This window comes from Rosa rugosa, chromosome 5, assembly GCF_958449725.1.
Source record: "Rosa rugosa chromosome 5, drRosRugo1.1, whole genome shotgun sequence".
NCBI lineage: Eukaryota > Viridiplantae > Streptophyta > Magnoliopsida > Rosales > Rosaceae > Rosa > Rosa rugosa.
The window spans coordinates 49672522-49815857 of record NC_084824.1 but is presented as its reverse complement, the minus strand read 5'-3'; the positions used below and the strand labels follow the sequence as shown (position 1 = coordinate 49815857).

The 143336-nt window shown below is 40.1% G+C and overlaps 10 protein-coding genes, 3 long non-coding RNA genes and 3 pseudogenes across 26 annotated transcripts in view; 12 read left to right on the top strand and 4 right to left on the bottom strand.

Moving 5' to 3' along the window:
- The first annotated feature begins 432 nt into the window (after positions 1 to 432).
- LOC133708293 (uncharacterized) lies at positions 433 to 2517 on the top strand. The gene is made up of 2 exons (XM_062133763.1): positions 433 to 715; positions 802 to 2517. Exon 2 carries the CDS (start codon positions 877 to 879, stop codon positions 2479 to 2481), a length of 1605 nt encoding a protein of 534 aa, XP_061989747.1. The 5' UTR covers positions 433 to 715; positions 802 to 876; the 3' UTR covers positions 2482 to 2517.
- A 2440-nt stretch (positions 2518 to 4957) lies between these two features.
- On the top strand, positions 4958 to 15259 carry LOC133712909 (meiotic recombination protein DMC1 homolog). The gene is made up of 15 exons (XM_062139021.1): positions 4958 to 5399; positions 6132 to 6205; positions 12222 to 12462; positions 12578 to 12649; positions 12756 to 12794; positions 12910 to 12967; positions 13058 to 13103; positions 13208 to 13253; positions 13682 to 13743; positions 13874 to 13940; positions 14031 to 14123; positions 14218 to 14286; positions 14408 to 14486; positions 14628 to 14794; positions 14926 to 15259. Exons 3-15 carry the CDS (start codon positions 12292 to 12294, stop codon positions 14968 to 14970), a joined length of 1014 nt encoding a protein of 337 aa, XP_061995005.1. The 5' UTR covers positions 4958 to 5399; positions 6132 to 6205; positions 12222 to 12291; the 3' UTR covers positions 14971 to 15259.
- Positions 15260 to 20026: 4767 nt separating this feature from the next.
- LOC133710273 (uncharacterized) lies at positions 20027 to 24811 on the bottom strand. 14 transcript variants are annotated; one of them, XR_009846584.1, is made up of 9 exons: positions 24120 to 24811; positions 23614 to 23704; positions 23110 to 23190; positions 22958 to 23029; positions 22461 to 22536; positions 22196 to 22293; positions 21427 to 21512; positions 21118 to 21183; positions 20034 to 20454 (listed from the first exon to the last, which is right to left on the bottom strand). XR_009846584.1 is itself a non-coding variant. In XM_062136305.1 (6 exons), the coding sequence occupies exons 1-5, from the start codon at positions 24123 to 24125 to the stop codon at positions 21344 to 21346; spliced, it is 390 nt and encodes a 129-aa protein (XP_061992289.1). In that variant the 5' UTR covers positions 24126 to 24811; the 3' UTR covers positions 20027 to 20454; positions 21118 to 21343. The 14 variants fall into 14 exon arrangements, 6 of the variants coding, with proteins under 6 accessions (XP_061992289.1, XP_061992287.1, XP_061992285.1 ...); XR_009846583.1 differs by having other exon boundaries at positions 20033 to 20454; positions 22077 to 22536; XR_009846582.1 differs by adding an exon at positions 22077 to 22127 and having other exon boundaries at positions 20083 to 20454; positions 22461 to 23190.
- Positions 24812 to 30357: 5546 nt separating this feature from the next.
- LOC133711822 (uncharacterized) lies at positions 30358 to 35153 on the top strand (annotated as a pseudogene).
- A 424-nt stretch (positions 35154 to 35577) lies between these two features.
- Positions 35578 to 39587, top strand: LOC133713006 (probable E3 ubiquitin-protein ligase XBOS34). Its single transcript, XM_062139131.1, has 6 exons — positions 35578 to 35808; positions 36644 to 36708; positions 36863 to 36947; positions 37036 to 37294; positions 37677 to 37750; positions 38868 to 39587. Exons 1-6 carry the CDS (start codon positions 35701 to 35703, stop codon positions 39525 to 39527), a joined length of 1251 nt encoding a protein of 416 aa, XP_061995115.1. The 5' UTR covers positions 35578 to 35700; the 3' UTR covers positions 39528 to 39587.
- Positions 39588 to 41984: 2397 nt separating this feature from the next.
- On the top strand, positions 41985 to 43012 carry LOC133711821 (F-box/kelch-repeat protein At1g57790-like). Its single transcript, XM_062137909.1, has one exon. It carries the CDS (start codon positions 42197 to 42199, stop codon positions 43010 to 43012), a length of 816 nt encoding a protein of 271 aa, XP_061993893.1. The 5' UTR covers positions 41985 to 42196.
- Positions 43013 to 55040: 12028 nt separating this feature from the next.
- LOC133709903 (meiotic recombination protein DMC1 homolog) lies at positions 55041 to 58593 on the top strand. The gene is made up of 15 exons (XM_062135851.1): positions 55041 to 55181; positions 55287 to 55369; positions 55669 to 55760; positions 55841 to 55912; positions 56020 to 56058; positions 56174 to 56231; positions 56320 to 56365; positions 56464 to 56509; positions 56938 to 56999; positions 57130 to 57196; positions 57295 to 57387; positions 57482 to 57550; positions 57672 to 57750; positions 57892 to 58058; positions 58184 to 58593. The coding sequence occupies exons 1-15, from the start codon at positions 55177 to 55179 to the stop codon at positions 58226 to 58228; spliced, it is 1023 nt and encodes a 340-aa protein (XP_061991835.1). The 5' UTR covers positions 55041 to 55176; the 3' UTR covers positions 58229 to 58593.
- Positions 58594 to 66161: 7568 nt separating this feature from the next.
- Positions 66162 to 66912, top strand: LOC133708758 (uncharacterized). The gene is made up of 3 exons (XR_009846025.1): positions 66162 to 66212; positions 66411 to 66492; positions 66799 to 66912. It is a non-coding gene; the product is annotated as an uncharacterized LOC133708758 (long non-coding RNA).
- A 475-nt stretch (positions 66913 to 67387) lies between these two features.
- Positions 67388 to 69093, top strand: LOC133711819 (very-long-chain aldehyde decarbonylase CER1-like). The gene is made up of 6 exons (XM_062137908.1): positions 67388 to 67587; positions 67704 to 67776; positions 67997 to 68197; positions 68295 to 68390; positions 68628 to 68801; positions 68917 to 69093. Exons 1-6 carry the CDS (start codon positions 67388 to 67390, stop codon positions 69091 to 69093), a joined length of 921 nt encoding a protein of 306 aa, XP_061993892.1.
- An 11406-nt stretch (positions 69094 to 80499) lies between these two features.
- LOC133712146 (uncharacterized) lies at positions 80500 to 93920 on the top strand. The gene is made up of 4 exons (XR_009847193.1): positions 80500 to 80591; positions 80761 to 80858; positions 93233 to 93293; positions 93550 to 93920. It is a non-coding gene; the product is annotated as an uncharacterized LOC133712146 (long non-coding RNA).
- Positions 81040 to 89750, bottom strand: LOC133708975 (uncharacterized). Its single transcript, XM_062134568.1, has 4 exons — positions 89556 to 89750; positions 89322 to 89465; positions 88781 to 89250; positions 81040 to 81099 (listed from the first exon to the last, which is right to left on the bottom strand). The coding sequence occupies exons 1-4, from the start codon at positions 89668 to 89670 to the stop codon at positions 81040 to 81042; spliced, it is 789 nt and encodes a 262-aa protein (XP_061990552.1). The 5' UTR covers positions 89671 to 89750.
- Positions 93921 to 104268: 10348 nt separating the features above from the next.
- LOC133711818 (beta-galactosidase 1-like) lies at positions 104269 to 106666 on the bottom strand (annotated as a pseudogene).
- An 8651-nt stretch (positions 106667 to 115317) lies between these two features.
- Positions 115318 to 116537, top strand: LOC133709577 (protein LIGHT-DEPENDENT SHORT HYPOCOTYLS 4). The gene has a single exon (XM_062135364.1). The coding sequence runs from the start codon at positions 115754 to 115756 to the stop codon at positions 116354 to 116356; it is 603 nt and encodes a 200-aa protein (XP_061991348.1). The 5' UTR covers positions 115318 to 115753; the 3' UTR covers positions 116357 to 116537.
- Positions 116538 to 124033: 7496 nt separating this feature from the next.
- LOC133708416 (probable methyltransferase PMT3) lies at positions 124034 to 128866 on the top strand (annotated as a pseudogene).
- An 11543-nt stretch (positions 128867 to 140409) lies between these two features.
- Positions 140410 to 142580, top strand: LOC133711817 (transcription termination factor MTEF18, mitochondrial-like). Its single transcript, XM_062137906.1, has 3 exons — positions 140410 to 140436; positions 140585 to 141796; positions 142309 to 142580. The coding sequence occupies exons 1-2, from the start codon at positions 140410 to 140412 to the stop codon at positions 141710 to 141712; spliced, it is 1155 nt and encodes a 384-aa protein (XP_061993890.1). The 3' UTR covers positions 141713 to 141796; positions 142309 to 142580.
- Positions 142581 to 143168: 588 nt separating this feature from the next.
- The window catches only part of LOC133710801 (uncharacterized), a 2231-nt gene continuing 2063 nt past the window's right edge, over positions 143169 to 143336 (bottom strand). The window contains exon 2 of the long non-coding RNA XR_009846866.1: positions 143169 to 143336. This exon is cut by the window's right edge and continues 1008 nt beyond it. This is a non-coding gene — a long non-coding RNA (uncharacterized LOC133710801).

Here is a 143336-nt window from a genome sequence, read left to right as displayed (position 1 = left end):
TTCATGTTTCGGATTTTGAATGTGTTATTCAAAATTTGGGGCGTGACAGGTAACGTCTCTCTCCCCGTCGGAACTCTTACGACTCCGTCGTCGAGCTTCGATGCGATCAATACGTACAGCAAGTTGTTGAAGCATCCTTTTGATTTCAGCCATGTCGTTGTTGATGTCACGACCCTCCATTCGAAAACCTCCGCTTCTTCGCCCGACCTGAGACATGGAATCCACCAAGCTCTTGTCAAAGCTCTGATACCAATTGATGGGGAAAAAGTATCAAACACAGGCCTCCAACAGTCACTCAACAGACACTAGAAATAAGGAGTAGCAAACTCATAAAATAGGGCAAATCCATGCCACAAATAAACTGATTTTATTCATCAACTATAAGCCATCTAACAACAATTACATTACCCATATTTATAGGGTTTACAATACTTGGAGAATAAGTAGACTTGAGAAAAGATTACATAGTCATCTAACAACAATTACATTACCCATATTTTGGTGTTCTGGTGAGGCCGTGAGGGTATTTCTTTGTTCATATAATAATATTTCCCTCGTGTACTATTAACGTTGACTAGAGAAAAGATTTTTTTACTTTTGGTTCAGATTCTGGTTTACCTCTTACAGCAAAACGAGGACTTGAGAATTCCCAATTAAACCTAAACTTGGAGTCAAACAGCAAGGATCTGTTAGATTCTTTTCCTAATCGCAAAAGGTTAGTATTTTCCTAATACTATTGGCAAAAGAAACGTTTTTCCCTAATGCTGATAAGAATGGGGGTCTTTATTTTTATGATAAAAGAGGCGGACACAGAGCTAACTAGAGACAGACCGACCGAGAGCCACTGCTGCAGCATTGAGTATTTACTTTAGCTAGATGGAGGTGATCATTGATACTCTGGTAATTTGCGGTTGCTTAGTGTTTGGTGGTAGTGTGATCAAAAGACTACTCTGTAGCAGACCCAGACCCAGACCCTGGGAGACATTACCTGACGATGTCATGGAGATGGTTGTGCCGCACCTGAGTGTACGTGATCGTATACGATTAAGCAGTGTTTGCAAGTCTTGGAACACCGTTCCTATGCGCAGAGATATCCCTAGTGCTCCACATCAACTCCCCTGGTTAATACTTCCTCAATGTTGCCATAAGAGCTTGAGCTTTTACGACCTCTATGACGGCAAAGTTGGCAAGTTGGACCTGCCTAAACCAGTTCAAGGAGGGTGGTTTCAAGGATCTTCTAAAGGTTGGATGATCATGGTCATGGAAAAAGATCTAGATTCTACAATGTTTCTAGTAAATCCCATTTCAGGAGCCCAACATCAACTTCCATCTTTGAGCACGGTTCCATCTTTCCAAAATTTTGTAGAAACGACCGGATGGAAATGCTATGGTGCCTCCCGTTTCAGCTATTGCCTTGTGTTGTCCACCTCGGATATCACTTCAGAGCAATGTATGATAGCAGCTTTATTTGGAGAAGGTGAAACATTGTGTTTGTGCAGACCTGGAGACACGACTTGGAGTATTTGCGAGGTATTAGATGTGAATGACGTCATTATGGATTTATTGTTTTCTTCTGGCAAGCTATACGCCTTGGTTCTTAGTCATGATAAGGATGGCTTTATGTCAGCTCCTCACACTTTAAGTTGTGGAGGTCATGCCGTGGAATTATATCTGGTCTATGATATAATGCCAAGATTCAGTCACCAGAATGAGGTATATGGGGACTATATAGTCTATTTAAAAGCATCACTAGACCCACTTTTGATAGAGTCAGCAACCAATGGTGAAATATATTTGATCCATCAAATGCAAGATAAATTTATGAAATTGTATGACGACGAGAACCCCGAGGATGGTGGCGGTGGAGGTCAAGGTGAAGGCGGAGGAAATGAGGAGGATGATTATGTTGAAGGCAGGGATGATGACAATGAGGAACATGACATCTTGGAAGATAATGAGGATGGAGGAGATGATATCCATGACATGGATGACGACAATGACTCTGCCAATGAGGAACATGACAACTTGGAAGATAATGAGGATGGAGGAGATGATATCCATGACATCGATGACGACAATGAGGAACATGACAACTTGGAAGATAATGAGGATGGAGGAGATGTTATCACTAGAGTTGAGGAAGAAGATCGTGACCTTAATGTATATTTGAGGACAAGTGCTTTTTATGTTTACAAGCTTCACCCAAAGGAGAAGAAGATTGTTAGTGCACGGTGCCTGGAGGATCAACTATTGTTTGTGTCGGGCGCGGGTCAATTCTCCCTTCCTGCAAGAGAGATCAACAAGTTGGAAGGAAATTGTATTTATTTTGCAACAAATAATCACTCGACTTTACATCAGCGAGAATATATAAATCGAGAGCTTGGCATATTCAACTTGGATGATAGAAGAGTTAAGCGATCTTTCCCAAGCGTTAGGGTGTCGGTACGCTCTCGACTTAGTTGGTTTACTCCGATTTTATAGTGATGTCTCTTTGCTCTACTTAAATTGTTCATTTTGTTTGTTTTCTTGCAACTCTTGTTCAGCAATAAGTAATAACTATTTTGTACCGAAAATTATTACTTAACTCTATTTACATTTTCCATTAGTAGTTCTGGTTCCTGGTTTATTTATGTTTGCTTCTGGATGATTCTGTTGCCTTATGCCTACCACCAGACTTTATCTTGTTTTTGGAAGGAACAATTCTTAGGTTTACCCCTAGGGTGAATGAGCATATTCACCTCCATTGTCGATTAATGCATAATAACTTTATAATTTTTTAATCCAACCATTCATGTTGTATAACGTAATACAAATATTAGCTTCGTAAAAAATCAATCAAATTGAAGACCTTTAAGTTATTCATTTTTATGAAATATATGAACGATTCATCATAATAGTAGTAAATGTTGTTAGAACCATCCATTTGTTTGATTCGATTAGATAATTAAACAGTTTCCGATTCGATTGATTTTTTACAGAGATGATCTTTAAAAGCTAATTTAAGATATGGACCATTGGATCATAAATTTATTAAATAAAAGTATGTTAATTGACAATGGGAGTGAATATGCTCATTCACCTAGGGCCGCGTTTGTTTGCCTAGAGATGATACCTGGACAAGATTAATTATCTCCTATGTAATGAGGAGTTGTGTTTGGACGTGTGGATATTGAGTAACCAGAAAATTTTAATCATGTCAGATCTTCATATCAAATCTTGTTGAGAAGGTAAGATAAATCTTAGGGAAAATGGTCTGTACGGTACCCGAACTTTGCCTCCTTATAACTTTTGATACCTGAACTTAAAAAAATATCAATTCGGTACCTGAGGTTCTTTGCCCTACCGAGGATTGGTACATATGGACGTTAGCTCCGTTACAGAGCTTGCCAACTGGCAAATTTACAGGGGTAATTTCGTCCATTCATATATGAATTAAGTTTTTTTTCTCTAATCATTTTTTTTCTCTTCTCTCTCTCTCTCTCTCTCTCTCTCTCTCTCTCTCTCTCTGTTCGTTCTCTGTTTTTCTCATCTTCTTATTCACTTCTTTTGAGGACATCGCAGCTACTTTGGAGGTGGTTGTAGAATGAAGCCATGCAATTGCATAAGCTCCGAATCAAGTCCTCCATTTCTTTCTGACTCACACTCACTCCAAAGCCTCGATTCTTCTTCTTCATTTTTGTTGAGAGCTTGGTTTTTGTTAGCAGCTCAAATTCTGGAATGGCAAGTCGGCCGTCTCAGTCGTCTCCACCGTCCTCTACTTCCAACTCCGACCACTCAACCCACCTTGACCTGACCCACCAAAAATGCGGGGCTCTCTTGCCTCGATCTTGGCCCTCCTCGCCCTCCTAATTTGCCCCTCTCCTCCACTGGGCTCACCTCCCCGCCGCCTCCAACACTTTTCTCTCTCTCCAGAGTTTTTCTGCCGACCCACCACCAAGTCCAACTCGACCGCTGCCCATGTCCTCTACCTGCCTTCAAGAGGACATGGGATGCAGTTCCATATTTTTGCAATGAATGTTTCTGTCCCAATTTTAATTCAATGCAAGCAATTCAACTATTTTTTCGAGCCGGGTTTACTGAAGGTTTGGGTGCACAAGAAGAATGGAAGAGTGGGTTTGTGGGGTTGAAGATTTAAGGAGGATGTTTGTGGGGTTTGCGGGTTTAGCAAAGCAAAATGAGTTTGATGGGACATGCTGGGAAGCGAAGAGCCTTTGGCAGAGTCAGAGTCGCAGCTGAGGGCTCAACTTCAGTTGACGCTTTGGCTGATGACTATTACTCTGTCTTGGGTTTGGTAAATGCTTCAAAACTCATCTGGGTTTTGTTTGTTTAGTTCTGAAGACGTATTGTTTGTTTGGTTCGATGGGTTTTTGTTTGAATATGCAAAATGTTGTAGTCAGTGATGCATGTGTATTTGTGAATTTAGAGACTTCACATCTGGTTGGCAAAATGTATATCTTATAATGGTTTTCTTGATTTGTTTCTTTTTTACTGTGTACTAGCTTCTTGCGGAATGCATGGATTTGTATATATGATGTCTGATAGGGACTACAGACATCAAAATGGCCATAAATATGATTGAGTGTGGTGGTTTCGCTGGGAGGTAGATACCGGCGGGAATGGGACAGAAGTTGCTCGAACAGAAACATTGAAGGGATTTTTTTTTTTGGGTGGGTGCCCAGATAAAATTTCTGGGTGCCCAGATCAGATTTGGATCCCATAAAAATGATTAGACAAAAAACAAATTCATATATGAATGGACGAAAGTACCCCTGTAAATTTGCCAGCTAGCAAGCTTCGTAACGGAGCTAACGTCCATATGTACCAATCCTCGGTCGGGCAAAGAACCTCAGGTACCGAAGTGATATTTTTTTAAGTTCAGATACCAAAAGTTATAAGGAGGCAAAGTTCAGGTACTGTACGGACCATTTTCCCTAAATCTTATCCATCTGGATATGATAAAAAAGCATAACACACCTGCGCCTTCGTCTTCGACCTCATCGAGAAAACAAATTGAGCTTGTCCGCTGAAGAAGAAAAACTAGGAGCTCGATAATTCAAGAGGGGATCAAACTTGGCCTCCTTGATGAAATCGCCTCTTCTCATATTCGGATTGGGCAGCGAGGATGAGATTCTGTAAGAGGGAATCGATTTCTCGTCCAAGGACCTGGACGACGTTGTTTTCCGATCAATAACGGTCTCGCAGTCCTAACCCAAGATATTACAGTGTGGCGTTGTGTGGGTGTGTGCACATGTTTGGATCTGTAACATATGTTAACCAAAATAACCTGAACCTATGTATTATTCTTCTGCTTAAGTTTGGTCTCCGAGACAATACCGGATCATCAAGACTATATAAAGGCTGATCGAAGAGAAAGATCCTCTCAGAAGGAAGTGAAAAAGGTTATATTTCATCACGTCTTTAATTTATAATAAAGGTTCATCTTTAAGCAGTTTCAGTCACTAATTTGATTTCAGTTTCGTGCTCTAGAAATTGTTGAATGCTCTTGCTGAGCTAGAGGAGTTAAAACCAGCAGTTAAACAAAAGATCAATGAGATAAACAGAGGAAATGCATATCAAAACAGCGGGCATGATCACCAAACTGGGGAAAGTATACCTCATAGATCTGATAAAAAGAAAGTTGAAAGTGTGGGGACTTGTAGCTCCAGTACTGGTGGAGAGAATTTATCCCCACACCCGACACCAGAGTTTCCCTTTGGTCTCCGTGGTAACAAGAGATTAAAGAAAGGTGATATTAAAGCTTAGAAATGGGGATATATGGACTCAATGATATATGTTCATTGAACTAGGTTTAGCGAACTTTACATGGTTATTACAACTTAAACCCCTTAATTAAAGTGTCTGTTTTCATTTGTATTAATAGAGAAGTTTTATGCAAGTTGAACATGAAAAATCTGTTTTTGTTTCTAAAAGTAGATAAAATCCTATGTTGGAACCTCCACCTGAGTTTTCTGTAGTACATAGTATTACCCCCGCCATGCTTTTTCAAGTGCATTTGTAATTTACTGATGCCCTTCTCAAGCCTCCTATCTGTAGTCTCTAGCAGGAAGAACATAGCTTTCTGTTCCTTTTCATTGATATTTTTATTTAAACACAGTATGTATCTTTCGCAGAGACACGAATAAAATTTTTACTTGAAGAGGCACATGATTGGAAGCTTACCACTCCATGCAAGCCAATACCACAGGTAAAACTCATCTACACAAATCTTATCCTTCTCTATCAACTGTCTAGAGAAATTGCTAAACCTGCATGATAGTTAAATGTCACTTTTCATTCTAGTTTATTTTGTACTGTTATTTAATAAGCACTCTTTTTCTGATCTATAACTGTCATCAACACCAAGAAAGGGCTGAGAGTAGAAAATATTGCAATTGAAACTCTGGAAGTCTTATCTTGCAGACTAAGACACAAATTGCTAAATTGATTAGGTCCATTTACATATGCATTACATTTCAATTCTGCAAGCCAATAAGGTTTTAAGTTGTGATAATCAATTAGATAATCAAGAGAATAAACATTTCATATCCCTATCCTATATATATCTTCAACATATTACAGTCTACATGTCAATAATGAAGTATCAACTTTGCGACTCAATTTACAAAGTCTTTGCCTCTCTTTGGACATAGGATCATTGGAAGTACAGTAAAGCTTCCTGTAATATGGTTTACTCCTTTTTCATGTACAGAAAATTTATTGCAAAGGATTGATAGAGAAACCATATTAGGAAATTTGATTAGTTTTCTCATCAGCTTACTAAAAAGAGTTAAAACATCCTTGAAGAAAGGCTTTCTCTTCTTGCTGACAGATATGGTGTAGAAAAATGATTTTGATTGATTTTCTCATTACAAGTATACAAGTTATATAGCAGCACAAATGCTACTGTTACAGAGAGATTTAAATTGCAATTACAACAGATGTAGAAACTGAAAGCATTTACAACAAATACAGTGAATTAGAAACTGATGCTACAGTGAATCAGAAACTGATGCTAAGTTATGGCTTGATTTCAGCCAATGATGTATTCTCTCTAACATCCCCCCTCAAACTGGACGGGCCTTGACGGACAAGTTTGTGAGTAAGAAGAGCATGACGGTGCTTATGAAGTGGTTTGGTAAGAAGGTCGGCTGGCTGATCCACGGATGGTATAAAGCAAACGCGATGACTACCAAGAGCCACCTTCGCACGTACGTAGTGATAATCAAGTTCAATATGCTTAGTGCGGGCATGGAAAACCGGATTAGAAGCCATGTAGGTTGCACTAAGGTTATCACAATGTAAGAGAATAGGAAATTGGATTCGAGCACCTAGTTCATAAAGGAGGAAGGCTAACCAAGTGGTCTCCGCACTGGCATGAGAAAGAGACCGATATTCAGACTCAGCGCTGGAGCGAGCAATGGTGGGTTGCTTTTTGGAACACCAAGAGATCAAGTTAGTGCCAAGATAGCAAAGGTAGCCAGAGGTAGAGCGGCGGGAATCCGGACAACCAGCCCAATCAGCATCTGAATATGCAGCAAGATGAGTAGGTTGATGTTGGCGAGAGAAAAACAAGCCATGATGTAGAGTGCCTTTAATGTAGCGAAGAATGCGTTTGGCAGCAACCAGATGTGGTGTGCGGGGCTGACTCATGAACTGAGAGATAGAGTTTACTGCAAACGCAATGTCAGGGCGAGTGATGGTCAAATATTGGAGGGAGCCAACAATTTCCCGGAATGTTGTGGGATTGGCAAGAGAGTCTCCTTCAGTGGCAGTAAGGATGGCCTTGGCTGACATGGGTGTGCTAACCGGTTGGCTAAGCAGCATATCATGCTTCTTAAGGAGATCATGCGCATACTTGAGCTGGCTGATGTGAAGGCCATTATTGTGGGAGGAGACCTGTAAACCGAGAAAATAATGCAGAGGACCAAGGTCCTTAAGATCAAAGCCACGACCCAATGCATCAATAAATCCTTGGATAAGGCGATTGTCACTGCCCGTAACCACAATATCATCAACATACAGCAAAAAATAAATCACGTGCACCCCATGGCGGAAAATGAAAAGAGAAGAGTCAGCCAGACTTTGAACAAACCCAATCGACAATAGAAAAGAGGTCATGCGGTGAAACCAAGCACGTGGAGCTTGCTTGAGACCATAAAGTGCTTTGTTGAGTTTGCAAACGTGAGATGGTCGAGATGGATCAATAAACCCTGGCGGTTGAGTCATATATACATCCTCCTGGAGAAAGCCATGAAGAAAGGCATTCTTGACATCCAATTGACGAAGGGGCCATCCTCTAGACACAGCAAGACATAATACAGTACGAATAGTAGCAGGTTTAATCACAGGACTAAAGGTTTCTTCATAATCAATACCGTGTTGTTGATGAAATCCTTTAGCGACAAGACGAGCTTTGTGACGGTCTACTGTGCCATCTGGATTGTGCTTTACTCGAAACACCCATTTGCAGCCAACTGTATTCTGGGATGGGGAGGAAGGAACTAGAGTCCAAGTGTTGTTTTTCAACAGAGCATTAATTTCCTCGGCCATGGCAGTACGCCACACCTCCTGTTTGGATGCCTCAGTAAAACATGTAGGTTCTGTAGAAGCAATAGCAGTAAGGAGAGCACGAGGAAGAGGATACTTTACTGTGCCATCAGTGCGCACTCGTTGCTTAACAATGCCATCCCGAAGACGGGTTGTCATGGAATGGATAGGAGGAGGCAAGGGAGGAGCAGGAGCTGGAATTTCTTGAGTAGGATGTGGAGAGACTTCAGCTGGCGCCGGAGGATCGGCCACCGTCAAATGCGCTGGCGGAGTCGCGACAGACTGGGCAGGTGGTGCAGGTTCAGCGACAGACTGGGCAGGCGGTTCGGGTTCAGTGACAGACTGGGCAGGCGGGTTGGGTGCAGCTGGCCTGTTTCGGCGGCGGTAAGTGAGGACTGGAGTAGCACTACCGGCGGACCCTAACGAAGGAAGCTGGATATTGGCAGTGTGCGGTGGTTCGGAGGCAACAGAAGCCAATGATGGATTTGGACCAGAGAGTGGTTGGGTACTTGGGCCGTCACTGGAGATGGAATTTGTGGAAGTAGCAAGGGGGCCTGGGATGGGCAAAAGTGTGAATTCCAAAGGGCTAGAGTTTTGTACCTGCAAATGTTTGTAAGGAAAGGAAGTTTCATTAAATATAACATGCCTAGAGATATAAACACGACCAGTGGTGGGATCGAGACAACGGTAATCCTTATGGTGAGGACTGTAACCCAAAAACACACACTCTATACTACGACTCGAGAGTTTGTCAGAGACATAAGGACCAAGATGAGGAAAACAGGAACAGCCAAAAACTCGAAGAGACGAATAAGAAGGCGGACTACCATAAAGACGGGTGTGGGGAGCATCCCAATTGAGGGTGGGAGTAGGAAGAAGATTAATGAGATATACTGATGTGAGGACGGCTTCGACCCAAAGAGTGTGGGGAGCACTAGAAGTGAGAAGAAGAGTGCGGGCCATGGTGGCAATGTGACGGTGTTTACGCTCGGCAAGGCCATTTTGTTGTGGGGTATGAGGACAAGATAGTCTTTGTTGAATTCCCAAGGATTTACAATATGCCGAGAAGGCATTATTGACATATTCAGTCCCATTGTCACTTTGAAAAAAATTTGATTGTAGTGTGAAAAAGATTTTGAATCATGGCAACTAAAGTTTGAAAATGAGTAAGAACTTCATTTTTGCGACGCATGGGATAAAGCCAAGTATAACGGGAAAATTCATCAGTAAAGAGAACATAGTATTTGAAGCCACTAGTGGAGGGAGTGGAAGATGCCCAGACATCACTATGAATAATATAAAATGGAGAAGTAACAGAATCTTTATTGGAATGAAAAGATAACTTATGAGATTTGCTAAGTGCACAATCTCGACAGAAGGTACGGAAGGACAACTGTGAGTCAATAGAAGAACGTAAATGAGACAAAACATCAGAGGACGGGTGACCAAGACGATTGTGCCAGATGGAAGAATGAAAAGAGGCAAGAGCTTGAGGAGTGGTGGAGATGCTGGACAAACGGAGTGGATAGAGGCCATCTTTACAGGGGCCCTGAAACAAGAGATGACCAGAGCGTAAGCAATAAATTTGATAATAATCAGGAGCAAATAGAAAAATGACTTGATTGTCCTTAGTGAAACGAGCGACAGATAAGAGATTTTTACGAATAGATGGAATACGAAAGACATTGTGTAAGAAGAAGTGGGAAGAGCCCAAATTCAAGGGAAGGTTACCAGTATGGGAAACAGGCATTGAGTCACCATTACCCATAAAAACATTATGAGGACCACCATATGACTGAGGATGATTGACAGGCATGGATGTCATGTGATGGGTGGCTCCTGTATCCGGGTACCAAGTTGGATCAGTAGCGAAATGGGCTCCAGCAAATGGCGCAACAGTGGATGGGCCGGAAAATCTGTGAGGGCATTGATTGAGCCCATGCTGATTGGTGTGACAATTAGGACACCACACTGGAGGTGGGCCGAGAAGACCATTTGATGGTGGGGGACGGGCAGCCCAAGTGGGAGAGGTGTAAGGCCCAAACATATTATAGGGCTGCTGTTGCGCGTTATGTATGGGCGGCCGCTGCAGCTGGGAATAAGACGCGGCCTGCGGCTGGAAATTGCGACCTCGTTTGGAGCGGTGATCTCGCCGACCACCAGAGTTGAAATTTCGGCCGGGGAAAGGACGATTGTCGCGGCGAGAAGAGCTGCCGTTGAACAGGGCCGTGGCTGAACCATGCTCGGAGGAAGGAGCCTGCTGGGCCTCGAAAGAGAGGATACGAGCACGGAGGTCGGTGAAGTCAGGAAGAGTTGGATTTTGAGTCAGGGCAGTCCGGAGCATAAGGTAGTCGGACCCAAGGCCATGAAGCGTGGCAAGCACCAAATCATCATCGGGAACAGGCTTGTTGATGGCGGCTAGAGAGTCTGCAATGGATTTGGCGTGACGGAGATAGTCATCAATTGATTGAGAGCCTTTTTGAAGCTCAAGAAGTTGAAGCTTGAGACTGGAGGCACTTGCAGTAGAACGCTGTGAGAAGTGACGGGCGAGGCAGTCCCAGATGGATTTGGATGTTTCGAAGCCAATGGTGAGCTGGGCAACACTCTCAGTTAGAGATGTGGTGAGAAGACTGACGATTTGTTGGTCAGTCGTGAACCATTTCTTGTGTGCAGGATTGGGAACAGATCTTGCGGGTTCAGTATCGGTGGCAGCGGTTAGGATGGTGGGAGAGGGTTCGGGAATGGAACCATCAACATAGCCCCAGAGATCGGCACCGTTGAGGTAAGGCTTGATTTGACGAAGCCAAGTTAAGTAATTGGTTTCTGTTAACTTGGTGAATTGGGCAGTGTTCTGAGATGGTGGATTGGTGGAAGTTGATGCAGCCATGGGAGGAAGCTGACGGAAGGAGGAAGATGATTGCAGGAGGATGGGAAAGACGCAGAAGGGAGAGAAAGAAGACAACAGGTAAGGACATGTAGAAAAATGATTTTGATTGATTTTCTCATTACAAGTATACAAGTTATATAGCAGCACAAATGCTACTGTTACAGAGAGATTTAAATTGCAATTACAACAGATGTAGAAACTGAAAGCATTTACAACAAATACAGTGAATTAGAAACTGATGCTACAGTGAATCAGAAACTGATGCTAAGTTATGGCTTGATTTCAGCCAATGATGTATTCTCTCTAACATATGGAGACATTATTGCTTAATCTCCATATAATTAAGGAATACTAGTTTATTCTAAAGGCCTCTCTTTTGCCAGTGAGACGGTAAAGAAAACTATATATAGAACAGATTTTGGATGACAAATATCTAGATGGTGGAGCTAGCTTAGTTGTGCAATGAAGACATCAAATTTCAGCTATCTTATGAAAAGCTTTTCATTTACATTCTCAACAATTGATTGCATGATGCTAACATTTATGACTCCTGAATCAGAAGTTCAGAACTATGCGCTAAAAGCGAGATATGAAAATGGAAAAGTACGTGCTAATTTGTAGACTGGAGTCCTGACCTTTTTTTTTGGGTGGGGGGGCAAAACTATACTGTAAAATACACTATTAAGTGCTGCAGAGAATTTCTCAAAGTACTGAGCAGTCAAAGTTGCTTTAAGCATAAATATGATTTCCTTCTTTACATGGAGCATTGAATGTGTAAATTTTTCAGGCGCGTCCTGCAATTAACCGGCCAACTGCATCACCAGTTGAAGAAGATTTAGAGCTGGTCAAGGCTATTGATGCCTCCATCCAGTCTGCTTTGCAGGAGAGGCCGCCCTTGTCTGATGCACTCCGAATCCGTGAAACAAATGCATCAAGTAGTTCGAGTACGTATCTCCATGTATAGTGGAGACTTGTCACAGTGTGAAAGTGTCCCAGGAGGGGATTTAGATTCACATGCAGAGATCCATGTTATCTCTACCACTCAAACATCTACTACCTCAGATTCAATCCCGAATTTCACCTCATTGTTTGAAACTGTAAATGTTTAAGTTAGATTTCCTTACTGTGATTGTTGTTTGGCAGAACTTGACCGGAATTAAAGGTTTATCTGAGGCCAAAGTTGATAAGATTTGTGAAGCTGCTGAGAAAATAGTGGTCAGTGCTTAACCTTGCCATAATCTGAAATGTTTATCTAGATTTTCTGAAGTTTTTGGAGTGATAAGTTTCTTCTCGGTTTTCATTATTGTTTCTTCTTTTTCAGAACTTTGGATATATTACTGGGAGTGATGCTATAACCAGAGTAAGTTTAAAGTTGTTTGTGGTTTTAAACTGGCTAAAGTAAATGCAGTCTTGGAAGTTAGTTACTGTGGGGATGAATGTGAACCTCAGAAGTTGACTTTTGTTTTGGTGTATAGAGGAAGTCCGTGATTCGCATAACAACTGGGAGCCAAGCACTAGATGAACTTTTAGGCGGTAATCTTCTGCTATTAGTTACTCAATCTATCTAACGTTTATTATGCTCAATAGTTTGTTTTCATTTGATTCTGTGTTAATAAATTGCAGGTGGGGTTGAAACTCTAGCGATCACAGAAGCCTTTCGGGAATTTAGGTGAGCATTGTTTCTTCGAGTATGACTGGTGTCCATAATCTGAAATGTTTCTTTTAGTATCACTGTTGTCCATTGCTTGTGTTAAACCTAAACACTGATTTCAGGTCTGGGAAAACACAGCTTGCACACACACTCTGCGTAACTACACAGGTTTGTCTCTCTCCTTAAGTTGTGACTGTCTTAGCATACTGGAAATCATGCCATCATGCTGCAAAATTCTGTTGTGGTCTTTCTCTAAAAGTGTGGCATTTGAGTAGTGAAATGTTAAGTTTAGATTGACTGTGAGTCATCTTGCCTATCATTCAGTTTGATTAACAGAGAGATTATACACCATTAAGAAGCATGTTACTGAAAAAGTTGATAATTGCGGGTTTTGGACTGCTGCAATGCGATGCCAAGTAAAATTGAATGCCAATACTGCTTTTACAACTGTGCATCCCATATCTGGTCTTTCTCAAATAATAAACTAGTAGCTAGCCTATGATTTCCATACTTGAACATGCAGTTTGATTCAAATATCACATTATATACATCAAGCCTAGCCTAGTTGTTGACTGAGCTTATTTGCTACTTTGCAGCTTCCCACTAACATGCATGGAGGGAATGGAAAGGTTGCTTACATTGATACTGAGGGAACATTGTATCCTTTTTCTATGTCCATCCCAACTAATGTTTCATGTAGCTTTTTATCAACAAAGGATGACCAAGAATTATCTTCATCAATACCACCAATATAAGAATGTTTTCTTCTTAACTAAATGCACTCGCAGCCGGCCAGAACGAATTATACCTATAGCTGAAAGATTTGGCTTGGACCCAGGAGCTGTTCTCGACAATGTAATCCTCAATCTATACATACACTTTCACTTGAACAAATGATAGTGATGACAGTGAACTAACCTTGACATTTTCTATGACTGCATAAAGATCGTTTATGCTCGTGCTTTTACATATGAGCATCAGTATAATCTGCTTCTTGGTCTAGCTGCAAAAATGGCTGAAGAGCCATTCAGACTTCTGGTAAAAACTTCAGTACTTTACTTGCCAGAACTCTGTCATGGTACAACTATCAACAGGCCTGGAAGATTGACTTCTATGTGTTCATGTGTTTCAGATTGTGGACTCGGTGATTGCTCTATTTCATGTTGATTTTACTGGGAGAGGAGAGCTTGCAGATCGCCAGGTCAGTTTCACAGATTCCCTGCAATACATAGGCTCATATACTATCATTTAGATCTTTCAGACCAAATAAAATATACACTCATTTTAATCTTATGGCCTTCCTCTTTATTTTTCTTCTTCAGCAAAAACTTGCACAGATGCTTTCCCGATTAATAAAGATTGCTGAGGAATTCAATGTCGCTGTCTATATGACCAACCAAGGTAATTGGTCATAGACCAAATTCAAAGACCCTTTTGAGCTCAATCATGGATAATTTTTTTAAGTGAAATTCTTTGAGTGGATCTTATAGTAATTTGATGCATGTAAGTTAGAGGCTCACAGTGAATCTGATTACCGTGCAGTGATAGCTGACCCCGGTGGTGGAGTGTTCATATCTGATCCAAAGAAACCAGCAGGAGGTCATGTGCTCGCCCATGCAGCAACCATAAGGCTCATGTTTAGAAAAGGCAAAGGGGAACAGCATGTCTGCAAGGTGTTTGATGCCCCAAACCTGCCTGAGGCTGAAGCAATATCCTTCTCATTTGCTTTATTGATATACTTTATGACTTTTATCATTACCTGCATCATCCTATAACTGAGACTGCATGTATCATGACTAGGGTAGGCCTATATGTGTTGTTATTCTTGACAGAAACGAACGTTTTCCAGATAACTGCAGGAGGCATTGCAGATGCAAAGGACTGAAGTGCAACGCCTTTCTATGACACAAGAAACAAGAAAATACTGTAATATTTTAATTTCCTGCTATTTATAGTCATAGTTGGTACAAAGTGGCAGTGATATGCAGAAAGGAGAGGCGTGGTATAGAGTGGTAATGATAAGCGTAAACATAATGCACTAGCAACTTATGCTAGAAGATGAATGACTTCAGTATTGAATGTTTGAGCAAGGTTACTTTACCTGAGTGCTTTTCTTGTGTGCAAAAGCATCTAGTACGCTTAAAGTGTTTTTGTTATACAGTACTTTTGATTTACATGTACTACTCTATCTAAGAAACTCTATTATCTGGTTTAGAAAGAACAAAAAAATTTAGACATAAAAGATAATCAGAACACCACAGTATTATTGCTTAATTGGCTAGTTATAGTGGGTCTTCTCTGTTCTGGTGTCTGTTGGTATGAGTAACCTCCTTAACACCTTATTACTCTTGTCAAAGGCCCTACGTTGCAAATCAATTTGTTTTTTCCATAAATCGTTGCCTACAGAAGGTACCTAGCCCATTCTTGCCTAAATCACAGCTTCTTGTTCTTATACCTCAAACACCGAACGTTTTTCTCATTCTCTTTAGTGGGTTCAGTAAGAAGCAGCATTCAAGACTTATTTTGAGGACCAGAATAAATATCACAGGCTACTTTTTCGATCAGTAAGGCTCCAAAGACCACCAATGATTTCGTAGCAAGACTAGGATCAGTTTAATATGTATGATCACATTGAACACCGACAATCCAGGGGTGAATGCTCTAGAAAATCAATTAACGGACTTGGACTGCCACTTAGGATAAGGTCCAATAACTTTAAGAATTATGAATTATTTGACTTCTTGTTCATACATGTCTACCAGTATAACACAGTGCCATCAAGATCATTAGTGGTGATCAGTACTTTATGAGCTTGATATGGTGCTCTGGTTGAATTCAAGCTCATTGTCTACACCATTCATTTGTTTTTTCGTAGAAGATCCTAATTATGTTTGGTAATAGTGATGTCTTAGATCTGAACCTTTCTTCCCCATATGTTTTTTTCACAGAATCATAGCCATTGTTCGCTTGGTTTGAGTTACTTTCATCCATTCCTATTAGAGTATATGCCGGGATATACTAAAGCCTCAATCCCACATCAGATTGTTATCAGAAATGAAAGCTCACCTCGACCTCCTTGTATAAGGGGTTCTCTCCAACCTGGGGGAAGAAAAGAAACAAAAATCAATTACATATACCAATCAGCAAACTCCCATCCTTAGCATAACTCTCACGTACTTTAACATACAACGCAACCACAAAACATTACTTATCAAGCACCAACGAATCAAAGAAAGTTAATCCTCCACTGCTCAAGAAGTGGATATCGATGATTGGATTTCTTTGGATGAATACTTTCACATTGCTCTTGGAGTCTTGGTACAGTTTAAAACAGTTTTCACTACATTTTTTCCCTCATAATGTTATATTAGCTATTTTGTTGATTGCATTCCTGACTTCCTGTCACACTTCATTATCTCCCTAATTTTGGATTTACTCTCGGAACTTTATTACACTAAGTTCGATGATTAACTTATTTGTAAAGTGGGACTCTGATTGTTGATGCTGTGTGTGAGCATTTGTGTGATTATTTTAGATATGAAAGTTATAGGTGATTTGAGTTGCAGGTAGCTCAAATTTATTGTGCAGATAGCCATATAGTAGTAATAAGAACAGAAAATAGAAGAAAGAACAGGGAAACAGAAACAAATTTGATCACCTCTATAGTTCTAGGGGACCTTCAAAGTGAAAGCCAGTTACTTTAGTGCGTGAGAAAGTACATTAAAAGAATAAACTAATAACATTCTCGAAAAGTATCAAGTATGTAGTGAGTTGAAGCTCCATTGTTGCTGAAACTTGATACTTCCAGGTCCATCATCTTTTTCATTCATATCCTAATCCCATAAACACGTCTTGCGCTCAATATATGGTGTAGTATGTTAACAGATATTTTACTAATAGTACTGATGCATTTTCAGAATGAAAATGTTGTCCAACTGTATTCACTATCTCTGCAGCAAATATTGCTCTAGCTACCTAGGTAATGTTATAGATAGATTCCTTGAACTTCTTTGAAGAAATTTACTCAGCTTTCACTTGATTGTTGTCTCTTTGATTTAGAAATGTTCTGAGAGATCACTTGATAATCATGCCTACTAGTCCATTCTTTGCAGTTGGATCATTGTTTTTCTGTGTGGTTCCCGTAAAATCAATCCTCTTAAGTTGGAGCTTGCTATATATTCTAGTATGCAGGTATATTAACCTCAACCTGCAATTGTTATGTGGCGTATACGTTGTATTGGATTTTTAACTTTTCTGGAGTGTGCCTCTGTATTCATACTCTGAAATCAAGTCACTTCTAGTGTAGGATATTTTAGATGCTTGCCTGCAAATGATCAACAATAAATTGCTTTTGTAGTACATGCACGGTCTTAACTCTTCTATTTTTTCCTTCAAATTAATTGTTGAGGTCAGGCATTCTTTGGTGAATGAAGATGTATCTACAAGCACTAATCAAAATTTGGTGTTTTCAAATCTTTCTTGTCTTCTTAGGCATTTGAAACATGGATTTGCAATACTCTGTCATAATTGGTAATTGAATAGACTAGCTTCCCCATGTTAGGGAAATTAGAATCCTTCCCGTCAAGGCTCACAGAGTAGACTGATAGAAAAGTAACAAACCACAAGACAAGCAACAAGAGAACACCGAGATTTAACGAAGTTCAGCATAAATCTATGCCTACGTCCTCCCGAGAGATACCCGTTCTTCACTATGAGAATAATTACAGTACAAGATACATTGAGCTAAATCACCATAACCCAAACCCATAACCCTTGTACACCCACACTCATAGAATTTCCCAAGAACTCACTCTCACCCAAGAGCTAGCTGTATTCACTCTTGACATCTCTGCTCCCTTACCCAAGAGATATACACTCTCTTGTTGATGATCGCATGCACCGACCATGCCTTGGTTTACTACCCATGCCCTCTATATATAGGCACCCCAATTATAATCCAATTGGTAGTAGGAAAACCAAACCTTCTTGTACAGGAGAAAGATCCTATTCCTTATAGGAATAAACTTTGACATCAACCGTGTCCAATTAGGAAGACTAACCAAGTCCAACTAGGACTTACCTTTCCTAATTAATTCTCATCACATCCTAACAATCTCCACCTTGATGAGAATGCCATGCAAAATTCCCTTGCACCATCTTTAACCATTGGCCTTTTTTTTTGTACCAGCAACACATAGCCTGAATCAAATTGTGGTCCTCCCTGATTCGTAACGGCCAATCCTATGTGTAAATGCACCGAGTCAACAATCAACAGCTGACTCTGAAGAGGGACCTCAAAACAACCCCTTCCCTAGCAGGATTTCCTTCTCACCATCATCTGAACTCGGAAACTTGTCAACGACGTCTCTGCTGTACCCGCAAACGAGACTCGCCTATGCGCACTCCTGTTTCCCATTATCCATTGAGGTCTGACATACCAGATGATACCTACCACACTGTTCTCCCTGTATGAGGACCGTACCGCCATGTGTGATTTTTTTCGGCTCCACCTGCTATAAACACTTATAGCCTTTGGAAACCAACTAGCTCCTGAATATCAAATTCCTCTGTAACTTTGGGACATCATCACACCACCCAAAGTACGCCAATCCCAAATCTAATATCCAGTCAAAGAACATGTGTCACCTATGGAGATTGTGAGAGCATCTCCATATGAAAATCGGTTTCTGCTACAGCAATGCCATCCAAGCCTTTCGCTTCATATGACCCTAGTCACGACACTTGTAGCATCCCTGCCTCTGGATTTAGACCTGCTATGATCACTAAATCCCCGACAGTTTTCCGTGCATTATCCGCTGTCTTCTCCAGTTTCACATCTTTTCCCTTCAACACTTTACTAAGCCCCGTTGAACTAGGATGTCTTTCACTCACTTATACCCAAAGAGTGAAACTTCATTTTCTGTCAAACTACTCCACCTCAAACTATGAGGCAATACTTGAAGCCATGACGAACAACCACGATCAACATGCAAACCTTCGGCGAACGAATACCACGAACGACGAACAAGCACGATCGCTGACACCACGAACCACCTTAGTGAGATATACACTCTCACCAACCATCATTCCCTTGAGTCATATCCTGGTCCCTTGCAACTCCACCTTTGATTAGGATTTTTCTTGAGTCTGGCTCGCACCACCTAGCCTCCGAGTCACTCCACCTATCGACTACCTTCGATTAGGACTTTCGTGAGTTTTTGACCTGCTCCACGTTGCTAGAAATTTTCCCGAGCTGGCTCCACCTAATGCACTTTGAGTTAACACCTTAACCATCTAATTGACTCCAGCTTGAATGATGAGGTGTCCCAGCCGAACCTTCGGCTTTGATACCACTTGTTAAGGAAATTAGAATCCTTCCCGTCAAGGCTCACAGAGTAGACTGATAGAAAAGTAACAAACCACAAGACAAGCAACAAGAGAACACCGAGATTTAACGAGGTTCAGCATAAATCACTACTACAAAAAAACCATTTTAGGACGTTCGAAAAACGTCTTCGAAAACTTTAGATGACACGCAAAAAAAACGTCATCTATCAAGGAGTCATTGTAAGTCACTTACAAGGACGTTCAAAAAACGTCCTCTAATGTTTATAAGGACGCCAGAAAAACGTCCTCTAATCTAAAAAAAAACGTCATCTAATGCCTTTAAGGACACTAAAAAAGCGTCCTCTAATGTCTTTAAGGACATTAGAAGAGCGTCCTCTAATGTATATTAGGACACTTAAAAAGTGTCCTTAAATCCGAGAAAAGGGTCATCTAATGTATATTAGGACGCTAAAAAAACGTCCTTATATCTATTATAGAACACAAAAAAAAAGTCATTGAAATGAAAAGAAGACATTTACATACTAATAATCTTTACAATCCCAAAACAAACGTTATTGTATCTATTACTTGTTACAATATACTTGACTACAAGCACATTCTAGTAACTGATTCCTAGTTATACATTCTAATCTTATCTAATCCTAGATGACAATAGACATACATACAATTGTACAAATCTTAATCTAAAGAAAACAAATAGCACAACATTCTGAAGTAATGTACAGAGGAACCCTCCACCTACAATAGGACTTCCATGATCAGATAGCACTGGAAGTCTGGAACCACCTAAATGTAGTTTATCTATAAAACTGAAAAAGTTACCAAAAAGATCAATTACAAAACTCAAATCATTGTACAAAAAGACAGTTTTAATAGTAGTTACCTAGAGGAGCATCATGAGCGTGGAACATGTATATAGACTGATGACGAAGAGGAAACACTTGAAGAAACTCAAGCTGCTGCTTAGCATGTCTTTTTAGTTTTTAATACTCGTGAAGCTAAAATTGATGCATAGAAGTACCTACATTACAATAGTTTCAGAAAATCAACAATATGACTAAAGCAGAAAATTCAGTCTTCAATCACAAGACTTATACCAGAAAATCAACAATATTGTTGTAGATAGTTGTCCAATCTTGTCAAGATTGCATAATATCAATTAACAGAGAAGAAATATATGCTTTACCACTCAATTCGACTAAGAAGAGAACTTATATTACTGCATTTTCTTTATGGGGTTGACAAAATCAAATTCCCACATATATATAAATGAATTTGAATCACACATAGTTGGAGACAGTAAGCAAATTATTAGTGAAAGAGCTTACAAGATCAGTTGTTTGGAAACACAAGCAAAATTTAGAACGTAATAAGTAGAGGCCATGGCACCAAAAACCTTCTAGCCTTTTCATAGAAAGTTCTCAATTGCATAAATACCATACCACGGTATTATTGATTCCATTTTCTAAGCTATAAACTTATTTGAAACTCAGCCCACATATCACCTATACCATAATAACTAAGACAAATTTTCTTAAGGCAAATCATGAATTGTGGCAGAGGCAAAAGAAAGAAGCAAAACAAAGTTCCATCTGGAACTATGTTATTTGCCCTTGTAGAGCAGTCATATTTCGAAATGTAATCTCTACGATCCCAAACTTAGGACATAAGCAAAAGTAATTACCGTGTATAATCCCGGTAGTTAATGTACTTTATTGGCCTTTTGATCTTTCTTTTGCTAGTCCTCAACCTGATATCAAAAGTTTTACATTAGTGCAAGTGAGCAATATAACACTACTATTAATCGATTACATTACAAAACGTACTACATAGCAGCATCTTAATCCAAAACTTAATAGATGCAACCACATATGGATGTCCACATCAAAACACACAAGCATCTAAATCATTCAGACCACGCAACATTCCTTACTTGTAGAGTAAACTAATAAGCCATAATCAAAATCTGTTGCTAGAAATGATGGAACCAAACCTATTGCTGTCAACATTGGCGCCACTCCTCTCAATAGGGCTTCAAGTTGCATAACATGACTTTTGAACCTCCTGCACGCTATACCACTGCATATATATATGGAATCAGAGTTGAAGAAATCAGAACTGAAACATTGCAATTTGATATTTTGAAAGGCAGTTAATATAAGAAACTGGTTGACTCTGAGAAGCAGTCAAATTCATAATACTGCCACAGCAAGACCAAATCTCGGTTAGTTCTTGAATCTTGATTATGTCCCAAGTATTCCTAATACTGCTTCTACTTGCGGGTTTATAGTTTATAATGCAAATTACTAGTTTTATACAATCTTTGATTTGTAAGTTGCTGAAACACTTGGAAACACTTCTGATCTTCTAGCAGGAAAACTCATCATATTATCCACTTGCTCCACTCAACAACTCCACAAGATGGAGTTGGTACAGAACATATAAACTGAAAAACAAAAAATGGTACAGAACAAAGTTGACCCCTAGCCAAACCAACATAAACTCAACCAGTGCATATTGAAGTATCCTTAACTGAAAAGAAACAAAGATATGGTTGTTGATTCGTGTTAGTTCAATGAACTGTAACACAGAGGTAAAGGTAATATAAAATTGTTCCAACTTTACAGTGGAAATTTAACTTACCTTATCTCAACTTTCATTTTCTAAAGAATATTATTCACAGCAGCACAGACCCTACCAAGAAAAGGTGAAACCACCTGACATTGTAATATTGGGATCGCATGATATATAGATGAGCACACCTGTTAAATGATGATTTCTGCACTTTTAACAGTCTTGGTACTACGTCGCCTCTTGCTTGCTGAACCAGTTTTAGCATCAAGAATTTTGTTTTCCCCAACTGTCAATACAAGGAGACATCATTTCTTACTACAAAATATGGAAAGAACTCCTCCAGGAAATATAGACTAATTAAGGGAGGAAACAAAGATAAAGGGGAAAAAAAAAGGATGTGAAATACAAATGGTGTCGATTATGGAGATCCAAACTGTTATAAGAAAGGCTAACCTTCAAGTGTCCCATTTTTACTTGGCCTATGTAAAGAACGATATGATGGATAGCAAGCACACATAAAATTCATTATCTGAAAACAAAACAAGATTAAAAATCAGAAGCAGTACAGAAAGTTGAATCATGAATATATACCTTGGCAATGACTCTAGGGACACACAATTCACATTGGCAACCTAAACAAAATATATACCTTGAATCATGAATGTAAGTTGAACTGGAAGCAAAGCAATAATTATGGGAAGACTAAATGCAATAATATTATCCAACAGAATGGTCAATTCCATATGTATTAGAAGCCATGCAGATCTTAAATAAAACTCTTGTATAATTAAGGGAGGAAACAAAGATAAAGAAAAAAAAGGGATCCGACCCAGCTGAGGGAGTAAAGTACTGAAATCTTTTCCAGAAGTCTGAATGGCTCTTCAGCCATTTTTGCAGCTAGACCAAATACCAGACTTAGTACAAGACTGCAACAGAATTTGAGCACTAACCACAATCTTCTCAGCAGCTTCACAAATCTTATCGACTTTGACCTCAGATAAACCTTTAATTCCAGTCAAGTTCTGCCAAAAAACAATCACAGTAAGGACATCCAACTTGAACATTTACAGTTTCAAAAATTCAGAGGTTAAGTTGGCTTTACATTCTTGGTGTGCATCGTCAAGCCATTGCAGGTGTAGATCCCTGCGTCCTGAAGCTTCTAAACATCTCCGACATTGATTCCCTGAGAAATCACCGCACACAAATCTCATCGCTCCATTATAACTCCGATTTAGTCACTTCTGAAGCAATTTTAGCTTGAAATTTACTTCTAATCATAAAATTGTGAGCAAACAAACTCAATTCCGGCGAGGTCCACAAAAACTAAGAAAATCCATCAGGAATTTGAAAATTGATTGAAATCAATTACCAGTGCGAAATGATAAAAATGTAAAATTGAAGTATGTAATAGAAATAACATGTCAAACCTGTGATTCAATATAAGTCATTTCTTATACAAAGATACGTGACAACTCAACAAAATCGATTCTTAAACTCACAGATAGTAGGTTACTTGATAGTTGCACAATAAAGCTAGTTAAAAATTACTATAACAAAATACTCGAAAATAATACAAATGTACATCGAGGAATAGAGAGAACAATACCTGGTTCTTGCAGAAATATGAATTCTGGATGAGCTGGTGAGGAAGAAGTAATGGTTGTTTTGAAATACGAAAACACTTCATATGATAGACTCTGCAAAACAAAACAGAGCAACAAAAGTAAATAGTGCCTCTATGAGCAGAACAAACAAACTTCAATGCCAAACCAGAACAAACAAACATTTCCATGGTCCACACGTCAAAAACCATATCAAGTCTCACACACTATAATCTAATTGGTGACAATGAACTGCAAGTTCCTCCCTACTTCATTAAGAACACAGCAAGTTGAAAATCAATTAGCAACCCCACAAATATTTCCAGTTACCAATCACAAAGCTGCTGGCTATAACTATAACCCAATTCCAGATTACCAATAGCAATCAAATATGAATCTAACCCAACAAATAAACACCCATACATATTCATAGAGATTTCAAGTCATTATCAAACCGTAACAATCAATACTCAAACCATCAACTGTAAAATCAAGAGAGAAAAAAACTGACCTGCATCTGAGCACAACTTGCACATTAACTTCCTTATCCTTATCCTTGTGATTCGAATTCCAATCAAGAGTACCACGCCGCTTTTCGGGCCGAGGCGTGAGAAAAGGAGATGGGGATGCTGCCATCCCCGTCCCAACTTTCCTAGAATCAGGCGTCATCTTTCAGTCCTTCCCAAAACGTAAAGGAGATGGGCATGATGGTACCTTTCAGAGTTGAGAACTCTATGAGCATACTGGAGCCAGAGACAGCCTGAGCACTTAAGAACAGCAAAAGAAGACTATGCAAGGAAGAAAAGCTATGGATCAAAGTCAGTGATGCTCGATGGGTCATTAAGCATCAGAGCACATTGATAAAACTCGGTTTCTTTTTTCTTTTTTTCTTCTGCTCTGATACCTCGGTTTGAGTAAATGAACGGGGTGATTTCTAAAGTGAATTTGGCGAGATTTCATGGTGGGAAATTGAAACTTAGAGAGGGAAATTTTGGAGAACCCGGGAAAGTGAAAATTTAGGGTTTTCCCTTTCAATTTTGCTGCAAAGTGCCGTGATTTGGGAGACTGATATATATACTTCTATATTATTGTTCTCTATGTCTGGGTTTCCTCGAATCGAACCTGGGACCTTACCAAACTCAGAGGTAGGCGCCTTAGTTTACCATGCTCTCCCGTCTCCCCCGTGTTTTGGAAAAAAACTAGAACGTCCTAAGCATGATACAAGGACGCATTTTAAAAATGATGTCATTGTATACAAAATCCATGTGTCCCCAATTTAGGTTTCTGTAGTAGTGAATCTATGCCTACGTCCTCCCGAGAGATACCCGTTCTTCACTATGAGAATAATTACGGTACAAGATACATTGAGCTAAATCACCATAACCCAAACCCATAACCCTTGTACACCCACACTCATAGAATTTCCCAAGAACTCACTCTCACCCAAGAGCTGTATTCACTCTTGACATCTCTGCTCCCTTACCCAAGAGATATACACTCTCTTGTTGATGATCGCATGCACCGACCATGCCTTGGTTTACTACCCATGCCCTCTATATATAGGCACCCCAATTATAATCCAATTGGTAGTAGGAAAACCAAACCTTCTTGTACAGGAGAAAGATCCTATTCCTTATAGGAATAAACTTTGACATCAACCATGTCCAATTAGGAAGACTAACCAAGTCCAACTAGGACTTGCCTTTCCTAATTAATTCTCATCACATCCTAACACCCCATACCGTTAATTCCTATCTGGTATAAAATATAAAACAACTAGATGGTTAGTAATGTTGCCTTATGAACACAGAAACAAACTGAATAAGTAGTTTCCACTAAAGTTAATCCCTTACTTGAACCTTGTCATCATCAGGAAACAATTTGTACTTTCTTTCTCAAATATCAGTGTAAGTATAGTGTACTCTTTATTGTGATTCTTGGTTGATGACTGTTATTGTGAGTTTCCGTGCATATCAGAGTCTCATACTCTTGTTTACTATAGGAAGTGTACACAGTCCACTAATAATCATTGTTATTGTTAGAAGAGAAATTGCAAACTGATTTGTGATAATTGTTGGTTTTGGATTGCTGCATTGCCATGCCAACTAAAGTTGAATGCCAGAACTTTTCACAGTAGCGTATCCCGTACCTGGTCATTCACTCATAATAAACTTGCGCTATCTAAAGATTTCCATATTGAAATATGCCGTTTGATTTAAGCATCAGGAGACACACACACACCCCAATATATCAATGTCCTCAATTTATCAGTGCATCGTCTGTTAAAATAGTGATACTTTTGTCACATGTCAACCTCGTCCATATTGCTGCGACTGCAAATTATAAAAGATCATTTTTTTTCTTTTGCATATTCATTAGTTAAATCTACTTCTGCTACGGAAATGGCTGAAGATCCATTTAGACTTATGGAAAAGACTTCACTAACCAAGAAACCAGAACTCTCTTCTGGTGATAATATCAAGAGCCCTGGAAGATTGATTTTATGTGTTCACGTTTTTCAGATTGTGGATTTAGGGATTGATCTCTTTCGAGCATATTTTACTTGTAGAGGAGAACATGCAGATCGACAGGTAGGTTCCACAGATTCGAGGCAATGCCACGAGATCACTATATACTCATTTAGATCACTATATGCTCTTCCTATTTATGCGTCCATTCTCTTCCATGCCACGACTATGTGAAGACTGAAAAATCGATAATATCCTCGAAATTTCGGTGATATTTCCCTTTTTTTAGGGTTTCGTTATATTTTCACTTACTAAGAGAATATCGTGAGAAATGTTCGACATTTCGCGATATTTTTCTGAAATATTCGAAATTCTCGCGATATTTCCAGAAATATTCGAAATTTTCGCGAAATTCCTGATATTCTCCCGAAATTATGAGATTATTGTCACCTCTCGCGATATGTGGGTTGGTCAGAAAGCATTTTGACCAAAATTGAAGCCAAATTTTGACGAGGTTGGGGTTCAAACCTGATACCTTGTGAAAGCTAGCCCTTGTCCTTATCTAATCCGATTAAACTGTATAACATCTAAAGAGGAAAACTTTAAAAATTTATAGGGTCATGTATCGCTCTTTGAGACTTCTTCTGATCATCTAATTTGCTAACTAGTAGACATTTGGATCTATTATAAAAAATAAAATAAAAAACTTTTCTATCTATTTCTATGGACCATTTTCTACTTCTTTTCCTGTTTGTTTGAATACCGATGTTTATTTTAACATATCTATTTAATTGTAAAATATTATTATAATTAATAATTAACTCTCCTAATCTCCTATTTAAGTCATTTTTGAGATTTCTCATGTATAATTTCATTTCTTTGTCATGTCAGTGCATCTTATTATACTCTAAATTACTACAATCATTATACAATTAAGTTTATCAAACACATACTTTATTATACTCTAAAGCTGATTTCTGGGATTCGTGGTGCAATTGTAGCTAGGCAGAGGATATCCCTTGGCTAGTAATTGGTGATTTGAATGAGATGCTGAGTCAACATGAAATGGAGGGGGGTACCTCCTAGTCTCTAAATAGACGACAGTACCTACGATCTTTCATGAATAGTAATGTCCTACTAGATATTGGCTTTAAGGGCCAAAGATTTACTTGGGTAAGGTAGGAACGCAATGCTATTGTTTTACAAGAACGATTGGATCGTAGCTTGGTAAATGAAAGCTGGCTTCTGTCTTGGCTAGACACTTGTCTATCTCACCTCCCCCGTATTGGATCGGACCACAATCCACTTCTCCTGAATACTAATCCAGTGTTGAAACGAAGGAAATCTGGTTTCAAGTTTGAAGCTCATTGGGCTGATGAGGCAAACTCTCAAAGGATAATCAAGGATTGTTGGGAATCAGCGACCAACACCCCAAATCTAACCCAGTGGAAGAATAATTTCATTCGTTGCAAAACTGGCCTCAAGACTTGGTGCAATGGTAGATTCCCCAAATGCAATAAGACTGAGATTAAGGAATACTTGATTCAGCTAGAGTACCTTCAAGAAAACTTCCCTTACACTAGTCTGGACATATAGCAGGAGTTGTCATCCAAGCTGGGCAGTTTGTGGATCAAAGAGGAAAAATATTGGCATCAACGGTCTCGAGTTAACTTGCTCAAGACCGGAGACTCGAACTCAAGGTTCTTTCACCTATCCACCGTCCATAGGAGGCAAAGGAACAGAATACTGAGGATTCAAAATTAGAACAATATTGTTTGGCTAGTTGGTGAAAACCAAGTCCAGAAAGAATTTGAGACTCATTTCAAGACCATTTTCTCTCATTCGAGTTCAAGACAGTGGGGGGAAGCTTTCAAGGGGGTCTCTCATTGTGTGACTAATGAGATGAACACTAATCTCATCTCCCCTTTCTCTTTTGAGGAGGTCATGGAAGCTACTCACCAACTGGGCGCCCTAAAAGCACCTGGTCCCGATGGGTTCCCTGGCCTCTTCTACCAGAAGTACTGGAAGATAGTTAATGAATTGGTTGTGGCTTCTTCGAAGGATTTCAATGAAGGTCGAGTTTTGCTACAGGACCTGAACTAGACCCATATAGTTCTGATTCCTAAAATACTAAACCCGGAACAAACTAACCAGTTCAGACCCATTAGCCTGTGGAATAACTCATACAAAATCCTTTCTAAGCTTCTGGCAAACCGATTGAAAGCACTGTTACCCCATACCATATCCTCTAACCAAAACGCTTTCGTCCCGGATCAACAGATCCAGGACAACATCATGCTTGCACATGAAACTTACCATTACCTTAGACTGAAGCAGGAGGGTGGTAATCATGAACTGGGACTAAAGCTGGAGATGAATAAAGCATATGATAGGGTGGAGTGAGATTTTCTTGAGGCTGCCCTTCTTAGATTCAGGTTTGATCAAACTTGGGTGGACCTGATTATGAGCTGTGTTAATACGATATCGTTTTCTATTGTTCTTAATGGGAACCCAGGGAATTTTTTCCGTCCAAGCCTGGGGCTGAGGCAGGGGGACCCCCTATCACCGTTTCTCTTACTCATTGTTAGTGAGGTGCTCTCCCTCAGATTGACACTTGCATGCAGTATATGATGGTTCCATTATTGGAATTAGACTTTGTAGAGGGTGCCCAACAATATCCCCCTTATTCTTCGCAGACGATGCTCTATTCTTTTTAAAGGCAATACTACTTAATTGCTAGAAGCTAGTTCAAATTTTCAAGGAGTATTGCTGTTCTTCAGGCCAATTGATCAATAATGACAAATCAAGTATCTTTTTCTCCCCTAACACACCACTGCAGATGCAAGGCCTGATGTGTGAACTTTTGAATATGGCGGTGGTGGAAAACCTGGGGAACTACTTGGGACTCCCAACCATTTGGGGCCGCTCCAAAAAAAGAAGCTTTGGTTTATATCAAGGAGAGAATCAACAGGAAGATTGCTGGTTGGAAACAAAAATCTATGTCCATGGCCGGGAGGGAGACCTTGATTAAGGCTGTTTCTTTGGCCATTCCCTCTTATCCTATGTCGTGCTTCCTCTTCCCTAAGGGTATTTGTAAAGAGATCAACTCAGTCCTGGGAAATTTCTGGTGGGGATCTTCACAGAATGGCCAGAAACTCCACTGGAAGAGTTGGAGCCACTTGGGTACTCCGAAATCAAAGGGGAGTATGGGCTTCAGGGATTTGCAGCACTTTAACTTGGCTCTATTGGTTAAACAATGTTGGAGGCTCCTACAGGATCGATCCTACATCTCTATGGGCTCGAACCATGAAGGCAAGGTATTTCTCCAATTCGGACTTCTTAGGTGCTGTTAAAGGCCATCGAGCTTTTCTGTTCCTCGCAAACTTGATTTTCTGTTGTAGTGGAGCCTCTTGGGGATGGTCGAGCTTACTTGCAACCAGAGATCAATTTTGTGATGGGCGGTGCTGGCAAGTCATCAATGGCTGCTCTATAAATATTTGGAAGGATAGGTGACTTCCTCTTCCAAATTGTGACATCCTTTGCACTAGTGGAGACATCCCTTATACTGCTCCTCAAACAGTGCACTCACTCATCTATCGGGATACTCATTCATGGGCACTAGATATGATCACACACCTCATTCAACCACAGAAGGTACCAAGAATCTTGGCAATCCCCATTGGGGATGGTGTTGGTTATGACCGTTTGGTTTGGCCATGGACTGAGGATGAAATTTATTTAGTAAGTTCTGGCTACCATTGGCTGCAAGATAACCAGGTTATCTCCAAACCCACCAGTTGTGGCTCCTCTCATCAGGTTGATCCTAAATGTTGGAAGATTATCTGGGGATCTTTCACTATTCCTAAAATCAAGTGTTTTTTATGGAGAGTACTGTGTGGGGCTGTTTTTTTTTTTTTTAATGGAAAGTACTGTGTGGGGCAGCCCCATCTATGTTAAACTTATTTAGGAGGAAACTATCCCAGAACCCTCTTTGTCCTATATGTGAAGCACCAAGAAGAGTCTTTCGAACATCTCTTTTTCTTATGCCCTTGGGTGGAAGCAGTATGGTTTGGCTCCCCGTTGGGCATTAGACTAGATAAACAACAATTCACCACTATAGACAACTGGCTACTAACAAGTCTGAGGAGTATTCCAAATGTAATACAAAAGAAGAAGTTTCTTACCTGGGTTAGTTTCTTGTGTTGGGCGATCTGGAAGACTCGTTGTGCTTCTGTATACCAGCATAAGCCTGTATCCCCAACTATCACCCTTAATTTAGGCATGTCCCTAGCCTCTGAGTATTTGGAAGCCAATACGATTGAAGCTGCGGAAAGTGCACCATCGAGCGCCAATCCCTCCCCAAAGTGGACAAATCCTCCTCTTCACTCTGCCAAGATCAACTATGATGTAGCCTGGATGGCCCCTTCTAATGCGGGTCTCGGGGTGGTCATCAGAAATCATGTCGTAACATTCATGGGTGGATCTGCTAGCCCCGCGACCTGTAGCTCGATGGTAGTGGTAGAATCTGAGGCGATTCTAGCTGGTGTAAACCTGGCTATCTCCTTGAATTTGAAACGGGTAATGTTTGAATCAGATGCGAAAGATATCATACTAGATTTAAAGAATGCAGCATCTTGCAGAATCTGGAGTACTTACCCGATAATCGAAAAGATCAGAAGAAGATGCTCCTCCTTTGATGAGTGTTCTTGGGACTGGGTTCCCCGTGAAGCGAATCGAGCTGCTCACCATGCAACCTCGCTTGCCATTCAGATGGTGGGTCCTCAGCCACTACCATCCTTGATCTAAGTTCTAAGAAATGATGGACTTCCATGTCCTCCGACACCGGAGCTCTGATTATTCCGATGGCTTTTGTTTGATTGTATTTTCCATTCCCGATTAGTCACTGTTACTATGTCCGAGTCTGGGCTTAGTTGGTGGTCAACTGGTTTCCTTTCCACATGTAATTGGGCTTCAGCTTTTGCTGGGCTATGCCCGTTTTAATGAATCTCTGTCATTAAGCCAAAAAATAGTTCTATTCAAAGTCTTTTGCGATCAACAAAGCAAATAGTTCTCTAGCTTCTCTCTTAGTCTCTGTTAAGACCCTCCTCTCAACCTAGACAGATTACTATCTACACCCATCTAGTCTAGACTTTTGCCCATTAGTAGTAGCCCACTTAGCTAGCCCAACACTTGGTTGTGGCCCATGACCCATGTATCTACTGTAGCTTATATTCTGTACTGAAGACTATTGTTGGGCATGTTTTGAAAGATGAATGAACTTTATTAATCTATTATCTCTTGAAGTGACCTCAACAGTCTCCGTCTCCATTTTCTGCGATTTGAAGAGCTAGGGTTTCCGTGCCGTTTCTCAACTTCTAGGCGTGAGCGCCATGAGAAGTACCAGCAGAGCAGAGTGAGGAGGCGAAGAGGGCCCAAGCCACCCGAGAGCCGGAGGTGCGGGCTCCTCGTCGTCCGCCGCCTCGTCCCCAAGCCGCTGTTCCTGAGGCGGCCGTTCCTGAAGCGGTCAGCGCTGAAGCGGCCCGGTGCCGAGGACTTGTCGGCGGCGGCGGCGGCGGAGGACGACGAGGGGCCCAAGCCACCGCTCTCTTCGCCTTCTCACTCTCTGCCTCTGTTGGTACTTCTCATGCCTCACGCCTGGAAGTCGAGAACGACATTGTCGCGGAAACCTTAGCTAATGGAGACGAGGAGGAGGAGCCTCCCGACGGCGCCCTTGATGTAAGTTTTCACGTTTTTAGGGTTTGATTGTGTTACACGTGCTTTTCTTGAATCTTTTCCCTAAGAAAATCTTGAATTTCCTTACTGTGATGAAAGAGCACATGCACAAAAAATTATGTGGTTGGCCAAAATCTTGCCTTATGTCCACGGAGTGCCTAACTTCCCTATTCGCGAAAAGCCAAAAACAAACTCATATGTATATTCTTTCTCAACTTTCAGTGGAGTAACCTACTCAATTCTTACAATGAGCTCTGTATTTTGATTTGTGGTTGTGATGCTTTAGAAGCTAGCACCATTTTCCTTTTATAAGTGGAAATTCAGGGGAGTTAAATTGCCTTTGGGGATGAACTTGATCAGTAAGTGCATAAACCAACCCCCATTCAACCTCCTGGAGGCAGAAAGACCTTCATTTTCTTTCAAGCTCTGCCCCTCTTGGCTGAATAATTTTCCCTTGATTACCAAGGAGGGCAGAACATTGCTTTGGCTCCTTGTGTCATTTGTTCACCAACTCCGGGCTTACCGCCTGTGGTTTTGTCTGAGAATTTAATATTAGGTTTGTACATTTTTTTTAGCAGCTAGGAATGGTGGCGGCGATTTAACCACTGCTCTGATGTCTAACTATATTCAAATACTATACATTTATGTTCCCACTTAAGCCTCTGGCTTCATAACTTTGAAGTATTATGTTGTTCTTTCATTTTCAATTTCTAATGTGATGAAGACCATGGACTCGTTATGTACTGTTCTGTAGAATATTTCCATGTTTCATGTATTATTGTTGGTGTTTTTGGCTGCTAATGCACTTGATTTCCATGTTGGCTCATTTTCTATCACCTTTGTAATTTTGATAGATTATCCAACATTATTTATATGTACCTTTCTCTACTCTAGATTGAATCATCTTTGGTTCACTTATTTTGTGGGTTCTGAATTGTCTAGTAGTTTTGTTATATTCTTTTTTACTTTTTTTTTTTTTTTGGTATATTAATCTTTTTCTTCTTTCTGATAAAGCAGGATGCCCAATCACGTACAGTTATTGGATTGTGGAAAGTCAATCTGGAAGAACCCAAATCTCACCTGTCTGATCCGTCGGTTATAATTCATGATATCTCCACAAGTAATTCCTTGATTCTGAAACAATTCTTAGGAGTGTTTTAAACCTTATTTTTCTTAGGCCATAAATATGGGAGTTGATGTCACATTAATTCCCCTAGCCATTTTTTAATTGAATTCTATGTCCATGCATAGTCTCATGAGGCAGGAGGTGGAGACAAAGGCATCAAACACCTAGGCATAAGTATTTTTTGTTAATTAATCTTAATCAATATGATTTTTGAAAGTGATTTAGAATCAAAGAAATCGGATATCTTCCAGATAAAGTGCAGCAGTAATGCTGTGATACCACTCTCCAGCCTCCTATAGTCCTTCCTATCTATAATAGCATGCCGCATGCAGTCTAGCTAGCTAGGAAGAATTGATGTTATACTGTTATGGTTCAAGTTAGTTCTATGTTGATTTTTGTTATTATGTCATTTAAAGTCAGCATTCTTTCTTTGCAGAAACACGCATTAGACTTGCATCTGCAAATGAAAACGACAAGCAACAATTTCAGTGGTTTAGCAATGCATGCAAAGGAATTCCACAGGTAAAAGTCATCTGCATAAATTTTTCTTTTATACTTCTCTCCTATCTCTCTTGAACAATGGAATACCTTACACGATAAGTAAGTGTCACAAATTTGTTGGTGGCATTGCGTAAGTAGTTGCGAAGTTTATTCGGTCGCTAAAATCATTAGTTATTTCAATTCCTCACTTCTGCCACTTAGAAATGAATAATATCACTGAACAGGAGTGGAATAGTTGTTGAGACAGTTGAGCTTAACTCTGATGGGTCTTCAAATTTCAGATATTCCATAAAAGATGCTTTTGATTACACTTCCAAACAATGTACTGCATGCTGCCAACATTTAAGATTGTGACCCTTGATGTGAATATGTGCAAAAATGGGTTTCTAAACAGCTGAATGGCTCTCGTAGTCTCACATATAGACTGGAGTCCCGTCTTTTGAGACAATGAAGTACTATCTTACAGACTATTATGTAGGCAACGATATGCTAGATTACACCGTTATGTAGTGCAGATATTTTCTCCATCATTCTAGTCTCTATTTCTGGCAATGCCATATTCTGTCGCATGCTGCTTCTGTGAGTGGATCAAGTTCTGTTGGCACTATGTTTTGTGAAATACATGTCGTTTATGATAAGCCACTATTCAATCTTTGGCAAGATTTTGGGGAGCCTATTTTAAATTGAATTCTGGATTGTTTTCAGGCACGACCTGCATTTTTGGGTAATAACAATCCAGCAACTGCACCACCAACAACTGCAGAAGATATAGAGTTGGCCGTGGCTCTCAGCTCCTCCCTTCATTCTGCTTCACAGGAGAGACCACACTCAAGTAGCTCCGGTACCTCTACAAATGCTTTTAACTTGAATGGTTGGAGTACATCCACAAACACTGGCAACTACAACGGTTGGGATGCAACAATTGCAGCTGCTTCTCCAAAAGTACGTAGCAGCGACTGGTCAGGGGTTCAAACTGGCCTAGTTGGTGACTCAATTGGACATGCAAACATCCAGGAAACCTCTCCTACCCAAACAACTCCTACCTCTGATTCAGTTATATCATCTTCAACACAATCAGCTGCAATCCCATCAGCTCCACCAGTTTTAGATGAAAGTCTAGATGAATATCCTATATCCACTATCCATCAATTGATGACAGCCCTATTGATCTATCAAACCCAACTGCTGAAAGTATACCTCCTACAGTTGATGAAAAGAAAGGTGATGGGGCCTCTTCTTCATGTGTGATTTGTTTAGATGCACCAGTTGAAGGAGCTTGCATCCCATGTGGCCATATGGCTGGATGCATGTCTTGTTTGACTGAGATTAAAGGTAAGAAATGGGGCTGTCCTGTCTGCCGAGCCAAGAATGAACAGGTTGTAAGGCTCTATGCTAGTCATGCCAGTCAACCAGACTATTACTACAACTTGAATACCATTCTTCGAATCTGTTCGTCTCCAATAACAGATGAAGTTTTATGTTAGGAGCCCCCACCCCGAGATTTTGATGTACATACTATTAGTCTATTACACCTTTCACCATGGTTTTTCAAGTATCAGTGAGGCAGCAGTTCCTCTTCATTTTAATTTTTCATGGTTTGTAAGTTCTGTATGTAAAAACGATTGCATTTCCCAAAAATCTTGTGGACGAGTTATGATATCTACTTTCCATCTATACAGCTTTCGATTGTTGCAACCATGCTCTTGCATGGTTGAGATTTGTGTACGGGACCAATGCATTGTTGCTCGCTGCATTATCCAACTGTAAACAGCATACAGCATACATCATTTCGAGTTACGACTTAACTAGACAATCACCTTGAATTGAATATAGGCCATGTTGCTCAGTACCAGTGACCCAGAAAATGAAATCGGTTTGGAGATTAAACTGGTATCATCTAAACTCAAAATTAATACTATGACTACACTGAATTGCATTGATGTTTCTTTGTTTCCGATTTCACTAATTAAGAATACATAGTATGAGTACCCTGAATTGCATTGATTCTTCTTTGTTTCCGATTTCACTAAGAGGAGTCACATGGAGGAGTGCGCATATAGAATTTGTCGTTGAACTTGTGTACCCTAATATTTTTGCTTTTCATAATCTAATAGTTTACTGAATTTGACATATCAAATTATAGGTGACTTTGACTTGGGCATAATAGTATGAATTTCCAATGTATTTACCCCCCTTGTCCTATCTCCTCTCCATTTGTGTACTAGAAGATTGTTTCTTGTGTGGAAAGAAAAAAGAACAGAAGGATGGGGTCGTCTTCCTCCCAGAGAATCAACATTATTCAGAAACTCGAAGTCGATAACCGTTTTCCTCTGCGTTTTTACTTTCGGATGGCTGATATATTTCTCAGACAGGTAAACTATACTCCCTCTCCCCCAATTTATTACTGAAATTCCCATTAAACTTGGAGTGGGTGTCTAGTTTGGTTCTATGTTTGCTAATCAACTTGCTTTGGAAGTGGCCACGGGCTTTGATTGTTTTATCTTTGATCATTTCATATTTTAGTTCATTGAAATTTGAAAGATAGTAAACTGGTATTGATGCTTGATCGGACCCAAAAGTTGTGACCATGAGATCCACTTAGAATAGTGGAAAATGAAACAAACGTGATCACTTCTACTGGATCTGCTTTCGATGATAAAGGCTTAAAGCCAGTGCATGATTTCTGAATCTTTTGATCACTTGGGACACCGTTGACCTTGAATCTTTGTGCTCACTGAACCGATTGATGATCAGAATCGATTCACTGATATTGAAACTGGTTCAGACTTGTTAATGACCAAACTTGTTGACGAAGATCAATATTCTAAAATGTGTAGAGCTAAACCTGAATTTAGGAAATTAACACTCTGGACAGTTCCATCTAAGACCAAAATCATGAAATTTACAGGTCAATTGTCTAGTGCTCTGCTATACAAGTGCGAATGCATCCTACCTTCTGCATGCATATCCTAATCGTAGAAGTACTCTTGCCTTCTGTAGTTTATGTGTATATCAGAAAGGCTTTTCTTCTCTAAATACTAGAGCTTGTGCTTTTTCGTATAAAATGCCATATTGATGTTTTATTGTTCTTAAACAATCTCATGCCCTTATTCATGTCCTAAAAGTTATTCAAACATAAATCTCGTTTCCCCTGGTTTATGTTTCAAAATGTTCTTCCAGCTCCTAATGATTTTGTTACAATTGTAGGCTGACATATATCGGGAAGAGAAAGATATTTTTTACCTGTACATTACGCTCCTAAGGTTTGCAAGGTAACAAAGAGCCAAAAAAATCGAACTATAGAGTCAGCTAAGTTGAATTAGGGATAATATATAACAGTGTGGTGTTGTGTGGGTGTGTGCACATGTTTGGATCTGTAACATATGTTCCAAAATAATCTGAAACTGTATTATTCTTCTGCTTAAGTTTGGTCTCCGAAACAATACCGGATCATCAAGACTATATAAAGGCTGATCAAAGAGAAAGATCCTCTCAGAAGGAAGTGAAAAAGGTTATATTTCATCACGTCTTTAATTTATAATAAAGGTTCATCTTTAAGCAGTTTCGGTCACTAATTTGATTTCAGTTTCGTGCTCTAGAAATTGTTGAATGCTCTTGCTGAGCTAGAGGAGTTAAAACCAGCAGTTAAACAGAAGATCAATGAGATAAACAGAGGAAATGCATATCAAAACAGCAGGCATGATCACCAAACTGGGGAAAGTATACCTCGTAGATCTGATAAAAAGAAAGTCGAAAGTGTGGGGACTTGTAGCTCCAGTACTGGTGGAGAGAATTTATCCCCACACCCAACACCAGAGTTTCCCTTTGGTCTCCGTGGTAACAAGAGATTAAAGACAGGTGATATTAAAGCTCAGAAATGGGGATATATGGACTCAATGATATATGTTCATTGAACTAGGTTTAGCGAACTTTACATGGTTACTACAACTTAAACCCCTTAAAGTATCTGTTTTCATTTGTATTAATAGAGAAGTTTTATGCAAGTTGAACATGAAAAATCTGTTTTTGTTTCTAAAAGTAGATAAAATCCTATGTTGGAACCTCCACCTGAGTTTTCTGTAGTACATAGTATTACCCCCCACCATGCTTTTTCAAGTGCATTTGTAATTTACTGATGTCCTTCTCAAGCCTCCTATCTATAGTCTCTAGCAGGAAGAACATAGCTTTATGTTCCTTTTCATTGATATTTTTATTTAAGCACAGTATGTATCTTTCGCAGAGACACGAACAAAAATTTTACTTGAAGAGGCACATGATTGGAAGCTTACCACTCCATGCAAGCCAATACCACAGGTAAAACTCATCTACACAAATCTTATCCTTCTCTATCAACTGTCTAGAGAAATTGCTAAACCTGCATGATAGTTAAATGTCACTTTTCATTTTAGTTTATTTTGTACTGTTATTTAATAAGCTCTCTTTTCCTGATCTGTAATTGTCATCAACACCAAGAAAGGCCTGAGAGTAGAAAATGTTGCAATCGAAACTCTGGAAGTCTTATCTTGCAGACTAAGACACAAATTGCTAAATTAATTAGGCCCATTTACATATGCATTACATTTCAATTCTGCAAGCCAATTAGTTCTAAGTTGTGATAATCAATTAAAGAAAATCAAGAGAATAAACATTTCATATCCCTATCCTATATATATCTTCAACATATTACAGTATACATGTCAATAGTGAAGTATCAACTTTGCGACTCAATTTACAAAATCCTTGCCTCTCTTTGGGCATAGGATCATTGGAAGTACAGTTAAGCTTCCTTTAATATGGTTTACTCCTTTTTCATGGGCAGAAACTTTATTAAAAAGGATTGATAGAGAAACCATATTAGGAAATTTGATTAGTTTTTTCATCAGCTTACTAAAAAGTAAAAAGAGTTAAAACATCCTAGAAGAAAGGCTCTCTCTTCTTGCTGACAGATATGGAGACATTATTGTTTAATCTCCATATAATTAAGGAATACTAGTTTACTCTAAAGGCCTCTGTTTTTCCAGTGAGACGGTAAAGAAAACTATATACAGAACAGATTTTGGATGACAAATATCTAGATGGTGGAGCATAGTTGTGCAATGAAGACATCAAATTTCAGCTACCTTATGAAAAGCTTTTCATTTAAATTCTCAAAAATTGATTGCATGATGCTAACATTTATGACTCCTGAATCAGAAGTTCAGAACTATGCGTTAAAAGCGAGATACAAAAATGGAAAAGTGCTAATTTGTAGAATGGACTTTTTTTTTTCTTTTTTCTTTTTTTGGGGACAATACTATACTGTAAAATACACTATTAAGTACTGCAGAGAATTTCTCAAAGTACCGAGCAGTCAAAGTTGCTTTAAGCATAAATATGATTTCCTTCTTAATTTCCTTCTGTACATGGAGCATTGAATGTGTAAATTTTTCAGGCGCATCCTGCAATTAACCAGCCAACTGCACCACGAGTTGAAGAAGATTTAGAGCTGGTCAAGGCTATTGATGCCTCCATCCAGTCTGCTTTGCAGGAGAGGCCGCCCTTGTCTGATGCACTCCGAATCCATGAAACAATTGCATCAAGTAGTTCGAGTACCTCCATGGATAGTGGAGACTTGTCACAGTGTGAAAGTGTCCCAGGAGGGGATTCAGATTCACATGCAGAGATCCATGTTTTTTTTTTTAAGAAAGTAAGAATATTATTAGATACGATTAAAATCGTACATGAGGGCATCCAGCACAAATTCTGGAGCATGAGTAAACCATTCAAGATCCATGTTACCTCTACCATTCAAACATCTACTACCTCAGATTCAATCCCATCATCTCCAACCCCATCAGCTCCACCAGTTTCAGATGATTGTCTAAATGATCCTTTTCAGTGTCGATCAACTGATTCCAGTCCTATCCAGGAAGGTGAAAATGCTTCTTCTTCATGTGTGATATGTATGGATGCTCCAGTTGAAGGAGCTTTTATCCCATGTGGGCATATGGCTGGATGCATGCCTTGTTTGAATGACATTAAAGATAAGAACTGGCATTGCCCTGTCTGCCGCGCTAAGGTCGATCAGGTCATAAAGCTCTATGCTGTATGATTCATTAGCATTGAACACCTTGAAGATTCTGTTTCTGTTAATAGATGAAGTTCTGTCCAACCTGAGTTTGCTGTACACGTATTACCTTTCACATTGCTTTGTTAAGTATTAGCACTTGGTTTTCACTTTTCAATTTTTGATGGGTGTAAATTCTTTATGTATTTACCCTTTTCTTTAAAATGTGTTTCTTATCAATGAATTCAGGTTATGAGATTTACCCTCTTTTATAATTTTCTCACATGAGTTGGGTTTGGTTTTGTTTGTACCCATATTTGCATGTCCACTCCGACATAGCTAATGTGTATAGTTTTTGAATGACTTCTAATTACAATGAGCCGCTCAACAAGTAATTTGGGCTGATAGCCAGAAATGGTGGCCGATGAATAATTGGACACTTTGGTTGGTCCACGTTGAGTCAGATAAAAGTTAGGCTTTTAGTTATCGGTCGGCCCATAGTCATCAATTCAAAAAGAGATTTATTGTCTAAAAGCCCATCGGCCAATTGCTCAAATCACTTGAGTCAGTTTCCAACTTGGACTCAGCAACTTGGAAAGAAAGCAACAACTGATTGACAGAGGAGGCCGATAAGTGATAAAGATGAAATTTGATCAAGTTAGTGTTTCAGTCGAATTGAAATTTGTTAGCCGATAAGGAGAGTTCAATCCAAGATATATAGTCTACTTCAAGGTTAATTATAGCCGTTGATGACGACCATTAGAGCAGATCCAGATAGAGTCCAGCGTCAAGTCAGCCGATGATAAGTGATGGAGCCAAAGCAAGATAGAGTCATTGAGCCAAGAGGAGGCCGAATTCCACTCAACTTCACAGAGCCAAGAGATCATTTCAAGCCACAGAGTAGCCAATATAAATAGAAGCATCGACAGAAGACATTACACACACACAACTCCAGCCAAAACTCCATCATGGGTTTCTTTTTATTTTTCTTAGCTCCAGATTAGTTTCGTTGTCTTTTCAATTCTTAGTTGTTAGCTCTGCTAATTCAAGTCATTTCCCTTCGTTTTCCTTGTAACCTAGTATCGATATTTCAATTGTTTCCTTTGCTACTTTTTGGTAATAGTTGATAGTTTTATTCTTCAAGCCGTTTACTTTTTCGCTATTTACGTTATCGTTCATTTACTTTCCTGCGATTTACTTTATTGCTCTTTATTTTTCTGCACTTAATTTGGAGTTTACTTCCTTACTCTTTTACTATTGTGTTTATGCTCTTTACCTTTCTGCAGTTAGTCTAGAGTTTACTTCTTCGCTCTTCTGTTATCGTACTCTACGTTTATGCACTAGGAGTAGTTTAACGTAATTGTTCGGTTACGAATCATCATTCGCCTCATCCATTGAACAATCTGAAAGTCCTTGTTTCCAAAGGCATCGAACCCTTAGCCGAGATTGTTCCTTCCTCGGCTTTCAGTCGCTCGACGAAGTTAGAACACGCGCATTACATCTACTACGTACATCTACAATTACACACTTGGCCTTCTGGCCGTGTGTTGGCACGCCCCGCAATCCATTCATCAAGAAGGACGTTTGTTCCTTGAACTCTCGGCTATCTTGGCCGAGGGGATTTTCAGAGGCAACCGGTTTATGCTTAGAAAGGAATTACTCGGATACATCAACTCTTTGTCCTCGGAGCCGAAGATCAAAGCCAGATGCAGCTCGTCGAACGCGAAGACATGGACCTGATCTCTTCGAAGCCATTGATAAGCGCAAGCTTCACAACCATTCAATTTCCCTTTACATGCTTCAATTTTCGATTTCGCACTGGTAATTGATTTTCACGATGATCACAAAACTGCCTCGGTCTATCGATCAAACCGTCTCTCCTCTTCGTGTCCATCCATCGATTATAAAAACAAGCAAACCAAAAGAAAGAGACAACAGGGGCAATTGAGTAAAACTCTGGACAGCAAGGGGCAGTTGCAAAAAAAAAAAAAAAGGAATTCTATTTCTATATAAAGATAAAGTTGATTCCCCAAAAAAATATAAAGATAAAGTTGTGTTTTTTTTTTTTTTGATTAAAAGATAAAGTTGTGTTTTGATAGAAGAAGCATTGTTAAAACCTCTTCAGCCGAACGAGCCTATACCCTCTCTCGGTCTCTCTCCTGTTTCGATCAATCTCGCTCGCATCTTGTAACTATATATCTGACCTATTGTTCAATTTTGTTTCTTTCTTTGGTTTCTACACCCTTGTTGAACACCCCCCCCCCCCCCCCCCCCCCCCCCCCAAATAAAAAAAGTAATAGTGAGATTTCTTGGGTTCAAACCGGGGGGTTTTGTAATTTAGTTTTTGGTGTCCTGGTGAGGGTATTTCTTTCTTCATATAATAATATTTCCCTCCTGTACTATTAACGTTGACTAGAGAAAAGATTTTTTTACTTTTGGTTCAGATTCTGGTTTACCTCTTACTCCTTGGGACTTGAGAATTCCCAATTAAACCTAAACTTGGAGTCAAACAGCAAGGATCTGTTAGATTCTTTTCCTAATCGCAAAAGGTTAGTATTTTCCTAATACTATTGGCAAAAGAAACGTTTTTCCCTAATGCTGATAAGAATGGGCCGGGGGTCTTATTTTTATGATAACAGAGGCGGACACAGAGCTAACTAGAGACAGACCGACCGAGAGCCACTGCTGCAGCATTGAGTATTTACTTTAGCCAGATGGAGGTGATCATTGATACTCTGGTAATTTGCGGTTGCTTAGTGTTTGGTGGTAGTGTGATCAAAAGAGTACTCTGTAGCAGACCCAGACCCAGACCCTGGGAGACATTACCTGACGATGTCATGGAGATGGTTGTGCGGCACCTGAGTGTACGTGATCGTATACGATTAAGCAGTGTTTGCAAGTCTTGGAACACCGTTCCTATGCGCAGAGATATCCCTAGTGCTCCACATCAACTCCCCTGGTTAATACTTCCTCAATGTTGCCATAAGAGCTTGAGCTTTTTCGACCTCTATGACGGCAAAGTTGGCAAGTTGGACCTGCCTGAACCAGTTCAAGGAGGGTGGTTTCAAGGATCTTCTAAAGGTTGGATGATCATGGTCATGGAAAAAGATCTAGATTCTACAATGTTTCTAGTAAATCCCATTTCAGGAGCCCAACACCAACTTCCATCTTTGAGCACGGTTCCATCTTTCCAAAATTTTGTAGAAACGAGCAGATGGAAACGCTATGGTGCCTCCCGTTTCAGCTATTACCTTGTGTTGTTCACCTCGGATATCACTTCAGAGCAATGTATGATAGCAGCTATGTTTGGAGACGCTGAAACATTGTGTTTGTGCAGACCTGGAGACACGAGTTGGAGTATTTGCGAGGTGGCCTTAGATGCGAATGAGGTCATGATTACGGATTTATTGTTTTCTTCTGGCAAGCTATATGCCTTGGTTCTTAGTCATGATCAGGAAGGCTTTATGTCAGCTCCTAATACTTTAAGTTGTGGAGGTCATATATGCAGTGGAATTATATCTGGTCTATGATATAATGCCAAGATTCAGTGACCAGAATGAAGTATATGGGGACTATATAGTCCAATTAAAAGCGTCACTAGACTCACATTTGATAGAGTCAGCAACCAATGGTGAAATATATTTGATCCATCAAATGCAAGATCAATTTATTCTATTATATGACGACGAGAACCCCGAGGATGGTGGCGGTGGAGGTGAAGGTGAAGGTGAAGGTGGAGGAAATGAGGAGGATGATTATGTTGAAGGCGGGGATGATGACAATGACTCTGTCAATGAGGAACTTGACAACTTGGAAGATAATCAGGATGGAGGAGATGATATCCATGACATGGATGACGACAATGAGGAACATGACAACTTGGAAGATAATGAGTATGGAGGAGATGGCCGTATCACTAGAGTTGAGGAAGAAGATCGTGACCTTAATGTATATTTGAGGACAAGTGCTTTTTATGTTTACAAGCTTCACCCAAAGAAGAAGAAGATTGTTAGTGCACGGTGCCTGGAGGATCAAGTATTGTTTTTGTCGGGCGCGGGTCAATTGTCCCTTCCTGCAAGAGAGATCAACAAGTTGGAAGGAAATTGTATTTATTTTGCAACAAATAATCACTCGACTTTACATCAGCGAGAATATATAAATCGAGAGCTTGGCATATTCAACTTGGATGATAGAAGAGTTAAGTGATCTTTCCCAAGCGTTAGGGTGTCAGTACGCTCTCGACTTAGTTGGTTTACTCCGATTTTATAGTGATGTCAAGAACTTTTATTTGCTCTACTTAAATTGTTCATTTGGTTTCTTGTTCAGCAATAAGTATTAACTCTATTTACATTTTCCATTAGTAGTTCTGGTTCGTGGTTTATTTATGTTTGCTTCTGGATGATTCTGTTGCCTTATGCCTACCACCAGACTTTATCTTGTTTTTGGAAGCAGGACATGATTCTCAAAACTAAGCCATAGGGCCCCATAGCTTTGTGGCACGTGCCGTTTATAACATAGCTATTGCAATTTCTAATTATATTGTGATTGCAATCTCTAACATGAACGAATAAAACAGAATAGCAACCATCTCTGTTAATTGAAGAACTAATGAAACACAACAGCGACCATCTTCTATTTGCATTGCAGTAGTTAGTATCAGTGTTGAGCACATATGAACATGGACTCTACATCTTCACAACCCAATGGGTATAGTTCCTTACTTCCATTGGTATCCTGAAGTGTGGTATTTGCTTTGGTGCACACTGTTATTAGGTTGGTATCACTACAACTTAAACCCTTTTTTTTTTTTGTATTAATAGAGAAGTTCCATGCAAGTTGAACATGACAAATCTATTTTTGTTTCTAAAAATAGATAAAATCTTATGTTGGAACCTCCACCTGAGTTTTCTGTAGTACATATTATAATTACCTCCCACCATTTCAAGTGCATTTGTAATTTACTGATTCCCTTCTCAAGCCTCCTATCTGTAATAGTCTCTAGCAGGAAGAACATGGCTTTATGTTCCTTTTCATTAATATTTTTATTGAAACACAGTATGTATCTTTTACAGAGACACGAATAAAGATTTTACGTGAAGAGGCACATGACCGGAATGCAAGCCAATACCACAGGTAAAACTCATCTACACAAATCTTATCCTTCTCTATCAACTGTCTAGATAAATTGCTAAACCTGCATGACAGTTAAATGTCACTTTTCATTTTAGTTATTTTGTATTGTTATTTAATAAGCACTATTTTCCTGATCTATAACTGTCATCAACACCAAGAAAGGCCTGAGAGTAGAAAATGTTGCAATTGAAACTCTGGAAGTCTTATCTTGCAGACTAAGAAACAAATTGCTAAATTGATTAGGTCCATTTACATATGCATTACATTTCAATTCTGCAAGCCAATTAGGTTCTAATTAAGTTGTGATAATCAATTAAAGAAAATCAAGAGAATAAACATTTCATATCCCTATCCTATATATATATATATCTTCAACATATTACAGTCTACATGTCAATAATGAAGTATCAACTTTGCGACTCAATTTACAAAATCCTTGCCTCTCTTTGGGCATAGGATCATCGGAAGTACAGTTAAGCTTCCTTTAATATGGTTTACTCCTTTTTCATGGACAAAAACTTTATTGAAAAGGATTGATAGAGAAACCATATTAGGAAATTTGATTAGTTTTCTCATCAGCTTACTAAAAAGAGTTAAAACATCCTAGAAGAAAGGCTCTCTCTTCCTACTGATAGATATGGAGACATTATCGTTTAATCTCCATATAATTAAGGAATACTAGTCTAGTCTAAAGGCTGGCCTCTCTTTTGCCACTGAGACGGTAAAGAAAACTATATATATATAGAACAGATTTTGGATGCATGACAAATATCTAGATGGTGGAGCTTAGTTGTGCAATGAATACATTACATTTCTGCTATCTTCTGAAAAGCTTTTCATTTACATTCTTAAAAATTGACTGGATGATGCTAACATTTATGACCCCTGAACAGAAGTTCAGAACTATGTGCTAAGACCAAGATATGAAAATGAGAAAGTGCTAATTTGTAGACTGGAGTCCTGACTCTTTTTTTTCTTTTTTTCTTTTTTGGGGACAATCTTACACTGTAAAATACACTATCAAGTACTGCAGAGAATTTCACAAAGCACTGAGCAGTCAAAGTTACTTTAAGCATATATATGATTTCCTTCTTAATTTCCTTTTGTACATGGAGCATTGAATGTGTGAATTTTTCAGGTGCATCCTGCAATTAACCAGCCAACTGCACCACCAGTTGAGGAAGATTTAGAGCTGGTCAAGGCTATTGATGCCTCCATTCAGTCTTCTTTGCAGGAGAGGCCGCCCTTGTCTGATGCACTCCGGATCCATGAAAACAAATGCTTCAAGTAGTTTGAGTACCTCCACGGATAGTGGAGACTTCTCACAGCATGAAAGTGTCCTAGGAGGGGATTCAGCTTCACACACAGAGATCCATGTTATCTCTACCATTTAAACATCTACTACCTCAGATTCTATCCCATCATCTCCAACCCCTTCAGCTCCACCAGTTTCAGATGATTGTCTAGATCCTTTTCATTGTCAAACATCTACTACCTCAGATTCAATCCCATCATCTCCAACCCCATCAGCTTCACCAGTTTCAGATGATTGTCTAAATGATCCTTTTCAGTGTCAATCAACTGATTCCCCTCCTGTCCAGAAAAGTGAAAGTTCTTCTTCTTCTTCATGTGTGATATATATGTTGAGAATCGGTCAATACGTGAAGTCGAAAACACAAATAAACACAGCACACCAAGATAAACAACCACAAAGATACGAGCACAAGAACACAGATTTAAGGTGGTTCAGCAAAACTTTTGCCTATGTCCACCGGGCAGAAAAAAACGATCTTCCACTATATTTATAATGGGTACAACCAGAAAGAATAAGAAAACAAGGACTCTCTCTTCTCTTCCTATCTCTCCCTTCTTTGCCTCTCTCACTCTCTAACTCCGAGAATGGAATACACTTTGCTCTCTGTCTTTGTGATGAAAAACCTAGAGCAGAACCCCTCCTTATATAGCCATAAGGATATCAACTTTCTTCACCAATTAGGAAACCTATTCCTATTGGTGGTAGGCAATTATGCCTTCTCCTTCTCTGTAATCAACAAGGATTACAGGTAATCCTACATCAATAAGGATTTTCCTTCCTTATTGGAACTCCATTCATCAGTAGGAATCCAAAACCTACTGGGTAAACAATTCTCATACTCTAAGACAATTGTCTTAGGAAAGACTCATGGGCTGGAAACCCAACAATATATGTATGGATGATCCAGTTGAAGGAGCTTTTATCCCATGTGGGCATTAATGGCAGAGTAACACCAGATCATACCAGCTCAAGAATACAACACAAGTCACATACACATTCATCATATGAGCTGGAGGAGAAAGATGAATCAGATGGTGATTCAGCCCTAACAAGAGCAGAACAAGTCCAAACTCAGAAGAGGATAAAACCTGAAATTGAAGACAGAACTTGTCCAAACAGAGCCAAGGCATTTCAGCCTTAACATGGCCACAACTCACAACAATGGCATGACTGACCAAACCCTGAAACCTCTGCTCACTATACCAGCTTTAATTGTACAAATTAACCAATAGCTCAAGTTTTGTCTTTCTCTCTAGGATTCCCTGTATAATCTGGACCACTACCTCTTGTATAAATAACCCACTATTGTAATGAAGAAAGCAAGCAATGATCGATACAAATTTCAATTTTCTTCTCTCTCTGTTCATCGTTGCAATACATTGCTTCAATTTATGCTTGTTTGAATGACATTAAGGATAAGAACTGGGATTGCCCTGTCTGCCAGGCTAAGGTCGATCAGGTTATAAGGCTTTATGCTGTGTGAGTCATTACCATTTAACCTGAATTTAATGAAGCTCTACATATGGTTACTGCAACTTGAACACCTTGAAGAGTCTGTTTCTGTAAATAGATGAAGTTCTTGTAAGATTATTTGGACTTATCAATGTCAACTTAAGGAACAAGCAACTTGCTACTCTTGATGTAGAACAAGCAATCAGACTTGTCATTGATATTTCAATTAGGATTCCCAGTTTATTGAGGGAACATACATAATTGATCATACCTTAATGCATTAGGTTATGTACATGAATCAGGAATGTTGTTCCTATTGCTAATCGGTATAGGAAACCTTTATGGGAAGGTACCTAGACTCATTGGCCTATATAAGGAACCACTTGGTCCCTGCTCTAGCTATCATTACCTGCATCTGAGAATACATTGCTCTGCCCACTAGAGAACTCTCATCAAGGATAGCTCAGAGGAGAACCAACCAAGTGCATTACTGTAAGGAAGATCAATTCGTCATCATTCACAATGGCTGCTGCTCCAGGTATGTTTGTGTTCTTAAGCTCGAGTACAAATATGCATACACATTAACTGAATTTACATTTGGTATCAGAGCCTTTTGTGCTCACTTAAGAATCGACATGATTTTATCAAATTTTATTTTGTTCAAAAAAAAAAAAAAATGCTGCAATTTTGGGCCTTCATTAATTAAAGCCCAAAGTTAATGGTGATAAGATGAAAGCCTATGTTTTCAACGGCTTTCTTTAAACGTCAGACTTCCAGAAACCAAACTCAAACTTCATCTCTAGACGCGATCCCAAATTGGTTTTCTAGGATTCTTCGATTGGGATTTTAATAGTAGAATTTCCGCCTAAATTCTAAAGCTACAATTAAAATCTTGATCGAGGGATCCTATTGCTGAAGAGTTTGCTTTCATCTTGTTGCCATCGACAAAATTTTGCAGTAGAATTTTGCTCTAAGGTACGCAGCTGTACCAATACCGAAATCCAGAAATTCTTATTCTTTTACAATCAGTATTATATATGTTGTGGCATATTGAATTAAGTTTAATGATAGCCTTGTTGAGGCCCATATATATGTGACTGTTTGCAGGAATTTATTTGTGTTCTGTTTTGGTTGGGTTTGATGTTTTCTTATGTAGATTAATAGCTTGTCTCCCCTTTTGTCTATACATCACAGTAAAACATAGTGCATAAAACTTAACCAAAATACTTAAAAACTTCTTGGTCCAGTTCCAACTTAAGAACTTTACATATAGTACTGTCTATAGCAGTCTCATGTAAAGTATTTTTATTGGACCTTAATATTGGATCAACACATTGTGATGTTGATTTCAGGAGCTTGAATCCTTGCTCCATACAGGAGGTATAAAAGATTATGGTTTCTGAGATTAATATCAGATATAACAGGGTTCAAGGCTCACCTTAATATGGTAACCTGAACTGTCTTCTTGCCACTCTAGGTGCTGACATGTTCTAGATACCAGCAGTTGGGTTTCTTGAGCTTTGGGTATATGATTAAGTTATAAAAGTGTCTATATTGTCTTTTTGCCACTCTAGGTAAAGCATGACACATTCATATTAGGCACTGCATCTTTGCCTCTTCAGTTATAAAAATTGTTGCTTACTAATAAACTTCTAAATAAATTTCAGCTTTGAATATGCTTTTTAATTGCAACCAAATGGAAACACTTAATGGTTCAAACTTCAAGAAGTGGAAACAAGACCTAGAATTATGTCTAGGGTACAGTGACTATGAGCATGTGTTGAATGAAGATCCCCCAGCAGAGTTGACACCCACTAGCACTAGAGAAGCTAAGGACAAATATGCACAGTGGCATAAACACAATAGGATGGCCCTGGTCATTATGAAGAGATCTATGTCAGAAGCTATTAAGGGTGGCATACCTGATGCAAAATTGGCCAGAGAGTACTTTAAAAATATTGAGGAAAAATATCAGATATCAGACAAAGCTGAAACTGGTGCTCTCATGAGTGCTCTTACTGGAATGAAGTTTGATGGGGTAGGAAGCATCAGGGAATACATTTTGAAGGGAACTGAGATTGCTGCAAAACTGAAGGCTTTAGGGGTTACCATAGATGACCCTTTCCTAGTCCACCTTATCCTAAACTCATTACCATCTCAATACTCTCAGTTAGAGTGCAACTACAACACACAGAAGGAAAAATGGACTGTGAACGAGCTGATCTCTATATGTGTTCAAGAAGAAGACAGAATTAAGAAAAGAAAGGGGGTGGCTATTAACTTGGTTAGCAAACCACAATTTAAGAAAAAGGCCTATAAGTCTACCTATTCAGCACCCACTACCTCAAAAGCAACAACTGGAACTTCTGCCGGACCTAACAACCCTAAGAACCAAAAATCAAGCTTTGTTAAGTGCTTCTTCTGCCGTAAGCCTGGACACGTTAAGAAAGAATGCAGAGGCTTTAAAGATTGGTTGAGTAAAAAAGGTAAGAAATTTGATAAAACTGTTTTTCATTTAGAGTCTAAAATTGTCAGTGTGTCTAGTAGCTCTTGGTGGTTTGATACTGCATCCCCTATTCATGTAATTACGTCTATGCAGGGTTTTCTAAGAAAGAGGATTCCAAATAAAGATGAGGCTAGGATTAGCTCGGGAAATGGGAATAGAGTAGCTGTGAAGGCCATAGGAGTTGTCAGACTTATGTTTACTACTGGTTTTACTTTAGATTTGGAAAATGTACTTTGTATTCCATCTATGCAAAGAAACTTGATTTCTGGTTCTCTTTTAGTCAAAAATCATGGTTGTACTTTTGTTGGCAATAATAAAAGTTTGGATTTCTTTAAAAATTCTGATTTTATTGGTGATGCTTCTTTATTTGATGGTTATTGGCATATGAATTGCAGAAATTCAGTTGAGGTGTTTTTAATAGAGAAAACAATTGGTTTTAAAAGACCTAGATTAAATGAAAAATATGCTTTTCTTTGGCACAAACGTTTGGGACATATTTCAGAAGAAAGATTGAAAGTTTTAGTAAAACAAAATATCCTACCTCCTTTAGATTTTTCTGATTTTGGTGTCTGCATAGAGTGTCTTAAGGGGAAAACTACCAATCTTAGAAAGAAAGGTTCAGTTAGGAGTCAAGAGCTATTAGAACTTATACATACCGACATTTGTGGCCCTTTTCCTCACAAAACTATTTGCGGAAATCAGTACTTTATTACTTTTATTGATGATTTCTCAAGATATTGTCAAGTTTTTCTTATTTCCGAAAAATCAAAGGCTTTGGAAGCTTTTAAAATTTTTAAGGTAGAGGTAGAGAAGCAAATGGATAAGGTGATTAAGGTTGTTAGATCAGACAGAGGTGGAGAGTTTTATGGAAGATATACAGAATCAGGACAAAATAAAGGTCCCTTTGCAACTACTGCAAGTGGCCTAGTGGTTCTTGCCTAGTTGGGTGTGCTCCCCAACCTAGGTTCGAACCCCGAAGCTGTCAAAGTGGCCAGGCACTGTGCTGCAATGCATAGTTGGATCATTTCACATGCGCTGAAGGGGTTTATCTTGGGCCTAGGAAGCTTTTGGGTTCCCCTTGACAAAGTCAAAAAAAAAAAGGTCCCTTTGCTCTTTATCTTGAAGAATGTGGAATTAAAGCTCAATACACCACACCAGGTACCCCACAGCAGAATGGAGTTGCAGAAAGGAGGAATAGAACCTTGATAAACATGGTGAGGAGCATGATTTGCAAATCTGGTTTACCTAGATATTTGTGGGGAGAAGCATTGAAAACAGCCAACTATATTTGCAACAGAACCCCAAGCAAATCAGTGGAAAACAAGACACCTTTTGAGTTATGGTTCAACAAGAAACCAAGTTTACATCACTTCCATGTGTGGGGCTGCAGAGCTGAAGCAAGAATATACAATCCTCAACAACAGAAGCTAGATTCAAGAACCTCGAGTGTATTTTTCATTGGTTACCTAAATAAGTCTAAAGGATACAGGTTTTACAGCCCTAATAGTGGCACAAGGATCCTGGAAACCAGCAGAGCAGTTTTTATTGGAGAGCTAGATGATTCAGATATAGCAGTTATCAGTGAGCTTGAAGGAAAAGATACGGAAACTGACAACACTTTTGAATGGCTAGTTTATAATGAAAGCATTACTAAGGCACCAAGACAAGATGATTTCCAAGTTGTGCAGAATGTTTTGCCTCTAACAGAAGCTGTCATTAATATTCATGATGAGCCACAACAACATGACAATTATGAAATTCTGCCGCAGCAAGAGCCACACATTGAACCTCAACAACCTGATGATGATGTTCAACAACAGGTAGTTGAACCACCACCACCGCAACAGCAACAAGTGCAATTAAGGAGGTCACAAAGAGAGAGAAGATCAGCAATTCCAGACTTTTATGAAACTTCATTCTTGACAGAAGTTGATTTTGATTTAGGAGAGGAAGAAGACCCTATAACTTATTCTCAAGCAATTGAGTCTTCACATGCAGACAAGTGGATTGAGGCTATGCAGTCAGAGTTAAAATCGATGGAAATTAACAATGTGTGGGATTTAGTTGACAAACCTGAAGGATACAAGCCAGTAGGGTGTAAATGGGTATTCAAGACTAAAATGGATTTCAGAGGAAATATAGAAAGGGACAAGGCAAGATTGGTTGCCAAAGGTTTCACTCAAAAGGAGGGTATTGACTACACAGAGTCTGGAATTGCTGATCTTCTCTCTCTTTGTGCAATTAAGGAGGTCACAAAGAGAGAGAAGATCAGCAATTCCAGACTTTTATGAAACTTCATTCTTGACAGAAGTTGATTTTGATTTAGGAGAGGAAGAAGACCCTATAACTTATTCTCAAGCAATTGAGTCTTCACATGCAGACAAGTGGATTGAGGCTATGCAGTCAGAGTTAAAATCGATGGAAATTAACAATGTATGGGATTTAGTTGACAAACCTGAAGGATACAAGCCAGTAGGGTGTAAATGGGTATTCAAGACTAAAATGGATTTCAGAGGAAATATAGAAAGGTACAAGGCAAGATTGGTTGCCAAAGGTTTCACTCAAAAGGAGGGTATTGACTACACAGAAACTTTCTCACCTGTGTCTACAAAAGATGCTTTCAGAATTTTGATGGCTTTAGTGGCACACTTCGATCTTGAGCTTCATCAGATGGATGTCAAGACAGCCTTTCTAAATGGAAATTTAGATGAAGAAATATATATGATGCAACCTGAAGGCTTTACTGCAGAAGGACAGAATGAAAAGGTATGTAAATTAAAGAAATCGATTTATGGTTTGAAACAAGCATCTAGACAGTGGTATCTTAAATTTGATTCAGTAATTAGTTCTTTCGGATTTGTGGAAAATAAGTTGGATGAATGCATATATATGAAGATCAGTGGGAGCAAGTTTATTTTCTTAATCTTATATGTTGATGATATCTTGTTGGCAAGTAGTGATGTGAATATGTTAAAAGAAACAAAGAATTTTCTTTTGAAGAATTTTGATATGAAAGATATGGGTGAAGCTGCGTTTGTACTTGGTATAGAAATCAAGAGAGACAGAGAAAGAAAAGTTTTGGGATTGTGTCAAAGAAACTACATTGACAGAGTGCTTAAGAGGTTTGCAATGGAAACATGTAAAGCAGGTGAGTCACCAATGTCAAAAGGGGATAAGCTACACTCAGGGCAATGTCCCAAAAACTCACTAGAAAAGAAAGAGATGGACAAAAGACCATATGCTAGACTGGTTAGGAGCTTAATGTATGCTCAAGTATGCACAAGACCAGATATTGCTTTCTCAGTTGGTGTGTTGGCAAGGTATCAATCTAATCTGGGGAATGAGCATTGGATTGCAGGTAAAAAGGTGCTCAAGTATTTGCAAAAGACTAAAAATTCCATGCTAGTATACAAAAGGGTTGAAGATCAGGAACTAGAAGTAATTGGTTATACAGATTCTGACTACAAGGGTTGCATTGATGATCTAAAGTCTACTTCAGGATACATTTATATGTTAGCAGGTGGTGCAATCTCATGGAGAAGTGTAAAGCAATCTCTGACAGCTACTTCAACTATGCAGGCTGAATATGTAGCCATTCATGATGCCACTGGACAAGCCTTATGGCTTCGAAATTTCTTGAATGAAATCAAGGTAGTGGATTCAGTTGAGAGACCTTTGAAAATCTACTGCGATAATGCAGCTGCAGTGTTCTTTGCTAAGAACAACAGAAGGTCAACAGCTTCAAGAAATATAGATGTGAAGTATTATGCAGTTAGAGAAAATGTGAGAAACCATGAGATAGAAATAATTAAGATCGGCACTCTTGCTCAACTTGCAGACCCGCTCACAAAGGCCATTGCAGTAGCATCTTTTCAGGTACATGTCAAAAACATGGGAATTTTGGAGAGCCTTGATTCAGTAGTTTAGTGGGAGCTGAAAACTTTCATTTTATAAGCATGTTTTAATTAAGTTGAGAATTGTTGGATGCAGTAAAAATTATTTCTAGAAGTTTATTTTTCCTTGAGTTCTTTTATCACGCCTTCAGCATATATTATTGACTTGTAAGTTTTCAAGATTTAGACTATTGGTTTGCAGCTTAATGCGTGATAATATAGGACATGAACTTGCAGGTTTGTATTAGTAAGCAAATTTTGAATGATTCTATTTTGAATCCTGCATACGGACCTTATGTGTGCTAATATATATGTTTTCATTTGTTTAAGCACAATTTCATGTACACAAATTTAACTCCTGTGGTCTGTGATTGCTTCAACATGATGTTGAGGTGCTGGTACTTAGTTAAGTATCTGTTTTCTCTTTGTCTGTTAAAGTCAATTGCAGATTGACTGAGTTCAGGAACAAGTTGAAATCCATGGCTAGTCCAGCGCGCACTTCATGGTTGCTATATCTGACTTAAGTAGCATTCTTGCTGTGTTGAACAATGATAGTCCAAGTGGGAGACTGTAAGATTATTTGGACTTATCAATGTCAACTTAAGGAACAAGCAACTTGCTACTCTTGATGTAGAACAAGCAATCAGACTTGTCATTGATATTTCAATTAGGATTCCCAGTTTATTGAGGGAACATACATAATTGATCATACCTCAATGCATTAGGTTATGTACATGAATCAGGAATGTTGTTCCTATTGCTAATCGGTATAGGAAACCTTTATGGGAAGGTACCTAGACTCATTGGCCTATATAAGGAACCACTTGGTCCCTGCTCTAGCTATCATTACCTGCATTTGAGAATACATTGCTCTGCCCATTAGAGAACTCTCATCAAGGATAGCTCAGAGGAGAACCAACCAAGTGCATTACTGTAAGGAAGATCAATTCGTCATCATTCACAATGGCTGCTGCTCCAGGTATGTTTGTGTTCTTAAGCTCGAGTACAAATATGCATACACATTAACTGAATTTACAGTTCTACCCAACCTGAGTTTCCTGTACACGTTATTACCTTTCACATTGCTTTGTTAAGTATTAGCACCAAGTTTTCACTTTTCAGTTTTTGATGTAAATTCTGCATGTATTTACTCAGATATGTCAGCTCTTTGGTGTCACATATATCATGCAAGTAACTTATGATACATACGTTTGAAACGCCATCGTTTGGGTCCATTCCCGCTCTATAAATTGACATCCCCTCCCATTCCTCTAAAATTCAAATTTCAGATACTCACTCTCTCTCTCCACCCTCCCATTTCTCTCTCTAAGATTTCCACTCTCCGGAAACAACCACACGTCGCCGTTTCGTCAACCTAAACCACAGCGAGCGAAGATGAAGTAAGTCACAGATCTGCAACCTCCTCTCTCTATTTGCTTCAATTCGGATCGTATAGCCTTGTTTCACTTTGAAATAACCTAACCTTTCTCTGCCTTGGTCCTCAGAGCCGAAGATCAAAGCCAGATGCAGCTCGTCGAACGCGAAGACATCGACGATGAAGACGACCTCTTCGAAGCCATCGATAAGCGTAAGCTTCACAACCATTCGATTTCCCTTTACATACTTCAATTTTCGATTTCGATTTCGCACTGGTAATTGAACTTCTCGATGATCACAAAACTGCTTCGGTCTTTCTCGGTTTCCGAGCTGTACTGGATTTTCAGTCGATTTTCAAATTTCCGATGGATTTGCTTAGTTTTTCTGGTTTCGTAGAAATTGAGTGTGTTTTGCTCACGATTTTAAGGTTAGACTTGAAATTTTAAGCGAAATTTGCTTCGGAAGTGACTAAATACGAGTTGTAATGGAGCAATGAGTTTTTGTGTGCAGTGATTGCTCAGGGAATCAATGCCGGAGATGTTAAGAAGCTTCAGGACGCTGGGATCTACACCTGCAATGGTTTGATGATGCACACCAAGAAGGTAAAGCGAATTTCACCTCTAATTTTTCGAAACCGTAAATGTTCAAGTTGGATTTCCTTACCGTGATTGTTGTTTGGTAGAACTTGACTGGAATTAAAGGCTTATCTGAGGCCAAAGTTGATAAGATTTGTGAAGCTGCTGAGAAGATAGTGGTTAGTGCTTAAACCTTGCCACAATCTGAAATGTTTATCTAGATTTTCTGAAGTTTTTTGAGTGGTAAGTTTCTTCTCGGTTTTCATAATTGTTTTCTCTTTTTCAGAACTTTGGATATATAACTGGAAGTGATGCTCTAACCAGAGTAAGTTTAAAGTTGTTTGTGGTTTTAAGCTGGCTTAAGTAAATGCAGTCTTGAAAGCTATTTACTGGGGGGATGAATGTGAACCTCAGAAGTTGACTTTTGTTTTGGTGCATAGAGGAAGTCTGTGATTCGCATTACAACTGGGAGCCAAGCACTTGATGAACTATTAGGCGGTAATCTTGTGCTATTAGTTATTCAATCTAACGTTTATTATGCTCAATAGTTTGTTATCATTTGATTCGTTTGTTAATAAAATTGCAGGAGGGGTTGAAACTCTAGCAATCACAGAAGCCTTTGGGGAATTTCGGTGAGCACTGTTTCTTTGAGTATCAGTGGTGTCCATAATCTGAAATGTTTCTTCGAGTATTACTGTTGTCCAGTATTAAACCTAAACACTGATTTCAGGTCTGGGAAAACACAGCTTGCACACACACTCTGCGTAACTACACAGGTTTTGTCTCTCTCTCCTTAAGTTGTGACTGTCTTAGCATACTGGAAATCATGCCATCATTGTGCACAATTCTGTTGTGGTCTTTTTCTAAAAGTCTGGCATTTGAGTAGTGAAATGTTAAGTTTACATTGACTGTGATTTTCAGTTATCTTGCATATCATTCAGTTTGATTAAGAGAAAAATTATACACCATTGAGAAGCATGTTACTGAAAAAGTGATAATTGTGGGTTTTGGACTGCTGCAGTGCCATGCCAAGTACAATTGAATGCCAATACTGCTTTTACAACTGTGCATCCCATATGTGGTCTTTCTTGAATAATACACTAGTAGCTAGCCTAAGATTTCCATACTTGAACATGCAGTTTGATTCAAATATCACATTATACACATCAAGCCTTGCTGACTGAGCTTATTTGGCACTTTTCAGCTTCCTACTAACATGCATGGAGGGAATGGAAAGGTTGCTTACATTGATACTGAGGGAACATTGTATCCTTTTTTTATGTCCATCCCAACTAATGTTTCATGTAGCTTTTTATCAACAAAGGATGACCAAGAATTATCTTCATCAATACCACCAATATAAGAATGTTTTCTTCTTAACTAAATGCACTTGCAGCCGGCCTGAACGAATTATACCTATAGCTGAAAGATTCGGCTTGGACCCAGGAGCTGTTCTCGACAATGTAATCCTCAATCTATACATACACTTTCACTTGAACAAATGATAGTGAATTAGTGATGACTGTGAACTAACCTTGACATTTTCTGTGACTGCATAAAGATCGTTTATGCTCGTGCTTTTACATATGAACATCAGTATAATCTGCTTCTTGGTCTAGCTGCAAAAATGGCTGAAGAGCCATTCAGACTTCTGGTAAAGACTTCAGTACTTTACTTGCCAGAACTCTGTCATGGTACAACTATCAACAGGCCTGGAAGATTGACTTCTATGTGTTCATGTGTTTCAGATTGTGGACTCGGTGATTGCTCTATTTCGTGTTGATTTTACTGGGAGAGGAGAGCTTGCAGATCGCCAGGTCAGTTTCACAGATTCCCTGCAATACATAGGCTCATATACTATCATTTATATCTTTGAGACCAAATAAAATATAGACTCATTTTAATCTTATGGCCTTCCTCTTTATTTTTCTTCTTCAGCAAAAACTTGCACAGATGCTTTCCCGATTAATAAAGATTGCTGAGGAATTCAATGTTGCTGTCTATATGACCAACCAAGGTAATTGGTCATGGACCAAATTCAAAGACCCTTTTGAGCTCAATCATGAATAATTTTTTTAAGTGAAAATCTTTGAGTGGATCTTATAGTAATTTGATGCATGTAAGTTAGAGGCTCACAGTGAATCTGATTACTGTGCAGTGATAGCTGACCCCGGTGGTGGAGTGTTCATATCTGATCCAAAGAAACCAGCAGGAGGTCATGTGCTCGCCCATGCAGCAACCATAAGGCTCATGTTTAGAAAAGGCAAAGGGGAACAGCGTGTCTGCAAGGTGTTTGATGCCCCAAACCTGCCTGAGGCTGAAGCAATATCCTTCTCATTTGCTTTATACTTTATGACTTTTATCATTACTTGCACCATCCTATAACTGAGACTGCATGTATCATGACTAGGGTAGGCCTATATGTGTTGTTATTCTTGACAGAAACGAACGTTTTCCAGATAACTGCAGGAGGCATTGCAGATGCAAAGGACTGAAGTGCAACGCCTTTCTACGACACAAGAAACAAGAAAATACTGTAATATTTTAATTTCCTGCTATATATAGTCATAGTTGGTACAACGTGGCAGTGATATGCAGAAAGGAGAGGCGTGGTATAGTGGTAATGATAAGCGTAAACATAATGCACTAGCAACTTATGCTAGAAGATGAATGACTTCAGTATTGAATGTTTGAGCAAGGTTACTTTACCTGAGTGATTTTCTTGTGTGCAAAGCATCTAGTACGCTTAAAGTGTTTTTCTTATACAGTACTTTTGATTTACATGTACAACTCTATCTAAGAAACTCTATTATCTGGTTTAGAAAGAACAAAAAAATTTAGACATAAAAGAGTATCAGAACACCACAGTATTATTGCTTAATTGGCTAGTTATAGTGGGTCTTCTCTGTTCTGGTGTCTGTTGGTATGAGTTACCTCCTTAACACCTTATTACTCTTGTCAAAGGGTCTTTGCAAATCAATTTGTTTTTTCCATAAATCGTTGCCTACAGAAGGTACCTAGCCCATTCTTGCCTAAATCATAGCTTCTTGTTCTTATACCTCACAACACTGTACATTTTTCTCATTCTCTGTACTGGGTTCAGTAAGAAGCAGCAATCAAGACTTATTTTGAGGACCGGAAAAAATATCACAGGAGTATACTTTCAGTTCATAAAAATATCTGCTTTCTTGTCAAAATAGATGCTATTTCTATTCGAATCTTTTTATATCTCCATTAAAAAAAATGAGGACCAGATATGCAAAAGTAATGGCCATGTTAGATATTCATTTTTTTTTTTTTGAATAAGTGATCTTTCATTAAGAAGGTCCTCAATTGAGGTGTTTACAATCTTCATTTAGTACATCTATGATGCAGCTAGGCATCTGATCAAGCCAAATTGTGCTAGTTTGTGCCTCAAAGCCTATACCTGCAAGCCTATGGGCAACCGTATTACAAGAACGTGGTGCATACTGGATTTGGACCAAAGAAATAGTTCTTGCAGCTCTCTTAATGTCATCCACAAGACCACCATTTCCTAGCAAGGAATGATCAGGGCACAAGGCTTCCGCTATTGCCTCAGTGCAATCGGATTCAACAACAACATTCTGAATATGAAGTGAGGCAAGCAAATCAAGGCCAGCACGGATAGCGTATAACTCACATTGTTTTGGGGATGCTGTGTGAGCAATAGGAGTGGCAAAGGCCGCAAAAAATTGTCCAGAAGCATTGCGTAAAACTCCTCCAATGCCACCCTTGGTTTGGTTGGATAGGAATGCAACATCAACATTGAGCTTGAAGGCTCCATTTTCAGCAGGTTTCCATCGCTGTCGTTGTTGCTTAACATGAGATAGCTGACTGGTGGTTCTGGCTTTTTGGAATTCATCCAACCATGTAAAGCTGCTTAACAGAATATCTTGAGCAGATTGTTGAGTGCCATTCCATAGAGAATTGTTACGATTTTTCCATATGGCCCAGATGATCATTAACAACTTCGCAAAAATTTCAGGTGTTAAACTAAGAGCCCTTTCTAACATCCATTCCTTGAAATTCAAAGAGGGAAGTATAGTATTCTGCAAGTTGAATGGTGCATCATGTAGAATTGTATATGCTATGGGACACTTACAGAAGAGGTGACTTGCATCCTCAATGTAGTACTTGCAAAGAAGACAATGTCGAGGGCCATCATACCCCTTCGTTAGAAGTCGATCTCTTGTTGGAAGAAGGTTGTTGCAAGCCCGCCATGCACAAATACCAACTTTTCCAGGTACTTTGGCTTTCCAAAGGCATCTCCATAATTCTTTATAAGGATCGCCCCTAGAGGTAGACACCAACACATGTTGCATAACATCTATTTGAGCAATCCAGTATGCAGATTTTACAGAGTAGTGACCCTTCTTTTCTGGAGCCCATATCAACTTGTCAGAAGTAGCAACTCTACTGAGCGGTATACATAGAATCTTCTCTGCTATAGCAGTGGGAAAGAGACTATAGACAGTTGGGGGGATCCACTGTCGGGTAGTTATATATGTCAATAAGGTCTGCCACCTTAGAGTATAAGGTATTAGGAGGTTGCGTGAGTTGTACAGGGACTTGAGCAGGAAGCCAGCGATCTTGCCAAATGTCAACTTGTTGGCCATCACCAATTTTCCACTGTACACCTGCCTTTAGAACTTGCCTACCCTGTAGAATGCTTCACCATGAGAAGGAGGGAGAGTCCCCGAGGTCTGCTTCCCATAGGAACATTGAGGAAAATATTTTGCCTTATATAACCTTGCAATAAGAGATAGAGGGTTGGAGATAATTCTCCACCCTTGTTTAGCAAGCATGACAATATTATACGCATATGTTGTAAAACGATAGTAAAAGAATTTAAGAGAGGGAGAGTTTAGACACAAAGAATGAAGTATGAGAAATGGAGTGATTCTATTCATCTCACAATGAGGTTTATATAGGAGTACCTCAGGTTTACAAAAGGTAACTATTTAACGATTACATCAATCACTCGTCTGATTACAATCAATCAATCGCTAATTATAATCTGTTAATCACCAATCAATCTTAATTGGTGTATATCACGCAACACTAATTGCTATTACATGAATAGCCACATTAATATTTACAACACTCCCCCTTGGATATTCCATGTCAATAGTGTTGCCCCTGCTATGCGCTTCTAAGTTGCCTCGTCAAAAACCTTGCCAAGTAATAAAAACCCTGTGGGAAAAAAACAACCTTGGTCGAAGGAGAAAAAGAGCACAACGCGCTTGAGTGTGGATTAGCAGTATCACAGCTTTAGAGATAGGTGGAGTCTTCTTATCAACACCATAGGTAGGTAGTATGTCTACGAGAGGGATGCATTAGAGTTGCTACACCAAAACCTTGCCCGGTAAACCTAGTGGGAGAAACCCGTGGTCGAAGGAAAAAGATGAGCAAATGCATATACATGTCGAATCAAAGCATCTTCTGGATGCAGTAAATGGGCTGACCATGCTAAAGATGTGCCTCGTCAAAACCTTGCCAGGTAACAAAACCCAATGGGACAAAATAACCCTGGACGAAGGACAAAAAGAGTACACGATGGTCAAATGAGTAGGCTTCAGGATACTCCCCTGATTTTGACTCCCCCTGAAAATTACATGTTAGGTAATTTAGATAGTTTACGTAGACCAATACCTTGGACATGCTTCTGGAATGTAGACTTTGGTAGTGACTTGGTGAAGAGATCTGCACGATTGTCTTCAAATCAAATCTGCTTAACTTCAATCTTCTGATGCTCCTGTTGCTAATTGAAGGAGAATTTTGGTACAATATGTTTGGTGTTGTCTCCTTTGATGAAACTCGTCTTTATCTGCTCTATGTAAGCAACATTATCCTCGTAGATAATGGTTGGTTCATCAGTGCTGGAATGCAGTCCACATGTGCTTCGAACATGCTTTGTAATGGCTCTTAGCCATGCACATTCACATACTGCTTCGTGAAGAGCTAGTATCTCAGCATGATTCGAAGAGGTAGCAACAAGTGTCTATTTCGTAGACCTCCAAGAAATTGCAGTATTCCCAATGGTAAAAACATAACCAGTTTGGGAATGTGCCTTGTGCGAGTCTGATAGATAGTCTATATCAGCATATCCAACAAGGCGAGCATCATTCTGAGGATCAAGGGGGTTTGATCCATTCCTTGATGCATAGGGATAGAATAAGCCCATATCCGTTGTACCTCTAAGGTAGCGAAAAATGTCTTTTATGCCATTCCAGTGGCGGCGTGTTGGCGCAGAGCTATATCTAGCTAACAAGTTCACATCGAATGAGATGTCCTATCTAGGGCATTGAGCCAAGTACAATAATGCGCCTATTGCACTTAGATATGGGACTTCTGGCACCAATATCTCTTCGTTATCATATGCAGGACGATACGGTTCTCTCTAGACTTCAGACGACCATGGGTGTGCTTGCTTTTATCCTCATTAAAGCATCTTAACATCTTCTGGATGTAATTTGGTTGATGGACCAAAATTTCATCTGCACTGTGCTCGGGCTCCAGGTCGAGACAATAATTTGTTCTCCCAAGGCTTTTCATCTCAAATTCCAACTTCAGGTGCTTTGCGGTTTCCTTGATCTCTTCAGGAGTATCAATCAAATTCATGTCATTGACATAGACCGCCACAATTCCAAACTAGGAACTTGTTTCCTTAATAAACATGTATGGGCATAGTTTATTATTCACATATCTCATCCCAATTAAATATTCACTTAGACGGTTATACCACCTCCGTCTGGATTGTTTCAATCCATAAAGTGAACGCCTCAAAACTAATGAAGAGCGTGTTCCGTGGTCTAGAACTATTTGCATCGGGTATATTAAGTCCTTCAGGAAGTTTTATGTATATCTCTGTATCGTGATCCCCATAGAGATAAGTTGTGACCACATTCATAAGCTGCATATTTAGTTTTTCGGAAACTATCAAACTGATAAGGTAGCGGAACGTTATGACGTCCATTACGAGAGAATACGCCTCCTCGTAATCAATCACAGGGCGTTGAGAAAATTCTTGCGCCACTAGACGAACCTTGTGTATCACAATCTCGTTTTTCTCATTACGCTTCCTTACAAATACCCATTTAAATCCTACAGGTTTAACATGGGGAGGTGTAGGAATAACAGGTCCAAAACACCTTTCTCTTTGTCAAGGAATCTAATTTGACCTGGATTTCTTATTTCCTTTTTGGCCAGTCGTCTCTTCGTTGATATTGATCAACAAAGCAGGGTTCGAGGTCATCGCTTATTATAATTTCGGTGGCCACCGCAAATGCTAATATATCATCGATGATAATCTCAATCCGATTCCAAATCTCACTAAATTTACCGAGATTTCTCTATTCTCGGGAATGGGTTCAAATGTTGGAGCATCCCCCAACATGGTCTCTTCTAGGACGTACCCATCATCCAGATTTATCTCATGAGATGAATCGCGGTTTGAGATAGCGATGTCAAGAGGATTCGTTTGTGCCAAGTTTACCCTCTTCTGGGGATAAGAATCCTTCAAACCTAATGGTCTACCTCGCTTCTGGGCAGGGACATATGACTGGTTAGCCGCCATGGTCGTACCTTGTCCATTTGAGACTACACATCCTACAGGGACTTCTATCCTTGCAGGCACATTTGCAGCAGGTATATATGATCTCGTCACTTTTGCTAGATCAGAGAAAGTGTCTGGCATATTGTATTCTTATACTCTATAGATCTAGAATTGTCCGCACTTCACTATTTTCGTGCGGTTTGGGGATCAAGATGAGACATTGTGGGGACATTCCATGTTAATTCACGTCGTTCATCAGGAACGGTGACGTTCTTATCTCCCCCTAACGGCGGGAAGATTGTCTTATCAAAGTGACAATCTACAAATTAAGCGGTAAATAGATCGCCTGTCAAGGGCTCTAAAGAGCACATAATGGATGGGACTCATAATCGACATGTATACCCATCCTTTGTTGAGGACCCAATTTTGTACGTTGTGACGGCACAATTGGCACGAGGACTGCATACCCAAATGCGCGTAAGTGCGAAACATCAGGTTCGTACCCAGTCACCAGCTGTAACGCGGAGTAAAGTTGGTAGCAGTGGGCCTCAACGGGACCAATATAGCTACATGCAAGATTGCATAGCCCCACGCAAAAACTAGAAACTTGGTGCGCATTACCAAGATTCTATTTGCGAGACCATCTTGGGTGTGAACATAGGGAACTATATGTTCAGCATCAATCCCAAGGAATATGCAATAATCATCGAAAGAGTTCGGTGTAAACTCTCCGGTATTATCAAGTCTTATAGGCTTTATGGGATAATCCGAGTGGTGAACCCTCAATTTCATGATCTGGGTGAGTGTTTAGCAAAAGCAGTGTTTTCTTATGGACAATAGTGTAACATGTGATCACTTTGTCGATACATCAACCAAAACCATTAATATTTAACTGGTCCACATGGTGGTTGGATATGTCCACAAATTTCCCTTGCATTCTGTGCAGAAAAATGGTGATGTATGTACTAGTCTTTGCATATGATGGTCTAGTATTAAATATTCTTAACGAATATGGCATAGTGTGTCCTTATATACAAGACCCTTATTCAGAAGGGGATGCACCTGCGATGAGTTGAGGATACGGTGCATCATACTTTGACCTGGGTGTCCCAAACGGTCATTTCATAGCAAGTAGTTGCTTCAATTAGTTAGCTTCTAGCTAACAGATTTCAATTTTCTCCAATGTACGCTTCTGGCCACACACTTGGAGGTTATGCAAAGATATTACACTCATTTTTCTCAGTGGTTTCAACGTGGTAACTGTTGGTTCGAATATCCTTAATACTCAATAACATTCTTCTGGAACGTGGAGATTATAAGGCCTCATTAATGGTAGGTTCAGTACCATTGGACAACATACAATGGGTTTTACCATAACCCTCTATCAGGTTGTATTGGCCTGATACGGTTGTCACAGAGGTATGAATAGACATAAGTTTGAAAAATATCTCCGATCTGGGAATATGGTGTGTGTAATAGCACTTTTAACCAGACAACAAACTTCCCCACAAGACATGCCTATTCATAAATTTAATTCAATGGATCACATGTATAAATGAGTTTATTGAATTAAATATATTCCAACATAACCACATTTCTATAATCCAAAATAATTGAAAACATAAATCACCAAAATCCGAAGATGTTTCATTCATTAAGATGAAATAGATATGGCACAAGGGGCCAATTATACCCCTGTCTTCGAGTTCTAATCCTCGGTATGTTCAGTAACTGGCTGAAAATCCATGATCTCTAGTGTGGAATCGATAGAAAATGACCCTTCAATAAAGTTGGTATTTCGAGTTCCGCGACTGGCGTAATACTCATTTACTGCTTCGGCTATCACACAGCTAGTGCGGGACCAACATTCAATTCCTCCACAACGATAACAAAGATCATGTTGATTTTGGTGGCGGCGGGCCGAACCAGTGTTCTTTACTTCTTTTCCACTTTGGCTTGTTGGGCAGGGGCACTATAACATGAGGCCATGTTTTGGGGCGGTTATATGGGCCATTTATGGGCCTCTCTTTCCTTGTCTCGAAATATAGGACTTTTTTTTTTCCTTCCACGGCCACAATTTCTCCTTTCGCGATTAGGTTTGCGATGAGTAACATCCACTATGCCAAGAAACCCTTCAGACGACAGAGCTCAGACGACACACATGTTGGTTTCTGTCGTCTGATATATTTTAACGACAGACAGTGTAAAAACTGTCGTCTGAATATGCAACATACCATACAAAGATGGTCTTGAGAATTAAGTTTGTTTTCAAACAACAGTTATCTGTGTTCTAGTCAAAGGAGATAAATTGATTTCGTTTTGGGTCGTAGCTTCTTTTTTTTGTTTGTATTCAGACGACAGATATATGTTGTGTCGTCAAAGGAGTAAATTGGCTTTGGATTTTTTTTTCCTGTTTTTTTTTTGGCACAACATGAAGGGATTTAGTTTTTTGTTTTTGGCAAATAAGGGATTTAGTTTGGAACACTTTATGACATTCTCTCCCCGACTTTACGAAAACTAAAACCTAAACCGCGGCTCAGCTGAAACCATTCCAACTTCAATTTCTTGCTCCGTCCATTCCAACTGATGAAAATCCAAATCGAAACACCCTAATCAGAACCCAGATCGAAACACCCTAATCAGAACCTCATACTCCGTCCATTCCCCATCTCTCTTCGACAGACGAAGAAATCCTCATTCCACATCTGGGTCTTTGTTTCAAACCTAAATCGCGAAATCATCCAAACCTCTTTGCAAATTTCATGGGTCTCAATCAGTAGCTCTTTATCTATCACTACTACAGTAGGTCGTCATCTTTTCCATAGTCTTCTTCCGCTGCTCTTAAGTTGATTTGCTATTTCCAAGCCTCTGAGTTATTGCCACTTTGAGTACGCAAAGTTCTGGTAAGGTACCGAGTTCCCAATTCTCTATTGTTTAAGTAATTGCTTTGAATCTCTTTCTGGGTTGTTTATCTCTTTATTCATGATTTGGGTTGGGTATTTTGATTTCGTGTTTACTCCATCTTCGTTTTAGGTTTTGTTATATTTCATTACTGTTCTTTTTGTTTGGGAATTGATATTGACTTTACAATTAATATCTAGAGATGACTTGATTGTTGAGAACTGGTGACCAAGCTTGGAAAAATGAAGTAGTTTGTGAGATCAATTTTGAACTTGCATCTTGGTAAGTCTTCTCTTTCGATTTTGCTTATTTGTGGAAGAACTATTATGTTTTTTGGTTTTGGTGGTTGGGTATGTCAATTGGGTTTTGATTTGGAATTGAAAAATCTTGGCAAAATCTCTTGTTTGATGATATATTGTATGTCAATCGATAGCCTTGAATGATTAATTGGTATTGTCTCTCAAATATCTCGATATGAATGGAGCTTACCTTTAATTTGCTCAGATGTTGATTGATTATTTTGATATATAATAAATACAACAACTATTCTTTACGGGCTCTGCTATACTTTGTATTGTGATTTTGCAGTGATCAAGATGATTGTGAGGTTGTGAGGAAAGTAGGGGGAGGAAAATACAACAAGGTCTTTGAAGGTATTAATCTCAATACCAATGAGCGATGCATAATCAAAATCCTCAAGCCTGTGAAGAAGAAGAAGGTAAAAGATTAGGGTTTTGGGGTCTAGTTCTTAATTGATTCAATTGCGAAAGTCGAGTCTTTATGGTCTATGAAGGTTGATCTTTGTGGGGGTGTTTATGCAGATTAAGAGGTAGATTAAGACATTTGAACACAGAGGCATGTTCTTGGAAGACATTTGTTTGGATTCTTGAAATGTGATCCCTTCTTTTGGATTTTTGTATTTAAAACTCTTCATAAGATAATTGCAACAACATTAGTCAACTCTTTTTTGTCTATATTTTAGATAATATACATTTATATTCTAGCTTATCATTGAATGAACCATTCTCGATCTGTAATTTGGATGAAATAAACATCCCGAGTTCTTGTATACTTGTAGGAGTTACCTGTTGCTTTTGTTACATTCAAGTCTCGGTTGGGTGTAGCATTAGTCTCCCAATCTCAGCAGCATACAGATCCACTTCTTTGGATAACTGACATGGCTCCAGAACCGAGGGATGTATCTTGGAGAAATCTGGTGATACCATACAGAGTTTTGCCACTTTGCAGGCTAGGTGTCATTGTTGCAGCCTCTCTTCTTACAATTTTCTTTGCAATCCCAGTCACTGCTGTCCAAGGTATAGCCAAGTTTGAGAAACTGAAAAAATGGTTTCCTCCAGCCATGGCTTTACAGTTGATGTAAGACTTATCTTGATTATAAAACTAGAACTTTGATACATCAAACTGTGACCTATTTAGTTAAGCTCACTTATGTCCTTAAACTTCTTGACCTACTGTGTTGTATATGTCCTTAGACTTCCCTATTTGAATGGAAGTAGATTCAACATCAGTGATGACACAATTAATGGTACCTGTATGTGTGCGTGTGTGTGTGCGCGTCATATGTGAGTAACCATGTACATAGGTGTATATATGTGGGTAAAGTTTTAATAATAAAGACAGAGATCAGCGGGTCCAAAGAACTAATAGTGTCATTAAAATCTTGATGGTGTTAAGTGATCAAATTAGAGCCATCCTAGTATATATATGAATCTCTATGTGATTCATCGATATTGATTGATCTCTTTTTTCGTATATCTCATTGCAGGGTGAGGGGTTCAATAATTATGGTGGTATATATGTCCAGAGGAATCCACGGCTGAAAGTCAAGGTGGTGGATGGGAGTAGCTTGGCTGTGGCCGTCATCCTTAACAGCATTCCGAAAGGGACAACCCAGGTTCTCCTTACAGGCAACCTCACAAAGGTTGCTTATGCCCTTGCCTTTTCTTTGTGCCAAAGAGATATCCAGGTATATGTCAATTACATATTCATGTATATGACTTCATATTTCTATTCCTATATGTTTTCTGACCTGATGAGATCGATATTGGATAAATTTTTTTCAGGTAGTTACATTACAGCAGGCTGAGTATTTGAAGCTCACCAAATCATTAAATGGTACAGAGGGTAAGGTGGTTCATGACAGAAGCTATGCTCAAAAGGTAAGGAAAATTTGGCTCTCTATACCAGCTTTCTTATTGTTTCTATCTATCATATGCTATGGATATTTAACAACCATAACAAATTAATTGAAGAAATATATTTCTGTTTAACAATTTTTTAGGTAGAAAATAGGGATTTCTATTTTTCTAGGGTTTACGGTTTAGAGCTACACAGAAAACTTGTTCTCTTCAAATTACTTTTTTTGATACTTAATTTGCAGTGGAATTTCAATGCAGATTTGGTTGGTGGGAGATGGGTTGAGTAAAAAAGAACAGTTGAGTGCACCAAAAGGAACAAGTTTTGTTCCCTTCTCTCAATTTCCACCAAAACAGTTGCGCAGAGACTGCCTCTACCACTACACACCAGCAATGAAGATCCCCAAGTCTCTTGAGAATGTTTACTCTTGTGAGGTGGGTAATTAGTAACCAAAAAAGAATTTTCTATAATGTTTCTTCATCCATTATTAGTTTGTTATTTACTTAGTAGGTAATTGGTTAACTAAAGCTTATATATTGTGACAATCAGAACTGGTTGCCAAGGAGGGTGATGAGTGCGTCGCGTATAGCAGGAATAGTGCATGCATTGGAAGGTTGGAATGAGCACGAGTGTGGTCACACCATGTCCAGCATTGACAAAGTTTGGCAAGCAACTCTTCGACATGGCTTTCAGCCTCTAGTCTCCAAAGAGGCAAAGATTGATTAGTCACCTCTTCAAGAAAGCATTACCCAATTATGATTTATGTTCTGACTACGCCTTGTTTTTATTTTGATATTATTTGAGTTTATGTTCAGCTGTACTGTGCTTGGTAGTACATGATTTGCAGTGGATATGTTAGTGATTTCCAGTTATTTGATGAATATATGGTACCATTTTCTAAATGAATGGTATTGGTATATATTGTGGTTTATGTATATTTCCAGGTTCTGGTATGGCACATTGAAGCCAAATTCTGTGGTTTTAAACCAAATCACAAAATATAAAAATGTGGAACAATTGAACGTCCAACAACAGAATTCAAGCAAAATACTGTTGTCTGAAACAAGAAGATTCAACAGACAAAAATAAAATTCTATAGTCTTAGTCTCATTCCCACGACAGAATATTGTGATGTATGATACTTTCTCACAACATACGTAACAATGAAACATCAACTATCTCCATATTCAGACGACATATAAATGTCTTTTTAAACAACATCAAACAATAGAATGTTATTAAAGTCTGTTGCTAAAGTTAAACAACAACAACATTTGACTGTCGTCTGATATCATATTTAACCACATATACTACCATTTTATGCATATCTGAGCAACATTCAGACGACAGATATATTTTTGGTGACTGTCGTCTGAGTCACCTTCTGACGTCGGGCATTGACTGTTGTCTGAACACCAATCAGATATCAGCTTAATAGACGACAGATTTTCTTCATATCAGACGACAGTCAAAGTCTGTCGTCTGAAGGGTTTTTTGGCATAGTGATCATTTGCTTCAAGAAAAAGTGTTGCTTAGGTACCGATGGGCTTGGCATGATCATTCCTCAACAGGAGGTTGTTGTTCATTTCAGTGAGAAACAAGATAATGATCAATTCTAAGAATTAGTAAAGTGCCTCTCCTTGTATTCTTTTGGGCAGATGAGCTTGTTCAATATCTTGGTAATCATGTCTTGCTTCATGCAAGCTAGAAAATTGTCATTTGATGGTTAAAGTACTCTTCCAGAGCGACCCAAAGAGTCTGTGGATCCTCTTCATCGGATACTCAACTTGGAGTGTTTTCTCCATATGTTTCTTCATGAACATTATGACACTCGCCTTAAAAGCCTCAGTGACGACATTGTCAATATCGATTGTTGATCTCATCTTCTTTGTAGTCAGATGAATTTTCACATCTTGAGTCCACTTTAGATAGTTTCTTCCGGAAACCTCCAAAGCAACAAAGTCAAACATGTTGAGATTTGACATTTCTTACAGGAAAGGAACAAATAATATTAGTGCTTTGGGTAATATCGTCCATAAGCAAGTAATGAAAACTTCATATTCTATAACATGGTATGAAAAATCGGATTAGACATGTAAAATCTACTGGTTTTATCATGTGTGGTGAATTTATGAAGGAAACTTCAAGTTTTTTAAATGGCATTATCAAAACTACAAGTTCGATTTATGTATGAACTACTGGTTCATTTAGAACTTCTAGTTCATTAGGTACCTGCATTTTCTACACATATATTCTAGTGCGAAAATTTAGACAAGTAACACAATAATATTGAATTGAGCAAATTGAAATAATCTCACAAATTTGGATAAATAAAAGTCACAAATCAATTGAGATGTTAATTGCATGCTAGTAATATAACAGATTAATTATCACACAATTATGTGAATAAATGCTTCTGGCAATTAATTACACATTAGATATGGTGAATCTATTTACAATATGAAATCATTTTTCCTTTTATTTTTTTGATTCTGCTGGACCAAAGAAGGAGTGGGATTGATAGTGAAGCCTATCGGGCTTAGTCTGCGGGCTTGTGACCCGGGCTTTCATGTGTAAGTCAAATGGTGTGTGAGACATGCTGGGCTGCTAGGTCCTGCTGAGGGAGAGTGGGCCTGCTGGGCTCAAACTGGTCTGCCAAGGAATGAAAAGTTATTACTCAACCCTTTCGGTAACTCTAATTGAATACGACCAGGTAAGGAAGGATAAGGTTTAGGTGGAGCGAGACTCACTTAAGTACACGGCCTCATCTGAACCTTGCCTAGACATCGCATCCAACTGGATGAGCCTAGTTTGAGAAGATTCATAACTTTTGTCATGGCAACATGTGGTGAGCTTCTGTTCTGGTCTTGCAACTTGGGCTTGAGCTTCTGGCTCAGATTTGTTGTTGTGACTTTGGGCTTGATTTGAGCTTCTGACTCAGCCTCATTTAATATTCACAATTATAACATAATTAAATTCAATATATGTTATTAAATCATAACGTAAATAAATTAATACAACCCATTAATGCTTCTGTCATTTCGTATAGGTAATAAATTGGGTAAATGCTTCTGGCATTGTAGTAATATTAAATAGGAATCATACATGTCAATCTGTCATGATATATGTCAATCAAATCCAAAAACATGAACAAATATATACGACAGATATATATGTATCAACCAAATAAATTAATAAAGTAAATTTGGGGGTTCATGCATCATGGTGATTGTTCATATTCAATCATTAGACTCAATAAGCATGAATATGAAATTAGATTTTGGAAAGAAAAATACTTGATGAAGAACAGACGAATCTTCTGTTTATATGTGCAGAACTGAGAAGGTTGTCTTCTCAGCCAATCCAATAACTCAGGAGTTATTCGCCTCTTCTCTTGATTGAATGATGAACCACCTCTTCTCCGCAACTCGCAATCTGAATCCTAGAGTTTGTCGTGCTGATAACGTGTTGTAAAACGATAGTAAAAGAATTTGAGAGAGGGAGAGTTTAGACACAAAGAATGAAGTATGAGAAATGGAGTGATTCTATTCATCTCACAATGAGGTTTATATAGGAGTACCTCAGGTTTACAAAAGGTAACTATTTAACGATTACATCAATCACTCGTCTGATTACAATCAATCAATCGCTAATTATAATATGTTAATCACCAATCAATCTTAATTGGCGTATATCACGCAACACTAATTGCTATTACATGAATAGCCACATTAATATTTACAACAGCATAGATGTTTTTAAAACCCATACCTCCTTCATGTTTTGTGAGACATAATTTCTCCCAACTTCGCCAATGGATCTTCTTTTTTGCATCCGTATCACCCAAAAAAAAGGAAGCACATAGTTGATGAATATCATCACACAAATTCCTAGGAAGCAAGTAGCAGTTCATAGCATACAGGGGCATGGTCTAAGCCACTGCTTTTATGAGTATTTCTTTGCCAGCGCAACTGAGAATTTTGGACTTCCAGCTAATCAACTTCTTGGATAATCTTTCTTTAATATAAGCAAACTTGGCAGTTTTGGACTTACCAACTCTCATTGGTAAACCAAGATACTTATCATGTTCATCCACCAGTTGTACTGCTAGAATGGAAGCCAAACTGTTTTGAAGATCCACGTCCACATTCCTGCTAAAAACAACACTGCTTTTCTGAAAATTTATTTTCTGTCCCGAGGCCTTTTCATACAAGTTCAGGATTTGTTTGTAGGCAGTACACTCCTCAGGAGTAGCAGTTCCAAATAGCAAACTATCATTTTGCATGTAGGGACAGCAAAAATCCCTAGCAGGGCGGAGCTCCATTGGATACCCGCCCCTAATGGGGGGAGAATTCAGGGACAAATGGGGAATGGGGATGGGGATCGCCAATCCCCGCTATCTAAGATTGGGGATGGGGCGGGGATGGTATTGTGATCCCCATCCCCAAACCCGCCCCAATAATATATACATATATTTAACTTATATATATTTTAATTTATTTTTTATAATATAAATCACAAATATATACATTTACTACTTTACTTTAATAACTACACTTTTACTTTAATGGTGTTTTGACTTTTGCACTCACTGAATTATGATTTATGAATTTAATCATATTTTAAATTTATTTGTTGTAAATTTTGATTTTAAAAAAGGCAATATGAGAAAAAATTATTTTATTTATTAAATTCTTATTGGGGATTTGGGGCGGGTTTGGAGGCTTAGTCCCCAATGGGGATGGGGCCAGGGAACCCCCAATTGTACATACCTCCAATAATATGGAGTATTTGCTATCTCACCAAGCATAAGTAACTCCTACTTTGGGACATCCACGAGACATGGCAAGGCCCAACCACGACATCCATCGTGTAGCCCTATGTTCAAGCTACACCACGGTATCCGGAAGTCGCAAATCCGCCTCCGGGAAGCCACGTTCCCGCCCTTGCCAAGATGCCCTCACAACTAGGCTTTCTAGACTAGAATTGTGTGGTTGCTTATCCCACATCGAAAAACATGTAAAGGAAGAGCATTCCTTCATCTATAAAAGGAATGCCTCCTCCCACAACTCAACACATTCCATTACATACTTTGTAATCTTGTTAGGCCGCAAGGCTCGACACACTAGTATAGCCTTCAAGTGGACGTAGTCTCCCGCTCATGCGGAGGCGAACCACTATACATCTCGTGTCAATCTTTCTCTCTCTCTCTCTCACATAAGCTAACTAGAGACCCCTCGGTCACTAACGTTAACACCAATATATTTTTATTGGGGATTGGGGCGGGGATGGGGGTAGAAAATGACCCTGGGGATGGGGATGGTATTGTGATCCCCATCATATCTCCAACCCGCCCCATTGCCATCCCTAACTGCATGAGTGATGAGTGCTGACAAACCCTCAACACATAAAATAAAAAGATATGGTGACAATGGGTCTCCCTGACAGATTCTTCTAGAAGGCAAAATACTAGGAGTAGGCTCACCTTGAAGTAAAATTGAGTACCCTACAGTAGTGACCATATTCATGACCATATGAATCCATGTAGGATGAAACCCTAGCTTGGTGAGAATCGCCTGAAGATAATGCCACTCAAGACGATCATAGGCCTTACTGATGTCCAACTTTAAAGAGAAGAAACCAGTATTTTGATGCCGTAGCTTGTGCATAAAGTGCGCAACTTCATTGGCCACCAGAGTATTGTCTGAAATAATTCTTCCAGGCACATATGCACTCTGTAGTGGTGAAACAATATCCGGTAGCCATTGCTTAAGTCTATTTGAGACGACCTTGGAACAAATTCTACGTATCACATTGCTCAAGGCAATTGGTCTGAAATGTGCAGCTTCTTTAGCATCTTTGACCTTTGGTATGAGACATAAATAAGTGTAATTGATACAAGCCTCCATTTCTCTAGTCTGTAAGAAACTTCGAACTGCCATGCAAAGATCAAAACTAACAATATTCCAATATTTTTGAAAGAAAAAGGGTGACATACCATCCGGACCTGGACTTTTGGAAGGGTGCATTTGGAAGAGTGCCTTTTTAATCTCACCATCAGAGTACGGCCGCAATAGGTCCTCATTCATTGTAGGAGTAACTTTGGTCAGTGTTGTTGCAAGGATTGTGGCTAACGCCTCAAGGTCAGTGCCTTCAGTCGAGAAAACATTTTCAAAATAGGTTAACAAAAGCCTTTGAATCTCTGCTGGCTCACTTTGCCATTGACCTCTCTCATCATTGAGGCCTTTTATCATATTTTTGCTTCTTCTATTACTGGCTTTCCGGTGGAAGAATGCTGAGTTTCTATCTCCATCTTTAAGCCAAATAGCCCTAGATCTCTGCCTCCAATATTTCTCTTGTTGAGCAAGAATCTGACTATGCCTCACATGCAAGAGTCTTTGTTCTTCATATTGTTCCAGAGAGAAAGGGAGTCTCATAATATCATTGAGTTTTTCCTGGATAATACGCAACTCTTCCTTTTGATTATTAAATTCCTTCGAGTTCCACTGTAAGAGATTATGCCCCGTATCATCAATTTTCGATGCAAACTGGAGGAGAGCATTACCTGTAGAGGGTTTGGTCCACAAACGTTTTATGAATTCCTCACAATTAGCATGTCCATGTCAGCATTCCTCAAAGCGAAATTGCTTTTTAAACTTCCTGTGTCTTAGCTTTTCTGAACTAACCATGATTAGCAACGGGCAATGATTAGACTCACTAGGGTTTAGAGTAATAACCCTACTGTATGGAAATCTAGCTCTCCATGATGGTGTTTGAAAACCTCTATACAGTCGTTCCTTTGTGAACTTGTTGCTCCACGTAAATCAATTGCCAACAAACCCCATATCTATAAGATCACAATCTGCCATGGTGCTCCGGAAAGTAGCCATAGGTGCTGCCGCACGTCTAAGACCTCCAGACTTGTCATTGTTGGACATGATCTCGTTGAAATCACCAGCCATTAGCTAGCCACGGTAAAGGGCAATTTTCAGCTGCCAGTTGCCTGATGAGAGTCCAAGTCCGATGTCGTCCTTCTCTTGCTGCGATGCCATAAATACCAGTAAAACGCCACTTATTGGTTGTAAGTAACATTTTAAATTCCTAGTTTTTTGTGTGACTTTAGGCTTACTTCTAATTTTATTTACCAATTAAAAACTTATTTACTTATAGATAAATCGATTTTATCTCTAATTAAGTGCGGCGGAGCGGAGGCAACGCAGTCGTGCAGCCATGCCAGATCAGCTGACGGCTCGTCCTCGTCCCCAAGCTGAAGCGGCCATTCCCTGCGCTAACGCTGGCAATGACGAGGAGGAGGACAAGCCTCCCAACGAAGTAAGTTTTCGCGTAACTACGGAATTTTAGGGTTTGATTGTGTACTTTTCTTGAATCTTTTCGCTTGAATTTGGGAGAAAATCTTAAGGGGACACCACATAATCTTGTTTCCTGCTATAGTTCATGAATAAATTGTTTCTGGTAATCGGATCTTCTGCACTTGGAGGTCTGACTACGCCTGAATAGACGCACAATATAAAACCCCATCAATGTAATAAAGATAAGTAGGGTATCGTTCTTAACCGGGGATTAGGGGAATTTAATCCTGCAAAAGATGTTAGAAAAATAAAACAAAGTATATATAGACAAAGGTATTTCCAATTTCAAAAGGGGATTGAAGATTTGTATTTAATCTAACAACTAAATATTATACAAGTGACACACCAAATCAAACCACAAGTCAAATAGATAAATATGGATGGAAGATGTAGAGATGACATTGACTACTCACTAACACTTTAACGAGGTTGATAATCATCAATTACAGATTAAACATATCATAGCAAGAAATCAATCAAGAACAGAGATGAACACATACAAAGTTCTTATTACTTCCCTTAATTAAATTAACTAGATGAACGCATCATAGTTAACTCTATTAAGCATGCAATTACTAGTGGTAGCTAATCACTAACAAAAACACAATCAACGCATTAAGTAAGGAAGTTTGATCTATTTAAGCAAAGATAATAAGTTAGAACGCTAATCTTATCATGCAAAGCTCATTGTTGATTTACCTAAGGAACTATAGGTTTTCCGCTTGAATTATTAAGACCTAGAACGCTAGCAAATTTTAATATCGATTCAATTACATGTTCATCAATCAAAGAATGCATCCAAAGATCAATAAACACATAAATGATGCGGTTGAAGCACAAAATCAACAAACAAGTTATGACATGGTGAAATCGCAATTTTCAGATTATCAAGAAACCTAAAACATTAATTAACATGCTTCATGGTATTTGGAAATTAAACATCAAAACATGCTTTCAATCTCACAAGTAATCAAAACATCCAAATTATCATAACAAAAATTTGTTTTGAATTACAGAGATTGAAAACTGAAAACAAAATAAAGGTGTTCATGGTTACACTTTTGAAATCTTCAAGAACGCAAGAAGCTTCAAAGGTGGTAGATGATCTTGAATGAAGGTGATGGCAAGGATGCTTGAATGGAGGATGCTCACGGCTTCAAACTCTGAAACTTGGAAGAATGTCGAAACTTGGAAGAGAGAAAGGGAGGTGGTGGCGATTTTGATTTAGGATTTAGTGGTGGTGCTTGACGTCTCACAATACCCCCTATATATAGTGCACGGCCTTCTCTAGAGTCTTGATTACTTTCTACTTCAATTACATCATCCGACCAATCAAAATATTCTATGAGAAGTAGATAACAATCTTGAATCTTCTTGAACATCTTCTTTGTCAAAATTATTATGCACTTAGTCTCAATTCCATCTTCATTCAACTTGTATACAATCAGGAAACCTTAATTGATAAATATTCTCTTTTATTTTCTTTTCCAAATCGCACACAAAGTAGATTTTCTTCCAAACTCTCCCTTTCTGAACCAATGCAGAAATCTTCTAGAGTGTGTTTGGATGAGGGAAAATATGATGGAATTTAATTGAAAGTGAGGATTTCATAATTCCTACAACCTAATTCCCTCGTTTGGTATTATCAAATTGGAAATTTTAAATTTCTCTGTGGAAAAAAATGAAGGAATTCATCATTTAAATTCCCCACTTCAATTTCCACCAAAGTAGGTGTCATTTACGAATTCCCTTGCAGTATTCAATTTTCATTTCCAAAACAAGGTTTTTTTCTATTTTATTTATTTATTTATTTTAAACTTTCTTAATTTATTACATATTTCAAATCCTAAATGGATACAACCAAACAACAAAAATTGTAATTAATGGAATTTTAGATTGATGGAGTTAAAGATTCCATCATTTATAAATTCCTATGGATTTCATAATTTCTTCATCCAAACGCACCACTAGTATTCTCTTCAATATTTACAACAACAATCTCCTTTATGATGTTAAGATGCTTCTAGAAAGTCACATGAATGTCACATGCTTCAATCTTTGGGCCAGACTTCTCTACTTGAACGTTTCAATGCCCGTCTTCTATATATGAAGCCAACTTGTAGTCTTCTAGAATATTCTTGTACAATGTTGAGTCATCTTGAAGCCACATCATCTCCTAGTCTTCCCAGGTATCCTGTATCATCAGTTCTCCTAATGCCAACAGGTTTCCTAGTCCAATTATGACTCTTCATTTCTGAGACGTTCTGGAACCTTCAGAATCTCTCCTTGTGTAACAGGGATTCCTAGCCAGGTTAGGTTTCCTTTTCCTGGCAGGAATGTGTTTCTTTGTCCAACTAGGATTCTGTCATTTGTCATTTGTCATTTCCACCATCTCCACGAGCTTCACTCCTAGTTGACTCAGGATTCCTACTTCAACTGGGATTCATTTCGTAGTATGATTGGGAATACTTCATTTCTCCATTTCTTGTTCATTTATGTGCCATTTCCTCCTTGCCTGCATTTATAGACTCAAAACTACCTAAAAACAAAAACTAAGTTAGAAATGATAATGTTAAGAGAATAACTAAGTAAAATGTAGAGAGTTTAACGTTTAAAACATAGCAGATATTGCTCTCATCAAGGCCAAAGTTGAAACTGTAAATGTTCTAGTTGGATTTCCTTACTGTGATTCTTGTTTGGTAGGACTTGACTGGAATTAAAGGTTTATCTGAGGCCAAAGTTGATAAGATTTGTGAAGCTGCCGAGAAGATAGTGGTGTGCCTAACCTTGCCATAATCTGAATTCTGAAATGTTTATCTAAATTTCTGAAGTTTTTCAAAACTTATCAGTCTTCTTGGTTTTCATTATTGTTTTCTCTTTTTCAGAACTTTGGATATATAATTGGAAGTGATGCTCTAACCAGAGTAAGATTAAAGTTGTTTGTGGTTTTAAGCTGGCTTAAGTAAATGTAGTCTTGAAAGTTATTTTACTGTGGGGATGAAATTGAACCTCAGAAGTTGACTTTTGTTTTGGTGTATAGAGGCCTGTGATTCGCATTACAACTGGGAGCCAAGCACTTGATGAACTATTAGGCGGTATAATCTTGTGCTATTAGTTATTTAATCTAATGTTTATCATGCTCAATAGTTAGTTTTCATTTGATTCTGTGTTAATATATTGCAGGTGAGATTGAAACTCTTGCAATCACATCAACCTTTGGGGAATTTAGATGAGCATTGTTTCTTTGAGTATCACTGTTGTCCATTGCTTGTATTAAACCTAAACACTGATTTCAGGTCTGGGAAAACACAGCTTGCACACACACTCTGTGTAACTACACAGTTTTGTCTCTCCCCTTAAGTTGTGACTGTCTTAGCATACTGGAAATCATGCCATCATTGTGCAAAATTCTGTTGTGGTATTTCTCTAAAAGTCTGGCATTTGAGTAGTGAAATGTTAAGTTTACATTGACTGTGACTGCGAACCTGCCTGAGGCTGAAGCAATATCCTTCTCATTTGCTTTATTGATATACTTTATGACTTTTATCGCTACCTGCATCATCCTATAACTGAGACTGCATGTATCATGACTAGGGTAGGCCTATATGTGTAGTTATTCTTGACAGAAACGAACGTTTTCCAGATAACTGCAGGAGGCATTGCAGATGCAAAGGACTGTACGTAGTACAACGCCTTTCTATGACACAAGAAGCAACAAAATACTATAATATTTTAATTTCCTGCTATATATAGTCATAGTTGGTAAAAAGTGCGGTAATATGCAGAAAGGAGAGGCGTGGTATAGAGTGGTAATGATAAGCGTAAACATAATGCACTAGCAACTTATGCTAGAAAATGAATGACTTCAGTATTGAATGTTTGGGCAAGATTACTTTACCTGAGTGCTTATCTTGTGTGGAAAAGCATCTAGTACACTTAAAAGTGCTTTTCTTATACAGTACTTTTGATTTACATGTACTACTCTATCTAAGAAGCACAATTATCTGGTTTAGAAAGAACAAAAAACTTTAGGCATAAAAGAGTATCAGGACACACTACACCAAAAACTGTATCACACAACGGTGATCACACAACGGAGAACAAATCCTCTGTTGTCTGTTGACAACAATTGAATCATACAACACATTTAATAAATCTTCGTTGTATAAAGATGCTCAAATTCTAAAACTTCTAGTTAGGAGCCGATGACACAACAGAAAGAAAGATTATCTGTTGTCTGAATGAAAAAAAAAGACCGGCATATTTCCCTCCTACCATTGAGTCAAATTTGGCTCCAAATTGTACCCTAGATGCCATTAAATTGGACAACAGTTTAGTTACTTCCGTTGTAGGAGTATACCTGCAAATCATCATACAATGATTTTTAATGTTCTGTTGTGTAAGTGAGTAACAAAATTTGGAAATGGCTCCAAAATGACATTCATTCCCCCCAAAACGAGAAAATTCGGCTGCAATTATTTGTTATGCTTGCAAGTTCCAACAACAGAATGAACTATTTCTGTTGTGTGAATGAGAAATGACAAGCCTAAGCGTGAAACCTAATATTTTGATTGCAGAGGCAGGAAATTTCCATCTTTCATTCCCTTAGCTATGTAACAAATCAGACAACGTAAACGTATCTATACGTTGTCTGTCTGACTTAAAATTGATCATCCACGGAAACCGCGAGCGGGCAACAAAAAATGAAAGAGCGCGGAGTTCAATTTTTAAGTTGAGGTTGGAGCCTTTATCAAAAAACCTCATCACAGACTAGGCCGCCAAAGAAAAAACTCTCTCTCTCTCTCTCGATAGAAAATCCCAGCAACTCTTCGAATTCGATCATCTCTTCCCCAGGTAGCCATTCTCCATTCTCTTCTATATTTATTCCCCCTTCTCTCACATCATATACTTCATTTTGGTAATGTGATATAATTCTAGGGCTTGCTGGATGAATCAAAGTTTCAGAAATAGATTTGGGGCTATTTCTAATCTCTGCAATTTCGTGTCTCCATTTTGGTGACAGGAGGTGTAGTGAATGGGTTGGGCAACAGCGTCACAGCTAGCACCATAGGCGTCATTCTCAATTGTGTGTCGACCTTCCCGTCACCTGCATCAAAATCGGTTCTCCCTATATATCCCTTTTCTTCTTTCTATTTCAATCTTTGATGACTCAAAAGTGAAAAAGATGTATTTCTCTCCCATGAAATTTTATTAAATTTGGTTCAAAAAATGAAATCAAAGATTAGATTACATGAACTTGGATCTGGGTTTTCCGTAATGGTTCTAAGATTAATGCTTTTAGTTAATTACTTGTTTTACTTGACAACAATCTGCAGATCTGTATGATGGTAATACATTGTACCTACATGTACGTTTGCAAAGCATAATTAGCTATAATCAGCCACACTCATCGTACCGCCAGAGATACCAACTACCGTCAAAGGAGTAACCCACGGATAGGCAGCCAGGCGGGCCACGGCCTGAGCACAAGAGTTCCCCAGGATCACCGCTGACGCGCCGCCACGCACTCTGCCAAGACGGCATCAGAAGCTACTGAAACTGGGAACTGAAGCACATCAGTCCCACATCGAAAACAAAGAGAAGATCAGACCTCTCCTCACCTATAAAAGGTCCTCTCTTCTCTCTTCATTATTACGCATTAACTACTCATTCATTATTGTGCTGCCTATATATCAACTGACTTAGGCATCGGAGAAGTGAAGACCGCCCAACGCGGTCTCCCTCTGACGCCCTATCTTTCATTTGGCAGCCAGCAAGGAACACCAAGCATACGGAGTAGCGGTCCGCCCACTGGACCCGCGTTAAACCGAGGTTTGGCTACCGCCAGACTTTGAGCATTAACATTGGCGCCGTCTGTGGGAACCCTTGAACAAAAGGTCATCCCATCACAACTACCATGACTAGCGGTAGCGGGGGAAACGCCGGTGAGCAGGCAGACCAATCCGCCATCCCCCAAACATCCAATCCAGCGGTAGGTGTTAACCGCGCACTATTCAACACCCCAACTAACCCCGGCGGTGAGACGAATCCAAGCAGCAGCCGCCCACCAGGCCAGGACCTCGCCGCCATGTACGAGCTGGCACTGGCAGACCTTCACAAGGCAAATAGAGAGCGTGAAGAGGAGCGCAGAGAGAAGACCGAGGCCCAAAAGCAGGTGGCTACGCTGATGTCGCGTTTTGATAACCTGAAGAGGACGTTGGAAAGAACCGCCAACCCGGCACAGAGCGAGCATTCGCATAGCACAAGGCGTAGTCATCCCAACGCTGGTACATTGGGACCAGAACCGGTCGTGCAGATGCAGGTCCCGCTGGATCCCCCTGAACTACTGGGGATGGGACCACCGCCCATTCCACAACTCATGTTGGAGCAGGAGGCAGAGTCGGTACCACGCACCAACCGCTCGAAAATTAGGGCAAGAACTGAGGGCGATCTGCCTGCGCCAAGGCGTAGGCAGACCCAGCGGAGTACATACGCCGGACCCGCCGGCGACGCAACAGCCCAAATTCTGGAGAGGATGCAACAGTTGGAACAAAGGTTGGTCCGGGCGGAGTCGGGCGCCACGCCGCCAACTCAAAGTCCACTTTTTACGTCCAGACCAGGGCCCTTCACCACTGCAATCCTACAAGCTATCAGGCCTGCGTACGCAAAAACTCCAAAGATGTCGCATTACAGCGGTACAACCGACCCCTTCGTCCACATGGACACCTTCAAGAAGGTCACCAACAACAAGGGATTTGACGACCCCACTCTGTGCCACTTGTTCAGCGAAACACTGGACGGAGAGGCAATGAATTGGTTCTTCGAATGTCCGCCAGGATCCATTAATTCATTCAACGCGCTATCACATACCTTCCTCTCCCGGTTCATCTTATTGTCCGCCGGACATCATAACACGAGTCAGCTGTTCAGCGTCAAGCAGGGAGAGAACGAATCGCTAAAGGCATTCGTCACAAGGTGGCGAGCGGCAGCATCTCAGTGCCGCGATCTGGACAAATCGATGGCATCGGCGGCCTTCAAGCAAGGACTCCTCAAGGGGCCGTTCCTCTATCACCTCAACTACAATCATCCAAACGCGGCATATGACCATATCATGAGTGAGGCGGTCATTCATGCCCAGGCGGAGTTCATCACATATGGAGAAGTTCCACCGCCACCGGCAACGCCAACAAAGGCAACACTGCCCACCCCCAGGCATGAGACCGTTAATAAAACACCCGCCGCATCGCCAACTGACAAGAAGAGGGAATGGCCACAGGGCCACCACTAGAGCTAGCGGCAGAAGGATCAATACCACAAGGGCAACCGCCCAACCCAGGAAGATAACCGCAACAGACAAACGGAGTCTTCTCAACGGTATGCAGTATTCACGGTCCTCACAACCTCGTACGAGGAAATATACAATCAGTGCAAGGATCAAATCCCGCCACCTCCTCCAGCAAAATACCCAAGGACGGGCAAACCTAAAAACACCGGCAGATGGTGCAAATACCATGAAGACAGCGGCCACAATACCAGCAGCTGCAACGCACTGAAGACGGCAATTGAGACCTTGTACCGTGAAGGCAAGATGGAACAGTTCAAGGTGCGCCAACCGCCACCCGTGATCGCCAACGTAGAGACGTTGGGCCGCATTAACACAATCGACGGCGGTGCTCCAATCACGGGCTTGTCTCACAGAGCCAGGAAGCGTTATGCACGCATTAATCACCCAAAGGAGGTCTGCCATATCCGTTACGAGAGATCCGCCAAAGTCCCAAAGGTGGGTTGGGAACCTATTACATTCTCTGAGGAGGAGGAGCGCGGGGTGCACCTACCCCATGATGACCCCTTCTTGGTCGATGCCATTCTTGGTAGGTTCTCAGTGGGGAGAATATTGATAGATAGCGGGTCCGCTATCAACGTCATCTTTAACGGTTGCTACAGCCATCTCAAGCGGAATAACAAGTTGCTCGAGGACCATGAGCCACTGCTCAGCTTCTCTGGTGACGTCACACAGCCGCTCGGCTCTGACTATATGCGGTTGACTATTGGCGCTAGTCCATGTATGGCGGAGGTACATACAGAATTCATAATCGTTGATTGTCTCAGCTCATATAATGCCATCCTCGGACGACCGGCGCTCAACAAGCTTAAGTGCATTATCGCCGGATACATGCTTCTTATGAAGTTCCCCACACCTAACGGCACGGGCAGTGTGAGGGGAAGCCAGCAGTTGGCACGCGAGTGTTATTCAACGACTATGGCACGGTCAGCACACCGCCATGATGTCCTGACAGTGGGAAACCAGGCACCACCACCAAATATCTTCGAGGACCCTAGGGATGAGGAGGAGAAGTATGTAAGGAAGGAGCCGGTCAACCCGGACACATCCTTGAAAGTTGTCTGCGTCTCGGACGAGCACCCTGAGCGGAAAGTCCGCATAGGCGCCCAACTAGACCCAGAAGTAGAGGCAGAACTCATTCAATTCCTACGTCATAACACCTCCGTCTTTGCATGGTCCTACGCGGACATGCCAGGTATCTCCCCTGAGATTATCACTCATAAACTGACCATCAAACCCTCTTTTTATCCCATCAAGCAGAAGCGGAGGGCCTTTGATGAGGAAAAATACCGGGCAATCGGAGAAGAGGTCGCCAAACTCCAGGACATTGGATTCATCCGCCAAGTCATCTATCCCCAGTGGATCTCAAATTTAGTAATGGTCAAAAAGCCCAGCGGCAAGTGGCGGATGTGTGTTGACTTCAAAAACCTCAACAAGGCATGCCCAAAGGATAGTTTCCCGCTACCCCGTATCGATCAGTTGGTTGATTCAACCGCCGGACACGAGCTCCTCAGCATGATGGACGCTTTCTCCGGATACAATCAGATCAAAATGCACCCCAGCGACCAGGAATGCACAACCTTCACCACCGACAAAGGCCTCTACTGCTACAATGTCATGCCTTTCGGTCTGAAGAACGCCGGTGCCACTTTCCAGCGGTTAATGAACGCCATGTTCGCAGAGCATCTGGGAAAAATCATCGAGGTCTACGTGGACGACATGCTAGTTAAGAGCATAAAGGCCGGCGGACATGTGGCAAACCTCAGGATCATAGTAACCATTCTCTTGGCCTATGGTATGCGCCTCAACCCGGAAAAATGTTTCTTTGCAGTCACCGCTAGCAAATTCCTGGGATACATTGTCAGCGAGCGGGGCATCGAGGCTAACCCAGACAAGGTCCAGGCCATCCTTGACCTGGCGGACCCCGAGTATAAGGTACACGTCCAGTGCCTCCAGGGCAAGTTAACCGCCCTTTCTCGATTCATCTCTCGACTCACTGATAAGTGTGCCCCATTCTTCAAACTCAAAACAACGCACAAGAAGGTCATCGACTGGAATCCAGAATGTCAGGCGGCGTTCCAGGGCCTGAAGGAATACTTGGCGTCAGTCCCTCTCCTCTCTGTCCCTGTCCAAGGAGAAACCCTATTCATATACCTAGCGGTATCCACTTCGGCGGTAAGTTGCGCAATTGTCAGAAGGGAAGGCCAAGATGAGCTCCCAGTTTTCTACGCCGGCAAAGGCATGAACGGAGCAGAAACAAGGTATCCTCCCTTGGAGCAACTGGCCCTTGCACTTATCGTTGCCGCCAGGCGCCTCCGCCAATACTTCCAGGCCCACACGATCCATGTGTTAACCAATCAACCGCTGAGGCAAGTAATGCAGAACCCTGAACACTCGGGGCGCCTCAGCAAGTGGGCCATCGAGCTCAGCGAGTTCGACATAGAATACAAACCAAGAACCGCCATGAAGGGCCAGGCAGTGGCGGACTTCATCGCTGAACTCACCGAACGACAACCTGAACCCGGTATGGAGATATTGCCCGGAGCGGAAGTGGTAACCGTTGGGGAGGAGAGTCCCCTCCAGTCAGAATGGAACCTACATGTGGACGGGTCCGCCAGCGCCAAAGCCAGCGGCGCCGGAGTCATCTTAACAGGACCCGGGGGACTGAAAGCGGAGTACGCGTTGAAATTCAACTTCAAAGCTTCAAACAATGTGGCGGAGTACGAGGCACTTATCGCCGGTCTGCTCCTCGCCATTGACTCAGGGGCTGACAGCGTCAACATATTCAGCGACTCTCAATTAGTCGTTAACCAGGTCAACGACAGCTTCCAGGCCAAGGACCAGCAGTTAGCGGCATACTTGGGATACGTCAAAACGTTGCTAAAAAAGTTCAACTTTCACACCATCACACAAATCCCCAGGGAAAAGAACGCCAAGGCTGATTCACTGGCGAGACTGGCAACCGCCCAGCCGCATCAAAGTCCAGCGGACACAAAGGTGGAATGCCTTGACAAGCCAAGCATCACAAAGACCCTAGCAGAGATCTTCAACATTGAAATCAACCCCAGCTGGATGGACGAGATCACTGCATACAAGCGCAGCGGCACATTACCAGAGGATAAGGTCAAGGCATGCCAAATTCAGCGGAGAGCAACCCGCTACAATATCCAGAATGGCAAGCTTTACCGCCAGGGGTTCACTCACCCCAACCTCCGCTGTCTAACCCCGGAGGAAGGAAAGGTCGTATTGGCAGGAATCCACGGCGGGGAGTGCGGAAACCACTCGGGCGCCAGATCCCTGGCCAATCGCACAATGCGACAGGGCTACTTTTGGCCTACGCTTGGTGAGGACGCCGGGCAGGTGTCAAGATCTTGCCACAAATGCCAGCAGTTCGCTGATCTCCCACATGCGCCGGCGGAACCACTTTCAATCATCATCGGTCCATGGGTTCACTCTACATGGGGCCTCGATTTGATGGGAAAATTCCCAACCGCCAAAGGACAGTTCAAGTACATCATTGTTGCTATCGACTACAACAGCAAGTGGATAGAGGCAGAGCCACTGACGGCCATCACAACCGCCAAAGTCATTCACTTCCTCTGGAAAAACATTTACTGCCGCTATGGTGTCCCACACACAATCATTACAGACAACGGCACACAGTTCAACAATGAGGAGCTCATTTCATTCACCGCCAATCTGGGCACCAAGATGAGCTTCGCATCTGTCGCTCACCCCCAAACCAACGGCCAGGTCGAAGCGGCAAACAAGATAATCAAGAAGCTGCTAAAAAAGAAGCTCGACACCGCCAAGGGCTTGTGGGCGGAAAAGCTTCCGGAAGTGCTATGGGCCATCAGGACGACTCCATCCTCCGCCACTGGTGAAACCCCCTTTTGTATGACGTTCGGAACTGAGGCCGTTCTGCCTGTCGAGGTAACTCAACCCACCGCTCGGGTCGAGTGCTACCACCCAGAGACCAACGGCGATGGCATCAACCTGGACTTGGACCTCCTAGAGGAAAAACGACACAAGGCCCATTTGCAAAACCTGCAAAACAAGCAACGAGTTTCGCGTTTCTACAACGCCAGAGTCAAGGCCCGGAACCTCCAACTGGGGGACTGGGTAATGAAGGAAGTCATTCCACCGCCAACAAAACTCCGCCCAACTTGGGAAGGTCCATACAAAATAGTAGAAGTCGTTAGCCCAGGCACCTTCTACTTAATGGACAAGGATGGCGTCACTACGACCCACCCTTGGAATACCGAACACCTTCGGTATTACTACAAATAGTCATGTCGCTACCCAGGAGCATCTTGACTTAGCTAAATTTTTGTTCAATATTTAGCTAAGGGAAGCTAGCCAACGGGTACATCCCCACTTTTGTTAACACTGACCAGTCAGTTATCAATGAAACGAGGAATTATTCAAACCATTGTTACCAAGTCTAGCACTGAGGGCAGCTGGCAACGCCAGCAATCGTCAGCGGACCACGTCCGCTACGTTGTGCACTTGGACCAATCTTAATTCCTTTAATATTTCATTGATTGCAAAAGAAAATCCCAAGTCAAAACTCTAGCGGTATAGACATGTCATCACACAAACGTCAAAAATTCCACTTCATATATTCAGGGCTGGGACTCCCCACCTAAAAATGTTCCTTACATTCAAAAAAAAAAAAAAAATACATATATTTTCAGCCTCAGCGGCTACACAATCAAAACAGGGCACGTCCGGCATCTCAGGGGTTGGCCCCGGCATCGCCTACTTCGGACTGCGGCGGCTGTACGCAGCTTGTTTGGTCAGTCCCTCGAGCGGTAGGACTTGGCGTCTCTATGGTCCCATCTGCCGGAGTATGATACCCACTGCCTGAGCTGCCACCTCCTGCTGGGGGACTGGGTACTGGCGGGGGTTTCTTCGTCGGCGCTACATTTTTTGCTTGCGGCGCCTTGGGAAGGGACGCCTTGGCCCAGTCAATGGCACCCTTCGCTTGCAGCATCTCGACGTTCGCTAGGGCGCCAGCCTTCGCCGATTCATTCATCGCGTTCTTATATTCCGCCGACTGCTTGAATTTCTCCACAGCGGCGGCGGCGACTCGGCTTCCATCGTCCCTCAGCCGGATCACCTCACCCTCCAGTCTCTTCACTTCCCCTTGCCTGGCGGCAGACTCCCACTGCAGGATATCAATTTTCTTCTCCTTGGCGGCCACACGCTCTCGCAGCAAGGCCATGTCTTGCTCCAGCTTGGAGACTTGATCATTTCGTTCTATGTCCCGCTGGACGGCCACGTCTAGCTTGCCTCGAGCGTCCGCAGCATCACAATCCGCCTTCATCAGGCGTCGCTCCACCTCCGCCAGCCTGTCCTTGGCATCCACCAGCTCCCTCTCAAGCCTCTTAACCTCCTCCCGGAGCTGTCCCTCAATTCGGGGTTGCTTGGACGCCGCCAAGAACATTTCGTTCAGCCCAACCGCCAGGTGCCCAAAGGCTGAGCTAAAGGGCGACCGCTCGATCGCCGTTGGCCGCGTCATCCCTGCCAGACCGCCGAACCCCAACCGCTCGCACAGGTGATAGAGAAACTCCCGCTCGCTGTCGGTCATGAACTCGGTGAAGGCGGCGAAAGAGTCCAGATCGCTCACGGGCATCTCTCTCTCGGCCGTCACAGGGGCCTTCGACGGGTCTTGTCGGCCCTTCTTCTGCCTGTGGACCTCAAGGGTCTCATCATCATCCTCCTCCCCGGCCGAGTCACACTGGCGCCGCTTCCGCAGGATCCCCCGTGTATCTCCAGCGGGCGCAGCCCTGGACCCCTTCGGCGGTTGTCTCCCCACCGCAGTAGCGGCAGCCCCCGCCGGCACCACAACTCTTTCTTTCTGTGGCCCACGTCGAGTGGCAACTACTCTTTCCTTCTGCGGCACGGTAGAGGACCCCTTTTTTCCCCCGCCCGCATTCCCATCCCCCTGCACGCTGGGCAGACCGTCGGCCCCTAGGTGGGAGTGGTGCGGCATGGGCAGCACCACCGGAACCTCGGATGCACTCACCTCCAGAGTCTCCGGGTTCACAACTGTTCTTTGGGCCACCTCCCCTGACGCGTACATCGCCTCCAAGAAGTTGTCTATCTCCGCACGGTCCATGGCTCTGTCAAAGGCGTCACGGCTCGCTTTGTTGCCTGGCGGAGTATCTGAGAACATGCAAACATCCGTTAGCTTTAACCAAGTTACCAAGAGATACAATGTGGCGGAGATCTCTTACCAATAGCGCGCGTTAGCTGCTGATCGACCAACAGCTCCCAGCCGGTGAGGAGACGGAAGTCCAGCAAATTGCGATTCTTCCAACAGCCTTTGATGCGCGCAATACGGCACTCTTCCTCACGCGTCAGGTTATAACGCAGTCCCGCTACAAAACAAGAAACAAGGCGTCAGTACAACAGTTGAAATACGTATACGGTAAACCGCCAACTATGTTCAGCGGAGATCGACGGACAACCTCGGATTGGTTGAAACTCCGACTTAATCCTAAACGTCGGTTCCCCCTCGTTCGACCCCGACTGGTACTCCCACCCTGTCATGGCCACGCAAAACGTCCCCCGCCAGTAGGACATCGAATCCCTCAACTTCTCTATCAGCTTGGGCGCTCCCTGCCGGCGGCTCAAATTTACTTGCCCTCTGCAGCCTTGGCGATTAACGTACACCAGTTCGTAGAAGTGCAAAACCTCCGCCACCGTCGGCCCCTCGCACCCGGATAGCCGCCACAAGGAGTTCATCGCCAGCATCAACCGCCACATGTTGGGACAGATCTGCCCAAAGGCAACGCCGAACTCGCACACCAAGATCTGAAGGTTGGGTACAAGCGGCAATGTCACTCCTTGGCGGAATATTGCCTCGTGAACAGCGGCGAACCCCGCTGGAAGAATTGAGGCCTTCTCGTCCGCCGTCGGTTGACGAAGTCTCACCACTCCCGGCAGCCGATATATCCGCTTCATCCGGTTGACAGCAGCGGCAGTCATCCGCCCTCCCGCCTCGTCAACGGGGGTCCCATCCTGGAGAACCCACGCCGACTCTGTTTCCTCCCCCGACACGTTTCCCCCGTCAGCGGAACCACTGGCGGCACTATTACTTGCTAGCCGCTCCTCATCCCTATCCCGCGCAGCAGCATTCTCACCCGCCCTAGAACTCTCCGGACGCGACGTACGGCCCATGACAACTTCCCAGGGTATGGTTTGTAGCGGCTCGATTTCTAGCGGATCTGGCAGTGAGGTTCCTGCACGGGCAGACGGACGCAACGAGTCAATAAAAGCCCTATCCGCCGCACTGATTGACACGTCAGACCCGGAGTCCTCACTGCTCGAGATCTCTATGACCGTGGCCATCCCAAACCCTAAAACCCAAATCAGTTAGCCCACAGAAGGATCTAACCTATCCCTATATCAGGTATAGCACAGAAACACCACGAACAGCTACCCAGAAAAAACCAAAATATGAACAAACCCCTTCAACCCAGATTCAACCATCTAGTAAAACCCTAACAGACAACTCTCTGTCAAACACCATAACCTACCCCCAAATCTCATCTTACACCCCCGACGAACATCAACAAACCCAGTTCACACACCAATCCCAGAAACAAACACCAAACCCATAAATAGACAAAAACACGAAACCGACAAAAAGGATAACCAGAACACTAACCTCAGTCGTGAACACTCCGGCGTACTGATGCTCGCTGTGCCCCGACGACGGAAGTTTTCGTCTCTCCGACCACGAGAACTCCACCAACGCGCGGCACTCTCTCTCTGCAATCTGGGATGGACAGAGCTTGAAGATGACTAAGCTTCGAATGGATTTTGTGAGGTCCCTTCTCGATGCGTTCCCCCCCTTTTATGTCAACATCAGAGGCTTCTGGGCCGTCCGCTAGAAAACGACATCACACCCCAGCCGTACACGTGTCCCCTGCTCGCATTAACCCTCCGGGTTAACCGAGGCGTCGCCTCGGTTACGAAATCCATCATTACTGGCATTAATGACGAGAAGACGGCCGGACTGAGGAGACGCATCTCCACACGCTAACCCTCTAGTTATTGGCCACGTGTCAACCGCCGTCAGACGAGGCGTATCACGGAAGCAATCACAAGTACGCTCTTCTCCAAGTGATGGTCTCCGCTGAGCGAAACCCCGCCAGCGGAACTTCTCACTTGTCTTCTCCAAGTGATGGTCTCCGCTGAGCGAAACCCCGCCAGCGGAACTTCTCACTTGTCTTCTCCCAGTGACGGTCTCCGCTGACCCCGCCAGCGGAACTTCTCACTTGTCTTCTCCCAGTGACGGTCTCCGCTGAGCGAAACCCCGCTAGCGGAACTTCTCACTTGTCTCCTACACGTGACTGTCTCCGCTGGGAGGAACCCCGCCAGCGGAACTTTTCACTAGCCCTTATTCACGAAGTCTCCCAACAGCGGCACTTCTCCCTTGTCATCATACAAACGGGGCGCCTTCCGCTACACACCTCTAGCGGAAACCCCTTTTATCTGGCAAGTCGCGTACTTTCTTCAGCGCGGTACCGATCAATAAAGTAACGCCAAGCACGTCCACTGGACGCTGTTTACTGCTATAAACCAGCGGGGGGACTCCCGCCAGCGGCGGATCCCGAGGCTACGCCTCATTCTGACAAATGACCGCCACGCGGCGTTACAGTCAGATTGTCCCTACGGGACACGGGGACTAGTCAACAGTCTACGACGGCCCTGATCAGGTACGTTGACCCCCGTCACTCGGGTACTAAAGATTGGGTTCGCTACCCAACACCCTCTGCTCCGTGCAGCTCCCCCTCACCAAACAAATTTTGCGACCATCCGGAGGTCCATCTTAGCAGGGGAGTGGGGGACTCCCTGGGGGGCCTAGTAGGGGCCCACCCGAAAGGGTATAAAGCGTTTGCTCAGTAATATCCATGGTTGACAACGCACTGACGCTAATTATGCTTTTGCAAAAGTCTAGCGGAAGAAAACGCTTCAAACCGCCGATCAACTCCCCAACCAAGATTGCCCTCCTTGACTGGGGACTTGGGGGACTTGTACCTACATGTACGTTTGCAAAGCATAATTAGCTATAATCAGCCACACTCATCGTACCGCCAGAGATACCAACTACCGTCAAAGGAGTAACCCACGGATAGGCAGCCAGGCGGGCCACGGCCTGAGCACAAGAGTTCCCCAGGATCACCGCTGACGCGCCGCCACGCACTCTGCCAAGACGGCATCAGAAGCTACTGAAACTGGGAACTGAAGCACATCAGTCCCACATCGAAAACAAAGAGAAGATCAGACCTCTCCTCACCTATAAAAGGTCCTCTCTTCTCTCTTCATTATTACGCATTAACTACTCATTCATTATTGTGCTGCCTATATATCAACTGACTTAGGCATCGGAGAAGTGAAGACCGCCCAACGCGGTCTCCCTCTGACGCCCTGTCTTTCATTTGGCAGCCAGCAAGGAACACCAAGCATACGGAGTAGCGGTCCGCCCACTGGACCCGCGTTAAACCGAGGTTTGGCTACCGCCAGACTTTGAGCATTAACATACATCTATCCTTAGATATGGTATGGTTTTTGTTCTTGAAGATGGTGTAGAGGTACTAATTCACTCACTTTCGCCTTTTCCTTTCATTATATATAGTTGCCCATATTAATAATTGACCATTGCTTCTGAATATGACTCACACTGTGTTATAGCAATACTATTATGAAGCTTTTGAGCTGAAACTTTATTCCTAACAAGTTCATTTAGACTTGGATAACAAAGTAGCTACCTTGTCAGAACAGAGGTAATATTCAACTAAAAATCTGCAGTTTTACTTTTCTCCTATGGCAGTGGCTGACCAATTCGCAACTTTCCATCATACATGCACAAGTCATTGTTCATGTATTGTTGGTGAACCTATGCTTCAAATTATATAGTAGAAATACTTTATACTGCATCCCAAACTTTTTTGCTGAGAGCCTTGGTATTTGTATAATATATAGATCAAATATATAATTGAAGGCCAGGAAACAATGGTGGAATATTTTCACACTTTTTCATATAAAAAAATATCTCATACTTGCTTTAACACTGATGGGCATTAAAATTGAGCAAAACTAATGCTAGCTTATGAGATCATTTTTGTCTTTCTTTTAGTTGGCATCTACGGAATTGCATTCAACAAACAAGAACAACGGAATAGCATAACCTTTCACAGGTTGGGTAATCTTGGTTTTGTCCTATGGAACTATTTTCATTGTAGCTCTTATTTATCTATCTGCTGATCCGTATATTTTTTTCTATTAGCTCCTTGTGGTTGAAGTTCATTCCCCTGTAGTATTAGTTTCTTTGTGTATATATATAATTGCTCCAGATACAAACCAACTATGGTCCTCTACTATAATTGGTAAAGCCCAAGTTGAACTTTTTGATTTATAATGTCTTATTCATCTTAAACATGCATTTCAGTGCAGGTATTGATCCCAAAATGGGTTGAGACCTAGTAGCCCCTCAGGTTATCAAGCAGTCAGGTCAAAGTTTTTAAACTAGTTCTTTTATTCAATATACTATGGAGTTCACAGTTTCGTTTGAAGCTTTTCAATTATAGTGCTTTATGACCAGGAAGGCAATGGTATTCTTGAAACTTTGTTGAATGAGTTTAAGTACCTAAGCAGATATTGGAATGCGTGTTCACACAATTGCGATACCTTTTAAGTTGGATATAATTCTTTGATTTTTGTTATGTTTTATTTGTTGTAATTAAAAAGGAGAAAGTGGAGAAAATAAGAGATACAGTAGAGAAATAAGCCTTTGGTAATTATTAGCTTATATTGTCATGTATTTATATATGATGTGGATGTATATTTGTAGGGAAGGCATAGAGAAAATGAAATTGGAATCAGTTCTGAAATTTCAAAGGTTGCTTTCAGTTCCTTTCCTAATAGATCACGTCTAATCAATGCTGTGACTTCTGACTAAGGGTGCCAGTTGTGTATTGCAGAATTTAGCTTGTTGTATGCCTCCAAGATCTTATAGTGACGATGAGTTCAAGGTTATTTAACAGACTTTGAGCAAGCTCAAGGTTTGAAATGGTGGGGGAGTTGAGGTAATGAAATTTGTTCATGTATATATTTGTTTCTTGTTCGGTTTTTGTTTCTATATTTGCTTAGAAACTTTGAAGCTTCAGCAAAGCATCTTTAGCTTTGGCTATGTTTAGGATTTGCTTGCTTAGTAACTGTGGATTGTGTTTTGTTCTCATTCAGCAATTACTTAAGTACTGTGGTGTTTCGTCAATGTACAAGATATACTTACTGCATTGCTGGTTCACTCCCAGATAAGTGGCGAAGTGACTCAACATCAAAAGTTTTGAAGCTGTTTTAGAGAAGTAATAGAGTAGTTTTATTTTATTCTTATTATTCTTATTCTATACAATAGCGCTTCAAAACGCTATGGATGTTGAACTTTTCGTAGCATTTGCGGAAACGCTATGACAAACCCTGGATCTATTATAGCTCGGGCAGTTTGAGTGGGTTCACAAGGTAATCCACTTATCAGCCAATTCATTTCAGTATATTGGTTTCATATCTTTATCATAAGAAAATATTGAAAGATACCTAACTTGTTAGTCAATTGTTTGCAATTTTCTCTGGGATATATGGTGCAGCTGCTACAACATTTAAATATGCTTTTGATTACAAACCATCCGGCATCAACTGGTACCCTTCACAACTAGAGGCTTATTATTAATTTGTTAATTTGACTTTTTCAGGTTAAACTGCATACCAGAGATCAATCGAAACTTTGATTGATTGGATTGATAGTGAAGTCAGCATGAGCAATACTCATGTACTTTTTCAAACTTATGCTCCTGTGCATTTCAAGTTTGCTCTATCATTTAAGCTGCTTAGTCTCATTGGTAGATTACGATTTGCTTATTTGTCTCATTAATTACATGTGTATAATGTTCAAATGTACCTCTATCTTAGCTGATACAATCACCAGTCTGACTTATCTATCGACATCGAATTATTATGACATGTATTGGTAATTTAGTATTTGATAAGTGATGGGAAACCTTGTGCAGGATTTTGAATGGTGAAGATGTAGATATAGAGGAAACAGTTCTTCGCACTCCAATATCCAAATCCTAGAAGAACCATTCACATTTGTTCTACTCAACATCACAAATAAATAGGAACATTCCTTCTGGTGCTGCAATATGTGCTAACTTGTGAAGCTTCACAACAAGCTTGGAGGTGATGCAAATAAGAATATAGTGCACAAGATGCTTGGTAAAGTGACACATGAAGGTTTTGTTTAAGTGAAAAGATATTATATCAATTTTTGATTCATGTGTAGCTAGTTAGGATTGCTTTTCTTCTTTTATTGTTGGCTTGAAATTTGGACATGTAATTTTGTTTGGGAAATACTGCCTTTTGCAGTTTTATGTACAGAATGTTAGATATTATGATGGATTGCTTGATATATATATTCACTGTTCATTGGGTAAAATGGACCAAATTAATGCACAAATCAATTCAGAGAATGGATGTTTGCAGTAATCATACAATAGATTTTCAGAAATGTCAACCAACGTTGTCTGAACAAAAAAATTCTGGGTATTCATACAACGCATTGATAGCTATCACACAATGGATTTCAATAAGTAACGTCGTCTAGTTTAACTCATTCATAGCTATCACACAACGGATTTCAATAAGTAACGTCGTCTAGTTTTAAGCTCATACAACAGAAAATACTAGAACACAGTTGTCTTACTTTTAATCACACAACAGCTAAACTAAAAAACCGTTGTATGAAAATTCAACCCACAACGGCATAAAAGCAAATTCTGTTGTGTGAAGTGCTGCGCATGGGTGCGTCCGTCATCTGTCGAGTTCTTGGACAACGGTGTTAAGAAATATACGTCGACTGACTTTGTATCATACAACGGTGAATTCACCGTCGTCTGATTTTTCATCAGACAACATCGAGATAGACGACGGTGAGTCTTCAAATCAGACGACGTTTTTTCACCGTCGTGTGATGCAGTTTTTGGTGTAGTGACACCACAGTATTATTGCTTAATTGGCTAGTTATAGTGGGTCTTCTCTGTTCTTGTGTCGGTTGGTATGAGTAACCTCCTTAACACCTTATTACTCTTGTCAAAGGGTCTTTGCAGATCAATTTGCTTTTTCCATAAATAGTTGCCTAGAGAAGGAACCTAGCCCATTCTTTCCTAAATCACAGCTTCTTGTTCTTATACCCCAAACACCTAATGTTTTTCTCATTCTCTTTAGTGGGTTCAGTAAGAAGCAACAATCACGACTTATTTTGAGGACCAGAAAAAGTATCACAGGCTACTATTTTAGTAAGGCTCCAAAGACCACCAATGATTTCCTAGCAAGACTAGGATCAGTTTAATGTGTATGATCACATTGAGCACAGACAATGCAGGGGTGAAAGATCTAGAAAATCGATTAACGTACTTGGACTGGCACTTAGGATAAGGTCCAATAACTTTAAGAAGTATGAATTATTTGACTTCTTGTTCAAACATGTCTACCGGTATAACACAGTGCCATCAAGATCATTAGAGTAGTGATCATCAGTTATGAGCTTGATATGGTTTTCTGGTTGAATTCAAGCTCATTGTCTACACCATTCATTTGTTTTTTGGTACAAGATCCTAATTATATTTGGTAATAGTGATGTCTTAGATCTGAACCTCTAATTATGTTTCTCCCCCACTTGTGTTTTTTTTCACAGAATCATACCCATTGTTTGCTTGGTTTGAGTTACTTTCATCCATTGCTATTAGAGTATATGCCAGGATCTACTAAAGCCTCAATCCTACATCAGATTGTTATGTTTTGTTCGCTTGTGAAACACCGGATTTCTTGCTATATGAAGAGCGGCTTGGTTGTCACAGAATAACTTTGCAGGTCTTGTATGGACAATCTTTAAATCCTTCAAAATATAACGCAACCATGTCAATTCTTGGCCAGTAACTGCCATGGCACGGTACTCGGCTTCTGCTAATGAACGTGCAACATTGGGTGTTTCTTAGACTTCCAAGAAATCAAAGAATTTTCCAAAAATACACAATAACCCGAGGTAGATTTTCTAGTAGTTGGACAACTTGCCCAATATGAGTCACAATAAGCTCTCAAAGTAAGATTACTATTATCAGCAGAAAAGAAAAGACCTTGACCTGGTGTTCCCTTGAACCTGAGGACACGCAAGGCTGCTTCTAAATGAGGTTTTCTTGGCTGATGCATGAATTGACTCAGAGTATGAACAACATAAACAATGTCAGGTCTTGTCACTGTCAGATAAATGAACCTACCAACGAGTCTTCTGTATCTTGTAGGATCATTGAGTACCTCTCCATTTGTAGGTGTAAGTTTCAAATGTTGTTCCATAGGAAACTTTTCTAGCCGTTCACCTGTAACACCTGCGTCTTTAAGAATTTCCATGCCATACTTTCGTTGAGAAATGAAGATGCCTTTCTTTGACCTTGAAGCTTCTATTCCCAAAAAATATTTTAGATCACCAAGATCTTTAATACGAAAATATTTATTGAGGAATGACTTGAGAGCTTGAATTTCCTTCGGGTCATTTCCATTGAGCTGAATATCATCAACATAAATCAAAAGTGCACTAAGGCCATGTTTGTTAGGGGGGATTGTGTTACCCCGGCTTAATTTCTTTTAGAGTCCTCCACTCTTCAGGCCAGGCTATGCTATAGAGTCCCTTGACCAATGTTTGGTGCCAGCGGGATTAAATATAGAACCTGCAAAACCTTCAACACCAGCAAAGCTCCACAATCCGTGAAGAGGGAAAACGGCAGAAGAACCAAAGCTGTCCAAGTGGGCCGACTTCTTATTCGTCTGGGGGTGATTGGTTTCCAAGAAACAGCAAGAGAAAAACAAACCCAGCAAGAGAACCAAAGCAAGTCTGCTGGCTTTTTTCTCTCAGAAACCTCACGAGTCTCTGAATCGAAGCACAGAAGCACCAACCCACCACCACCTTCACTACCAGGTTTACTGATCGCAACCCAGAACTTCTTAAATGTTAGATTTTGAAAATTTCATTGCTTTTTCTTCAATTTGTGGTTGTTGTGGTTGTTGAATTGGCTAAAGTTGATGATTAGGGGATCTGGGTCGTTGAAATTTGTTGGTTTTAATGGCAGCTTTTGTGGGTTGAGGTTGAATTGCAGGTTGAGAATGATGAGAGAACGACGAACGGAAGGGAAGAGACGAAGAGTAGATCGAGTGAGTGGGGCTTCCACAATCCCATGATTTTTGGTGGGTTTGTGGTAGACGGTGTCGGGGTGGTTTTTGGGACTGTGGAGTCTCATTAAAAAGAGTCCCCTTGCTGCCAAACATGGGATAACTGGGATTAGACTAGATAAGAATGTCCAATCCAGTCCAATCCTGTGTAACAAACACCACCTAAAAGAATTGTTATACACCTTTGTGAATAAATAATAATCAACCTTGGACTGCTAAAAGCCTGCACTTCGTGTAGCACTAGAGAACTTTGAGAACCAATTACGAGAAGCTTGTTTGAGACCATAAAATTTATTGAGCCGACACACTAAGTTCTCCCCATGTCTGTGAAATCTAGGAGGAGGAGCCATATAGACCACCTCGTCAAGATCTCCATGAAGGAAGGCATTTTGGAGGTCAAGTTGATGGAGAGACCAGTGACGAGAAGCAGCAATAGCTATAAGGCATCGGAATGTGGTGAGCTTGGCAGTGAGAGAAAATGTTTCAACATAATCCACACCCTCAACTTGTGTATAACCCTTGGCCATAAGACGTGCTTTGTAACGTTCAATGGTGCCATCAGCATTGTATTTAATCTTATAAACCCAATTGCATCCAATGTGTCGTTGACCAGCTGGTAAAGGAACCAAAGTCCATGTGTTATTTTTCTCTAAACCCTCAAGTTTAGCAACCATGGCTTCTTGCCAACGAGGATCGTGTTCAGCTTATGCAAAGGTAGTAGGTTCTGTATGTTTTGAAATGACAGCTAAGAAAGAGCGATACGAAGGTGACGTACGTTTGACAGGTTTGGGTTCCGAGTCAGATAATGGAACTTGAGTGTGTGGCGTGGCCTTGGATATGTGATAAATCTTATGCCAAATAGGAAATTGTCGAGTACGTGTCAACTGATTTATGGAAACAGATGAAAGAGAAGTTTGGGGAATGGAATGTTCAGACACTGATGGCAAAGGAACTGGTTCTGGTTCTAGTTCATGTCCAAGTAAAAGAGGAGCTTGTGGAGACACTGGTCTTGAAGGGGTTGAGGGAGACTCAGTGTTAGATCTTGGCACAGGAAAAAGTGGGACATGTGGTGTATCTAGTTGTGGAAGCGGAAGCACGGGCAAATCAGGCTTGGTGTTACCATCTTGAGTAGAAAATGGAAAGACCATTTCATGAAAAACAACATCACAGCTGATAAAAAACTGTTTGGATGTAATATCATAAAGATGATAACCCTTACAACCAAAAGGATACCTAACAAAGACACACCGTGTAGCCCGTTAATCAAACTTTTGCATGGGACTGATGACTGAGGCATAACAAAGACATCTAAAAACACGAAGATGATCAAAAGTGGGAGAACAATTGTAAAGGAGTTCATGAGGTGATTTTCCTGCCAACAATGGAGTAGGTAATCTATTGATGAGATAAACAACAGTTAAAACACATTCCGCCCAAAAAATTAGAGGTAATTTTTCTTGAAACCTCAATGCACGTGCCACATTAAGAATGTGACGATGCTTACGTTCAACCACCCCATTTTGTTAAAGTGTGTAAATGCAAGAGTGTTGAAAGATGACACCTTAATTGCTCAAGAAAGAAGGGACGCAATGGAAGAACTCCAGGATAATGCTAATATCAGGTGATAGCATTATCTTAGTACAGATTAGCATTATCTTTGGATAACTTGTTTTCATTGAACATGGCATATTGATAAAGAACTCCAGGATATTAAGTTTCTGCTCAAAAGTGATGCTTAATATTGTTTTTGTTATGGACTGACATGAATGCAAGTATGGTTGTTTAGGTTTTCTGTATGTTCTTGTTTTGGTTACTTAAAGCTAAATAAAACACAGAAAACTTAAACATATTTTCTTTACAAACTGAGAACTCACTCGAATTTTTGTTTTGCTCCTTAGGTAACTCTTACATGAACTTGAACAGTGTCTTGATGTTAACTGGAACCAACTATAGAGCTTGGCTAGACTCTGTGGAAAATTATATGGGAATGCATGAGAACATAGACTACTGCTTTACTGAGGATAAGCCTGAAGAGTTAAATGAAAAGAGCACCAAGAAAGATACTGACCTTTACAAGAAGTGGCATAGATCCAATAGAATGGCTAAGAACCTCATCAGAACATCTATGTCTAAGACTGTCAGGGGAAGTATAGAAGAGCCTGAGCTAGCATCAGATTTTCTGGAACTCATAGGTGCTAAGTTTAAAGAAAGTGAAAAGGCAGAAGCAGCTAGGCTAATCAAGGAGTTTCATGATTTGAAGTACATGGGTTCAGGGGTAGTTAGAGAGCATATTATGAAGATGATCAATATAAATGGCAGACTCAGGGAACTCTTAATGGGGGTTAGGGATGAGCAAGTAGTGCATTATGCACTACATTCCTTGCCTAACAGTTTTAGTCATCTTAGGACCAGTTACAACTCTCAAAAGGGAAACTGGACTCTAGATGAACTTATATCCATCTGTGTGGATGAGGAATCTAGGATCAAGGAAGAAAAGGAACCTGCTACAACCATTAACCTCATTGAGAAGCCTAAAAGGAAAAAGCCCCAGAATAAGCTCAAGTCTACCAAAGCCATAACTAAGAGTTCAACAGCTGCAGTGGCCAAGGAAAACAGGCCATTCAGGTTCAAGTGCTACTTTTGCAAAAGAGTAGGACACATGAAAAAGGACTGCACTGGCTATAAGAATTGGTTAGCCAAAAAGGGTAAGATTTTTTCTAATATAGTTTTTTCCTTAGAAATTAATCTTATAAATGTTGAACCACAGTCTTGGTGGATAGATTCAGGCTCACCTATTCATATTACTAATTCTCTGCAGGGATTCATAAGGAGGAGAATCCCAAAAAGTGATGAAGTGAACCTGTGTGTAGGCAATGGCATGAGAGTGGCAGTCAAGGCTATTGGAACCTTAAAGCTCGATTTAGGATTAGGAAAATTATTAGTTCTGGAAAATGTTTTTTATGTACCTTCCATGAGAAGGAATTTGGTTTCAGTTTCTCTTTTAGTAAAATCTGGTTGTCGACTTGTTATGGATAGTAATGGAATTCTTATTTCTAGAAATTCTGTTCAAATTGGTTCTGGTGTTATTATGAATGATTATTTACAGTTAAATTGTTCAATGGCTCAACAAGAAATTTTACTTGTTGAAAATAACACCAACAGTACTAGCACTTTAACAGGTGTTAAAAGAACCAAACTAAATGAAAAGTCTGCATTTTTATGGCATAGAAGACTCGGCCATGTTTCAAAAGAGAGACTGAAAATTTTGGTGAAAAACAACATCCTAAATGAACTTGATTTTTCTGATCTAACAGACTGTGTTGAATGCTTTAAGGGAAAAATAACTAATACTAGAAAGAAGACTGCATATAGAAGCCAAAATTTATTAGAACTCATACACACTGATATATGTGGACCATTTAGGCATCAAACTATCTGTGGGAATGTGTATTTTATCACATTCATTGATGATTTTTCTAGATACAGTTATGTTTATCTACTTTCAGAAAAGGCACAAGCATTGAAAGCTTTTCAAATCTTTAAGTCTGAGGTAGAAAATCAACTAGAAAAGAAAATCAAAACAGTAAGATCAGATAGAGGGGGTGAGTTCTATGGCAAGTACACTGAATCCGGCCAACAAAAGGGTCCATTTGCCTTGTTTTTGCAAGACAATGGAATTAAAGCTCAATATACAACACCCTATAACCCACAACAGAATGGTGTTGCAGAGAGAAAGAATAGGACTCTTTTGAACATGGTTAGATGTATGATGTGTACAACAGGTTTGCCTAAATTTCTGTGGGGTGAGGCTTTAAAAACTGCAAATTATATTTGCAACAGGACCCCTAGTAAGGCTATAGAAAAGACTGCTTTTGAGCTTTGGTGTGGCAGAAAACCTAGTCTTCATCACTGCCATGTTTGGGGATGTCATGCAGAAGCTAGGATTTATAATCCAAGCTTGAATAAACTTGATCCTAAGACAGTTAGTTGCTATTTTATAGGTTATCCAGATAAATCTAAAGGCTATAAATTATATTCTGCTCATCATTCACCTAGAATTTTTGAAACACATCAAGTAAAGTTTTTAAGTGAAAAAGTTCACAATACAAACCTTGAGGATTTAACCTCAGATTTTGAGGAAATTGTGTCGGATGAGAATATAAGTGTTGTATTGCCTTTAGAACAAGATGTAACTGATCGAGTCACTGGTCGAGTAACTGACCACGTAACTATCCCTGATCAATTAACCGGTCATGTCACTGACCATGTAACTGACCAAGTAACTGTACCTGGTCATGTAACTGACCATGTAACTGGTCAAGTACCTGTCACTGGTCAAGTCACTGACCAAGTAACTGTCGCTGGACAAGTAACTGACCATGTCACTGGTCAAGTAACTAACCAAGTAACTGTCACTGGTCAAGTAACTGACCCTCACTACACCAAAAAATGAATCAGACGACAGTTTTTCACTGTCGTCTGATAAGGCACGTTGCTGTTGTCTATCTCAATGCCGTCTGATGGGTGAATCAGACAATAGGAGGTAACTGTCGTCTGAGGAAATTTTGCACAACAGCAACGACTTACATGACTATTGTCTGAACACCAGAAAGAACAACAGCGATGAGTATCTTAACTCTTGTGCAAATCAATTTCAGACAACATATGCTAGAAGAGAGAAACTTGTGAAGAACAATCAGAAAACATTGGCTTGTAAATAAACTGTTGTCTGAATGAAGGTTGTACATCATCTGACTAGCTGTTTACTATTGATTGAATTCAAAAAAGACGATAGAATAAGCGTGTAGCCATTGTATATCATTGTTTCATAATATAACATCTTCTAATAAACTGTTGTCTGAAATCAAGTCATACAATAATAGCTTTCCTATTCTCTGTGGTTTTCCTTAACTTCAGACAACAAATTATTTTAATTTTTTGTTGTGTTATATCTAGTTGGACAATTGATTAGGTTTGAAAACTATTGTAGATGGATGGTTCACACAACAGTTTTTTGTTTCTCTTTTTGTTATGTTCATTTATTAGACAATGGTTTGCTGTTGGTATTGAATCGTCAGCGCACTATAGAAGATAAAAACATACATTCTGCACAATAAAAACAACACATCCACTGATTCCAGAAACGCATTCATTAATTCCAAAAACTATTTCATCCCAACACAGGAATTAACATATCCATTGTTTAGATAGTTTCATATCTGCATTTAAGTGCTACAGACTAGTCTAACAAAAAGTGAAAGTACTTGTACAAAATTTGATTGAAGCTTGAGCATCTCTGATCTTCCCAAATTTTTGGGTAGTCTTGCATCATATACTAACCAAGTTGAGGACTTGAATGAAGTCTTACTAGCATCCTTGTATCTGCAGTAAGATGAAAAATACTAGGTCACGTGATGTATACTAAAAATTTAAGCCTAATATAATAAATAAACAAACATGAGAAATGAAGTAGAGCATTGACTAATTGGGTAAAAGCATATGAACATTACTCAAATCTACTGCCACATAAAGTGATAAGTTAATACAATGAGTTGAGTGTGTGCAAATAACATTTCTCGTATTGTAATAATTTAAGTCTAAAGCATGCAAAGATCGAGAAAATTTGAGTTGCGGCAAAACTCCAACTTAGTTGCACAACATTTCTGGTAAGTTGTGCATTCACAGCCTCATTGGTTTCATAGTACATGAACTGGCCATGATTAGTTATTTATTTATGAGATTGGTACTGCAAGCTTAGTGCAAGTTAACATTAAATAAAGAGATGCCCATGAACTCACCTTGACAAATTAACTGGCCATATCGGACCCGCTGGCTATCTGGAAACATATAGTAGACAGCAAATCCTGGCATGTTTCCACACTCGCGCTCATAAATAGATTATTCACTCTGTTAAAGAAGCATGATACCATAAATCCAATCAAAAATGGGAAAAGAATATACGAGAGTTTCAAATACTATCAAAAGACCCTTTTATATGACACATAACTCGTAAGATTAATGCGCAAGAATGAAAAGAAATAAATTATCACCTTCCAATAGTAAGCAATTTTCAAGGTCTCACAGAGAAACTTCCCCAATCTACCAACTTCAGATTCAGTGCAGCAGCATATCATAGACTGTAAGGTTCTACATATAAGAACATCCATGTGGTTGACTGTGTTAAAAAATGGTGTCCCAAGGGAATGAAGAGTGTGCACAAACATGGCACAATAGACAGCATCTGGCATGCTGAAAGTACAGCGAGGAAATATACAACACTGAAGGAATTCCATGTTGATCTTTAAAGTATCAAGACAAGAACTCAACCATTTGCCCTGCAAGATGCAAACTTGTTTAGTGATATGAAGTTTGACAATGGAAGGAAGAGAGAGAGAGAGAGAGAGAGAGGACTTGGTACTCTTGGAAGTATATAATAGGTTTCAAAGGAAGCTTTCCATTTGTTCCATCACCTTCTAGCATTGAATGCCTCTCTCTCTGCCAAAACAGATAATAAACAATTCAGATACATAATTTGCATTTCAAACTAGGCACAGATTACATAACATTTAAAAGAACAACTTATATACAAGTAAAAGAAATGCTATCGTTAAGACAATTGGAATCTAAAGTTGCTACTCAGTTGTTCTAGCTGGAAAAATACAAACGAGAGAATGAAGTTTTGAACAGAACCACATTACTTTCAAATGGCCCCATTTAGGTTGCCCCAACATTCCTGCATAAAGAAAGAGATGAATTTTCATGCTCAAGTAAAATAATAGTTATTTATAGAATTACTACATCAAAATTTGACCTTTAATTACTTTAATTAAGGTAAAGAAAGATGTGAGAGAGATGATGAGGGTTAGCTTTACGGCCCTTGATATGGGAAGCTTATAAGATAGACTAACATTAAACAAATTAGATATGATTTTCCAACTAAAGCAATGTCCAAAGATTGATCATTTGCCAGACAAAGGATACATGAATGACAAGGTAACATATCCCATCGAAAATGCTTTGTGCGTACCATATTCATCCATAGGAGCATCGTAATCATAACTAGCAGCGATGAAAAGACCACTAGCTAGCAGTTTGCCCAAAATTTGTTCCTCCATGGTACTGGAATCATAAAAACATGCAATTACATTTATTGAGATGTTCAGGAATATGATTTAACTTGGTAACTTCTATAATATAACCTTACCATGTAATAGTTAATGAATGATCCACCCTTTTGTATAAACTTCGCAACTGAAAATGCCAAACCCTCAGCTGGTCGGTAAGGAACTGCACCTCCAATATATCTCAGTAAACCTGCAGAAACCAAGTAAGTATAGCCAGAAGAAACCTATGAGCCATTTATCAACCTAAACCTTACGATCGAGTAGGTTCTACAACTAGTACACGAACTTATTCGTATTATAGGTCACAAGCCTCAATAACTTACCATCCAGTCTAGGCTTTAGTCCACATCTTTGGTTTATAAGCCTTGTTTGGAGAGAAGTAGTCACAATATATAGAAGCCATATCAAGCGTTAATCTATTGAGACAAACAAATCATTATGAAACAAAAAATAAATAAAGAACCAAGATAACAAGCCACACTGAGGCAAATGACAAAACATGTTCTTAATAGCTGAAAAATTTAACCACAAACATGACTCTCAAATCAGGTTACAAAATACAAATCAAATGCATCTCCAGATCTCTAATATGAGAAAAGGCTTTAGTAATGTATACCTACAACACTACAAATCCAAGCACATAATTAAACAAAAAGACCTGGCCATCATTCAATCGTTACAAAACAAAACCTCCATGAAAAGATAAATAAGTAATGACAATATGACCAACAGAAGAGAGAGAGAGAGAGAGAGAGAGAGAGAGTAAAGATCAACCATGTGCAATGAAGAATCATTATTCATGTCTACCATGACGATCTCTAATTAAGAAGACACACCATTAAGTAGCAACCCCACTAAGAAGACGGAAGACTGGTTCTACATATAAGAATCATTATTCATGTCTACCATGACGATCTCTAATTAAGAAGACACACCATTGAGTAGCAACCCCACTAAGAAGACGGAAGATAACATGAACGCCATCCGCAAATGGATTCCAAAACATGACAAGTAAAAGATTAAGAAGGATAAAAGTCAGACGGACTTACAACAGGATCAGGGGCATCATCTTGTTTGCACGGGACCCAGGGGAAACTAGTGTTTAGTCCCACAACCATTTGAACTGCCCAGTCAGTGTAGGCTTTACCTGGTGCACCAATTTCGTATTCCATGGGTCCATACTCATTTTCAATCTGTCAAAACAATGATAGAAATAGATATTTCTCTCAGTTCCCCATTCATCTAGCCATGCATCAAAATCAAACCACACAAGCAGCTAAGTCGCAGACTCAGAGACACAAACACACAGGCCGTAGAAAATTTAAACAAAACGCAGGAAAAAGAGAGAGAGTGATTCAGAGAAATTTACGGAGGAAAAAGGAGGGAGTGAGAGAATCAAGAGGAGGAAGAAGAAGAAGAGGAGGTTGGATCTGGGAGAAACATACCGTGTTTTAGGTTGAAAAGATGGCCGGAGATTGAAGAGGGTTAAGGAACAGCGACGGCATAGCTTTAGGGGTCGTGTACGGTGGTTCGGCGATCTCGATCGAGGGCGGGGTGGCTGGGTTTTTTTCTCCATCGCCTAGGCTATCTTTTGGTGGTGGCAATGCCAAAAGTCGACGGTCGGAAGTCGAGCTTTCCGGCGTGACAGAGAGATAGTGAGAGGAAGAAGGGGGGAGCCGGGGAGAGAGATAGAGAGAGGGGCGTGTGCGACCGAGAGAGGAAGAAGGAGCAAATGGGCTAGGGTTCTTTCCTTTAAATACTAGTCAATGTGAAATGTAAAATTGGGTGGAATGGAGGGAAATGAAAATTGAAAATTTGGCAAAGTGTTAACTAGCTAGCATATATACTGAACCCTAAAACTCAGACAACATCAATTCAGGTACATTGTCTGAAAGAAAGTGACACAACAGATAACTAACAAACTGTTGTGTGAATTAAAACAATCAGACAACATCTTTTTCAACCATTGTATTAATAGCAATTGCACAATAGAGAAGTAATAACTGTTGTGTGATTAAAAACAATCAGACGACATCTTTTTTCAACCATTGTATTAATCAACCTTAAACAACCTTAATGTAATAACTGTTGTCTGAATTGATTGATTCAGACAACATCAAAAAAACAACCATTGTCTGATTTACAATTGCACAACAGTAATGTAACAACTGTCGTCTGATTTAAAAATTCAGACGACATAATTTTTTTTGCTGTTGTCTGATTATTTCAGACGACAGTTAAAATGTTTGATGTCGTCTGATATGTGTTGTCTGATTCATTTTTTGGTGTAGTGCCTGTAACTGATCAAGTCCCTGTCAACCCTCAGCCTAGAAGATCACAGCGAGCAAGAAAACCAACTTATGGGGGGGGAAGATAGTGACTACATTGTTTATCTGCAAGAAGCAGAAATTGAAATGGACTGTGCAGAGGACAATGATCCAACTACATTTAACCAGGCTATTGAAAGTAATGAATCTCACCAATGGCAGCTAGCAATGGAAGCAGAAATTGATTCCATGAGCCAAAATGCAGTTTGGGAATTAGTTGAACCTGACCCTAATCAGAAACCTATAGGTTGTAAATGGGTTTTCAAAACCAAAAGAGATGCAAATGGCAATGTAGAGAGACATAAAGCAAGATTAGTTGCCAAGGGTTTTACACAGAAGGAGGGCATTGATTTTACTGAGACTTTTTCTCCAGTTTCTACAAAAGACTCGTTTAGGATAATCATGGCTTTAGTGGCTCATTTTGATATGGAGCTGCACCAAATGGATGTTAAAACAGCCTTCTTGAATGGTGAACTAGATGAAGTGATTTATATGAGGCAGCCAGAAGGTTTTGTGCAAGCTGGAAGTGAAAACTTAGTATGCAGGTTAAGAAAATCAATTTATGGCCTTAAACAAGCTTCTAGACAGTGGTACAAGAAATTTGATTCTGTGATTTCTACTTTTGGATTTACAGAGAATCTTGTTGATGAGTGTGTTTACTTGAAGACAGTTGGGAACAATTTTATTTTCCTAGTACTCTATGTCGATGATATACTTTTGGCTAGCAGTAACATTAAACTGCTTAAAGACACCAAGAGTTTTCTGTCAAAGAATTTTGACATGAAAGACTTAGGAGAAGCATCCTATGTACTAGGTATTGAAATTAAAAGAGATAGAGCACAGAGACTACTTGGTTTGTCTCAACAGAATTATGTTACCAAAATTCTAAAGAGATTTGGTATGGAGAAGTGTGCAGCTAGAGAAGTCCCCATGTCTAAAGGAGATAAACTAACCAAGAAGCAAAGTTCCAAAAGTGATGTTGAGAAAGAAGATATGGAGTCAAAGCCTTATGCTAGACTTGTAGGAAGTCTCATGTATGCACAAGTCTGCACTAGGCCAGACTTGTCTTTTGCAGTAGGGATTTTATCGAGATTCCAGTCTAATCTAGGCCATGAACATTGGGTAGCTGGGAAGAAAGTGTTGAGGTACCTGCAGAAAACAAAGAATTACATGCTAGTTTATAGGCACGTGGAGGATCTGAAACTCGTTGGATTTTCAGATTCTGATTTCGCAGGGAACTATCCAGACTCCAAGAAGTCAACTTGTGGATATGTGTACATGCTAGCAGGAGGTGCAGTTGCTTGGAAAACCATGAAGCAAACACTAGTTTCAACCTCCACCATGCAAGCTGAATTTATTGCAGTATATATATGAAACTGTGTGTGAAGGACTTTGGATCAGGAATTTCTTGATGCAGACCAAAGTGTTAAGTCACATTGTGGCAGGCACACTTGTGATTTATTGTGATAATGAAGCAGCTGTTTCTTCAGTAAGAACAGTAAAAGGTCAAATAATTCTAAACACATTGATTTAAAGTATTACAGTGTTAGAGAAAGGGTTAAGCATGGTGAGATAGCTGTTTTGAGCATTGACACGAATTCGCAGCTAGCAGACCCCTTCACCAAGGCCTTGTCAGTAGCAGCATTCCAGAAACATACTGCCAGCATTGGAATTTTAGCTAATCTAGATGCTTAGGTTCAGTAGAGAGTTAATCGAGTTGGAGCAATTTAAATTTCTAAGGTTTTTGAGTTCTTGTATTTTTTAGTTGTGATCTTTTGACTTTATTTATCACAACTTATTTGTAATGACAGATTTTATTATTAATAAATTTTGAGGTATTTTCAGATTCTGGTTATTGCTGCAGTTTTTGTTGAATGTTCTGAAAATTATCGATTTTGTGTTTAAAGTTATACTTGCTATCAGATGGCTTAAATCATGTGAAGCATGATGTTAAGGTTCAAGCAATATTTTTAAGCCATCAGTGTTCAGTGAATTTGATTGAGTTTCTGGTTTTAGAAACATAAAGTAGGACCTAATATATGTTTACTTGTTGATACACATTAACATATATTGTATCACTTCTGGTTGAACATATGTGGATTGCAGAAGCTTGTGTTAGTGGTTTTGAAACTCTGCATTTTTGTTAAAATGTATACTGTTTCTTGCTCTGCATAAGTAACTGTGATCTGACCATGTTGGAATGGATTTTCGATTTGAGTTTGTTATCTGGCGCGCACTTCAGTAAGTTAAGTAGGTTTTGATGTTCTCTGGTGCAAATCATCGAGCATGATATGTGTGAGTCCAAGGGGGAGATTGTAAGATCAAATATGGACATAACACATATCATCATAAAGTAATTGATGATTAGCTTAATATCAATCCTAGTTTAACATGGATACAAACAGTAAATCAATACTAGTGACTTAATGAAGTAGTGTATCAATTCATTAAGGATAGTAATCCATTGCTTAGTCTACAAGAAAGGCTACAAGTTGTGATACATTAGGAATCTAACAGTGAAACCTAAACCGACAAGGAATGCTTTAATGGGAAGCTTCTTGAGGTTTAAGTCTCATATATATACAGATGAATTGGTCCCTGATTACTACCACGACTATTGCATAAGTTCTGTCCATTGAGAAGCAAGTTGGTAAGTAACAGAAGACCATATTCAGTGATCGTGTTTAGCAGTTGCATAAGATGGAATCCATGTCTGTTATTGCTGAAGGTAAGCCTTAATCCTTTTATGATTGTTGTGCATATGTTGTGAGCATGTAACTATGGTTTTACACCTTAGTCTACGAAAGATAGAATAAGGGAAGTTTTTTTATTCATTCTTAACACTCCAGAAGTGGATATCGATGATTGGATTTCTTTTTATGAATACTTTCACATTGCTCTTGGAGTCTTGGTACAGTTTGACACATTTCACTACATTTTTCCCCCCATAATGTTATATTAGCAATTTATTTTTATTGAATTCCTATTACATTTCATTATATCTCTAATTTTGGACTTACTCTCGGAACTTTATTACACTAAAGTTAGATGATTAACTTATTTGAAAAGTGGGACTCTAGCTGATTGTTGATGCTGTGTGTGAGCATTTGTGTGATTATTTTAGATATGAGAGTTATAGATGATTTGAGTTGCAGGTAGCTCAAATTTATTGTGGAGAAAGTATACACAGCCCATTAATAATCATTGTTAAAGTTAGAAGAGAAATTGCAAACTGATTAGTGATAATTGTTGGTTTTGGTTTGCTGCATTGCCATGCCAACTAAAGTTGAACGCCAGTACTTTAATTCACAGTCGTGTATCCCATATCTGATCATTCACTCATAATAAACTTGCGGCTATCTAAAGATTTCCTTTTAGAAATATGCTATTTGATTTAAGCATCAGGAGATACACATGCATACATACACATCAAGCCTTAATGTACATAGCAATGTCCTCGACCTTGCATTGTAAGCTTCAATTTACCAATGCATCGTCTGTTAAACTAGTGATACATTTGCCACATGTCAACCTCGTCCATTTTGCTGGGACTGCAAATTATAAAAGATCATTTGTTCTTTTGCATATGCATATGCATTAGTTAATCTACTTCTGCTAAGGAAATGGCTGAAGATCCATTCAGACTTATGGCAAAGACTTTACTAACCAAGAAACCAGAACTCTCTTCTGGTGATAATAACAAGAGCCCTGGAAGACTGATTTGATGTGTTCACGTTTTTCAGATTGTGGATTTATGGATTGATCTCTTTCGAGCATATTTGACTTGTAGAGGAGAACATTCAGATCGACAGGTAAGTTCCACAGAATCAGAGCAATGCGTATAATCATTAATTTTGATCACGATATGCTCTTCCTATTTATGTGTCCATTCTCTTCCATGCCACGAGCTAATTGTTATTTGCAGCAAAACCTGGGACAGATATTGGTGAGGAATTTAATGTTGCTCTTTGCATGACCGATTAGGTAAACAACCAGCTTTTGACCTCTTTAATTTATTCACAGCAACTTATAATAGTAATTCAATGCACTTGTTTAGAGGCATGATATCCGTTCCAAAAAATCAGCAGGAGGATGTGTGATTTTTCATGCACTAACCTAGCTCAATGCTCATGTTGAGGAAAGGCAAAGGTGAGCAGCTTGTCTGCAAGGCGTTTGATCCCCCAAACTGCTGAGGCTAAAGCAATTCCCTTTCTACTTACATAACTCTTTTACTTCGTTATTTTTCTGATTGCCTGTATCACCCAAAGTGAAAAATCTAATCCTTACATATCCTTTGAGTGGCTTGGTTTTGTTTCATCCCTTTCCACTACATATCCTTAAACACCTTCTACTAAACGAGTAAATTCTATATTTCAAATCTGAAAGTAGTTTAATTCGGTCTAAAGTTGAGCTTTTCCTCACATTATATGCCTATATTTCAAAAGATAGAGACACCATATCTCTATGGTCACTTCGCTTTTTTCTCTACAATAGAAGAGAAAATGAAAGAGGCCGGAAAGGGGGAAAATGTAGGTATATTCTCTTTGCCCACTATATTAATTGTGCCTGGAAATCTCGATTTTGATCTCTTGCTGCAAAATTGAAGTTTAAACCAAGCTTTCATTGAACAAGAAACATATGCAATCAAATGTTTGTACTAAGTGGACAATTATGATAAGATCATGCCATTACTTAGCGTGTAACCAAAGTAATTCTGCTCCTAATTATATACCAAGTTACTGTGACCGAGTTGAAAAAGAAAGAATATGAATCTTGGAATTATTAGCAGCTAAAACATGCATGTTCAACAAGCCAAGTCTGCTGTCTGCAACCTAATAATCTTTCCCTACTTGGTATGATTCACTTCTTAGACCATAGCAATGGTGAAAGACAATTAACTCCCTTTCCATGTATGCTTAATAACTTGAACCAATCAAAACTATAGTAAGTGGCCGCCCTTTTGCATTTGAGAATGACCTGTGTGATTGACTATACATTATTTATCAATCTATGATCCACCTTATTCCTATAATCCTATATGCATTTACATTTTTCATTCATATAATGGATCTTGACATGACAGATCAAGATCTTGACAGGACTTATCGCACACGAAGAAAACCATATAAACATGGAGGTTTGAACTTTGAAGGTTTCGCAGCGATTTCGAAATAGCTTTTCCGGCCAATATCAGTAGATGTTCTAGATGCCGTAGCTTTTGACAAAAGACTACTGTAATCATGTAATGGGTATGGCAAAGAGGCTCATGAAGATTTTGCCAAAAAAAAAAAAAAAGAGGCTCATGAAGAAAACTGATTTCAAAGCATTTTGGTAACCGTATGCAGCCATATACTAGGTTCGGTCTCCGGTCCTGGCCAACGGCCACATGCCCCCAACTCTAAAGTAGATGAGCATTTTCAACTCACGATTGGAAACCATGATAAGAACAAGTTTTCGTGTTCTAAAGATTGTTGTTCGAGGTCATCCGATAACCGATTAAATAGTAGTTCAAAGCCTCCTTAAAAAATAAATAAATAAATATTAAAAAAAAAATTGAAACAACACATATTTGCATGAGGAATAGTTCCTCGGAACAAGTAACACGAAGAAATAAAATAAAACTCACATAGTCACATGCACACCGAACTTTTCCATGGCAAATGCCTCTCAAAAAAATAAAAATGCAAACTCACATTTACAGATGAGTTCATCGTTGTTACAAGTCTCTCATAAAAAATAAAATATAGAGGGACACGACAATAGTGATGAAATATTTATCGGCACAAGCCTTTTATAAAAAATAAAATAAAAACTAGACACACTTTTTTAAGTCCTTGGAATTAAAATCCCAGAAGAGTTTTTCTCTCAACCTATTTTCTCAACGTCGCCCTAGCCTCCACCTCCTAGCTTCCTTCTATCGCTCTATTCTCGACTTCTCTCCACCCAATGGCCTCCATTGATGCTGTCACCGCAAGCTTCGCTACTTCCCTTGCACTTGCTGAAGGAGGCAGCGCTCCTGACCTAGGGAAGATTGGTGATGGTCTTGTTCTCAGGTCCTCCCAATCCTTCCTGATTGGAAAACCTCTGACCCGCAAGCCGGTTGATCCCACGGCATTCAAAGCTCAATTTCACCACACTTGGATGGAGGGAAGACCACTTGGGAGCAAGAACAAGAATCCTTGCTCACAAAAGAAGGTGGGTATGGCTCCATTGCGTCTCACTTACCCTACTGCTGCTGCTGTTCAGGAGGTTAGCCCTAAGGGCAAAGGGAAGCTCTAAGCTTTCTGGTTCTCGATACCTAGCATTTGAATTCTAGTCTTTTGCTATTTAAGTTTAGCTTCTCTAATTGTACACTAATTGAGGTCTTTAGGCGATTAGGGTTGCTCTAGCAAGGATTTAGGAAGTGTTGGATTTGTGTTCATATGGCTAGGTCTAAAAATTGTGCTCATTTTTTTGACAATGAGAGTTACTAGTCATTTGCTTGGTAGCTTAGGTCATCTAGGTTTTATTTGGTGTAAGACAACATATGATGTACGTGTCTTCTGGCCATGAATAAGTAATGAAATTATCTATTCCTAAAAAAAAATAAAAAATAAAAGTCCTTGGAATTAACCAAGTGATTAGAAAGGGTTGAGAATTGAGTTAGGAGTTTGATTCTCTACATATAATAAACAAAACAAAAAAAACTTAAAATGGAACACACCTTTGCCGATGAGTTGTTCTCCGACAAACTTTCCTAATATATAAATCGTCAACAAAAACTATTTATAAAAAATAAAAGCTAATAGATTAAAATTCAAAAAAGAGACACATGTGCAGATCAATAATCCGTTAGTAAAGGCCTCCCATAAAAAAAAAAAAAAAAACTAAAAAAATTAGACATATTACGATAAATAAATTATCAACAAAAAATGACCCATAAAATTATTAAAAAGTATACACAAATATCAATGATTTATCCGTCGGAAAAGGCTTCACATTTGCCTCTCTAACAAATGTCATATGCATGTTAATTGTTAACATGCTCATAAGTATATGCACCATGTCTAACTGGCTAAATCTGTTCGTTGTATAACACCAATCATATACCAGATATTTCTCAAGAGAATAATGATCTACGACTGAAGAACTGAAGATGATACTCATGATAGTAATAGTTGGCAGTTGGCACATCATACGGGCCTTGACTTGAAATTGTGTAATTATATGCAACTTGATACTGATTACTGAATAATGAAAATTCATTTGCCAAAAAAATAAGAGAATAATGAAACTGAATGGAGGGTAAAGTAGTCATTGACAAAAAGGTGTTGTCAATCAATACAAAAGGGTAAAGAAACAATATCATGTTATTCCCTTCACATTTTTTTTTAACCCAAACACCTTTATCCTGTCTCCATCCCATCATCTCTCTCTTCCTCTCTCTCTCTCCACCTCACTGTCAACCTCTTTCCACTTACACAGAAACCCTACATGACTTGATACATCTTTTCCCACTTACCAAATTTATTAATTTACCATCAAATCTCTCTCTCTCTCCCTCCCTCCCTCTCTATCTTTTCTGAGGTTGTAGGGCTATGAAGAACTGAGTCTCTTCCCCTTTTTTCGGAAAAAAAAATCTGGCAATCTCTCTCGAAATGTTCCCATGAAAAAAAGTTAGCAAAAGCTAGCCATACCCCCACATCATAGATTTCTAGGTTTTTTTGATCATACAAAGATTCAAAGAAAACCTAGGAAGGAAGGGCAAGAGAGAAAAGTAAATAGTTCATAACCCTACTGTTCTTTTCCCACTCCTATATATCAAACCACATCATCACCTTCATGAAAAACCCAGTTCAAATTAGATAGATCCGATCCAACTCATTTTGATGTCCTACTTCTAAGTTCATCACCTTCTCTCTTTTTGATTTTGAGTTTTGAGTGCTGGAATCCATGGATTCACTTCAAGGATTTGGTAGCCCTTCAGACACAAACAGTTCCTCAAGCAACATCAACCTCAACTCTTCTTCCTCATCCTCAACCCCAAGCTCTCCTACTGCCACTCTCAGCCGCTACGAAAACCAAAAGCGGCGAGACTGGAACACCTTCGGTCAGTACCTCAGGAACCACCGGCCGCCGCTATCCCTGTCCCGGTGCAGCGGGGCCCACGTCCTGGAGTTCCTGAGGTACCTTGACCAGTTCGGGAAGACCAAAGTCCACACCCAAATGTGTCCCTTCTTTGGGCACCCAAACCCTCCTGCGCCGTGCCCCTGCCCTCTGCGCCAAGCTTGGGGCAGCCTTGACGCCCTCATCGGCCGCCTCCGTGCCGCCTTTGAAGAGCACGGTGGTAAGCCTGAGGCAAACCCTTTCGGGGCTAGAGCCGTGAGGCTCTATCTCCGCGAGGTTCGCGACTCACAGGCCAAAGCTAGAGGAATCAGCTATGACAAGAAGAAGCGCAAGAGGCCACCGCAGTCAGCTAGTACTACTTCTCTTCAAGCATTAATGCCTCCAACTCCTCCTCCAGCTCCTCCTCCTTCTAGTAGTGCAAGTCAGTAAGAAATTATTAATAACTAGTTTGGTCTGGGATCAAAATAAATCCTCACTACTCTCTCTAGCATAAATAGATATTTCATATTTCATATATTTTGCTAAATGTATGTTTAATGGTCTATTGACACTCTTAATTAGTTCATCCTCCTGTTGCACTCTGAAATTAGTATTGTTAATTTTAAAGTAATCATATAAGGAGTGGCAGAAACGTATGAAAGAGTGAGATTGTCATCGATGATCATGATCCTTGTATTAATTCTCAAGTCTATGTCTTTCTGTTGCTTTAATTTTCAGAAACTATGCTTAGATTAACAGATAATATATGAACTGTTGCATGCGCACTCCATGATTGCATAATAATCTGCAAAATAGTAGTAGTATTACTGTATTAGCAACAATCAATAGTTGGAGACTTGGAGTAATGTAAATAATAGTATATATACTAGTTAGTTGAGGGATATGTTCATAAGCATAAAATATGTCATATACGTACTATAAAAGGTATTATTATGACAATGCAATAGATTTGCAGATCATGTTTCATACTTTCATGTCTCTTTTACAGTGTTTTTTTAATTTGTTGTTTTTTATTCTAATTTCTTTTGATGAGTGTTGGCAAATCATTCTGTCCATTGGTGGATATAACTTTTCAGGGATTTGATCATGTGTCAGATTTCTCTAGCTAGCACTATAAATACTTGTTTTATGTCTTGGTATTACAGAGTTCATTTTCCTCCGATCCCCTGCTGAGGTTTATCAGATTAACATGATTGATGAATTGTGTTGATAGAGATGCTTCGAGAATCATACTTTGTTTTATGTAATGAATGAAAGATCTTTTCTTTCTCCTCTACTTGCCCAGTTTCCCCAATATAAGATGAAGGTAGAAGAGCAGAGACCCCTAAAATAGGTACTGCATATAAGATTTTTGTTTGCAAACCGTTCATGATCAGTCAAACTTATTTCAGTATACATGTGAGAGATGGGTATTTGCCAAGATGAGCTGTGCTCCATTTATTAATCAGGCAAATCCACTGCCCATTTGTCCTAGCTGTGTGATATCACTCTTGGTTGGATGTTCCCAAAAGAGGAGAAATACATTAAATAAGAGAAGTACTACATGAATGATGAACCCTAAGATATAGTTAAATATTCATATCTAAATTAAGTAAGCATAAAAAAGCTAAGCTAACTTTGATATAAAGAAATTCAATTTAGTATATAAGTAGATTAAAGAGAACGAATTAATTGCGTTCCACAAGAGCAATATAATAAAACCAAGGCTTATAATTGTAGTATTGTTTGATATACGTAAGGATCAAAGTACGTCTATACTTATTTAATTAGCATCAGTCTTGCTCTCCTAAAGAACTGTGAGACTCACGTTTTCCGGCAATTTAAGTCACTATTGTAGATGAATAAGATATCAAAATTCTTCCCCTTGTCAAGCTTTACATATTGTAAACTTAAATTGGACTTTTAATCAAGATTCGGAAGATTAGGATTTGGATCGTCTTCGGCCACCACGCGTTCACTGTTCACAGTCACTGCAGATTCAGTGATATCATTGAATAAAGGTTTGTTAGGAGGATTGAAGTAAGCTTCTTTTTTGAGAATTGGTAATGTGCTAGAGGCGCAAAGGAAATTGAAGTAAGCTTCTTTTTTGAGAATTGGTAATGTGCTTATAGTTATGATATTAAGGTTATGTAACAAGGTCGACAAAATCATGAATGGGAGTTACAAATAGTACTTTGTGGTGACAGTTGTTGGTGGTGAAAAATTTCGATCAGGAATTTGACCCAACAATTAATGCGGAATGGAGCGGAAGGTGAACCGGGGGCAATCGAGAAGCTTCTATTCGTAGTTGACCTGATGTTGACGAAGCGAAGACCCCTCTAGCTTGGCTTCGTAACCTGTCTCCGCTCCATAATCTCTTTCCGTTTCGTTACCTCTCTTCGTCACCTCCCTCTGTAGTCTCTCTCCGTAACCTCTCTCCGTAGTCTCGATCTCTCCGTAACCTCTCTCCGTAGTCTCGATCTCTCCGTAACCTCTCTCTGTAGTCTCTCTCCACTCCATAACTTCTCTTCACTTCATCGTTCCTCTCTGTAACCTCTCTCCGTTCCATACTCTCTCCGTTCCGTACTCCCTCCGTAATCTCCCTCCATAACCTCCCTCCGTGGTTTTGACAAGGAAGCGGAGACTCCACCTTGTCGTCGGTGCGAAGAAGTAGAGGGGGTACCTGCAAAAGACTCTCTGAATGCTTAAGTCAGTATTTTTCTGAGTCGAGTATAGTCAGAGGAATCATAATGGGTTGGCATGCCTGGTCGTCTTGCCCCCTATTTATAGGTGCATTACGATGTGGGCTGCAAGTCACCATTAAGATCGTACTTACTTCTATAATAACTGCCACTTATTGGCGGCAATGATTGTCGTGTTGAATGCTGCATTGATCGTTGCATTTACAGCTGTAATAATAACCACATTCACCGCTACCATTAATACCCTTTAATTGTCTTGTTTATAAGGCTCGAAATGTTGACTACCCCCACAACTGTCAAGGATATCATGATTGGTACATTGATTAGCTTAATCGTCCTTGGTTAGTATTTAATCCCTAGGGATACCAAAATTCTCTTTGTGGAACTAAGTGGTAGTGCTAGACTGCTAGTCAACTCCGAGATCAAAGAAGGTAGATACCAAGTATGGTTTCAGAGAACCTTTTTTAATAAATGCTAAATAGTTAATAATTAACATTAGTAAATTGTTTAACCTTGGTTAAATTATATGGCTAAATACTGATTACTACCCTGTAGTTTGGATCCAAAATCAATTCAGTCCCTGAACTTCTAATTTCATTAAGAACACCCCTGTACTTTCAATTTTGATCTAATAGATCCAATTTATTAGTTTTCCGATAATTGAGTCATTTAACTTGTTGACGTGGCTCATATATAGCCTATGTTTTATGATGTTGTGTTGGGGTGACCTGCATAGTCAATTTAGGAGTGAGTCCCACTATTAAAAATCTATCAAATAAATAGTTTTTCAACAATTAATCCAACTATAACTTGAACCCATAACAGAATATTAACGAATTGGACCTGTTAGATCAAAATTGAATGTACAATAGTGTTTTTGATAAAATTAGAAGTCCAGGGACTGAATTGATTTTGGACCTAAACTACAGGGTAGTAACCAGTATTTAGCCCTAAATTATATGTTGTTTATCATCACTTTCTATAAAATCATGTGTAATAAATTAAATTATGTACAATAAGATCAACTCCAACCATGGAGTCAAAAGCCAAAATGGCTTCCCCAATCAAAATCCACCATCCCCAACAAAAGCCAAAAGGAGAGTCAAAATGACTACACACTGTAGAACGAAAGCCATATGTGGTGAGGCATGAATTGAGGTAGGCCCCAGCAGCATGTGATGAATTTATAAAATAACTTTGGTTTTTGACTAAAGATGGTTGGAGATGCAAAATATGAATGAATAGGGTTGACACTAGAGGAGCCAAATTTTGCAAATGACTTTGGCTTTTGACTCCATTGTTGGAGATGCTCTAACATTCAAATCGTCGTATACAATGGATAGTGACGAATTGTTAGTGTATGCATTGGAATACTACAAGCAATATTAAAATCCAGATAGAAATTAATGATTTTGTGCAGTTGAGTTTACTTAAGGGGCACTAGATTCTATGATCAGCTGAGAAGTACTCAGCTAAGAAAAGTAGGTCCCTTTAGCAAATGGTTGGTAAAAACGATCTTATCGGTTCTTTAAACTAGGACCAAAGTGAAACATGATGACTAACAAAAAAGGAAGGTATCATGAATGTGAGATGAGCTTTGAGTAAACATCACATTTATGCACTGTATATTTGTGTTATTGTTTTATAACTTGATTGTTACACAATATTTATAAGAATGTCTTAAAAAAGATTTGGCCCTAGTGACAAAAATCCCCATCGGGTATTTGACCCTAGTGACAAAAATCTCTCTAGTTTGATCGTGAGAATAAACATAACAAGATCTTGCATGGAAGTCCTTGGTTCTACAGAAATACTATGCTAGTGCTTGGAAGTTATGATGGCATAGGACTGGTGGCTGAAATTCCTTTGAATTCGGTGGAGACTTGGGTCGCCGTCAAGGGCCTTCCGGTGGGACTTCGAAACAAGGCGGCTTTGAATTTGGTGGGTTCGACTCTTGGTAGGGTGATCCGGCTCGACCAAACTGCCTTGCATAGGAAGGAAGAAAGAACAGAGGGTTAAATTGGTACTTGATGTCAGGTATTGGGTTAGGGTTTGAAAATTGTTTGAATTTTCACCGGTGAGGTGACGGTGGAGCTGTTTTTCACCTATGAAAAGGTGAGAGGGTTCTGTTTCAACTGTGGTTTCTTTGGACATGGTGAGGCAGGTTGTGATGCACTGCTGACAAGGGAGAAGGATGACATCCTTGCTCGGATGTAGGCTTCGGTGTAGGCCAGTCTATCCTTGAAGGACAAACAGACAAACCCTACGACGATGGGGGATGACCAGCCGGCTACTCAGGGTATGTTGACGCTGGTGGATCTGGGATCGACGAGTTCTGGAGGGTTGTCAGGGGGGTTGGAGGTTCCCCAGAGTCCAACCTTGTTGATAAGGGAGAACATGCCAACCGCATCTGTGTTTGCAGGTTTGGATTTATCTGCTTTTTTGGAGAGTTGGAAAGCCAAGACTAAACCGTTGGGATAAGTGAATATGGGGAGTGGCCTCTCTTTGGATGTTATTCCGAACTAGAAATCAAATGGTGTTGGATTCGTTGAGGGAGCTAACCGTGTTGCTGGGGGTGAAGCGTAAGGCTATGGAGGCTTTGGATCGAGTAGGCAAGCGGTATGTTTCAAACCAGGAACCTTTGCTCTAGGTTGATGATGGCATACAGCTAGTCTTGCAACATAAGAATAGATAGTTGATCGTTTCACCTAGAAAGAAGAAATTGGGAAGGCCTAAGGGAAGTAAGAATAGGCCTAAGTGTGCTAAAATTCTAAAGAAAGAATTACAAGGAAGGAAATCCAAGAAGTGGAAACTTCGTGACAGTGATCGTGAGGTGCAAACTTCTGTGGAAAATGATGTAGGTAAGACTCCTACAACTGAACTTATGGAGGAAGTGCATACAGAGAATGGAAATGGAGGGGAGGCAGAGGTTGCTTTGTAAACTAGCATAGTTTAATCTTCCTTTGGGTCGCAAGATCTAGTTGCTCGATTGTCACTTTTATTATTTTTACTTCCGAGTTCGTAGGTTTTGTTAGAATAAAGATGCTTAATTGTCCTTAAAAGGTGGGTGTACCGGGAGTGCGAGGCTCTGTCTTGTTAGTATAGGTCCTTTGTATCTCCTAAAGGACAGCTCTTTCTGTCGACCTGTGTCGTTTCTGGTACTGCTTGCTGAATTATAAATGTGACTGACCTCTTTTGATTAAAAAAAAATGTTCATTTTCTATTCAATAAACTTTCGAGTTAGGAAATTTTTTTTCCCTTAACTCACTTATTACAAAAAAAAAAAAAAAAAAAAAAAAAAAACTAACTTTCTATTCTCTCTCACCAGTTTAGCTACCTTAAGGACTTACTTTTATTTATTTATTTATTTTTATCACAATAGTGAAATAGTATTTCATTTAATCAGAAAGTAAAGGTACAAGTATGGAAGCATTGCAATCTAGAGCCATAATGACAGGACCCAACCCGAATTTCACCCTGAAATCCGAAGTGACTCTGCGGGGCTCTTCTTAAGAGAAATTCTACAAAAATTTTGGGAGAATCACTTCTAATAATGGACTACCTAAATCATGTAAAAACAAATTCAACACTTCTTATACACAATACCAACCTCTATGCTTGGAGCCTGCATGCTCCCCATAGTTCACAACCAAACTTCATATCCAAATATAAAACATTATGTACATACAGGGCACTGCTGGGCATAATCAGCAACGACTTGGAGTTACCTCCTATCGTTGGATAATCTCACGAAGTCACGAGTGTGACCTCCTAGAAGATAAGCTTTTGCCTGAGCCAAGCCTCAGGCTGAAAGACACCTTGACGCGCCTCCACAAGTCGTGTGAACATGGTCTCTCAAAGATGTTCGAAAGCATAGAAATGGAGCATATCAGTCCTACATCAGAAACAAAGTGAAAGTCACTCCTCGCTTCACCTATAAAAAATCTCTTCTTCTCTCCTCATTGATTACGCATTTATTACCTAACTAACATTACCCAAATAACATAAATACATACATTGATTGATTTAGGCATCGGATGAGCGAAGACCGCAGTTGGCGGTCTTCCTCTTGACGTTAGTGTATTTTATTTGATAGGTGATGCTCACTAAATGAGCTGAGACCCAGGACCTGTGTCCGTGTTAACAAGATCAAGCTACCCCTGAATCTTGAGCATCAACACAATATAAACCTAAAGCGTCTCAAATTTACAATTTAAACAAGAGTTTGATTATTAGAGCAGTCTATTTCATAAGATATACGAGAATACAAAAGTAAGGCCAATATGCAGAAGCTATGATGAGGACTATGCCTCGACTCTAAGTACGTCTGACCTCAGCTAATTTAGTCTGCAAACTAGGCATTTGAAACCGAATGGCCAAAGGTTCACCCTCCAAACCTAGTCAAAACCTCGGCCTAGGGCCAAGCCCAAAAAATTCAAGCCTAAACCGAGTCTAAATCAAGATCAGTTCAACTCGCAAACCAACTGAAGCCAAACCATCCTAATCTTCACCCATCCTTCCACCGATCAACAACCAACTGCCAGTTGAGAAGAGACGCCATTGAGAGCTACACATCAGATCCGCTGCCGTTGAAGACCCTACACTAATCTGAGCGCTTGGTTGCCTAAACAATCAATCTTGAAACATAGGAAAACTAGGTTGGGACTCCACACTCTCCAAACTGTCAACAAACCCAAGTTTGTGGATGGATCTAGTCTCACTTTGACAACCCAGATCTGAGTAGCACCAACGTCTCACCTAAACCTCACAACATCTTCTCCCTAACCTGAGGCTAAATAGTGGATGAGGAGCCCAAGATTGGAAACGAGCACCTCAAAACCATCTCTCTTGGACCGAGACGCCGTGGCAGAAGGGCTGACATCTTTCAGCCGAGAGAGGAACTCACTCTCTTAGTTTTCTCTCTTTTTCGCCGCGCGTGAGGCTCGTTCTAATAGAAGAAGGGGGTGACAAACTTGATTATATATTTGAGGACTTACTTGTATGCATGTGTTTGATGAGGTGATAAGACAATGACTTTCTATTTAGGGTGAGGTTCATTAAAAAAAGAAAAAGAAAAAGAAAAAAAAAACTTGCTATTGATTATGTTGGACAGGATTGACAGTCTTAATAATGTAGAAAGAAAAAACAAAGGAGGAGGTAAACACGAGAATAGATGTTGAAAAAAATATGAATATCGTTTCATTGGAATACCTGTTTTGTATTGAAGATTCTACGTTTCAACATTACCCCTAAAATGTTAGATCATAGTCCACAATATATTTTTAACCTATGATCCACCTCAAAGTTAGCTATGCACGTATAAAAATGGAATGGTGACAAAAAAAACAATGGGATGTGCATAAGGACCATATCAACCTCGATGTAACAGTACAGAGGCACAAGAAACTCTTCAGACTCGAATCAAATATAGAAACACTGTTTGAGATCTGACCTCTGCCTATCTCTTTGGGTCCTTCCCTTTCCTTTTATAGAAGTACCATAGCCTCGCTTGGATCCTCTCACACAAAACCCGCGCTTTTTTATGGACCACAGTCATACCCACCTCCTTATTCGATCCACAACTTCATCAGTACGCTCCCTCCTCTACTTCTTTTGCTCAAAGTTTTCAACTTTTGCTGGATCTGACTTAACTTGCATACTGGGTTTGGTTCATTTGGTGGCTTTGATGCTTTAGTGATGTGGGTTTGATTGCTTAGTGAGTTTAAAGTTTGCTACTTTGTTTTTGTGTGATGAATGGGTTAGTGGTTCTTGATGCTTTCTTTTCTGTTATGCAAAAAAAAAAAAAAGGTGATCTTGTTCGCTGGGTCTTTGTCACAGATCTGTGAGTTCAACTTTACTTTAGTGGGTTATAGAGCTGTCACTGTTTCTATTTCAATTCAAAGTATGAGCATTCATTCCCATTTGCAATTTGGATCAATCACTTCCATTGCTTGGTTGCTGATTTACTGTATACTATTGTACCTGACTAGCATCAAGTAGCTTTTGATTGGATGTTCGAAATGTTATGAAGCAAATTAGCAACTTTCGATTCAGTTTCACAGTGCTATATTCTGCCAGCTGGTTTTGCATAGGTGGTTGATCTTTTTATATCCATACTGTCTTTGCCTTTCTGAATTGGTCAGATGTGGAATTGGTTGGGACTGGGGAGAGGTATCTTAGTGGTTGACCGGTAGGATCCAAATTTTTTTATGCATATAGTCACTTGACTGCTCAAGTATGATTCCACTCTGAACGTTTTGATTGCCAAGAATGAGCAGAATTTTACTTTTGGTTGTTCTTAATTGGTACATGGCAATATATTTCATATTATATCTTCAGGATTCCACTCTGAGTTCGCTTTCTATAGAAAAGCTAACACCTCATATTCTGCCCATTTGTGCCGTGAGTTTGATGGTGTTCTTTTGTAATACTTCACAGGTTGTTCACTGTATCTAATCTGATGATTCTTCAAGGGAATTTGTAGCATTGTCTTCGTATTAGGACTTTGGAAAGGCAACACTGGGCATTGCAATCTTTAAGTACTTCACAAAGTATAATTTTTATTATCTTTTGAAGTACTTGAAGACTACATAAATGATGAGGGGAAGATCTGATCCAGCCCAAAAGAAGCGCGTGATCACCATTCTGTGTGTTTTGGCACTCTTTTGTGTTTTCCTGTATGGGTATTATGGTTCCATCTTTGGCTCTCAAAGTCATGGTGCATCAGCTCTAGAATATGGCAGTAGATCTTTGAGAAAGCTTGGTTCATCTTATTTGGGTGGGGATGATGATACCGATGGCAAGCTGGATGAATCTTCAACAAAGTATGGGCAGGAAGATGGAGATGATGATGTTACAGTGAAGAGCTTCCCGGTGAGTTCTATAATGCTTAACTTGGATTCCAGCACCTTTTCCCCTCTTTTTACTTCAAGCCATCTTATTAAGAAAAAGTAAAAATGTACCTGAAGGTATCCTTCTAAATTTGGATGCTGATGAATTTTTTTTTAAAAGGTTTGTGATGATCGCCATTCGGAACTTATCCGTTGCTTGGACAGAAATCTCATATATCAAATGAGACTAAAGTTGGACCTGTCTTTGATGGAGCACTATGAGAGGCATTGTCCTTCTCCAGAAAGGTGATACAATTGCTTGATTCCTCCTCCAATAGGGTACAAGGTATGTACTAAAGCTGAGTGGTAACACTGGTGTAAATGCCTTCTTGTTGTTGCGGTTATCTCTTATTTCCCCAGTTGATATAGTAAACACTCCTTTTGTTATCTTGATATTGCAGGTCCCAATCAAATGGCCCCAGAGCAGAGATGAAGTATGGAAAGCAAATATACCTCATACTCACCTTGCACATGAGAAATCTGACCAGAACTGGATGGTTGAAAAAGGTGACAAGATTAGTTTTCCTGGGGGAGGCACACATTTTCACTATGGAGCTGATAAGTATATTGCTTCAATTGCAAATGTAAGATTGCTTCCTCGAAACTGTCTTTGCCAAAAAGGATGGTGTAGGCGTGTAGCACTAATTGACAGAATATAGTTTTCGAGGGATTTAGAAGAGAAGGGGAACTTAGAAAGGGGATTAGTGTTTCAGAGAGAATAAATAGAAGAAATTAGGGATGGGGGAGTGATATACTGGGGAGGCAGCAAGCATAGCACTAGGGGTGACCAAGATTCAATTATAACTGTTTATTCATTCATCAAGTATTTTCCATACCTTAGACAAGTAAAATAGCAATACCTTAGTACACTGAGCTTGAAGTATACAAAGCATAAATGAAAAAACTGTATTCTGCATCACTTATCCTTGAATGACATTGTCTTCAAAGATTTTTATGCTTTTGCATTCTTCTACATAACCATTTCTTATGGGTTGAGACTACAGTGCTTGTATCTCTATTTTGGGAATACAGTTACTTTACATTTATCACCATATTGTTAAATGAAGCAATTTAAATGTTGTCTTCAATTGGCGGATGCTCAACTTTACAAAGAACAATCTAAACAATGATGGCAGGTTACGTACAGTTTTTGACGTTGGCTGTGGAGTTGCAAGTTTTGGAGGCTATCTTCTGTCATCTGATATTATAACAATGTCCTTAGCACCCAATGATGTGCATCAAAATCAAATCCAATTTGCTTTGGAAAGAGGAAATGCTGGAACTTGGTGTTCTAGGGACCAAAAGGCTTCCTTACCCAAGCAGATCTTTTGAACTTGCTCACTGTTCCCGTTGTAGAATTGATTGGCTCCAAAGAGATGGGATCCTTCTTCTTGAGCTAGATAGGTTGCTCAGGCCAGGAGGCTACTTTGCGTACTCATCTCCAGAAGCATATGCACAGGATGAGGAAGATCTCAAAATATGGAAAGAGATGAGTGCCCTTGTGGAACGCATGTGTTGGAGAATAGCTGCAAAAAGGAACCAAACTGTCATTTGGCAGAAACCACTAACAAATGACTGTTATATGCAAAGAGAACCTGGCACTCAACCTCCTCTCTGCCTATCTGATGATGATCCAGATGCAATCTGGGGTGTGCCAATGGAAGCTTGCATCTCACCGTACTCTGATCGCAAGTGATTCCTTCTCATGTGTTGTTTTTATCATCATTAGACATTCATTTGAATTGAACTGGTATTATTAGATAAAGCAATATCATTGGGCAATTTAAGGAGATTTTAAAATATTGCTGTTAGTTTGATTGTTCCGGCAGCCTTCAAAGACTAGTCTTTCTTGCATTCTTTCTTATGGTGGACTCTGTCAATCCTAGTTGATATAAGTTTTTTATTCTTCTGCTGCTTTTCTCTGATGTGGACCTCTTGTCCATATTTTTTTGCATCATTATTTTAATCATAAATCTGTTTCGTTTCAAAATGAAAGAATTATATGCCAAACTAGACAATACCAACATTGAAGTTTCCTGAAGAAGAAATTAGGAATGGAATGCATATCAGTTCCCTTGTGTTAGATATCCAGAGTCTCGACAACAGAAGATGGGAAGCAAGTTTATTTGTTAGTTTTTCACTGGCACCATATAAGTTTTTTTGTTTTATGTTTTACTATTTTATTCTGATATTTGCATCTTTTCTATTGTTATTTGTTGAGTTGGTCTTTGTTTCCAAGAGATGATTGTTGTGAATTTTGATCTCAAATATTCTGCTAATACTTGAGTCTTCTATGGCTCTGCTTCTCAGTTGCCGAACAACATGTGCCAATAAATATCTGGTTAGATCAGTTAAGCGTGACATTTCATGGCCATATCTCTGCATGACCTACTTTTGATTGTAACAACATGTTCTGCTTTCCAGGTTTATTCGTAGATGTATATGAAAATTATCCCTTCCCATCAAGATATTTTCAGGCTGTGATTGCTGACTATTAGTGAATTGCTTGCCAACTATTCAAAGAAAATCATTCAAAATTCATAGCAATGCCTCAGTTGAGTAAATCTAACCTGGCCATGAATCTCTCTGCTAACTAATGATTGTTTGGCATAATCAGATGACCATAGAGAAAAGGGGAGTGGATTGGCTCCCTGGCCAGCTAGATTGACAACTCCTCCTCGACTTGCTGATTTTGGCTATTCAAATGAAATGTTTGAAAAGGATATGGTAATTAAGTTGCAGCATGTACTTGCATGTTTCAAATTATTATTTGGCGGTCTTTGCTTCTTGGATGGATCATTCAGTAACAATTGAATTCATTGTTTTGGTATTGCTCTTTATGTGCAGGAACTTTGGCGGCATCGAGTTGAGAATTATTGGAATCTCTTGAGTCCAAAGATTGAATCAAACACTCTGAGGAATGTGATGGATATGAAAGCACACATGGCATCATTTGCAGCTGCTCTGAAGGACAATGATGTTTGGGTGATGAATGTTGTCCCTGAAGATGGACCAAACACACTAAAGCTGATATACGATAGAGGCCTCATAGGCAGTATTCTGTTTGTACCCACATTTGCATGTCCACTCAGACATAGCTAATGTGCATAGTTAGATTGATTTCTAATTACAATGAGCCGCTCAAAAGGTAATTGGGGGCCGATAGATAGAAATATTGGCCAATGAATAATTGGACGATTCATTTTGGTCCAAGACAAGTAACATAAAAACTAAGGCCAATGGAAAGTTTCGAAAGTTAGGCCATTGGTTATCGGCCGGCCCGTAGTCGTCAATTTAAAAAGAAACTTATTGTCTAAAAGCCCATCGGCCGATTGTTCAAGTCCCTCTAGTCAGTTTCCAACTCGAACTCAACTTAGAAAGATAATAGCCGATGTAGTTAGTAGTCCAACCAAATTGAAGTTTGTTGCCGATGAAGAGAGTTCAATCCAAGATAGTCTTCTTCAAGATTAATTGCAGCCGTTGATGACGACCATCAGAGTTGATCCAGATAGAGTCCAGCGTCAAGTCAGCCGACGATAAGTATTGAAGCCAAAGCAAGATAGAGTTCACTGAGCCAGAAGGAGGCCGAATTCCACTCAACTTCAAAGAGCCAAGAGATCAGTTCAAGTCACAGAGCAGCCAATATAAATAGAAGCATCGACAGAAGACATTACACACACAACTCCAGAAACTCAAGCCATCAAGCTTTTCTCTTTCGTTTTACCTTTTGCTTAGGTAGAAGTTCCGTTTGTCTATTAGTTTGTTTGCTCTGCTAGTTACAATTTCAGTTGCTTTACTTTCCTTGTAGCCTAGTATCGATTTTGAATTGTTCTCTTTGTTTTCTTACAAACAATAGTTAATAATTTTCAGCCGTTCCAGATTTTAGTTTCGTTGTTATTATATTTTATTTGCTCCTTATTGTCTTTATGCTTTATTTGTTTGATCATGTTATTTATTGTTCGTAGTCGCATAGTAGCTATCAATCTTGAAGATTTCATCCGTTACGAGTTTACCTTTACAATTACTTGTTATTATTTGGATCCAATTGACTTAAGCCTTGTGACCAGACAATTCATATTCACTCACACTCTCACAACCACACCCAATTCACCCGACCTTCAGCCATCAAGTCCTTGATCCAAAGGCAGCGAACTATCGGCCGAGAATCAGTTCCTTCCTCGGCCAACAATTGCTTGATAAGTCAGAACTTCATCTACTACGTCTACAATTGCACACTTGGCCTTTTGGCCGTGTGCTGGCACGCCCCGCAATCTACTCACCAAGAAGGACGTTTGTTCCTTGATCTCTCGGCTATCTAGGCCGAGGTGATTTTCAGAGGCAACATCTTTTGGCACGCCCAGTGGGACACAAGATTACTATTTTCTTAGTAAGGTTGAATGCAAGGGAAGGAGGTTAGTCAACAAAAACAAGACAACCCGTACAGTGTAAACAGGGGACAGAAGTGTTCGGTGTGGAGAGTCTGGACATAATTCAACTTTTTGTCCATCACAGCCGAAGCTCGATCTTACTCCAATCAGAATGTCCACTTGAGTCAAGTGGGAATGGGACTTCAGATTCTTCATCGGCAGAGCAATCAGCCGATGAACGTAGAGCTCAAGAAGCAGCAAAGACTGCAACAGCCGAATTAGCCGCAAGGCAGGAGGCTACACAAGCAGCGGCAGCCGACGCCGCTGCAAGGCAAGAAGACATGAGACGAGTGGCCGCTGAAGCAGCTTTGGCCAGACAATCCACTGAAAGTTCGTCTAGAGGCTCACCACTAAATGCTTTTCAGGGTGCTTCAAATAGCGCGACCACTCCCGGCGCTATCATATATGCAGCTCGAGATGGAAGAGTCAGAGATACTGTGGAAGCTGACTATTTAGAACCGGCTGGAGTGTCAGCCGAGTATATGTATAAAGTATTGAATGAAGTTTTTAAATTGCAGACGAATGAACTCGCTGCCCGAGGAGAAATCAACAATAGAATGTTGGTAGATCAGTTAGCCAATGTTTTGGGAGAGAATACTAACCGATCAATTGGAGGATTGCAAACGTCTCTTGAGCAGTTGAACCAAACAATGGCGGCTATGGTGAATGGTCAGAACACTTTGCAAACCATGTTGATACAAAATCAACAAGGCCAACTCAACCAAGCACTTCAGCCTCCATGGCAGCAAGCTCATGCTTATGTTCCACAGCCACAGGCTCAGTTTCCTATTGGTGGACAGCCATTTCAAGCTCAACCCCAATTTGGAATGGCCAATAATTATGTGCAACAGCCGATAAATAACAACGGTTTAGGAGGACAAAATCCACCTAGGAATGGGTTGACAGTCGAAGAAATTAGGAGAATCTGTGAAGAAACTATAGGGCCGGCTCCTAGAAGAACGGTCAGGCCGAGATACACCAAACCATATCCGGAAAGGGTTGAAAACAGAGATTATCCTAGGGGATTCAAATTTCCTGACTTTCCTCTCTTCAGTGGAGATGATTACCAATCAACTATAGCACATATTTCTCGGTTCACAGCACGATGTGTCGAACACTCTAGAGATGATGACTTGAAGCTGAAGTGGTTTGAAAACTCATTGACTGGCCCTGCACATGCGTGGTTCGTTAACTTGGCACGGTGTCCCTATATCTCATTATTTATCTGCTGCCTCAAGGGATTAGAAGCATGTCCCAGAGCAGTGATCTAGTAACAGTAAATTTTGTAGCATCAAGTGATTACATGTTTTATTTTATTTTATTGATTTCTATATGTTTGAGCCCAAAAATAATTCTGGCAAGACCCTTTAGTGGATTTAGCGTAGCGGGCCGATACATGCGGTCCAAAAATAAGTCTACTAGGGTTTGCGTTAGGGCTTCACCCATGCCGTAATCCGTAAGGAACACGAGACCTTATCGGAGTCAAGTAGCGAAGATTGAATAGGAAACGTCAATCCTTCTAGGCAAGGAACAGTCGGAAACCCTAGATATAAATAACAGGGTTCAAGGATGAATGCAACACAACTCTCAACTCAACTAATCGCACAGATTATCAAGTCTCCCCGGAGCAAACCTTCAACCTCGTTGAAACCCCGCGATCGTACTTCCAGTCCTAGTCTCCCCAGGAGCCGACTGCCAGTACCACCGCAACCCAGTGAAGCAAGGGTAATGCCCTCGCAACCCAGCGAAGCTAAAGTCACACTTTAGCAAACCCCGTGCTTTCTCCAAAATTCCCAGTGATTGCTCTGCTTAGTCTACAACGCTAAGTATCGATTAAGGTGTCACGAAGCGATCACAACCAAAGCCCTTACCAGTATGGCAAGAAGTCCTTTTCCAGAAGGCAGAGAAAAGAGCCTTGTGACAAGGTTGGTGCTCTACTTGTCCACAACGCTTGATTCAAGAAGTCAGGTCAAGGGACACCCCGACGACTGCACCCCACGGTGCTGGCACGCCTGCGCACATGCTCAAAAGAGACAATTTGTACGCCAACTGGTTTTTGTGTCAAACACTATATATCCTCGATTTTATGTTGTTATATCAAATTAATCATTAAAGCATTGGAGTAATTACATCTATAGTCAGCTCTTCCATTGCCCCCCTCTGTATGGGATGTTGTGTAAGCTACTTAGCCTGCTTTGCTATTCATTAATTAAATCATCGAAGATGTACTGCTGAAGTTCATATATTTGTGGCTTCAGAATTATTAATCTGAATTGCGAAATCCATTTCCAGCCTTTGTATTCGACTATTTGTATTGCAGTTTATATGCCCCTAGTCTGGTTCATATGATTAGTTTTGACAATACTACGGACTCCTGTAAATTTCTAGAACATCATGAACAGTCGAACACTAATTAAACTCCCAGAATTGGTTTGCTAGTTATTCCTTGGTTAACCCAAATTATAGCCTGACTGAAAATCTCACCCCATTTCTTGTTCCTTCTTTCTTCCATGTTCCTATGTAATTCTGCTTGGCAAATCACATTTATAGGTTTACCATAAGATTTACTGAAAGTTCTAGGATACTTTTCAAGAGACTAGCTCTGTGTAATCGTAGAGACCAAGGTGAAGCTAGTCTACCAATGCATAGAGTCGGTCTATCTTCATATCGAACAAGTTTACCATATCAGTACATTAATTTGCCGTAGATGAACCCAAGATCTACATACTCAGCAAGTCGCACAAATTTTTTGAACCATTTCATTCAATTTTGCGGACAATCATTCATTCCAATCCTGTCGAATGTTTTGAATTGCATTTCTTATTGGATTCTCTTTTTCATTTAATTGGATTGTCGAATCTATATCCACTCGAGTCCTTGACACATCCATGTCGATTGTCATGTGTAAGATATTGGGGCCAACTCACAACCAGCCAGATTCCCATGAGAGCTTGTTCCTGTATGGAGAACAATCAACAAAGTAGCTACTAGCCAGTAACATAAAGACAGATACAGTCATCCATGAAATATAAAGCAGAATTCGATATTCGACCTTTATTATGAATTTCATTTACCAAAGACAGAAGTTTTATGAATTTATGCTCTACTTTTACTTGTATTAGTGAAAAAGCTTAAAGATAATGTAATTAACCAAGCTAACTTGATGAAAAGTTGTGGTACCAAGGAGTTGAAAAAGCTAATTCCACATGAAGCAAGCATTCACGGAAGCTGGGATCAGAAGCTAACTTCCTTCTGCATCTATGCAAAGTTGTAAGCATTTTGCCACGACAGATGGCCTATTGAAGTATTCAATCTTAGAAAAATGTTAATGGCCACAACCAAGCTCAGATCCCGTATCCTATTATTGACAGTGAATGCATGTCGATGCTTCCATCAAAACTATGCAAACGCACAACCATTCAACATTACCTTTCCGATATATATATATATATATATATATATATATATATACACGGAGCCGTTCGAGAGCGAACGTCCGCAATCCAGAAAAAGTGCGGACGTCGCTCCTCCTGTCTCGATCGAGCGTCGACGGCGCGGCGCAGCTTGCCAAATGGACGCCGGGGGTCTGCAAAGCCGGTCAGCGGTCGGGTGGAGTCGTCGGCGACCGTTCTGCAGCGCTGCACAGAACCTGCAGTTGTAGGTGAGGTGGCTGCCCAGAAACCGGCAACCCCGACCTCCTCCGACCTTGATCGCTGCCCAGAAGAGGTTTGGGTCACCTCCGGCCAGCCCCGCTCCACCGTCGCCGCCTGGAACCGCCTGCTGCGTCGACGTCCGCACTTTAGCGAAAGTGCGGACGTCCGCCTGTGATCGGGCCTGTATATATATATATATATATATATATATATATATATATATATATCACCTAGTGCCTCTAGAGTGTCGATGTACGTAATAGTTGTAATCTTCCCTGTTGTACATACCTCTAGTAATATGGAGGATTTGCTACATCAACAAGCATAAGTAACACTCTCTTAGTGGGCCCACAAGCTTTGGTGGGACCCGACCACGATATAAATCTCGTACCTCGACACTCGAGCTATGTCACGGTAGTCGGAAGCGGCCAATACCTCGCTTCCCGGCCTTGCTAAGTTGCCTCCATAATAAGCTTTTCTACACTAAAATAGTGGGTTTGCATCCCACATTGAAGAAAATGTAAATGAGAGGGGTTCCCTTACCTATAAAAGGGACCCCTCCTCCCACTTAAACATCACTCCATTACACACTTTGTAATCCCTTTGGGCTGTATCCAGATAGTGCAACATTACTTGAAGTTTCCTGCTAAGGCGGGAAACGAACCACTATACATCTTGTCTTCTCTCTCTCTTACTCTCTATTTCTTTAACGTTAATTAGACCCCTCCATCACCTACATTAACATTGGCGTCGTTTGTGGGAAGCCGATATAATGGCTTCGTCACTTACCATGTGCTAAGTCAGCTTAACGAAGCTAAAAAATTTTCTTTTTCTTTGAGTCATCAAATTTAGTCGCTCACTGAGCACCCAACTTCTTTATCTATCATTAAATTTTCTTGGATTATCATCAAACTCCTAGTGCAAACATCGACTTAATTTGACTACAACTTGTACTCATGTTTGATCAACATCATCCATCCTTGGCGGCGACTCACTCAACAGTTAGCATCAAGTCAAACACCGGTCAACGCCAACTCAAAAAAAAAAAAAAAGGTTTGGGTCATATTTACTCGGGACACCCAAGAAGAAGATACTCTTGGTACCCAACTTTATTCTTCGGAGCTCGGTGAGGGAGCTTCTCATCACTATGGCGGACAAAGCTTCCTAAATGCCTCCATTGTCGTTCCTAAATCCAACTGCACCAAGTCCTCGCTGGCAAGTGCCAAATGCACCAGCGGCCTCCGCTGACCCGCTAGACTGTACACCGCTAACCATCCTCCGCTAGAGGTGCTCGATGGCATCTTCACCAACAACAAAGGTTCATCGATGCCACCATCAAGCCTTGCAATCCTTGACGACACGCATCATCTTCAATTGCAGTCACAAACAACGCGGGGCCGCTAGCGTCAGCAGCAACCGCTAGCACCAGGCATCAGCTACAAGCATTCGCGCAGCCTCCGCCAAGGACAGTCTGCTCAAGGTCCACCGCCCAGCGCTAGCCTATACACCGCTAGCCTAGGCATCAGCGGAGCTCATCTCTTTGAGATTGAACACCGCTAGTGTTGGAAATTTTATGATTTAAAATTAAAATATATTTTATTTATTTCTTTATTTATTTTGGGGGTTATTTTCATTTTGTTTTTATTAATCTATTTATGGTTTAACGGTTTTATGTTTTAAATATATGATAATTATTTGACCGTTGTATGGTTTATGAGACTAATTATGGTCATGGTAAGTGTGACCTATATAAGGGTGCATGGCTAGAGTTGGAAGGCATATGGTGAGGCATGAAACATGCACATGTGTGGGAGTTTAGATTGTCGGATAATGAGGGTATACATGACGGTATAATCCACCATAATGCAACCACTCTAGCCAAATACCTCTACCAAAGATATTTTTACAAACTATACATATACATACTTTAATTATACACCGTTTTGAGTGCACGGGTGATAAAGGTTCAATGGCGCTTCTTAGCTGCACGACAGATCTCGAAGAGTTGTTGTATCTTGGAGGGAGTTCGTCATTCAACCCTGTGCAGTAGGGGACGAATCTTCTCTTAGGACAGTGCGCTTGCACGCCTCGACTCGATAAGTTTTCCTATATAAAAATCTATATATTATATTATTTTCTTACTTTATTTTATTCTCTCATCTATATCATTATTCTTATTTTCCAAGATATTACCATATTATTCTGTGTTTTATTTTTACAGGAATTCCTTCCCATATTTTTTACAACAGCTAGTCACCCACACCCGCCGCTGGACAAAGCTCCGCTAGGAGCCACAACACCGCTGACCAAAAAAAAAAATACCGCTAACCAAGGCTTCACGAGCAAGGCACCGTCCAGCCAAAAGCTCCGTTCTGCTACTGCTATAGCTGGTCAAGGCCCATCTCCAGCAAGCACCTCCTCTAGCGAGCCTACAACACAGCAGCGAGCCAGCACACAAGCACTGCCAGCGGCAAAGCTATTCATCGATCATCCCATCTCTGCCAAAAAACCAACGCCAAGAGGTCATCTGCCAATCGACTCCGCCAAGCTTCAACTCCACCACGAGACTCGCATCCGCCAACTGACCTTGACGGGTTTGTCACCATCAACTTTCGGGGTCGCATCCACCAACTAACCTTCACTATCATCCTCTCATCATCGTCAACTCGTCAGCTCACCTCTCCTATGCAAGTCTTGCAAACCACTCCGTTGAGTCCTGCTGACCGGTGCAGACACTTCTTTGGCAAATCACCGCAACCGAGCTTCTATCTCACCTTCGTATTTGATCTGGCCATGGCCATTGCTTGCAGATACCAGATTGACACGCCCATCTTGTTGCTCCACCAAAAGCTAAGTTTTCAGAATTCCAGCTCATCTTACTGAACAATCGTTCAAATGCCTGCTTGGTCATACAATTAATGGCCTAGTATGCTATCTGTCAAGTGCCTATCCTTATACATGTGTTGGCCCATGCACACGTACATGCCCTTGGTACATAGTTTTATTGCACGTGTCCAGCACATTAACTCTATGCCACACACATGAGCCCTCAATTAGACACCTCATGTACTTACCAACTATTGTGACTTAATCAATCAGAGGGTTATTAACAGACCCCCACATGCTCACATGCTTATATATTAATTGACAAATGCATCCAATTGCACTGCCTATGGTACATTTGTACATGTTCATCACACATAGGTAGTCGCTTTGTACATACTCTTTAATGCATGTATAAAAACTCTACTGGTATTTGGTCGCATGCGCCACCTATATTAGTTGTTCGACACATACACATCTATAATTGAAACAAGTAGTCATCAAAACAACCGTGCACATATATCAAATAAGAAATGCACAAGTCTTATTTGAATAGCTACATTTCAATTAACATGCACACCAATTTGTGCCATGCATATATAACATTCTCAGTTCTTAATCAAGTAGAACTTATCAACAGCCAACATGGACATATAATGTGCTTGAGTACCTTGTTTCATATATGCTTCTCTGCATTAGAATTGCACATTCAAAATAGCGACTCTTTTGGTCCAAACTCAATTTAGTCATTATAGTTCAATGTTTATGTTGGTATATGTTTATAAAGGCTCCAGCGCCTACCACGCACATGATGACTTATTTTCATTGCTAAAATTGAAATTCATAGTAGAAGCAATTGAACATGTCAGTTGTCGTCAACCACTATATCGCTTATATTACTTTGTCCATTTTATCAAAGTACATATACAGGATACTAGTGTTGATTTTACGTACTCATGTACTAATCATCTATTTTGTTTCAAGGGGACATAATCACCGATCACCTTTCCAATTAACGAAATCAATCATCATCCTTCCACTAAGAATGCTTCGCCGGAGCAATGGAGCGTCATGCTTGGACAACTCCAACATGATTTGGGAACTTATATCAATTTCAAACTCTAACTCACTCCAAATCGGCATAAGATAAGTAACTATATCTCAATACACGCTCTTGCAGCCATGCCTTTACATGCTTTTACTACTTCTAAGCATGCCTACAATATATCACATTTGATATGCATTTACATGCTTCTATGACTTTAAGCATGCTTATACCATATATCAATTTAAGTAGTACACATACTATGCTCAAAGCCATGCTTCAAATGTCTCCATGATCCTTAGGCATGTTTACAAAATACAAAAATGTTATTAGCAACTTCGCTACAAGTACATGCTACACATGCCACGCTTCGATCTATTTAATTGCAAAATTAAATAAACATGTGACACTCACTTAAACAAACCATGCCATATCTAGAAGCTTGTGACACTTATGACTTAATTAAACATGCTCGGATAAACGACTCACTTGGGTATCGAGCCTGGCCACGACTTGCTTGGGCCACGCCCCGCATGCTCGCACAACGCCTACCCGCTCAACTACACCCAACTTACTCGAACACAACCTAACTCGCTCAAACATATCCAACATGATTTAGTTAAGCTCTAGGTTCACAATGCTTCATAGCTTTCATCGGAAGCTACTCCCAAAATTTTATTTGGACACCCATGACACTTGCCACTATCTATTATGCATGTCACATGGCCATAAGATCCATATATTTTTACTTGCTATACTTATTTGTCATTGTTCATACAATTAGAAACTTTACATATACTCTATATGTAAACATAAGGTCTAGCCTCCGGGCACCATACTTTAAGCCCTAATAGATACAAGGCGAGGTTGGTTGCCAAAGGATATACACAACGCTATGGGATTGATTATGAGGAGACTTTTGCACCTGTGGCAAAGATTAATACTGTCCGGATTCTAATCTCACTTGCAGCAAACAAAGATTGGCCCTTGCACCAGTTTGATGTGAAGAATGCGTTTCTTAATGGGAATTTGGAGGAAGAAGTGTACATGGATGTGCCCCCAGGTGTTAAGAATTACCCAAGTGACATTGGCAAGGTGTGTAAATTGAAGAAGTCTTTGTATGGCCTGAAGCAGTCTCCAAGAGCTTGGTTTGGAAGATTTTCAAAGTCCATGAAAGCTTTTGGGTACAAACAAAGCAATTCTGACCATATCTTGTTTATCAAATGCAAGAATGGTAAGATTACAGCTCTTATTGTGTATATTGATGACATGATTGTTACAGGGGATGATCCGAAAGAGATGAATGAATTGCAAAAGTATCTGTCAAAGGAGTTTGAAATGAAGGATCTGGGACAACTGAAGTATTTTCTGGGTATTGAAGTTGCAAGGTCTAAGAAGAGGATTTTGCTTTCACAAAGGAAGTATGTCCTTGATTTACTTGCTGAAACGGGGATGCTGGACTACAGACCAATGGAGACACCCATTGAGATGAATCACAGACTTGCTATTTATCCTGATCAAGTTCCAACTGATAAAGGGAGGTATCAACGTCTTGTAGGAAGGTTGATTTATCTTTCATATACTAGACCTGATATTGCTTATGCTGTGAGTGTTGTTAGTCAATTTATGCAGTGTCCTAGTGAAGAGCATATGGATGCAGTCTTTCGTATTTTGAAGTACTTGAAGATGGCGCCAGGTAAAGGGTTACTGTTTCAGAAAAAAGATGAATTGGAAGTTGTTGGGTGCACAGATGCAGATTGGGCTGGTGATAAAACTGACAGACGTTCTACATCTGGGTACTTCACTTTTGTTGGAGGGAACCTTGTCACTTGGCGTAGCAAAAAGCAGAAAGTTGTTGCCAGATCAAGTGCAGAAGCTGAGTTCCGAGGTATGGCACACGGAGTCTGTGAAATGTTGTGGATTCGTAATGTCTTGAAAGACCTGGGTTACAAGCTTAAAAAGCCTATGGATTTGCATTGTGATAATACAACTGCCATTGAGATTGCACATAATCCAGTTCAGCATGATAGAACAAAGCATGTGGAGATTGACCGTCATTTTATTAAAGAAAATCTTGACAGAAAGGTTATTCGCTTTCCATTTATAAACTCAGAGGAGCAATTAGCTGATGTTCTTACTAAAGGAGTGTGCAGAAAGGTATTTGACAGCTCAGTTGACAAGTTGGGCATGATAGACATCTATGCACCAACTTGAGGGGGAGTGTAGAATCACTGTAAATCTATATGTAATTAGGATTTTATTTAATTAGGATATCCTGTAATTATGGAAATATTGTTTCCTATTAGAGTTAGACTACTCCTTTGTACTTGTATATATACCCTCGTTGTGGGATGAGTAGAATTATCGAATTAACCTTGAATTGAAGTATTCTTTTCTACTACATTATGCTAATCACTATGCAATATGAAGCTCACAGATGCAAATAAGAGCAACCCAGAACTCCAAATTTAGAACACATGCAACTTCATCCAGTAAAGCCTAAATCAAATGCTTTCAGGATTCAATGCATGAAGTAAAACCCAGCTGAGTGCCGCCGCCGCTCCCCCCCCAAAAAAAATTAAAAAAAAAAAACATAAATGCACTGTACAGATCATAACAGAAAGCGTGACCAAAACAAATGCTGGTGGAAGCTTAAGAGATCCTCCTTTGTTTCTTGTTGTTCTAAAACATATGTGGGAGGTAGACACAAGAAAGTATAATACAGCCCAGAAACAACAAGAGGAAGTGGGTTGGGTTCTGCTTTTCCAAAAGCAAAAAGAAAAAGGCTCAAAATGGGTCCCTTTTATTCTTTTTACCTTCATCATCATTGCAACTCTCTGTAAAAAAGCGGTCACAAATTGAAACACTGTCGTCCCCGCCCTGCTGGGCTCACTCGCCGACCCCATCCACTGACTCCGGACCCACCCCAACTGCCAGGTTGGTACCCAACTCCACAGTGGCGCATGACAAATTTGCGCGTCTCAGATAATGTAGTTTTCTGATTGGACCGAAAAATAAGGCAAAGGTGGCAACTTTACTAAAACCCAGAAAGGGAGAGAGAGACTAGGGTTTTAGAATTAGCTGTCAAAATTGAAGCTTGATCATCCAAAATGGTGGTGGCGCTGAGATTATCTGTAGATTGGTTTCTTCCGGGACCAAAAGTTTGGGTCTTGGAGATCTAATACCCTCCAATGTTTCTGTTCAAAGTCAATTGCTTCAAACACCATCAGCTCAGAAATCTCAAAGCAAGCCAATTTCAGAGTCACTTACCTTACAAACTCTTGTAGGTTGCCCCCAGAAGATGCAAAGTTGGCAGCTAGTAAGGTGGAGTTGCAATCCCAAAAAGGAGCAGACTCTGTTTTGGCTCTTTTGAGCAGCCATGGCCTCTCTGAAACCCAGATCTCAAAGTTGGTCAAGTCACACCCAAGAGTCCTTTTAGCTGATCCTGAGAAAACCCTTTCACCCAAGATTGAGTTTTTCAGCTCTGTTGGGCTCTCAAGGGAGGACCTTGCTAGAGTTCTAAGTTTTAATCCACATCTTTTGTCAAGCAGCTTGGAGAATCAAATTGTGCCCTCTTATAATTTCCTCAGGAATATGATTTCCAAGGAGAATGTTGTGGCGGTTTTGAAGCGCAGGTCTTGGATGTTCTTGGAGAATCATTCCAGGAATGTGATGCCAAATATTGAGGCTTTGAGAGAGCCTAGAGCATGCATTTCTCTGTTGCTTGCTTATGACACCCAAGTGTTGATGCACAATGATGATGAGCTTGTTCAGCTTGTGAATGAGGTCAAGGGGATAGGATTTGATTTGAAGAAGTCAACTTTTGTTGTTGCACTGAGAGCATTGTGTGGGAAGAGCAGTAGGGCCATATGGAATCGAAATCGCGAGATTCACAAGAGGAGTTGGGGTTGGCCTGATGATGATGTTATCTCTGCTTTTAGGAAGAGCCCTCAGTGTATGATGTTGTCTGAGAAGAAGATTATGCGGACAATGGATTTTCTGGTGAATAAGATGGGATGGTATGCATCAATGATTCCCACATATCCTGTCATTTTGTGTTTCAGTTTGGAGAATAGGATCATCCCAAGGTGTTCGGTTGTCAAAGTTTTGATGAAGAAAGGATTGGTAGATGAAAAATTGAGTCTGGCTTATGCGCTGTTGCCTGCAGAGAAGCAATTCTTGGAGAGATTTGTGACCAGATATCTCAGCCAAGTGCCTAACCTGTTGAGTGTGTATGAAGGGGAACTTGATTTGCAGGATGTATGATCTTTTGGGTAGCTTCGAGTTCCGATTGGTGTTTGGTGCTGCACTAACTCAATGGTAGCAGCTACTTTTGAACTGTATTATAAGGTTGTGCCCTGTATCCCATTTTTCCAATTCAGTTAATGTTATCAAATGAGAGTTTCTAATTTCTAACAATTTACCTTTACAGTCCACTAAAGTTCTAATTTCTAAATGCTTTTCAAATTTATATTCTCTTTTCCTTGTAGCTAGAATGATTCTACATTTCTGTGCTATTTAGGTTTCTTCCTTAAGGAAAACTAGGATAAAATTGATTACATCTTCATCAACTAATGTGTCAGAAGATCTTAACAAAATCCAAATGAGAACTATGAATGCCGTAAAAAGGAATTGGGTCTAGACCAACATTTATGTATACAACAGGCTATTCAAATTTTGCCGGAAGTAGCTTCATTTGTTTTGAAAGGAGAAGAATTTACTGCAGCACTCTCAAGCATGCTCTTCCAAAATAATTTGTGAAGAGAACATAAGTCCCTTTTTTCTTTTCTAAATCAATAAAATTATGCTGTATGTATGTAGGATGCTAATGCAGTTTTCTCTTTTCATTTACACGCTTGCAGTCATTGGAGCGCTGGAACATGGCTGGCAGAAGTGTACGAAGAGTCAATATCAGCCTTTGCACGGCCACCAGTTCATTGTTACAGTGAGTGTCACCTCTGCCAGTTATGGCTAAGGGTCTGATGGCTTTGCCATATTGAGTAGAAGTCAAAAGAGTCGGGTCATATATTGGTCTCAAGTTAGAACACACGCGATAACAAATGTTTCTGATATACTACCTTCTATAACGTATCATGTTTCTATTTTTAAGTTCAAATCAACAAATTGAGATCCATTGTTAGCGTCATGTTTCTCTTTAAGTAGCACCAGTCTTGCTTAGTTGATTATCCTGGGATATACATGTGCTAGAGTGAGGAACAAACTTTAGATGCTTTAAGTGAGCACCTAATCATAAAGATCTTACATTATCAGAAATATCGTTCTGAAGTGATTGGTCTGTGCACACAATTTGTTGTTTACCTATGATGAATGAGTCGCCGAAAGCCTTGATGGCGGAAAGGATATTTCTTTGTGCTATTGGGTTTCATAGTGAAAGCTAAAACAGAACTGTTTATTCAGCAAAGATCAATTGAGGCTTCAAATAGATGACAAAGTAGGGAAGTGAATGCTGCAGCCGATTGTGTTGTGTCATTGGCTTCAATGTTGGAGTTCCCCCCTGGACTGGGTTCATAACCCGCCTACCTTCCCTTCATACCTTGTTATCTGAAGTTCTGCTCCCTGGTGAGGGCTTTGTTCATGTGGTTTTCTTTCGGTTTTTTTTTTTATTTTTTAATTTTTTTTTTATTCCTTTCTCTTTTGTTGTGATGTTTTCCAATATGGAGAAGTTTGTGGAAACTGGAGCTATAGTTTGTTTGATTAAAAAAGGGGACTGAAATTTGCACACCAATTTTTACAAACCACACTCCTTAGATATGGAAATTCCCAATTTGCCCTTAACTTCTTTATCATCTGCCTCATTTGTCTCTCTCTTTTTCCCTCTGCTTCTGAACCGTGTCCCCTTCCATCCATTTGCATCTCTTATCACAATTAA

What these genes read in the sequence shown, in the direction of transcription:
- LOC133708975 (XM_062134568.1), bottom strand. Translation starts at nt 89,670, where the DNA reads ATGTCCTACTGGCGGGGGACGTTTTGCGTGGCCATGACAGGGTGGGAG. An exon ending in GGAGTTTCAACCAATCCGAG is followed by an intron (nt 89,466 to 89,555) that starts GTTGTCCGTCGA and finishes CTTGTTTTGTAG; the next exon opens with CGGGACTGCGTTATAACCTG. An exon ending in GCAGCTAACGCGCGCTATTG is followed by an intron (nt 89,251 to 89,321) that starts GTAAGAGATCTC and finishes GCATGTTCTCAG; the next exon opens with ATACTCCGCCAGGCAACAAA.
- LOC133709577 (XM_062135364.1), top strand. Translation starts at nt 115,754, where the DNA reads ATGGATTCACTTCAAGGATTTGGTAGCCCTTCAGACACAAACAGTTCC.
- LOC133712909 (XM_062139021.1), top strand. Translation starts at nt 12,292, where the DNA reads ATGCCTCCATCCAGTCTGCTTTGCAGGAGAGGCCGCCCTTGTCTGATG. An exon ending in CACTCTGCGTAACTACACAG is followed by an intron (nt 13,254 to 13,681) that starts GTTTGTCTCTCT and finishes GCTACTTTGCAG; the next exon opens with CTTCCCACTAACATGCATGG. An exon ending in ACCTGCCTGAGGCTGAAGCA is followed by an intron (nt 14,795 to 14,925) that starts ATATCCTTCTCA and finishes ACAGAAACGAAC; the next exon opens with GTTTTCCAGATAACTGCAGG.
- LOC133708293 (XM_062133763.1), top strand. Translation starts at nt 877, where the DNA reads ATGGAGGTGATCATTGATACTCTGGTAATTTGCGGTTGCTTAGTGTTT.
- LOC133711821 (XM_062137909.1), top strand. Translation starts at nt 42,197, where the DNA reads ATGGAGGTGATCATTGATACTCTGGTAATTTGCGGTTGCTTAGTGTTT.
- LOC133713006 (XM_062139131.1), top strand. Translation starts at nt 35,701, where the DNA reads ATGGGGTCGTCTTCCTCCCAGAGAATCAACATTATTCAGAAACTCGAA. An exon ending in TAACAAGAGATTAAAGACAG is followed by an intron (nt 37,295 to 37,676) that starts GTGATATTAAAG and finishes TATCTTTCGCAG; the next exon opens with AGACACGAACAAAAATTTTA. An exon ending in CATGCAAGCCAATACCACAG is followed by an intron (nt 37,751 to 38,867) that starts GTAAAACTCATC and finishes TAAATTTTTCAG; the next exon opens with GCGCATCCTGCAATTAACCA.
- LOC133711817 (XM_062137906.1), top strand. Translation starts at nt 140,410, where the DNA reads ATGACAAATTTGCGCGTCTCAGATAAT. An exon ending in ATTTGCGCGTCTCAGATAAT is followed by an intron (nt 140,437 to 140,584) that starts GTAGTTTTCTGA and finishes GATTATCTGTAG; the next exon opens with ATTGGTTTCTTCCGGGACCA.
- LOC133709903 (XM_062135851.1), top strand. An exon ending in TGATGATGCACACCAAGAAG is followed by an intron (nt 55,761 to 55,840) that starts GTAAAGCGAATT and finishes GTTGTTTGGTAG; the next exon opens with AACTTGACTGGAATTAAAGG. An exon ending in AAGAGCCATTCAGACTTCTG is followed by an intron (nt 57,388 to 57,481) that starts GTAAAGACTTCA and finishes CATGTGTTTCAG; the next exon opens with ATTGTGGACTCGGTGATTGC.
- LOC133710273 (XM_062136303.1), bottom strand. Translation starts at nt 24,277, where the DNA reads ATGACGCCTGATTCTAGGAAAGTTGGGACGGGGATGGCAGCATCCCCA. An exon ending in CAAGTTGTGCTCAGATGCAG is followed by an intron (nt 23,705 to 24,119) that starts GTCAGTTTTTTT and finishes TTTGTTTTGCAG; the next exon opens with AGTCTATCATATGAAGTGTT. An exon ending in CATATTTCTGCAAGAACCAG is followed by an intron (nt 22,294 to 23,613) that starts GTATTGTTCTCT and finishes TTGTATTGACAG; the next exon opens with TTGGGGAAAACAAAATTCTT.
- LOC133711819 (XM_062137908.1), top strand. Translation starts at nt 67,388, where the DNA reads ATGGCTCCAGAACCGAGGGATGTATCTTGGAGAAATCTGGTGATACCA. An exon ending in TGTGCCAAAGAGATATCCAG is followed by an intron (nt 68,198 to 68,294) that starts GTATATGTCAAT and finishes AATTTTTTTCAG; the next exon opens with GTAGTTACATTACAGCAGGC. An exon ending in AGAATGTTTACTCTTGTGAG is followed by an intron (nt 68,802 to 68,916) that starts GTGGGTAATTAG and finishes TGTGACAATCAG; the next exon opens with AACTGGTTGCCAAGGAGGGT.